The sequence below is a fragment of the Phascolarctos cinereus genome, unplaced genomic scaffold, assembly GCF_003287225.1.
Source record: "Phascolarctos cinereus isolate Bilbo 61053 unplaced genomic scaffold, phaCin_HiC Scaffold_726;HRSCAF=1367, whole genome shotgun sequence".
NCBI classification, from domain to species: domain Eukaryota; kingdom Metazoa; phylum Chordata; class Mammalia; order Diprotodontia; family Phascolarctidae; genus Phascolarctos; species Phascolarctos cinereus.
This window is the reverse complement of record NW_027556098.1, coordinates 198,798,792-198,942,970: the sequence shown is the minus strand read 5'-3', so window position 1 is coordinate 198,942,970 and position 144,179 is coordinate 198,798,792. Positions and strand designations below refer to the sequence as shown.

Sequence of the window (144,179 nt, the reverse complement as noted above, 5' to 3'; positions counted from 1 at the left end):
TCAGCTTCAGAGGCTGCACTGAGTGCACAATCCTCTGCAAACAGAAAAGCATGCACCAACACTCCCTCCACTTTGCTCTTGGCTTGTAGCTGAAGAATTTACCATTAATGCAGTAGCTGACCTTGATGCTGTGTTCATCCTCACTGAAGGCATTTGATAACATGGCTGAAAACCTCATGCTAAAAAGCATGGGAGCAAGCACACAGCCTTGTTTCACTCTGTTGTGACTGGGAAAGCACACACAAGGCTAGGAGGAAGAACTGACAAATTGGATTATAGAATCAACATCCAAAAAGATCTTGGCAGTCTAAATCATTGGATCTTGGGTCTTGATGCACTAGGTCATTAGGTCAAATCGACATGGGCAAATGTAGCAGAAATTTGAGGGTTTTAAAAAATCTATCTCTCAAGTGCAAAATGGAGAAGGTGTATCTAGCCATCATCTATTTTAGATGAAAGTCATAATGGACAGTAATTCAGTATAAGGCATTGTTTGATGCATCATGGCCACCAGAAAAGCTCATGTGATTTTAGACTACATTAAAAAAGACAAGTGTCCAGAAACAGAGTAATGATAGTCCTATACATTGTTCTGGTTAGACCACGTCTGCGTTATTATGTTCAGGACTGAGTGCCAAATTTTAGGGAAAACATAAATAAGTTGGAAAGAATTTGAAGGAGAACAAGCAGTTTATTGTAAGGCTTCTAAATCATGCCATATGAAGCTATCATGGAGGAATTTGAATGTGAAGCCTGGGGAAGAGAAAACTCAAGGGAGATGTCATACCTCTGTTCAAATATCTGAATGGCCATCATATGAAAAAGGAAATAGAATTGTTCTTATGGCCCAAAAGGGAAGAATTAGAAGCAATGGATAGAAGTTGAAAAGAAGCAAAATCACATGTAAGGAGAAACTTCCTGTAAATTAGGGCTATCCAAAAGTGTAATGGGCTTCTTCTGGAGGTAATACTCTAACCTTTTCCTTCATCGTTAAAAATTCAGAGGTTAGATGATCACTTGTCAAATATGTAGTACAGGGAATTTTTGTTTGGATGTGAGTTGTAATAAGTAACCTGTGAGATCTCTCACAACTGTCAGAATATAGGACTTTGTAAGTGCCCAGTCACAGGGAAATGGCTGAACAAACTATGGTACCTAGTAATGGAACAATCAGGTTAACAATCATTTATTAAGCACTCATTCCTTGTTCTCAAGAAGTTCACAATCTAAATGGGAAGACAACACACAAACAACTATGTATGAACAAGATATATATATAGGATAAATGGAGTTAATCTCAGAGGAAAGATACCAGCATTAAGGGGGACTAGAAAGTACTTCTGGAAGAAGATGGGATTTTAGTTGATATTTAAAGAAAGGCAGGGATGCCAGGAGGTAGTGGTGAGGAGAAATACAAGTATGGGAGACAGAGATTAAGAATGACAAATATTGGGGCAACTAAGTGGAACAGTGGGTAGAGCACCAGCCCTGTATTCAGGAGGACCTGGCCTCAGACACTAACACTTACTAGCTGTGTGACTCTGGGCAAGTCACTTAACCCCATTGCCTGGCCAAAAAAAAAAAAAAAAGAATGACAAATACTAGAAATTTAAAGAAATGTTAAAAGACATCCAAAATAATGCAAAGCAAAAAGTGGAACCTGGAAAATGTACAACTGGCTAAAAAATGTGGCAATTCATAGTCATACTTTTGGCTGAATTGACTCTGGCAAATTTCACACTACATTTTATGACCCCCAAGCTTCTCCCGGACACAAAGGCCCATCTTTTTGAAAAGCACCAAGGGTATTCTTATGATGCTATATGGTGCTAAGTCATGGAATAGCCTAATCACTAATGAATTACAGCTGTGGGTTTTTTAAACAGCAACAGAGAATTTTCTATGGGCATAAGTAGATTGTAACTTATTACCCCCCAAAAAAAATTGGGCAAGTGTGTAAATAGTGTGTATTTTCATTATTGACAGCTTAATTTTTTGTTAGTATGTTTATTTTCCAAGAAAAAAAGATATGTATTTTACTGTTTGAACTTTCATTCAAAAAGGCTTTTTTTTAGTGATGACATTGTAGTTTATAAGTTTTTGAATTTCATATGTAAAGTATAAAATAAAAAGAAGGCTTGTCAAAATTAATAATTTCTAAATTTATAACAAATGATAACTAGTATTAAAGGATTACAGACCATACATCAAATGTTGGAAATATTTTAAATTGTTCCATGTGACTGTTTAAAAGATTCATGACATATAGAGAAAACACTGCAATAAAAAAACCCTAGCAGCTAGTTTTTCAATTAGTAGTTATTTTTAGCTATTTATGGTTACTAAGCTTAGATATACCACAAGCATTTGTCTATGTATAACTAAGTCTCTAATTTAACCTTTCATAGACAGAATTCAAATATATGCACCATTTCTCTCCTCCTAATCCCCTTTCTTTTTCCTGCATAAGTACTGTACTGAGAAATGTGGTCAATTTGTTAGCACACATTAGAGACATTACTACTTCAAGTCTTTAACCCCAAATTAAAGGTCTCTATGTAGCTTGAATGACTACTTTGCTCTGCGGATAAAGAAGCATTTCGCATGAATCTCCTTTTATGTTCTCACAAAATTCTGAGATTTTCTTATGTTATTAGACATGTAAAGATTAACTCTTAAAAATGGAAATTCTATCTTCAACAAAAAAAGTATTTTGTAACTGTGTTTCATGGAAATCCTGGACTTTCTGAAGACATTTTATGGTAAATGTAACTTATGTATGCTCCATCACTTCCAGGCAAGTCCCAACTATATGGTAGATCAAGAAAAATCTCAAAAAGCTTTCAAATGCTGCTCAAGATAAGGTGGTGCTTATTTCTTGACTATTATATAGCTGAATTCTTTGTCTTTCTGGGCTTCTCAACCTCCGGGGGGGGGGAACATATTATTAATGCAAAGACTAATAGAATGTTAATTCACCCATCAGATCGTTCATAAAAGAGAATTCAAGTATTCCTAATTGTTGGACATTATTCGTGTGTTGAGTGATTAATCATTTAGCAAGTTTTTACTTATATTATTATTTATATGTACTTATAATATATTCAGAACTATGTTAGAAGCTATGGGGAATAAGTTAGTATAATATAACAGTTTTACAACCAAGGAGTTTATAATCTAGTTGGGGGGTTAAGACTAGTATATACCAGTGAATAAAAGTGATGGCTAATATTTATATAGGATTCTATAAGTGTAACCTGGGGTTCTAGCCTGAGAATTTCATGGGACTCTTCCTAACTGGTAGAAAGAATGATTATTTGACATTACTCCTGTGTAAGTGGTAGAGTTGGTCAGAAGTTAGGGGAAGAAAGTTCTTGCTTCTGGCTTCAGAAGAATACACACATATTCTAGATTATTTTTTATGGGATGGCCTGTGAGGGAGAGAAAAATTGGGGGAAGAATCCAATAAGTAGAGGAGTCAAACCTCAAGCATATTGTTATTTCCAGCTTGAGAATTAGAGACTTCAAGGAATTTGTCCTTGGGTGAGATAGGGCACCTTGAATGAGGTGAGATATCTCTCTCGGTGAGAGTACTCATTCATTTGATTTATTTTCTGACATATTTTCATGTGTTCAACTTCTCTGATTTCCATTTGCAATTGCCTTTTTAAAATTAAATATTATTTTATTAATAGAAATCTCTTTTCTCTCCCTCCTGTCCTCACCCATTGAAAAAAGAAAAAAAAAAACAAAATTTTTGCAAAATTATGCATAGTTTTCAGAAAAATAAATTCCTTTATTGGTTATGTCCAATTGCTTCGACAAATTGCTTTATTTGCTACTCAATATTTGTTATGGCCTTTGTGTAACTAGCATAAGGTGAGGAGTAAAATGTTTTATGTTGGGAAAAAAGTAATTTTCCCTAGACTTGAAATATTTAAGGAGCAGATAGATATAATTATAGTCTAATATCCCTCTTTGCCAGAGGCTAATCAGAAATATCTAATTAGATTGAATGGGTGGCAAGGCACCATAGTATGTCAAGAAAATACATACCTGCATATAATGTCCTTCATGTTGTATCTGAAATATGATGTCAGGTTCTGGGCACCACATTTTAGAAGAGGCTTTGAGAAACTGATTGTGACCAGTCTAGGGTGGCTTGCATAGAAAGGAGTCATATAATCCTACTAGAAGGGTGTTGATTGAAGGAAGAGGGGAATTCTTAGCCTGGAAAAGAGAAGATTCTGGGAGAATATAATCACTGTCAATAAATATTTGGAAGACTCTTCTATGGAAAGGGGATTAGATTTGTTTTTCTTTATCCCAGAGAGAAGAAACAGTAGTGATAGATTTAGGAGGAGACAGATTTTGATTTAACATAAGAGAATAACCTTCCTGAGAATCAGAGATACATAAGAATGTTACTGACTGTTTTGGGAGGGTCTCTGTCACTGGAGATCTTCAAACACAAGATGGATGGATACTTGTTGGGGACACTGTAGATAGGATTCATGCATCAGGTAGGGTTTGGATTAGATAAACTTCAATTTCCCTCCCAATTCTATAATTCAGTGTATTTGTGATTTTAAAACTGTGCTTTTTAAAATGTTCTATTAAAATTTATAAGATAAATTCTTTTGGAAAGTAGAGTGCTTAAAGAATTGAATTTATCAACATATATACAAATAAATAAATAAATAACTTTTCTGCAAAGGCCAACTCAAGTAACACTTTATTAAGCTTTTATAGAATACTACAATTTTAGTATAATCTTTTCCTTATCTCAGTACCTTAGCATAAAAGGCAATTCAATTCCATTTAATCAGTGTTTATTAAGCATCGGACACTGAACTGGGCACAGGGCATATAAAGACAAAAACTAAATGGTCTATGTCCTCAAGGAACATACATTTTATTGAATTGAAATAACATGTGCCCAGATGAGTAAATATAAAATATGAAATAGACAGAAAATAAGTACCAAGTAATTTTATTTTATGGAGAACATTAATGACTGAGGGCATCAAGGAACCCTTTTTGTAGGAAGTGAATTGAACCTTGAAGAGAGATAGTGATCCCAGGAAGCAGAAGGAGTGAGAGCATTCCAGCCATTAGGGAAAGCTTGTTCAAATGCTCAGAGATGAAAGTCACAATGTCATGTTTGGGGAGCAGCTAGAAGGCCAGTTTGGCTTTAACACAGAGTACATGAGCAGGAGTAATGTCAAATAAATGTAGAAGGCCTGTGAGGCACTTGTGACCCACCAAGGGATTTCAGGCAGCCCGCGAAAAATATAGAGAATGGGAAAGAAAGTAAAGATGTTACAAGTGCTTTGTCCATGCCCCACTTAACCCACCTTCCAGTAGTCCCTACTGTGCCCATCATGTAACTTAGCAGGTGGGCTGCCACTGCGAACTGTCTCCTGCTTGTTATGTGACCTGCCGCAATCAACCATCGTCAGTCTATCTCTAGTCTGAGAGGAGCAAGAGTCATATCTTCTTGCTGTGTTTTTGGTCGTTACTGGCATTGAACAGGGACAAAGTGAGTACAGCCATGCACCAATGCAGTGACGCCCGCTACGCGATGAGCAGCAGCAATGTGAGGGTTTCTTCCCCGCCCTCATTGTGTGGCCGCCTTCCAAGTTACATAAGTGTGTGGTGCTCTCTCCAAGGTCAGACACTCAGTTCAGTATTTCTTTGTGTATGAGCATTTGTTATGGAGATTTTTTTGGTTCTGGCATTAAAGTTTTTAGGGTGAGTTTATAAAATGGGTGATAGGGGCAGCTAGGCTAGATAGAGCACCAGCCCTGGCTGGAGTCAGGAGGACCTGAGTTCAAATCCAGCCTCAGACGCATCATACGTCCTAGCTGTGTGACTCTGGGCAAGTCACTTAACCCCAGTTGTCTCACCAAAAAGAAATAAACAAAATAAAATGGGTGACAAAAAGAAATGGAAGATCGAATCAGAACATAGTATTTAATCTGGAGTGGACAAATTAATGCATGTTTACTTACACGAGAGACAAATATTGTGCCTCTCTTGCCAAGAAGTAATAGCCATTCTGAAGGAATGCAATCTTTGTCACCATTTTGAATCAAAACATCCTGACTTAAGCAAATTGGACACCAATGAAAAACAAGTGAAAGTGTCAAAATTGTTGAAAAATCTCAGTGGGTAACAATGGTTTTTCAAGAAAGTAAATTAAAAAAAAAGAAAGTAAATTCAGAAAATGAGGCAGGTACTAAGGTTAGTTTTCAGATTTCTAAAGAAATTGCTGCTACTGGGAAGTCTTTTACTGAAGGTGACTTTGTAAAGAAGTTTGCAGTTTCTGGATTATGTCCCTTTTTTTAAAAAAAAAGTGTTTTTGAGAAGTAGTTTAATCATTAATTATATCTTTATTTGGAAAGTGAGCTGCTAAAAACCTACCTATGGCCTGAAGAAGTTTAGCCTATTTCAATTTTGTCCCTTACCTACTGCCAAGTAGTTGCAGGTCTGGTCTAGAAAAGTAGGTTGGATCCAGATTGTGAAGGACTTTAAAGAAGAAAAAAAAATGACGTTATATTTCACCTCAAAGGATACCAGTGAATTTTATAAGGGTGGAGAACCTGTAGCCTTAAGGCCACATGTGGCACTCTAGATCCTCAAGTGCAGCCCTTTGACTGAATCCAAACTCCATAGAACAAATCTCCTTGAAAAGATTGGTTCCATAAAACTCAGACTCAGTCAAAAGGCCACACCCACAGACCTAGAAGACCTCAGGTTCCCCACCCTTGTTAACAGAACAAGTGAATGACATGGCAAGAGATATAAAGATGCCTCAGATGGTAAAGAAAATGGAGACTGTGCCAAATAAAGACTGGTTGAAAGAATTGGAGATGGTTAGGCAGGGGGGATAATGATAATCAACACATAGTTCTCTGAGGTTTCCAAACTTACTAGCTTGTGACCCTGTCACTTAACCCTGATTGCCTCACCAAAAATAAATAAATAAATAAATGAAAATCAGAGTTATGCAAATGGAAGCTAATGACTCCATGAGATATCAAGAAAAAATAAAACCAAGTCAAAGGAATGAAAAACAAAAGAAGAAAAATGTGGAATATCTCTTTGGAAAAACAACTAACCTAGAAAATAATTTAAGAAGAGATCATTTAAGCATTATTGGACTATGGAATATAATGATGAAAATAAGAGCCTAGGTATCATATTTCAAGAAATTATAAAAGACTGCCCCAATATCTTAGAACCAGAGTACAAAATAAAAATTGAAAGACTATGCAGATTATCCCCTGAAAGAAATCTTAAAATGAAAACTCCCCAAAACATTACAGACAAATTCCAGAGGTACCTGGTCAAGGAGAAAATACTGAATACAGCCATAAAACAAAAACAAAAACAAAAATACCCTTTCAAATACCATAGAGCCATAATCAGGATTATACAAAATTTAGTATCTAATATGAATAAAAAAGGGAACAGAAGGCTTGGAATATGATATTCTGGAAGGCAAAGGAGCTAGAATTACAACCACGAATAACCTACTCAGCAAAACTGAGATGATATATGTAACATTAAATTACTTTGTCATCATTAGGGCAGTTAGAAGGAGTCTATACAGAGGGCACAGGTGTGAGTCATGCATGTTGGGACGATCTCCAAAAAATGGAGAGGTGAGAAAGAAGGAGGGACTGGGAGAAGGTGGAAGGAAGAAGTAGAATGGGGAAAATTATCTCGCATAAGGAAGAGTTTTTACAGTGGAGGGAAAAATGGTGAAGGGGGAGTAGTCAACACTCGAGCCTCAGACTTCTCCAAAACGGTTCAAACAGGGAAGAATATATGTGTGTGTGTGTGTGTGTGTGTGTGTGTGTGTGTGTGTGGAGAGAGAGAAAGAAGTATAAACAGAGGAAAGATAGGATGGAGGGAGCTACACAGTAAGTAATCATAACTGTGAAAGTGAATAGGATGAACTTATCCATAAAACAGAAGCAGATAGCAAAATGGATTAAAAACCAGAATCCTAAAATATGTTTTTTACAAGAAATGCTTGAAACAGACACATACAGAGTAAAGATAAGGGGATGAAGCAGAATCTATTATGGTTCAGCTGAAGTAAAAAAGTCAGGGGCAACAATCCTGATCTCAGACAAATCAAAAGCAGGAGCAGACATTTTGCTAAAAGGTCATTTAATCCTGATTGCCTCGTTCCCCCCTCCCCAAATTGATTCTATATTAGGGTATAAAAATCTTACAACCAAATGCAGAAATAAGAAATGCAACCTTTTTAGACCAAAATACAATAAAAATTGCATTCAACAAAGGGCTCAGAAGCATATATTAAAAATTAATTGGAAGCTAAATAATCTGATCCTAAAGAATGAATGGGTCAAAGAATAAATCATAGAAATAGTTAATAATTCCATTAATGATAATTACAACAATGAGACAACATACCAAAATTTGTGAGATGCAGCCAAAACAGTACTTAGGGGAAATTTTATATCTCTAAATGCTTACATCAATAAAAGAGAGAAAGAGTAGATCAATAGTGACAGCTAGGTGGTGCAGTGGATAAAGCACTGGCCCTGGAATCAGGAGGACCTGAGTTCAAGTCCAGCCTCAGACACATAACACTTACTAGCTGTATGACTTGGGCACGTTACTTAACCCCAATTGCCTCACCCCCCCCCAAAAGAATAGATCAATGAATTGTGTATGCAACTAAAAACACTAGAAAAAGACAAAATTTAAAATCTTAATGAAACACAAAAACAGAAATCCTAAAAATCAAAGGAGAGATTAACAAAATTGAAAGTAAAAAGCATTGAACTAATAAATTAAACTAGGAGCTGGTTTTGTGGGAAAAAAGCTATTGACTAATTTGCTTTTTAAAAAAGGAAAAGAAAGAAGAAAACCATGTTATCAGTACAAAAAATGAAAAAAGGTGAATGAACCACCATGAAGATGAAAAGATTTTTAATCATTAAAGATATCTCAAAGTGGAATGGGCTGTTTTGGGAGGTAGTTTGTTATCCCTCTCTAGAAGTCTTCATGTGAAAGCTGGATGGTTACCTGTCAGCTATGTTGTAAGGGGAATTCTTGGTCAGGTTCAGATGGCTTCCAAGGTCTCTTTCAAATCTGAGCTTCTGTGCAAAGAAATAGTACTTAAATAGTACTTTAAAACTGTGCAAAGAAAAGCACTTATATAGTACATTCTTTTTTTGTTTCTTTTTTTGTTTCTTTTTTTCTTTTTTTACTAATTCCTTTGTTGCTTTTAGAAATTGTTTATACTCATGTTTTTAAAGTGAGGTTCCAGTGAATTAGTTATCTATATAGTGTGCTTTCAGTGTCTAAGCTGGGTGGCCCAGTATCATATTTCCCTTAACATTTATTTTAAACTTTTTTATGCTTTCTATTCAGGCTTCTAGGAACATGGGAGGAATTTCCCATCTTCTAGTAGCACATGATTAACCACTGTCATGAAAGTATAAATCACTTTACCTGGTAAGTAATGATTAATAGTATTTCCTCAGTTCATTTCTTAATTTTTTTTATTGGCTTCGATTTTTATGATGATAAGCAATGAACAATAATCAACTTATGGTAATTCAGCTTATGGTAATTCTACTCTATGGAGTAGAAAGAATACTAGGGTAGGAGCCAGAAAACTTTAGGTCTAGTCCTGGCTTTGTCACTGGCCTCCCTCTCTGTATTTCAGTTTCCCTATCTGTAGACATAATAATATTTGCCTTATCTATCTCTTATGGTGGTGAGGAGGTTCAAATGAGTCTTTTGAGTAGTATAAAGTACTGTACAAACGAACTTATTGCTGCCCAATAGGTGATTACTTAGCAGCTGGTTTTCCAAGCTCTTTGTTTCTCTTCATCTTCTTTTCAGAATTTGACTAGACATTAGTGCCTCTATGAAAGGGAAATGAAAGATGAAACTCAAATTGGTTCTTTTTTTTCCTCCTTAGTAGATTGGCTAAAAATTACAATGCCATTACTACATATGTATAGCCTATATTGACCTACTTGCCTTCTCAGTGGGGCAAGGCAGGGGCAGAGGAGGGGAGGAATGGAGAGAATTTGGAACTCAAAGTTTTAAAAACAGATGTTAAAGGTTGTTTTTGCATGTAACTAGGGAAAAATAAAATACTAAATAAAAGCTAAAAAAAGTATAATGCAAGTAACATTTTCAAGAAAGGATGATGGTGCTCTAGAAGCAATGACAAAGATGTTTAGAACATAAAGAACGGTGACTGACTAGTGAAGAGTCATGGGAAAGAAGAGAATGCAGACATATAAACAACATATTGAGATTTTCTCAATAGTCATCAATTTATTTTCCCTCAAAACATTAATTTTTTTCAGCAGGTATGCAAAAGCAAAATTTAAGATAAATGCACAAAAATATAAATTGTAGATTTAGATTTTTATAGAAAGAAACAATTTAAGCAAAAAATCCACTTGGTCATGTCTTCAGTGTTTCCCTGTCTTTAAGGTATTTTTCAGTCATGTACCACATCCTCATTCCACTTGATCACAACCTCGTGTTTATGACAATGTGTTACCAGAGAAAAAATTGACTCATCAATTCAGCACTCTGACTTGAGTACATATCACATGCTGGGTGGAAGGAGTGAATTAAGCTTAAAAGTTTACATGTATTAGAAAAACAGATGAGCAGCAAGAAACATTTTTGTATAGTTCTTTCTGTTACTTCTTCCTTGCCCTCATACTCTATTTGGAAAAGCAAGAAATACCATACTTCTTCTCTACAATTCATTTGGTTTTAATGAAGCATATCTTTTTTCTTCTTATAAGTGTTTGCATTTCTATCAAATTGAATCTGCTTTAGACAAGTGGAAGTAAGCAGACTCATAAAAATCTCTCTGAAATCCTACAATTATGTTCATAAATATAATACATAGTTTAAATTCAATAATTTTTTCAAAATTCTTTCTTAATACCTCAGTAAGTATACTGTTCAGATATGTGTGTGTGTGTGTTTTTTAAGGCGGAGGGTTAGTATTTCTTTGGAAATGAATGCAAATTGTCCAGGTAGCTAAATGGATCTATCTGATGAAACAGTCTATTTTGTAATCCTGATTTATATTTTTATATAGGCCCCTCCCTAACAACTTGAATGGACTCCCTATGGTGGATTTATGTCAAACATGAACAAGTTGTACAGGATGAAAAAGTATGAATGGGAAATTATGTTTCACATCAATGAGATCATAGATTCTTTGACGTATTAAAACCTAGGCATAAAATAGTAGACTGTGTGAAAGTCAGCTATGATAACAATAACAAACAACAACAACAGTAATAATGTGACATTTATATAGTGCTTACTATGTGCCAGGCTTTCTGCTAAGCACTTTACAATTATTATCTCTTTTGATCCTCACAACAACCCTGGGAGGTAGGTGCTATTATTATCCTCATTTTACAGATGAAGAAACTGAAGCAAACAGAGGTTAACTGATTTGTTCAGAGTCACACAGTTAGTGTCTGAAGCCAGATTTATAACCTCAGGTCTTCCTAACTCCAGGCCTAGGGCATTATCTACTGTGCCACCTAGCTCAACTTAATCCATCAAACATTTACACACACATACACACACACACCATTACGCTGGGTGCTATGGATTCAAAGACAAAAACAGAAGTTCCCTTCTTCAAGGAGCTTACATTCACTGGAAGCACATAAGACATGAACACATGAGTCTAGTTCTAGAGCTATAATCTTATGATGGTTGATCAGGAATGGTCCATGAGGAAGGTGGCATCTGAACTGTGTTTTGAAGGAAACTTGGAATTCTAAGATATGGAGGTGAGCAAGGACATATCAGACATGAGGAACCACTTATGCAAAGTGAGAAATGGATGTCATATGTAGAAGAGAATTGGTAGGGCACTATGACTAGCACAAGAGAAAGGTGAGTTAAATCAAAGAGGTAAGGGAGAGCCAGATTTTAGAAAAATTTAAATTCTAAGCTAAGGGTGTTCTGTTCTGTTTTGTTCCATTTTACCTGAGAGCCGAGAATAGTCACAGAAGATTTTTGAGCTGAGGAATAGCATGATTGGATCTATGTTTTAGGAATATAGATTTAGTAGCTGTGCAGAAAACACATTGGATAGGGGAGAGATTGGAATCAGGGAGACCAAGCAGGAGGCCATTGCAATAGTGTAGGTGAGAGGTGGTGAGGACTTAAATTAGGGTAAAGGCTGTGTGATGAAAGAAAAGGGGATATATAAGAGAGCTGTTATGGGGATGGAGTGTGGAGTGTATAAAATCATCAAAAATTGCTTACTAATTGAATGGGGTAAAGGAGAAGGAAGGGTCAAAGATGACTCCCAAGTAGTTGTTATTGTTATAGCCAAGAATTATAATAGCTAATATTTGGCTGGTGCTTTAAGGTTTACAAAGTATTTTACATATATTTATTTGTTGCTCACAATAACTCTGGGTAGGCGCTAGAATTATCCCTTTTTTATTTATGAAAAACTTCAAGTGAAGGGAGGTTACGTGACTTGTCACTGAGCTAGTTAGTGTCTGAGGCAGGATTTAAATTCAGGTCTTATTGATTCCAAATTGTGTGATCTATCCAACACACCATCTTGCCTTTCATTTTGTATGTACAATTATATATGCATATATTTGTATAGAGATATACAGGGTCTAAGACTCTGGGACATTATACATATATATATATATGTATATATATATATATGTATATATACACACACACATATATATAAGAATACACACACATACATATATACATATATCAAATACACGTGTATACATATATAAACATAAATACAACACTGCCTCTTATGTGTGTGTATATATATATATATACTATATATATACATGTATATGTAAATATGTATTAAGGCTCACTATTTAGATCATTTTGGAAATGTGAGGCACATCTTTTTCTCTATTTAGTCTAGAAGTAAGCAACACAAAGTAGACAATTAGTTCTATTTTGGAAGAATCTTACTTTCGATAATAATGATCATTGCCACCATTATCATTTGAAACAGATTAATTTTATTTTAAACATCTGGGAGCTTTTTTGTCCTAAATGATGATTAATTTTATTTATCTCTTGCAGCAGTTTTATGGGGTCAAATTCTAAGTCGTTACAGTTGCCCTGCATGACCTCCACCTTTCCTCCTTTGTTTTCTTTCTTTTGGTTTTTTTTTCAGCCAAAGACAAGGTTTATTAGAACATCATATTGGGCAGACTCTTAAGGAGTCGGAACATTAGTAAGATATTGGCTTATTGGCTAGATTATAGAATTTGAGCAGTGGCTAGATTATAAGAATCCCAGCCCCTCCTTTGTTTTCTTAATCATGCCAAAAAGGATCTTTCTTTGTCACCTCTATCACTCCTATCCTCTACATAATCTCTGCTTGACCACCCTCCCTCTCTCAAGATTCCCTAGGCATCCTCGTTTGATATATTATTTGACTTCTCAGCCTAGTTCAGTGCTAGAGTGCTGGTTCATACATAGAGAATCAAGAGCTAAGGAAATTGTCCTGAGGAATAAATGTTGCTGTATTATTCTCATCAGGGTCTGACCAGAATTTATAATACTCTAAGATCTTTTCGTATCTGGATAGTTTGTAGAAGAGTGAGCTCAAGATACTTTTGATGTTTATTCATTCATTCAACATCCTAGATGCATTTATTAAGGTGAGCTACTTCCAGAATGGGAGTTATGTCTCTGCCTACAAGGTTGGGACTAAACTATGTTTAACCCATTTTTTTGGTAAGCATTAAAGACAAAGAGGCAATAGATGTGAGATGCTGATTTAATACTGCAGTATGCTTTTCTCAGGAGTGCAGATAAACACTACATTAACTACATGAGGCCACTGGGTCTGTCTGGCCAGAGTCTATAATCCTCCAAGGTATACATCTGTTCTATTTCAGTTCCTCATTGCTAAATCCTCTAACGGCCTGAGAAGGATAATTCAGCATTCTAACATGACTAAAACTCCAACCTAGGCTTGGTTTATATATTAGGAAAACTAATCCATTGCTTGCTTGTGGAATTGCTGGTGCTATTGAAAATTTCTTGATACATAGGGCTTGTCAATAGAAAATAAAATGTTGGGAAACATGACCTATAATAATTCATCTACGATACTTTAAGGTTTACAAACCCCTTTCCTCCTGACAACCATGGGTAAAGTAGTACTAGAGTTATAATTTTCATTTGGCAGATAAGGAAATATAGATTTCAGAAGTTAAGTGACTTCCCTAGAACACACAGTAACTAGGGCCTAAGGGGAGGACTCCATTTAGTTTTCCATTTCCAACTTCAATATTCTGTTCCTTACACCATAGTCCCAAAAAGGTAGGATCCTATTATAGAGGGAATGACTCTTCCATTTAAACTTGTAACAAGCCCTTCCTGAGGATAATGGTTTATAATTTGGCAAGCATGAATCTTTTGAGTCTATGCTTTTCTCGATATTCTTTCTAAAATATACATAGGTATGTATGTAGAGTGGCTATACATATAGATATGTCCATAAGCACATGTATAGCTCTGTGATACTCTGCCACACGGTACTCTCTCCCTTTCTCTACTCCTAAAAGAAATTCAGATGGGGGATTTAAGTTGGATTGAAGACTTTCAGGATGTAGAGGTTGAAAATCAAGGGCTAAAGAAACTATGTCTTGAGGAATAAATGTTACCGTGTTATTCTCAACAGGGTCTGACCAGAATTTATAATACTCCAAGGTCCACATCTATTTTCGTCACATCTATCTAGTTTGTAGAAGAGTGAGTTCAAGATACTTTTGATGCTTATTTATTCATTCAACATCTTAGGTGTATTTATTGGGTAACTGTTATAAGCAAAGATCTATGGATATAAAAAGAAAATGAAACATTTCTTGCCTTCAAAGAGCTAACATTCTGTTAGGTGGAAAATAAGTTGTATGTAGACAATTAAATATAAAATACCTTCAAAAAAATGTCTGGGGTTGGAGGGGGAAGGGAATTACTGCCCTCTATTCATGTGGGGTTCATTTAACTTTGAACGATGATGGGAAAAAAGGGAGTAGTTCAGAAAGGAGGGACTTGACTCAGAGGAATGTTGTCCTCCTGTGATTATTTCTGTGTTTATCTCTCAAACAAAGCTTGACACAAAAGATATTCTTTTTTTATTGGCTACTTTATCAGAAAAAAGCTCCAGACTCAGTGGATCTTTAAAATGGAAATTTGGGTCCACCCTCCTTTTCTCTCTTCTCTTCCAGTCTATTGAGCATTCCCTGAATCTTTGATCTTCTCCCTGGAGTTTCATACTACCCAGTGACAACAAAAAGGTGGACGGCAAATACTTGGAAGCTGAAGCATGTGAAGGCTTAGGTGAGCCTGAGCCTGGCTTCCCTGGAGGCCACTTCTGTTTTAATTCTTTTCTGAGTATAGGTGACCAATTTTGACATTGATTTGTCCAATCTTGGAAGCAACTTTTGTGAATTTAAGAGGTCTGAAGATCCTAGATCCCTTGGTCAGAGATCGAATTGACAAAGGGAGAGTATCTCAGCCTATGGCTGGGCTCGCCAGAGAAAAGGAAACTGGAAGAAACTGTTTGGAATAGTGCCTAGCAGAGGTAAAATGTATCATTATTCAACAATTCTCCAGACTGCTTCATGTTCTGAAGTTTAAGTCTCAAACTCTTGAGAAAGTATAACAGCTTTTATAAATATTGCTTCTCATTTATGTTAAGCATTAGGAAATAAATAGCTGATCTGGAGCTGACACCGCTCCTAGTCTCTTTTGGAGAGACTAAAAATAAGCCAAACCTAACCTTTAAATAATTTTTAACAAGGGTCCAGTTTGGGGGATATAAAAAGTCAAAGATAATGAGAAGAGCCTGATCCCCTTCTTTGGGGTACAGGCATCTCTATGTTTGAACCCAGCGATGACTGAATCTAGAGTTGAGAGGAACCCCTTAGTGAAGGAGAAGGTAAAAGCTTTCAGCCCCCTAGGGCCATCAGTGATTCTAATTCTTTTACTTCAGGGCTTAGTCAGCAGTTCAGTAGTCTATTAGATTGAGCTCTGGTCCTGGAGCCCTATCATTATCTTCTTCCTCCTCCTCCTCTTCTTCCTCATTATTGGGGCTCATATGAGTGTATTTACACTCTTTTCGAACTAAGCCTCCTTACTCTATCAACAGATGACTTGGGACTATTCTGTGTGTTTGTAGAAATCCACTGGAGAAAAGTAGGGTGTCCTGTGAGTTTCAGAGACACCAATAAAAATTTCTTTTTTCCATGAACATTATCTGAATGACTTTTTGCATTGTCAGGGGATCAAGTAGGGAAAATGTATGGGTTTGCCCTACATATTTCAGGGAACCATGAAAGTTTTTTTTTTTACCCAGTATATTTTGGTTTCTCATCCTGAGGGTAAGGGGAAGACTTCTATTGAACTTTAGGTCCCTAATCCCTATAGGGAGAGCCCCAGGGGCTCCTCTGGGACTATAGTTTCTCTGTCTGAGAGGGGAAGTTTGTTTTTATTTCCTTTTTTCTCCAATTTTCTTGGTTTGGAGGCCCTAAGAAGGAGGAAGTGGGCAATAACCTCTGATAAACTTTGTAACAAGTTTGTTGAATTTGCACCACTTTGTATGTGGGGGGAGATTACAATCTCCAGGCCTACCTGGTGTGATAGCCCTGGGCTCTCCCTAAAAACTGTTAGTTTTGGTACTGTCAAAGAACTATGTCATTTGAAATTTGAGACCATTTGAGATTATTCAATGTCTGGCACTGGCGGTATGCATTTGGAAGGACAATGTTTGAGCTTCAACAGAATCTCCAGAAAACTTTACATAATGGGGTATATGGAAAAATGTGACAATTGCATCCTAGCCCTTTCGTTTTAGATAGTAAACATTTAACCAGTAGAAAAGTTTGACAATAAAAAACTGTTGTTGAACACAGGGAGCTGGGAGTTCGGGGGTGGGGGGGTGTTGGGGTGGGGGTGGGAATGCTATATGCTTCTCCTCTCAAGGTCCCTCTCAGATCTCGACTCAGGCATTTGTGGATGAGGTTCAAACCTCAAGAAATCTGACCTCCAAAGAGAGGTCACTTTTTTGCTTATTTAAATGATTAGCTCATAGCTTCAGGGGAAATTACCTAAAAGCTTAGATTTTGGACCATTTCTACAATCCCCTCCAAAGTAGGGATTAGAGAGGTACTTAATGTATAATGTAGATCAGGATGGTTACTTATTTCAATTCCAAAGAAAAGACACACAAAGATACATTAACAAAAACTAAAATAAGTAGCAGTAGTAATGTAACTATTATACTCTCCCATGGGGTTTATGATTAAAATAACAGATGATGCAATTTGAGGGACCGCTAAATAGGAATTTTACATTTTACCTTGGTGCTGTACTGTCCAAGCAAACTCTCACCAGGTCCATTTCTTCTGGCAAACCCAGTCATGAGTCAGCTCCTTTCCTTGGTGGTGGTTATCCTCTCTGATGTAGAAACTCCCTTTACTATTAGTCAGCTCCAAATAAAAAACTAAAGATGAACAACCTCTCAAATTTACATTATTGCCTAACACTGGACACCTTCATCTCGGAATCATCTGTTCCAGGGGTGTGCTGGTAAGGTTTAACAACCATCTGTCAGTGGAAAAAAGTAAACATGCCCCAAAGACAATTTTAATACTAACCTGCAATATGAACATTTCCCCCCATCAATTTCTTAAATCTAGACAAACAACAAAACATCAAGTCAAGCCCAGATTTGTATTATTGCCAATTTTAGAGGTGTAAATTCTCACACTGAAAATTTAACACTACTTAGAGCTGGCTCCAGCGCACCCTGACAATTCTCTCACCTAAATTCACAAAATAAAGGAAGCATAAAGAGGAAAGCCCAGACTCAGTCTTGCCTAAACTCAATCAAGTCTTTAAGCTGTCATGTGTATTTACAATTCAATATTTCTGTCCAGGGTAGAGTGAAAAGCACCAGACCTCTTCACTTACCCCTTCAGGAATAGGCTTAAATATTTTTGACACGATCTACAGTCAGAAAGAGAAGTAGAAAAAGATAGATAATTTGCTTTGAAAGATCTCTCTTTGAGTCATCTATTCTTCCTGTTTAGTGGCTAATAAAGGTTTTGCTTCATCATCTCAAAGTGAGAGCTCTGTAGTGATAAGCCCTACCCACCTCATGAAGTTGTTAGAGGTGCAGGTCAGCACTCCATGGTGGGGGTGAAGTAATCCAATTCAATCCCCACTACATATGTGTATGCACGTGTGTAATGTATATTATGTATCAATTGTGTAATGCATAATATGTATCAAATGTATACATATAGACATACATACATATACTATTCTGAAGTCACAGATTTAGAGCTGTATGAAACCTTAGATATCTAGTCCATTGTCCCTATCTCCATTTTATACTTGAGGAAATTGAGTTCCAGAGAGTATTTTTTTTTTGCTTTTTTAGGTAAGGCTATTGGGGTTAAGTGACTTGCCCGGGGTCACACAGCTAGTAAAGTCCCAGAGAGTTTAAGTGACTTGTCAGAGGTCACATTGGAAAATAGATTCAGGTCTTAAAGTAAAATCCTCTGACTTCAAATGCAGTAATATTTCTACAGCATCATGCTGTTTTTCTGTATATAAAGACTGTCTCTGAATTTTTAACAGAATTAAGTTCACAAGTGTGAGAAAGTTATTGAGAATTTACATGTGCAAGTCAGGAAGTTAATTAGCAGTTGCTATAGGAACCAAAACATAAACTTTTCAGGACTATTTAGATAGCATTTTATAAAATCACACCTTGTAATTGTATGTACAATGTAGAAAAATAATTACTACTTTGTGAAAGTAATTGGAGCTTCTGGTTCCAGTGCTTATTAATGTTCAAATATTATAATGAATATGTATATCTTAACATGTAACAACAAATTCTTCAGTAGAAACACAGGAAGTCAGGTATATTTTAGTAGGATCATAGCTCTAAGACTGAAAAGTGCTTTAGGGATATGTAAAAGAATCTTACAAATAAGGAAATTGAAGGTGAGAGAGTTTAAGGTTATAAAACTTTGACATCTTCAGCCCTGAGGAATCTAGAAATTCCCAGTGTCTGAGTTTTTCAGTGAAGGGTTCAGGATCTCTTAGGCCACCTTGGACCCATTAAAGAGTATTCTGAAATCAGAACATAAAAGAGGAGAAGAGAGGAAAGACAAGCAGAAAAGGGGAGGCAGTGTAGCCTAGTGAAGAGAGACTCCCTGTTGGATGTTGGGCAAACTATTTAACTTCTCAGTACTCTAGACAACTGTAATCGAAAGGATTACGTACTGTGCAGATTCAATTTAGGTTCAGATCTCAAGATATAATGACAGGTACGCAGGATAAACTTAGCAAATAATCACATTTATTTACAATGATTAATAGTGATTAAAAACCACACAAACAATAAAGGTAAGAATAACATTCAATGCAATAAGTAATAATCAACACAAAGGAAAGTAGGAATAAGAAAAGAAAGGATACACACTCACTGACCAGGCGAGCTCAAATACCTAATAGACCAGGGAGACTGGAGAATGGCCAAAAGGTCTGGTCAAGAAGGCAACATGGAGCCTCCTACCCAGGACACAACGAAGGCAGTGTACTCGGTCCGCCTCTGACAGAGTTGACGTCCCTATCTCTGCAATCAAAGTCTCCAAAATCTTCCTTTCCAATGACCCTTTTTATATCCATGTAAACCAGGGAAAAACAATCTTGATATTTTGTTTTGTGTACATCTCCTTGGTGAGTACTCAGATCCAGGGTACATACACATTCTAACAATGGTTGGAGCTTGATCAGAGCTCCAACTATCTGTTTATTGTGTAATTGTCCAAGAAGTGATCAATTCCTTGGACAAGTAACATGCTTTTCTCAAGAAAAATGTTCCTTGAGATAGAATGTTTTCCCAGGTAACATTGTTTAGTTGTTACTTAATGTTCCAGTCTGCTTGATCCTGGCCATGCTTTGATGACTCCATTTTATCTTTATGTCAGGTCATGAGGCAGTTACACCGTTAGGTCATAAGACAATTACACAGGGGGCTGGGGAGGATCTATCCTCAGCTTCCCTTACAACAACTCCCTAAGACTTCAACTCACAGAGAAGGTGCTGGCCTAGGCTGGTAAAGGGAGTTCCCCAGGAGCTCTCACCAATGAAATCATAAGTCCAGTCTCTAAGTGTGTGTATGTGTGTGTGTAGAATACACACACACATACACAAATACATATATATATATATATACATACATACATATATATATATACATATATATATATTTAATTGCTGTACACATATATAATACATACATATATATTTATTTGTTATGAAATATGGCAAATAATTCATGTTAATGTGCTTAAAACATTCATTTATCTATCTGCCCAATATATACTTATTTATTAATACTTGTTTTGGTGCTCTGAGGTAAAAATGATTGTATAACATTTAGAGATTGTTCTAACTCTAAAGAATTTAAAACTTAGTTGGAGACACAAGACTAGTATACATGAAATATTTAATCATAATAGCTAGAATTTATATTAGTGCTTTAAGTTTGCAAGGCACTTTAGAAACATTGTCTTATCCTCACAACAATCCTGGGAGGTAAATGTTATTATCATCCCCATTTTACAGATGAGGAACTGAGGCAAACAGCTGTTAAATGACTTAGCCAGAGTCATATAGTTGGTAAGTGTCCAGAGTTGGGTATGAAATGAAGTCTTCCTGACTCCAGGTCCTGCGCTCTATCCACTTCACCACATAGCTGATGTAACATACAAAAATGAATGGTAGAGACTGTGGGAATTCATAGAAAGAAAAAGTCAATGGTTAGTTAAGGAAGGTTTCATAAAAGAGGGAGGTATTCTGAAGAGGAGACACAGCATGGACAAAAGCAAAGAGTAAAGATGTACAACAGACAAGAAGGAGTTCAATCTGCCTGGAGCAAAGACTTCACACTGGGGTGCAGTGGGAGATAAGTTTGGAGAGTTTCACCCTATATTGGGAATGCCTCTTCCACTGAGGCTTTGCACAAGACATATTCCCTGAAGTGTTTTATGCCTTTGACAAATATATCTTCTTGCTTTATGCATTACTTCATTCATCAGAAGATCAAAGAATAAAGTTTTCTCTGTAGTTGCCTCTATCAAGGAATATTATATGATGATAATGAAAACATGAGAGACAGAATAGAGATTTTAAGGCTATGTTCTGTTTTACCTAGTTTTTTTTTTGTAATAAACGTACAATAAATTCTGGTCTTCATTCCTGAAGATGAGATAAGATACAGAAAATCATTATAGTTTCATAAAGTGTATCCTTCATACACACACACACACACACACACACACACACACACTTTTTTGTAAGGAGTTTTTGGGCTAATGTCACTGTTGTATGCCTGTGGAACCTGGAGAGTGTACTAGCACCATGCCAGGAAATGGAATCTCTTCCATTTGAGTTGTCTTAGGAAGATTCTGAAGATCACCTGGCAACATAAGATCCTGGGAATTGAGGTTGTTTCTCAGGCTGAACTGCCAAGCATTCAAACCCTACTGCAGCCGCTGACCATGTTGTTCAAATGCCAAATGTAAGTTTGCCTAAAAAAACCCCAAAAAACAAAACTTATTTTATGGTTAAAGAAAATCATCTGCTTCAGGATGAAGTGAGCAGAACCAGGAGAACATTGTTAAGTAGTAACAAAAACATTGTGTGAGGACCAACTTTGATAGATTTAGTTCTCAGCAATGCAATGATCTAAGACAATTCCAAAAGGCTCATGATGGATAACGCTATCCACACCCAGAGAAAGAACTATGAAGTCCGAATGCAGATGGAAGCATACTATTTTCTCACTTTTTTTCTTTCTTGTGGTTTTTTTTCCCTCTTTGTCCTTCTTTCATGACATGACTAATGGGGAAATACGTTTAATATGATTGTACATGTATGGCCTATATCAGATTTCATTTCATCTTGGGGAGATGGGAAGAGAGTGTGGGGGGATTTAGAACTCACAATCTTGTAAAAGAGAATGTTGAAAACTAAAAATAATTTAATAAATAAAATCCTTAGAGTGCTCAAAAAATCATCTGCAAAAGTCTTCCTCTTTTTATAGTTTCATAAAGAATATCTTTCACACACAACTTTTTTTGTAATGAGTTTTTTTTTAGAGATGAAAGAATAGATATGTGGTTCAGTAGTTGCTAATGTTTTCTCAGTTCCTTTTGGAGGCTTAATAGTGCCTATGATTCTGTGTGACTCTGGGCAAGTCCCTTAACCTTGATTGCCTCACCAAAAAGCAAAAAAAAAAAATAGTACCTATGAGTTGTTGCTATAATCCAAGAAAGCTGCTTTATAGAACAACTCTGAGAACAGAAGTCTGTTAATAATGAGTATTTCCATGTGCTGCAATGTTTGTTTCCATGAAGTTTAATATTATGCTTAATACCATTCAGTAAGAGAATGGCATTTGACACTGCCACCCCTTACCCTTTAAAGTACTGAAGAAGAGTATCAGAATATTGGTAGATGATACAGATCAATTTCATTCTATATAACCTCATCATTTTTACTGTCACATTTGTATGTGGTCATTGGGAGGCGATGGTTACTGTGTTGGGAGCTGTGGAAGATGGAGTCAGTCTCCTACAGAATAATATATGATCGGTACCTGTAACCCATCTACAAAGAGACAGTACTTCACATAAGAGATATGCAAAATGCTGTGTGAGATTCAAAGGGTGGGGGTATCATTATCAACTTGGTAAGGTGTGGAAGTGGAAGGGAAATCAGAAAAGGTTTTCAGGAAGAAGTGGTATTTAAGCTTCGCTTTAGAGGATGGGTGGGATTTTCAACAGGAAGACATGCAAGGAGGAGGAGTGAGGAAATACCAGGCATAGGGCCACTGATTAAAGACACAGAGGTAGGGCGTGAATGACAAATATTATGTTCTCCGATCCAGCTGGAGCTTTGGAGACACACAAAGTCTAACGCTGCAAAGGGAGCAGCATGCAAATAGATGGTAATGTGATTTTGGTTTTGATGAACACTATGAAGTGGCTTTAGCAAAACCTGCAATTGATTACTATATCGAGATAACCCGTGTAACTAGTGACTAAACATTCTAGGATATTTTCCCTATGAGCATAAAACTGGAAAGTGCTTCCAGTAGCGAAATAGCTACCCATACAGGTAATATTCAAAATCAACATTATAAAGTGCCTAGTATATGTTGTTGAGTTGTGTCCCGGTATTCATGATCCCATTTGGGGTTTTCTTGGCAAAGATACGGGAGTGGTTTGCCATTTCCTTCTCCAGCTCATTTTTAGGTGAGGAACTGAGGCAAACAGGGTTAAGTGACTTGGCCAGGGTCACACAGCTAGTAAGGGTCTGAGGCTGGATTCAAACTCAGGAAGATGAGTTTTCTGATTTCCAGGCTACTGCTCTATCCACTGTGCCATCTGCTGCTGGGAATACAGAAACAAACAGACGAACAAACAAAAACAGTCCCTGACCTCAAGGGACTTCCACATTATTGGGGAAAACATGTATACACAAGTAAATACGAAATCAAATAAAGTAAATACAAGGCATTTGGGGGCATCAGTAAAGGCATCATGCAGAAAGCAGCTCTAGAGCTGAGTTGTAAAGGGAACCTATTATTCAAAGAGGCAGGAATGAGCAGGGATCCATTCCAGACTTGGAAGACAACCTGTACAAATTCATGGTGGAGGAAGAGGAACAGCAAGTATGCCAGTTTGACCAGACCATGTAGTGCAGAAGGGATAGAAATGAATAGCGAGTCTGGAAAGGTGGGCTGGAGCCGGACTAGAAAAGGATATAAATGCCAGAGAAATAAAGGTTTTATGCTCAAAGCAATAAAGAACCACTGGCAGTTTGTTTTTTTTTTTTTGAGAACAGGAATGACAAGATCCAACCTGTGCTTTGAGAATAATACTTTGGCAGCTGTGTGGAAAAAGGATTACATTTTTAGGAGGTGAGTGAAATCATTAAGGATAAATAACAGCACAGATTTCATTCTAAGATAGTTTTTGCTTAGCACAGGGTCTGGCACATAGTAGGTGCTTAATTAATGTTTGTTGATTGATTGGCTGATTAAATGGTGATATAGGAAAGACTATAAAGTTAAGTGAAGAGTATAAGGTAAACATATTGGTCCCTAACATTTTCTAAATATTTCTAGTAGAATCTATTCCATGACCTTTCTCCCCTCCCTCTGTACACGCTCAAGAACTTATTGAGGACAAGTACATATTGAATGCTAGCTTTAAATATCTGTCATCAAAAACCATTTTTTAAGAAAGACATGAATATTGCTAACATGAAAAAGTTATACTTGTAGTCATGGCTGGAGATTATCCTAAGTTTATAATCAGAAATGAAACCTTTTGTATTGGGAACAAATATGAAAAACAACATCAAAAAGGTTTCCAAACACAATGTAATTTGTGAAAGTGTTACTGAAAAATCAGTTTTTGTACCAAAATATCTCACAGTGAGTAATATCTCTGGCATCCATCACCTTCTTTCTACTCACACACCTACCATCTTAGTTTACTCTCCTTTCCAGTGAACTTTGAACTTTGTAAAAGCTTCATAATAATTTGTTTTCCTGCCTCCAGTGCCTTCCTTATCTGACCCCTTGTTACACAGCTTGAAGAATGGTTTTCTAGAAACATGGGTTTGACACATTTTCTTGCTTAGTAAACTCTAGTGGCCAGGATAAAATACAAACACCTTTGTCATTTGAAGCCCATCACAACATAGATCTAATCTACTTTTCCAACATAATTATGTTACCCCAGTTTACCAGTTTGAGGGTCCATCTAAAGCTGGTGTGTTACCTCATACAAATATTCTTATCACTTCTCCCTCTGCCTTTGCAGATGTTGTCTGTTATGCTTGGAGTATATTCTCTCTGCCTCTTAGAGCCCTAATTTCCTTCAAAGCTCAGCTCAGGTACCATATTCTACATGGAATCTTTTTTTAAAAATTTTAATTTTTATTGCTTTTTGGTGAGACAATTGGTGTTAACTGACCTGCTCAGGTTCACACAGCTAGCCAGCGTCAAGTGTCTGATGTCAGATTTGAACTCAGGTCCTCCTGACTCCAGGGACCATTGCTCTATCCACTGCACCACCTAGCTGATCCTCCCTGCCTCCCACCCCAAATGCCTTAGCTGTGTCCTACAAAGAACTAGCCCTACTGAGCAGTGGAGTCACCTGTATGTCAAGATATACTATCTTGTAGTTAAGTTTATGAGGAAACTTTGAAACTTCCTAGCTGGTGACCTTGGGCAAGTCACTTTGTCTCTGTTTGCCACTGGAGAAGGAAATGGCAAACTATTCCAGTATCTTTGCCAAGAAAACCCTATGAACAAAGGTCCACTAGGTCATAAAGAGTCCAACATGACTGAAATGACTGAATGACAAAAAAACAAAACAAAATAAAATTTTGGAAAAAGGAAAGGACATCAAGACTGACGTTTGGGAGTTGTGAGTTGCTTTGGCCCCATCTTTTTCCCTACATGTATAACCACAACCACGTGTACTCTCAATTCATGTCACTTTTACCCCCAGCCTACTATATGGACTGCATTTGTAGAAGAGTGCAAGTTGATTTTGAGGGGAGGATTGATTTGCCATTTGACCACCTTTGCTCAAAATGTCTACATGATGCTTGTTAAGGAAAAACAAACCCATGGGGTCTTGTAGACTAGGTTGGTGAGAGGAAAACCATTCATAGAGTTACCCCCTAGAGAGTTACAGCAGCCACACCTCTGGATACTCAATTTACCAGTATCTGTGTGAGTTGGAGGAGTGAGGGGAGGGGATCTTTCTGGCAAGTACAGTACCTTGTACAGTACAGTACAATACAGTACACTTCCCTGCAGGGTCCTGGCTGCTTCCTAAAGGTGCAGAGATTCGGTAAACTTCTTCCTTCAGAGAAGAAGGGACTGCTTCATTTGTGTCTTGGGATTAACACCTACCACAGCTTCTGGTACATAAAACTTACTAACTTTTTGCTGATTGCTTAAAATGAAAGGCATGCTACATTTGAAAGCACGGTGGGTGATACTGTGGAAAGATCTGGCTCTAGAGTGAGAGATCTGGGTTTAAATTCCACTTCTGGTACTTATCTGTGCGAACTTGGACAAGTCGCAACCTCCCTGGGTCACAATTTTTTTATTTTTAAATTGAGGCGATTGTATGAGGTAGTCTTTGAGGTTCTATCCAGCTTTGATATATGATCCTATGACCTAGGCTTGAATAGTCATATTACTAGGATGATCTTGGGTAAGTTATAACTTCTCTGGGCAAAATGTGTCAGGCTGAAGACTCTCAAAGGTCTCTTTCAGCTCTATGCCTTCGTTGTTAAACACTTAAAGCATAATGATGATCATAAGGCTACTTGTGAAAAAAAGATAAATAGATTAAATTGATAGGATCCAGCGTTGGTTGGGAAGACAAAGTCTCTTGTAATGAAGTCTAGGTTATTAGTCACACCTTTACAACTGCTTGTTTCATTCTAGTTCTCTTTATTGTAGTAAACTCTTCTAGATTTAAACACTAAACATCTAAAATGGATTTTGTTTGTGGGTTTCTTCTCATCACACCCTCTGGGCTCTGGAGGCGCAGAAAATCCAGAGAGGTGGATGAGCATCTTCAGTTATTAAACACTAGGGAAAAATGTGTTCACTGGGGTCATCTTGTCCTGCCACCACTCTGCCCTTCAGCACTCTCCACCCCTTCCCAAAGCCCTCTCTTGTTGACCCTTTAGGACTCAGAGTAAACAGCGGTTCTCCTCTCCTATTCCGTTTCCAGTTTCTCCTTTGGCAGCCGCGCAACAGATGAAGGCCGGGCGAATTTGGAGCGCCCCAGCCAAAGCTCGGCCGGCTTAGAGAACAGCCAGCTCTCGGCACGGAAGTTTGCAGGGCTCTTGCCAGTCGGATGACTGCCTTCCCTCCCTCCTCCACTTCCTCCTTCTCCCCGACCTCTCAACCGCCCCCGAGCCATCAGCTCCTCCTCCTCTCCCTTCTCCGCCTACTCTTCCCAGCCCGGGTTGCACTAAGGCCGGGATGTCCCTCTGTTCCCAGGTCAGTGCCCTGCCAGCAGCAGAGAGTTAAGCACCGGACTAAAGCCGAGGGAAACGGGATTAAGGGGGCGGGATTGTGGGAGGGAAAGAGGACGGGCGTGGAGGGCCGGCCAGAGTTCCAGCCCACGCAGCGATCCCAAGAGAAAATCGTCCCCAGCCGGGAGAGTCCCTCTCCCTAGTGGACACCACAGCCAGCTCTGCTCTCGTCCCTCCCTTCCGTGGCTGGGGCTGTAGGAAACTTTGTCTCCGCTAACTTGCAGCAGGGGCGCCGGTGGGCGCGGAGCAGCTGCGGCCGACGAGGGGGTTGCTGGGGGCGCTAAGGCAGGCGCTGAGCCGCGCACTTCAGAGATGGCCCCTTGGCTGGGGAGGAGGCGGCGGCGGCGGCTGCCGCTACTGCTTCTCCACCTCCGGCGCCGCTGCCTCCACCTCCTTCTCCCGGGCCTCCTGCTGCTACTGCTGCCGCCCCTGCCACCTCTCTGCAGCGCCTTCAACCTGGATGTGGATAGTCCCGCCGAGTATTCTGGCCCGGAGGGAAGTTACTTCGGCTTTGCGGTGGATTTCTTCGCCCCAGACCCTTCCTCGTAAGTGGCCGCAATTTAGCTGGGAGTCTTCCTTTTTTTCCTCCCTTCTTTCTGCGCATTCTGCCTTGAGTTCTAAGCAGGTCTACGAATCCTGTTCCGACTCTTGGGGGTTGACGAAAGCGTCCCCCACAAAGGGGGATGGGAGGTAAGTGTAGGTTAGATCTTCTGGTCCTAGCTTTTACGCTTGAAAAAAGTGAAAGTCCAACAGAGACTATTTAGGTTGGCTTACCACTCCGCGCCCCTTCTGCCAGTTGTAGGTACTGGGGTTACTTTCACACTCAACCCCCTCTTTTTCAATTCTCTAACACTCCAACCATCCCTTTCCTTTACTGTTTTCCCAGACGAGGGGTTTCTTACTCTTTTCCCCTTCCTTTTTTGCTTGCTAGGGTTCTTTTCTGGATTCTCTTTCTCTTTTCCATCCCTCTCCCACATTGTCAGAAGTGTAACAATAGCTACATTGTACACTGAGTATGCCGTGCCTTATCTCTAGAACTTCCAGGCTTTTGCAGATTTGAGGCTGGGCAGATGTATGGAATACACAGTTTGGAGTCATTGTTTTGAAAGAATGTGGGTACTTGTTGGATTTTCTTTCTCTGAGAATTTGCTTGAATCTTCCGGGGTTTGAGAATTCAACTCTGTTTCAGCTGTTCAGAATTCATCGTGACGTGAGATTTTAGACGTTGTAACAGTTACTATCAGTATTTAATCAAAAACTGCTTCTTTTTCAAACGCTTACTGCTTGTTAGGAAAACATGCCCTGGATATTCGCGTGGAAGTACTGATTTTATAAGGACATATATTTTATTATCCTTTACAATTTTAAATCCAATTTACAAAACGGATAACGATGTTTAAGATTTTTTCTGAAACTTTGATAATTACATCAGACACTTTTATGTCCATTCTTTGTTTTCTCTCTTGAGAGTATTGCTTATACTGTTTCAGAGGATATTCATACTGCATTTTAATTTGCAAGAGATAATTTTAAATAGGCTTGAGGATAGGCCTATTTTATTATTATAAATTTGTACCAGACTTGGTGATGTTATGCATATTTTACCATAGCCTAAAAATTAAAGATTTCTCCCATTGTCTATCATATTATTCAAAACAAAACACCTACTTCCCCTAAGTGCCACACTTAAGAGTCATTCCATTGAATGTCATTTATTTAATAAGAAATCTGTTCAGTAGGCATAGTCTGAACTACCTAGATTTAAAAAAAAACAGGAAAGAAAACATGCTGCCCACTTTTCTGCTTTAGTCTTGTTCCATAACAGCTTTACATATTTTTTTTTAGTTTGGGATACAGGTTATCTTTGTTAAGTGATACAAATAACTTGGGCTAAAATTGTGAAACATGTTTGTATTCTTTGTTTCCACTTTCTCTTGATTCAGTATTAGTCATCTTTCCTCTTCTTTTGGTATCAAAACCTTTTCATATTTACTCTTAATGGTAGTGTTTTATTGTTGTCGAGGGGTTCCTCTTAAATTCACTTTGTATAGAAATTCCAAAAATTTTGAAAGTATGTAGCCCTCTAATACTGCATTGAGAACACTTTAAGTTAGAACTTAAATTCTACAGAGAGGAGTATTTTGCAAATAATATCTTCATTTTCTGGAAAGTCCTGTAAGGTAGGTGGAAAGATAGAAGAGGTTGATAAAACTTTGTGAGCTTTTGAAAACTTTTATTCCCATTTGAAATTTGGTAAAGTTCAGCTATTGGCAACAATGACACTAAGATGTCCAGATACTTTGGCTGATTCTTGATTTGTTGAAATATTCTGCTTGCCACATGGATTCAAGGATCTTTAAACCTCCTTTCCAGCTTTAAAGCTATGATCATATGATTCCACTAAAGATGTCTTCAGTGGTGGTGTGAACTTGAGTTTGTTATATTTTTGCCAATTGATTTATCTCTAAAATTGGGATGTTGTGAAAATCAAATGAGAAAGAATGTAAGAGTGTGTTGGGCCGCTTTACAAACATCAGCACACACACACACACACACACACACACACACACACACACATACCCTAAGTGTTAAGAAAGAAAAAAAATCACTATAAAATAATATGGTCCCACAAGTTATAATAAAAATTATTTCTTAATTTACTATTCAAATAGTGTAGTTTTAAAAAATACTTTTTTCATTGAGTTAGCAGAGGGATGCTGTGGGGTATAGTTCCTGCTTTTATAAATTTACCGAATAAATGAATTTATTCTTGGGTAGTCTTAAAACTATTAATATGAAATAAAACACATCTACCAAAGGTGGGAATGGGGTATAGAGCTTCCATGTATTCCTAAAGTCTTTTTGTCTCCAAAAAGAAAGCAGACTAGATTACTTAGGAAACTAAAAGGAACTATAATGATGCTTGATAATAAATTTTAATCCAAGCTCTGCTGTTGTCTATGGGTAATACTGGACAAGTTGCAGAATTGTTTTCTGCAAGATTTTTGTGTTTGAGGATGATAGTAGTGATGATATCTTGCAAGATATTATCATGGAAATTGAAAATATAAGTACTAGTGTAAAAACTTTTGACAACATAAAGGAAAAGGAAATTCTGATATAAAATTAAACTTAATAAAAACAGTGATATAATTGAAAAATCTTGATGAAAAGAATTTTAAAATAAATTGGAATATATTTTTTTAAAAAAATTGTAACTTTTGATATTAGATTAGTAAATAGTGTCAAACTTATCCAATGTGAAAAGAGATGTGGCCATATTCTTGCTGCTGACCCATAGAAAGCCAACTAATTCTGTAATTTATCAGGCATATTCTTTGTGGGGATGGCTATGTGATAGCAAAGGGTGGAAATCAAAAGGTTTTTTTTTCTATTCAAACCTCCCACTCAGTGCTGCAATAAAACTAATAAAACAGTTGATAGAATTATAAAATTATAGACTTTTAGAGCGAGGAGAAAATGAGAAAGGAATATCTATCTATTCCTATCTTTCTGTCTGTCTATCTGTATATGTATATATATATATATATATATATGCATATATTTAACCCTCATTATTTAGTGTAGTATCTTTACCTGGGCAATGCTCAATTAATAGTTGTTGACTGACTGATTAATTTATTATTATGTTATAGTATCCTAGAGCAATTTTTTCTGTCTTCCAGATTTTCTTGAATTTCTTTCTAAACATATGACCTGTAGTATGGCTATAGATAAACAATCCTGAATTTAGTGAGTTAACTTGAGAAAAGTTCTCTTTGGGGCAGTAGGAAGAACTTTTTGATACCTTTTAGAGCCCAAAGAGAAGAATTCCACTCTATGTTCTTAAGGATTAGTGGCAAGTAAGGGAAAAGAAAGACTATACAAAGTACACTAGGCAAAGCCTAGATGTATTGGAATGTTTTCACACTCATTAAAGAGATGACTAAGGAAAGCAACCTGGAATCTTTCATATTATATTACAACCTGTTATATTTTTGACAGAAGACATCTTTGTTGATGGTAAATAAAACAGTATCAGAACTTTACTGCTAGGGGGAACCTTAGAGACCATCTAAAGTAATTCCTTTGTTTTACAGGGAAAGTGTCAGAGACATAAAATGTTTTTTGATTATAAAAAATGACAGTTTGTGTCATGTTCTTTCAGTAGTCAGACAGAGGAGTATATAGTACAAGTCAAATATTCATTGTATCTATAAGTGGAAGGGTCTGTAGGGACCATTTAATATAATTTCTTAATTTCACAGATTATGAAACTATGGTTGAAATATCATGTTTATTGTACAAGATCATGGGTAGTCAGTAGCAGAGCTGGGGTTCAAACTTACATTATCTAATTCCATATGCAGTATTCTCATCATATGTTTCTATTAAGCACTGGTTGTTTGAGGCATCTTATGTAGCTCGGTGGATAGAGGGCTGGGCCTGTAGTCAGGAAGATCTGAGTTCAAATATGGATATAGATACTGATTAGCTGTTTGATCCTGGGTGAGTCACTTAACTTCTGGTTGTCTAATCGACTGGAGAAGGAAATGGCAAACCACTCTAGTACCTTTGCCAAGAATACCTCATACTGGATCATTAAAGTCAGACAGGACTGAACACTACCACCACCACCACCACCACCACCAACTGGTTGTTTACTTCATAGAGAGACCTTGGAGAGAGTAAAACTTGAAATCATGACTCAGACATAGATTAGCTGTGTGACCATGAGCCAGGCACTGAACCTCTCAGTGCCCCAGATAACTCTAAAGACTAAAATTAGTGAGGAGTTGACATCTGCATTAGGAGAAAGTTTTCTACCATATTAATTCATGAAGTTAGGTGTAGCAAGTGTATATTTTATTCATTAGGCTGTGATAAAAAGAGGACAGATGGCATTTATTTAAAGCTAACTCAATAATATCTGTTTCCTCAAGGGGTGGCATTTCCTCTGAGATAAACTGCAGCCTTTCTACCATTTAGGAAATTTTTATATGTTGCTTTTGTTAAAAAGAAAAAATCTGTCACCTGTTGGCTAACTTTCTGATTATTATTATTACTAGGCAAGTCCTTGGGCAGTACATATTGTCTGGCACTTTCAAGTCTTTCTAGCTTAGTAGGACCTACCAGAGCTTCTCTTTTGCTGGGAATAGTGTTCAAGAACCCAGGGTCACTTTCACAGTCTGTAAGTATTGAAATAGGATTAATGACAATAAATTGGCTGACAACATTTATTTTGTGAATTTTTTATTTGAAGTTGTTAAAAACAAATCCTTGTTGATGATCATTTACCCATAGTCCAAATCCACCTACAATCGAATTGTAAGGTGGGACAGGTATCATGGATTCACATTTTTGTATGATCTTCTATTACAGGTTTAAAAATAAAGTTTTCTGGTGCATCTTGAGAACATAGGAAATTGTGTGACTTCTGGGAACTAGGCAAGATTAAATGTGAGCTAGTTCTCTGTATAAAGCTTTTGTGTATGTTATATAGTTTGTAGGTTAGAGATCCTAACAATACATCACAACTACAGTGAGAGGTAATAAAATGTTAGGCAAAATAAAAATTCTGGCAAAGCCTAGATGTATTGGAATGTTTTCACACTCATTAAAGAGACGACTAAGGAAAGCAACCTGGAATCTTTCATGTTATATTACAACCTGTTATATTTTTGACAGAAGACATCTTTGTTGATGGTAAATAAAACAGTATCAGAACTTTACTGCTAGGGGAAACCTTAGAGACCATCTAAAGTAATTCCTTTGTTTTACAGGGAAAGTATCAGAGGCATAAAATGTTTTTTGATTATAAAAAATGATGCTTTAAGTACTCTCTCTCTTGTAACAAAAGAGACTAAACAAAAACCATTGGCCTCATGTGAAAACGTGTGCCTTATTCCTCATCTATGGTCCACTTCTGCTAAGAAGCAGAAGGCATTTTTCTCTGTTAGTCCCTAAAATTATGATTTGTTATAGCAATGACAAGGGTGCTAATGTTTTTTTTTTTCAGTGTAGGCACCTAGGTGTCCTCAGTGTATGTTACTGAGTTCAAATCCTACCTCAGACACTTAATGGCTATGAGACAAGTAATTTCATTTCTTTCAACCTCATTTTCCTCATCTGTAAAATGGGCTAATAGTATTACCTACCTGACTGTTGTAAGGATCAAATGAGATAACATATGTAAAGCACTTTTCAGACCTTAATGTTTATGTTATGTTAGTGTAGTGTTAACGTACAATGTTAATCTAAACCTTATGTAAGAGCTTTTATTAGTATTACTTTTTTTTTACTTGACACTTAAAATTCAATATGCATTATTTTTATTTTATTTTATTATTATTATTTTTGGCTAGGCAATGGGGTTAAGTGACTTGCCCAGAGTCACATAGCTAGTAAATGTTATGTGTTTGAGGCCGGATTTGAACTCAGGTCCTCCTGAATCCAGAGCCAGTGCTCTATCCACTGCACCACCTAGCTGCCCCTCAATATCCATTATTAACATTTTATCCATCACTTTCTTACATCTGGATAATCAATAAAACAATAAGTCAAGCCTTAATTTATGGCATTTGCAACTTTCTAAGGTATAAATGCTCACACAGAAAATTTAACAATCATATTATTAGTATTTTTAGCCATTCATTATATTATTGTGATCATTATATGAGTTGTCATGAAAGTTTTCTCTTTAAGGTCACACATTCTCCTTTTGGAGAGCTGGGACTAGAAATCTGACTTTTGAGTTTCAGCCTAGTTCTTTCACTATGCCATGTTTACTCTTATCTGATTATTACCATCTAATTTGTGGGAAATTTTGAAAAAAAAACCAAACCCTAGGTCTTTTAAATATTTGATTTCCTACAAAATCTACTGCTAAAATCATTTCATGGGGACAATTACAATGTTGGTTCTCTACATTTGGTACATTGTATATGCTAACTAACTAGAGAATAAGCTTTACTTTGGCAATTTAGGCCCCTTAGTAACTTTAGTTTCTGGTGTAAAGTAGCTCTCTTATAGTGTACTTTTTCCATATACAATATTCATAAAACCTCGAAGATCCATAAGGCTTAGAGATCTCTATTTATAATCAACTTTGAGGTGTAAAGGACATTAGAGTTCCTTCCATGGTATCTAACATAGGCATACCAGAGAGAATAAGAAATATGATGACAGAATTTTTTAGTAGGAAATGCTAAATGGCATTCAAGGCAGCTAGGCAGCTCAGTGGGTAGAGCACTACGTCTGGAGTCAGAAAGGTTTGAGTTCAGATTTAGCCTCTGGTACTTAATAACTGTGTGACTTTGGACAGCCTTCGTTTGCCTCAACTCTAAAATGGGGACAACTGCACCTATCTTGTGGGGTTTTGTTGTGAGGCTCAAATGAGCCATTTGTAAAGCACTTAGCATAGAACCTGGCACAAAGTTGGCGCTGTATAAATGATACCTTCCCCAAATGTGGAAATGTTGCCCAACAGGGCCCTTACGTTGCTCCCATAATGATTGAGACTAGCATTAGTTTGCACTTTAAAGATATGGAAGTTGAAAGACTGTGTGGGTGCACGTGTTTTCTGCTATAAATAGGACTGGTGTCAGATGTATGTCAGGAGAGATGGAGAGACTTGAGAGGAAAATCTTTGTTTAGATATTTTATTATGTACTTGGTAATTTTCTTTCTAGAATAAACACTTGTTTGACTTCAGTTTCAAAGAATAAATTTGTTGGCTTGTTTTCTATGTGACCAAGCAGCACTACACTTTAGACAGAATTTATGCTAATCTAAGTGTACTTCAAATAGCTTTCAAATGCTCTTCTTGATTTTTCTGTATGGGATATAGAAACATTAAGTTTCTTTTAAAGTCATATTTTGCCTAACCTGCAATGGCTCATTGAAGCATAAAATGAGTAATACATTTCCCTGACTAAATCACCTATAAAGAGGGAAAATTCCAATGTGGTATGTTTTTCATAGATCTGGACCTGGAAAGGACCACAGAGACCATCTAGTTCCATCCTCCCTCATTTTACATATGAGGAAACTGAGGCATAGAGAACTTAAATGACTTGTCAAAGGTTGTACAGTTGTCAGAGGAGATTTAAAGCCACATCCTCTGATTTCACTGCCTATGCTTTTTCCATTATACCACACTGTCTTATATATATTTGTAAATAACCTTCATTTTTTTTACTTTCTAATATAAATTTATTTATTTTTAGTTTTCAATATTCACTTCCACAAGTTTTTGAGTTCCAAATTTCTCACCCCTCCCCCACCCCAAGATGGCATGCATTCTGAATACCCCTTCCCCTGGTCTGCCTTCTCTTCTATCTCTACCCCCTCCCTTCTCTTATCCCCTTCCCCTTCTATTTTCCTGTAGAGCAGGATAGACTTCTGTACCCCCATTTCCTGTATTATTTCCCAGTTGCATGTGAAAACTTTTTTTTAAAACATATGTTTTTAAAACTTTGAGTTCCAAATTTTCTTCCTTCCTCCCTCCCCACCCACCCTCATTGAAAAGGCAAGCAACTCAATATAGGTTGTACATATGCAGTTATGCTAAACACTTCCTTAGTAGACATGAATAACCTTCATTTTAGGAAGGGTTTAAAGTAAATAATCCTATAACATGGAAAGTTGACCTCTTTATTGATTTGATGTTGTTATAGTGTTGTTTTTTTTATTCCTCCTCTAACGTGGTGTGTGAGTGTGTATGTGTGTGTGTGGGGGGTAGCTTATACATTTATGACCATCCATAAAGCAAATTTACTAAGATAGTTATCAGTGACAATTGCTACTGGTTTAGGGCTAAGATTTATAGAGAAATTTAGATGAGAAGACAAAGTACAAGTATAGCACATGTATATCGATCTGTTCCTTTAACATGATATTGTCCATATATAGGTGTCTGCACATTGTCTATGTGATCTCCTTGAGGGCAATGACTGTTTTTGTCTTCTTTGTATCCTCAGCATTTAGCACAGTGTCTAACACATAGTAGGTGCTTGATAAATGTTTGCTGTTATCTTTATTGATTTTTGTTGTTGTAGTAGTAGTACTTTTTGGCTCCTCCACTGAAATCTTACTGTGATATGTTTCACTGGTATGGAGGTGAACCTGGCTTCTAGGGATAACATCTGAATATAATCTCCATCAGGCTCTGCCAATCTGTAAAGACTTCAAATATAGACCCTTTGACAGGCTATGTGGCTCTGTTGTCCAAGGACCAACCCAGTTAAATTCAGAGAGGTTTTCACCAGAAGATAGGCCACTAAGTGATGAAATTTTAAATCACTGTAAGTCATAAAATGGTTTACTGAGTCCCAGAGGGATCTTAATCTATGTTGGTACATGAAGTATCCATCCACACTGACAAGATTTCAGAGATAATCAGTCAATCCACTATGTACTGAGCTATGTCAGATGCAGGAGAAATAGAAAGACAAAAGTTCCGTAGTCTCTGCCCTCAGGGAACTTCAGTCTCACTTGGGGGAGAAAATATATACATGTGTAAATATATAGATATAAAGAAATTTGGGGGTTTGGCTCTAACAAGTGAAAGGATCAGAAAAAGCTCCATGTAGAAGGCAGTGCTTGAGCTTGTAGAAAACTACAGATTTTAAGAAATGGAATTGGGGAATGAGAATATTCTAAGCATGGAGGATAGCCAGGGAAAAGGCATGAGGCTGGAGATGGGTAAGAAGGTCAGTTTGATTGGGTCATAGGGTATGGGAGTTAGAAAGTAAATACGAGACTCAGATTACCTAACTCCTGGCTTCCTATCCTTTTCTTTGCATTCAATTGTCTCTTTTTTCTGGCATGTACATAATTAGTCTGCCTTTTAAAAAGATGTTGACCTTCTCTAAGTTTATTGGTTAATAGAGTCAACTAAGCAACTCAGACATGATTTATCTTGGATGTACCACTACTGAATAATTTTGTTTGTTTGCAGGGTTTGAAAAAATGCTGTCATCCATGTTCAACTTCCTATCCTTGGTAGCAAGGTCACATTTCCTAAAAGCTTTGCATTTAAAGAGGACTTTAGGATAGGAAACTGAGTAGAAAGGCATCCTGTTAATTTTTTGTATCCTCTTCTCTAATTCTCCCTCCCCTCTTTATCCTCCATTCCCGCAGAATGATAGCAGACCGTTTGGTTACTCAGTTTCCTTCTCTTCCTGAAAATTCCCAAAGTACTGTTACCAACCATCATGACAATGGCAGTAGTCATAAGACATAATAGAGAGTGCATCAGTATTAAAGGGAGGTAAGACTGGTTGTGAGGAAAGGGAGTAAATGCGGGTTTCTGCCATTGGAAGTTATCTTTATTATACCTAATATTTACATGCCAAACTCCCACCATTCATTCTTATGAGTACTTAATGGTTGATTATTTTATGCATTTTTTTTGAAGTCCTGACTATTTGCTTTTCAATCTAGTCATTACTGGTCTTTTGGGAAGACCATAAAAAGAAAGTCTCTTGCCTCAGCAACTTTTTTAGCATTTGTAATTTTCTATTTCTTCAGAGGGTATTGATGTTATTGTTAGTTTTGTAATTAATAATCGTTAGGAAACTTAAACCCTAACATTTCTACTGCTATCTCATTTTATCCTTCCAAGATGCCTATTAGGTAGTTAGGGTATTCGTACCAGGCTAATGATGAGTTCACACACACACACACACACACACACACACACACACACACACGCACGCACACACACACACACACTCTCTCTCTCTCTCACACACACACACACACACACGCACACACGCGCGCACACACACACACACACACACACACACACACACACACATACACATTCACACTCTCACACTGACTTGTCCAAAGTCATAGAGCAAATTGAAATGGCAGAATTAGTACTAAATTTCAGACCTCCTGACCTTTAATCCTTTTTCTTTTCACTGAACAATGCTGCAGTTGCATACTTTGTATTTAAATTTTTGTTGTCTTGCCAATTCATAGGCCTTAAGTCCTCTGATTTAACTAGTAGGGACATTCACTAGACATTGTGAGGAGTGGATCTTATACCCAGATTCTGTAAAATTAAATTTGTGTTTGATTTTCTGGTGCATTCACCAAACATAGCTTTTGGTAGTGTGTTTTGCTTTTGCATTTCTCATTTCCCTCACACATCACCATCATCCATTAAACATTAAACACTTTTAGTGAGTACCCACTTTTATGCTGTGCACTTTGAAGGCCATTGTTTCTTCATCTTCCTTTTTTAGCTTTGCACAGAGATATTCTTCTTTCTTTCTGTCCTATATTTCTTCCTACCTTCTTCGGTTCTTGGACATGTGTCAGTTATTTCATTTTCCAATCCATTCTTTCTCTTCTTGGCTTGTTGTAAAGCCTGTAAAAAATATTTTCATGAACCCTAAATATAAATGGCTTGTCAAATGGTCTGGTTGGCTTTTGGGGCCAATAAACACTCTTCCTCAATGTTTTACCACTTAGCTTTTGGAAATCAATAATGTTCCAACATTTTAAAAAGTCATTCTATTTTTAGCTAGCTTCCATCATTTCCTGTGTTAGCTAAATAGGGCATGATGCTTTGCCTAAAGGATTTTGGGAAAATAATAATGAAGGTTCATATTTGTAACCTAATTATGATAATTTCATGCTTGTAATATGCATTTTGGATGCTCAAAAGCAACAATAATGCCCTAACCTCACATATAAGTAGTTTGTGCTGTCAGAACAGTTTTGTTTTCATTTGCATAATATCCCTTCTTGAGCTCTTTCTTTGTTGCCTTTGATGAACTCTTTGTTCCTAACAATTATCCAATTCCTGTTGCTTTTCTCTCTGACATGCAGTAGCTAATAAAAAACGTACTGAAAGCCAAAATTAAAGAAACTCACTAAAAATGCTTTATGTAAATCCAGTTACTTGAAGATTATTTAGATGTTAGAAAAATTTTGTGTTCAGCGATTGATTTTTTTGCTCTCTCTTGGTTGCATATTTTGCAATAACAGTATGGAATTGTTTAAATATGACTGTTCTAGGGCCACCTGGAACTGCCATGTAAACAAAGGTAGAAATTTATTCACTTGACTATTTGTCCTGGACATCATTTACTTTGTTAAGAAGGACTCAAAGGCAAATATCTGGATACAAACTTCTTTTTCCACCCTATGAAAAACTCTAAAAATCATTTCTTATTACAACAAAGCTAAGCATATGGCATAATATATGTTAGGTCTACATAGACATAACTGTAAATATCCACTTCAATAATGCAAGAATGTTCAAATTTTTTCTTAAAATTATTTAGCCCTGGCAAACAAGTTAGTTAAAAATAGCATCCTTTTCTAGTTTTAAAAGTATATATTCAACAGTTTTTTCAGACTTAGTGTTGAAGATTCAAGATTATTGTGGCCAAATTTCTTATCTCATAGGTGGGAGAAAAGATTTCTCTACATTATGGCTGTTAGTTACTCATTAATTGTGCAACTGTTATGCTTCAGATAGAACACTAGCAACTGGGGAAATCAATCAATAAACCAACAAGTCTTTATAATGTGTCAGGAATTGTCTTGGCACTGGGGAAACAAAAGCAATAACAAAATAGTTCCTGTCCTCTAGGAGCTTACATTCTATTTGAAGGAAACAGCATGTAAGTACATAAAAGTGTTTGGGAGGCACTATTACCTGAGAGGGGGGAATCAGGTTTCATGTAGAAGGAGGTGGTGAATTGACCTAAGCTTTGAAGGGAGCAAAGAATTCCAACAGCTGGAGTTTGAGAGGAAGAGAGGAGGGAGACAGCTTGTGCAAAGAAATGGAGATAGGAGGTGGAATGGTATGTGCTAGGAACAGCAAGTAGACCAGTTGAGCTGAACCATGGGATGTGAAGGGGAATGATAGGTAATACACCTGAATCCAATTGTGAAGTGCTTTAAATGCCAAGCAAAATAACTTAAATTTGACCCTATAGACAATTAGGCACCCCTAGAGCTTTTAGATAACTGTTTCCAAGGTTAGTTTTAGGCACAGTTGGGCAACAAATCTTTTATGTAAACTGTACCAGATTATTCATTTTGAGATTATAGGATTAAGAACTAAAGAGGGACAAAGAAACCATAGAGACTAAACCCCTCATTTTAGAGGTTCAGAGTGGTTGAGTGATTTTTCCAACATCACAAAACTTTCCTTTAGAAAGACAGAGCATTTATTAAGTACTTACTATGTGTTGGGCCCTGTGCTAAGTGCTAGGAATACAAATACAAGGGAGCAAGACAGTTCCTATCCTCAAGAAACAGATTCCTTTTTTTTTTTTAACTGGAGGCAATTTATCAATTTTTTTCTATTGGTATGTGTCTCCCCCCTCCAGTGTTCAAAAGTTCTGGGCAGATTTCATTTCTTGCATTATGATGTTCTGTTTTTTTGACTTGTGTTGTTCTTTTGGGAGACCTTTATCTAATCTTGTCTTTGAAATCAATATGTTTTGTTTTTATAAAGATCAATTTTGTTTGAAGATTATTGCTTTTTCTTCTCCGGATCATCCTTCACTTCTTCACATTTGCATTCCAATGAATCTTTCACTCCTTTGTTTCTTTGATGAGACTTGCAACTAGGGATTCAAGTTTTTTTTTTAAAATATTTTGCTAATTATTTCTGCTCTGCAGGCCATAAGTTATGTTTTCACAGTTCTGATTCCTCTCTTGATGAATGAAGCATTTGGGAGCCTCCTGCTATGGTTCCATGTTCTTTTGAGAATCTATAAAGTCCTCTCTCTCTCTCTCTCATCAGATATTGATTAGTTTTCCTTTGTCTTAAAATATTTATTTAGAGATATCATTTGTTTAGCTGATTTGGGAGCCATATTCCCTTCTGTTATTAAAATCCTTCCTGTTGATTTATCTGCATGTGTTCAAGGTTTTTAACTGATGTTTCTTCTTATGTCTTGGATAATTTCACACTTTTTCTTTTATTCTCCTATTACTTCCTGACTTCTTCGCCTTTGAGGGTAGTTTTCTGGAGTGAGGGACCTTAAACTGTCTTAGCCTCCTTCTTTCCTAGGCATTTCACTTTTCACTGGCCTCAGTTTCTGTTCCAAGTGGTAGAATAGAACTTGTCTCAGCTGGATGCCAGTCTCATTTCCTTCAGGCCAGGTGGAGCCCCAACACATACTGTTGTTCCCTCTGTTCTTTAGTTCAGTGGCTGAGCACTGCTATGGTATAATATGCTGCCAAATTGTAGTCCTAGGTAGAGGAGTTAACTTCTACCTCCGCCTCTGTGCATTGGGTGAGAGTAAAAGAGGAAGGACAGAACTGAGTTCTATTACAAGAAGTGTTGCCCCCAGAGCCTGGGGGATGGTGGAGGGAGAGGGAGCTAGGCAAGCATTTTAGAGATTAGTCTTCTTTGTTGTTACTAGTCTGGTTGTTACATCCTTAGGATTCCTGGGGACTTAGACCATGTACAGCTGCAGCAGTTTTATCTATTGTGTATAATTCTTAATTTGGAGAGGTTTCAGATCCTTTGGATTCTCAAATATCTTATTGGTCATATGCCCCGGAAGTAGAAGTTTACATTCTAATGGGAGAAGACAATACATAAAGGAGAGCTGGAAAGAGGGATGGTGGTATGCAAATGGCCAGGAAGTGGCATGGAGCTTGGATCTAGGCAAAGTAAAGAGAAATTACCTATGGGAGTCTGAGGTTGCATTGATGGGAGGAGAGGAGAGATGAGTGATGCCAAATATAGATACCCTGATGAAGAGATGATGGGGAAGTGACCAAGAAGGAGGCCTGGTTCTGGGAAAGAAAAGGGGAAAGTTCATTTATTATTACATCATGGTTCTCCAGATCCAACATTTTATCCTGATGAGAAAGTTTTGAAGTCTCAAACTCTAAATATGATCGCATAAAACTTAAAAACTGGGCTGGGGTTTGGTTAGTGGCTTCGCCTTTGTTTTCTATTTTTGTCCATTTTAGGATGAGTAGGAATTTGAGTGTAGGAGGTGAATTCAAACTCAGAAGACTTCCAGTAACCTAATGATTCATTCAACCAGCTATTAAGTATTCTAGATTAGTTTTTGACAAATTCTGCCCACAATGGATGCATTTAAAAGAGATGAATGTAAACAACATTGGGTTGATTCTGGTTTTAGATCCTCCTTATTTTAAGTGAATGTGAAAATAATTGTATGAGCTTCCTTTGCTAGAAAGATTTGTGAATTATTTACTTAATTTTTTTTAGGAGTTTAGAAAGTGGGCTTTCCCCGTGAAAATTTCAGTTAAATTGACATTCTAATTCAGGTTGGTCAAATTCAGGTAAAAAATTGTAGATAGTTTAGATAAAAGGTAGCTAGAGGGTCTGCCTTGGAGTTGAGAAGACTTGCCTTTGATACAGTTTGCTTATGTGACCATGGGCACATTATTTTACCTGAGAGTGCTCTAGGTAATTTTATGACTATTACAGATGTGTTGTTGCTCTGGTCCAATGCAGACATTTCTGTTCTTGGAGTTCCTCATAAAGATGAAATCACAAGTCCAGACATATACACCCCTTACATCAGCCCTAAATTTTAAAATCCATTTTTATTATTTTAAATTATTTTTTTTCAATCAACAAGCATTTATTTTTTCTTCTTCCCCCTAAAAAAATAAAGATAATGCATAGTCAAGCCAACAAATTCCCATTTTGGTTATGGCCAAAAAGGCAAATATCATTCTGCTTGTTCAGTCTATCAACTCCCTGTCCAAAGGTGGGTAGCATTCTCCATCACTGGGTGTTCTTGAATTCATGGTTGAGCATTACATTGATCAGCATTTATCATTTTCTGTATTTTGTCAACTTTGCTGATCTCATGGGTTTCAGGTTAAACCTCAGTTTCTTTATTTTCAATTTCTCTAAATTATTAATGTTTTGGAACCGTTTTCATGTGCCTTGGTTAACTTGGATTTCTTCCCTTGAAAATTGATTGTTTTGGCCATTTAGCAATTGGGAGATTGGTTCTTAATCTTGCGAATTTGAATCTGTTCCTTATATATGATGTAAATGAGAACTTTATCAGAGAAACTCATTGCAAAAAATCTTCCCAGTTCATTGTTTCCCTTACTTTTTAAAAAATAAATATATTTTAATAATATATTATTTCCTTTCCAATCTTAGCTATACTGTATTTATGCAAAACCTTTTAAATTTTATGTAATCAGAATTGTAAGTTTAATCTTTTGTGACCTTTTTAATCCCTTGTTTGGTCAGAAACTCTTCCCCCATCCATACATCTAAAAGGTAATTACAAGCTTGCTCCTTTTACTTGTTTAAAATGTGACCTTTTGTTTTTGGGTCAGATATCTATTTGAAGCATATAGTGGAATATGGTGTGAGATACTGATCTGAACCTAATTTCTGTCAAACTGATGTCCAGTTTTACAATCTTTTTTTCTTTTGTCAAATAGTGAATGGAGTCTTTGGGTTTATTCCACACTAGGGTATAAAGGGTTTTTTTTTATTTTTATGTTTTGTTTTGCTTTATTAATTCATTCATTCATTTATTTATTTATTTTTTGCGATTACATATTATGCACCTAATCTGTTCAACTGATCAATATTTCTTTTTTAACCAGTACTAAACCATTTTTGGGCAGGTAGGTGGTACAGTGGATAGAGTACAGGGGCTGGAGTCAGGAAGACTCTTCTTTGTGAGTTCAAATCTAACCTGTGTGTGACCCTATGAAGTCACTTGACCCTGTTTGCCTCAATTCTTCATCTGTAAAATGAGCTAGAGGAGGAAATGGAAAACCAACCACTCCTGTATCCTTGCCAAGAAAGCCCCAAATGAGGTCACAAAGATTCAGATGTGACTGAAAAACTACTCAACAACAAAAAAAATCATTTTGATGATTATTGCTTTGTAGTATAGTTTGAAGCCTTTTTTTCCCATTATTTCCCTTGAGATTCTTGACCTTTTTTTATTCTAGATGAATTGTTATTTTTTGTAGTTCTAGCTCTTCAAAGCAATGCTTTAGTAATTCTCTGTGGCACATAAGTAAAATAATTTAGGTGATGTTGTCTTTTTATTATATTTTTTGCATGTGTTTTTAGATTAGAGAACAAAATGAAAATACTAACAAATGAAATTTTTGGCTTCTTGAAAGTCTGCCTTAAATATGTTTTTCTCAGATAGAAAATTGACAATCCAGAAACTGACTATAATCAGAATAGCCTAAATCTGTTATTCTGAATATTTTTTTTCTCTCTGCTGGCCTCTCCTCATATCTTAGTGGAATTATTCAGTGAAGAGAAAAAAGTTTTTAAGTTAAATAAGTTAAACATCAAATGTTCCATAAGTGAATATATAGTGGTGTTATTTAACTTTACAACAGTTCTCTGAATACAGTGGGTACTCATACGAATAATTTCTTGGCTTCTATTATAAATCTTTTCTGCTTACTTCAGAGCACCACTGCTCAAAAACATGTTTCTCACCACGTTATTTGACCATGCTATTTCTACTCAAAGGCATCAACTCTCTCTTTGTAAAATTAGGCTTCAGAATCAAAATCAGGCTGTTTACTTCTCCATTTCTGGCTTTTCTGATGCTTTTCTGACTTCTTCTTTCACATATATCAAGCAAATTTGTTCTTAGCTCCTTTTGTTGAATTTTTCCTTTCCAGTTTGCATCCTACTATTTTTCAGGAGACTTGCACTTTCAAACCTTGCTTCCCACACTCTCAGTTTGTTGCAGTTGTTTCTTAACTCATTTTTACCTCTTTGAATCTCCAATTTTGTATCTTTCAGGAAGCTTTCTTACACTTAAGAGGGTAGTTTGAAAACTTTTTGCCTTTTCCTCAGAAAAATATAAGCCAGTACAATGTAAGAAACCTCTTTTAAAATCATAAAATGACTCTGAATCCATAATCAGTACAAATCTGTTAAGTTTCAGCATATGAAATAAATATTGCTGGATGTATTAACTGCCATAGAATTCTAGTGAGTAGAAGGAATGGGCTATATTGCATTGTGATACAGCATCTAATCAGCTAGGTGATGCAGTATATAGAGCACTTGGCCTGGAGTTAAGAAGATCTGAGTTCAAAATAGGTCTAAAACACTTATTAGCTGTGTGACCTTGGGCAAGTCACTTAACCCTTATTTGCCTCAGTTCCTTATGTGTAAAATGGGGACAAACTGGAGAAGGAAATGGCAAACCACTCCAGTATCTTTGCCAAGAAAACCCCATGGACAAAAAGTCCATGGAGTCATATAGAGTGGGACACAATTAAACAACCGAACAACTAATAGCATCTATCACGTTGTGGTCACTCCATGTTTAATATTTGCTAAAGATGTCAAAAAATGCTGGATATTTCATTATTAGGAAGCTTTATTTTAATTTGTGCAAATCTTGAATCCTTGTGTATGTGTGTATGTGTGTGTTTTTTTTTTTAAAGGATGTTCCTTCTGGTTGGAGCTCCCAAAGCAAACACTACCCAACCTGGCATTGTAGAAGGAGGACAAGTGCTCAAGTGCAGCTGGTCTTCTAATCGTGTATGCCAGCCAGTGGAATTTGACTCAACAGGTAATTAACCCTTCATTTAACATAATTCAGCTGCTAGATTTTAGTAATTATCTTAAATTGAATAATGAATCCCTGTAAATGGGAATTATTTTCCCCCTTGAATGTTTCTGAGTTTTAAAAGCACATTAAAATAAACTGTTTTCCTACTCCAGTGAGTATCCAAGGAGGTTTTAAATGTTCAGCTGATAATTCTCACTGAACTTTGAGAAATTCTGAAAAAAAAAATTCACGTTCCCATAGTATTTTTGGTCTCCATTCTGACCAAAGAGTCAGTCTACAGGCAGAGCAAAACATTATTTTGGATCCTGTGTCTGCCAATTTAAAGTATTCTTTCATCAACTCCTAGTAAGAACTGAGTCTCAACAGGTATGAATCTTTCAAAGCTTTGTTTTATGCTACCGAAACCAGTTAGACATCTTTTTTTTTTTACTGAAGATTATTTTTGTGATTAAAAAGGAAAGTCTTTAAGGCTTCAAAAATGTATGTCCTTATTCTAGTCCAAAATTTTCTGGGAAGTTGGAATTTTGTTGTTCTCATGACATCAGAATATAATCCACTGGGACAAAGCTCAGCGCCATTATTGTGGAACTGTAGAATAAGTCAGGGAGGGGAATAAAAAATGATCAGTAGTAGTAAGGCTCAAATTTCACCATTATTTGGCACTTGTGAACAACAACATTGGACAAAAAGGAAACATATACACATACAAATACATAGGACTCAGTATGAACATATATTAGAAAGCTTCATGCACCTCAAACATTGTGATATTTCTATGAGGCATAGTTTTATATAAATTTGAATTGTAGTAATTAGTTGTCAAAGTCTCTGATAGGATTTGATGAGTGAGGCATCTAGCAAGAGGCCTGAAGTAAAAGATAACCCATGTTTCCATTTTATTTAAGTTAGTTCTTTCTAGCTCCAAAAATCTTTGTTTGAATTAGAATTTTAGGAACTAAAAGGACCATTTTAAAGAGAACACCGACTTGCCATTCAGAAGATTTTGGTTCAAGCCAAAGAATTAATATTAGTTGACCATAGATTACTAATTAATATTTCTGTTCTATTTCCTTGTGTTTGCCCATCAAAATTGTTTTCTATCGGTTTTGCCAATGGTTAGTGGAAAACACAGGACACTTTTTTCCCCTGCTTGAACCCATGTATATTAAATCCTTTTTTTCATATCTTGCTTTAGGCTAACATTTGGAAAAACCCAAGTATGAGTGAATAGGCTCAGTTTTACAGCAAATAGGGAAACACCTGTGATTCAGAATGTTACGGGTCAGAGCATGTGTGTCTGCCAGAAGAATATGTATACTTTTAAAATGAAACACACCACATTTCAGCTTTGGCAGGGCAGACTTGTTCAGATATGTTTGTTTATTTAGCTTCAGAGATTACAGTGCAGCACACAGTAATATAGGGACTATTCTGTCAGGCATTTGGCCCTGTGTTCATTTTGCTAACTCACAGTTCAATGAAATGTGAATCTGGAAACAATCATATTTTACTTTCTTTATGTTATATTTTCAAAATGTAGTTTCAGCAGTTGAACATGTTATTTGTTATGAGTTCTGAACCTGTTGGCAAGCAGCATTAAATGCATTTGAAAATAAGTTTTTATTCCAGTGTTTTGACAATATCATGAAGCCCATGGACCACTTCTCAGAATAGCGCTTTTAAATTTATAAAATAAAATGCCTAGAATCACAGAGGAAAACAACTCTACCAAAATAGTTTTAAAAAAACAAGTTGAATGATCTCAGGCTAAGAACCTCTGATCTAGAAAGATTAATTTTGTCCTTCCTCAAAAATGAACAAAGAAAAAAATCAAGTAAGCATGCAGAACCAACTAGATGTATGATCAGAAATTTTGAAACTTTGTGTATAGCTAGATATTACATAGTGATTTTTTGGGGAGGGGCTAGGCAGTGGGGTTAAGTGACTTGCCCAGGGTCACACAGCTAGTAAATGTTATATGTCTGAGGTCAGATTTGAACTCAGTTCCTTCTGACTCCTGGGCTGGTGCTCTATCCACTGTCACCTAGCTGCCCCTACATAGTGCTTTTTAATCTAAACAGTTTTCAGAGACTGGTTTCTAACTTCTAAGAATTTATAACTCAAAGAAGAGAAGTAGGAAAAATATGGATAAATACTAGATAGGATATTTTATACCATGTAGATTTTGCAGTTTTCTGTTTCTAATATAGGAGAATGTTTATATTTAATTTGTTCCCTTGCCTTGCATAATTAAGAAGGGCCTGGGTATAAGCTGATATAGAATTTTTAATAAGACAAAGGTGTCAGAAAACTGTGTGAAAGATGAAAGGGCACTTGGAGGCTCAGACATTTAGGAGAAAGGGAAAAGAAACCGTACATTAACAATAAAGAATGTACATCTGTTGTGATGATCAACAGTTTTATGGATCAGTTTATCCTTTGAATGTTTACATGTACCCAGATGTTAGACTTAAGTATAAATCATAACTAAGCCATTTCCCCCACTACTTGTCTGAGCATATTGCCATGAACTGCTGCTCAAGGAAAATATAGTGTTTCTTTTTTTGTTTTAAGGCAATACATAACATAGTTTCTTGGATTTTTAAAAAGTGAATTGAACACTGAATGCTTTCCCTTCTTGACTTCAGAGATTTTTTTTTAAAGTCTTCTAGGAACTTTATTTGAGTTTTAAGAACCACTCTATATTTTCACTTTATTTTCATATGATAACAGATGTCTGTATAAACCAATCAACAAACATTTAAAATACAAAAGAAAAGATAATTGTTTTCAAACCAAAGTAGTTTTCCTTCATGTGTTTGTTGAAGTAATAATTTTATGTCTCCCCTCCCCACTCCCATTTGAATAGTATTCTCTGGTTGTTTCCATTCCATATGAACTGTATAGCACCTTTCCTCTGGCAAGTTTGGTCACATTCCACAATAAGAGGTCATTATTTTGAACTGGATAAGAGAACGATGAGAAGAGGAAATAAATAATGGAGCAATAGTGAAAAATAATGGATAAGCAGAAGTAAAATGGGTAAAATACAGCAGGTATAATCAAAAGAGGAAAGAGATTATAGGGTGGAGGGGACACTCAATCATTTATTCCATGAGGTTTGTTTTTTTTTCATAATCATTAGGCACTGATTACTACTTTTGGTATTCTCTAACCCCTACCTCTTTAAGGTCCGCTGCTATGACACCTCATGTCTCATATTTCAAGCCTTCCTTTTCCTTTTTCCATCCACCAGAACTTATTTCTTCTGTGTCTCAATACCCTTGGGACAGAGGTGACAGTGGATTAATCAGAAAAATAAGTTGTATTGATATGTTAGCTGACTGTTATCTTCTCTCTCAGGTAATTTAGCCTGACTACAATGGACTTGTGGACTTGTCAGTGTGAGTACTCTTTCTAGTACAGACTCCAATCCATTCATAGTTTCTCATTTTATGTGATTCTTGTCCATGTCTTGCCTCAGATTCTCAATGGAATGTCTACCTAAACTTTGAGAGCTTTCCTTTGGGTCTTCTGTCATTCTGTAGATGCTACTGCAGGATGCAAGCTGACCATTGGTTATTCTTTCCTTCCTTTCATGAGCAACCCACCCCGGTAATTAGCATATATTTATTTAACTGGATGATATCCTATATACTGCTTCATGCACACGTATTTTTATGCTCATCACATAGGTAAGCTCTTGATTAACTTTTGGGCCGCCTGTGACTTTGACTTTTCATAGACTGTGATCACCCCTGTAATTTTTTCAGTCATAAAGAGTCACTATGTGAATAAAACTGTTTTTCTTAAAAGACTTTTTCTCTTAGCAGCTTGAGGTTGAGAAAAATTAATATTATGCTATATTATTTAATGACCAACATTTTCTGTGATCCATCCTTTTCCTTGTTTTGTCAGACCCCACATATAAAGGTCTGGCAGTTTCTGAAGGGTGTGATCTAGTAATGTTATTGCTCCCAGCCCCAAAGGCATCTGCTCATTAACCGACTTGGGCTGGGCCTCTCCCAAGTGGGACTCTCAATTCTATTTACCCCCATAGACAGACCAGTTTGAGTCTAGGGGACAAATCTCTTTTGTCCTTGCTTTCTAATCAAAAGTAGGGGTGACTTGGTTGCATGGATAGACCAAAGGAGAGAAGCCTTATTTAGATGGCTTTTGTTTTTCTAGCCAAAATTGCTAGGGGCAACTGGGTATTATAAAGCAACCAGCTTTCTTTAAGTGTTGCTACTGAGAGAAGGGTATAATCAGCCTTATTTGAAGACCAGTCTACTTTCCCCAGCTGCAAACTAATCTTATCACCTGAGGATTAGTTCCCTCCCTCCTTCCCAAGATGAAGTAATAAGAGAATAGAGAGGAGCTGAGAACTCTTAACCACCTCATCGTTAAAATTTCTACTAGTTGAGATTGCCTTGCCTTTGCCAGGGCAGACTCAAATGGTGTACTGTCAGGCCAGTCAGAAGGAAGACCTAAGTTTAAATGGGCCTTTGGTTATTGAAAGAAATGATCCAATTTATTGGTTATTGCTAGTCTAACTAATAATTGATTGTTTATACTTGGAACTTTGTCTCTCAGAATTTCTATCATAACAACCATCCTTTATTATCAGGTACCACACCCCTGTTAATAAATTATATTGTGCTCAGAGAACTGCCTCAGTTCATACTTTTGTTAAATTTCATTCAACACAAGGTAATTAAAAGTAATTTATAGTTTCTCAGATATAGCCCAGTCTGCACTCTGCTTCCTATTGTTTCACCTGTGATACATATTTCTTGTCTGTGCATTTCCTGAAGCCTAGAAGTTCTTGGTGATTTCTTAATCTTAAATATTGCTTCTACTTTCTCCTGTGGTACTTCAGATATTGTGTTGTTAAGAGTCTACACTAAGAAGTTCTACTGTAATTGATGATGGTATTGAAATACTGGCAAATTTGTTCCATATGTTTGCTGACCTCTTTCGGGGTTCATCTGCAAATATCTAGGGATGATCTGGCATAATTGGGTCTCATTAAAAACTTTTTGCTGGCTTCTTTCCGTTCTTTTTTTTTCTTACTATTTTAGATTCTTGAAGAGAAGCAATATTATTTGTAATCTTCTACCATCCTTCTATAGTTTGGGAAACTGTCTTGTGCTCTAAACCAGTCTTGCCCCAAGGCAAGGGTGCCATAACTTTATCTATTCAAATACATGAATATTTAAAATGTTCTTAATTAGTGATCAAACTATAGCAACTGAAGATATCATCTTGGTGGGATTTCCGTGTGTTGGCCTCTCAAATCATACTGTGTAGGTGACATTCTGCTTACTCATAGAGCCAGGCCTATTCCTTCAAGGAAAGGGCTACTTTTACTCTTCATAGGATGCTGAGTTTCTTCAATAGAATATAGTAAAGAGGAGGAGAAGAATGTAATGCTCTCATTTCACAGATAAGAAATTGTAGGCCTAGGAAGAAACATTATCTCAAAGTCACAGAGGCAATTAATTTTGGGGCTGTGTCTGGAACACAGCTTTCTAATCTCCCAATCTAGTGATCATGCCCTCAAAACTAGAATTCTAGGAAAATCTGCTTGTTTTGACTATTTAATTTTTAAACTACAAGTGATCAATTTATGGATGCAGGGAAGAAAAGTGAACCAAACCAATGGGTAATATTAATTATTTCAGTGGTAGGAGCTTCTCAGTTTGATATATGATGTGGGATGTAGGTCTTTGCATAGTTTCTACCAAACTGCTTTCCAGTTTTTCTACCAGTTTTTGTCAAATGGTGAGTCCTTGCCGCTAAAACTTGGATCTTTGGGTTTATCAAAAGCTAGATTACTATGGTCACTTACTACTGTGTATTGGGTACCTAATCTATTCCACTGATGTACCACTCTACTTCTTAGCCAATACCAAATTTATTTTGATGATTGCTGTTTTGTAATACAGTTTGAAGTCTGCTACTACTAGGCCATTTTGGATGAAATTGTTTCATAGTTGGTTTGATACTTTTCCTCCAATGTAAATGTGTGGGGCTATTCTTAGTTCTCACGTAACTTAACATATGTAACTGCTAACTAGAAGTAGGGGACCTACAGGGGATTGATCCATTAATAAGATAAAAAGAAAAAAAATATAAATAAGGAAAGACATGCAGAGAAGTTTAAGAAGTTAACTTCTCTAATATTCATTAAGTTCATGATAGGGCCAGAAGAAGAAAGCACATCTCCTTAACAGACCTAATCACTTGTATAATGCTGCCCAAATGTTTAATGAAGGAAGGAAGAAAAAGTCAAATCTGAAATATCTTAACAAATCAACAAATCTTGAAATGAATCCAGGGCTTTAGATACTTTCATATAATCCATAATCTGTCATTTGTCTGGTATCCTCCTTGGATATACTGATGCCAACATACCTTGTTCCTCTTGTATTTCATAGTAAGCATTATTAATGTTCTGATTTTTTTAAAGCATTTATTACACCCTAACATAATGCTATGTACTGTAAAGGAAGTTTTATATTAAATTTAATTTTAAAGCTGGAGACAACTTTTTTTTCCAGCCAATTGGGAAGGTTTTAAAAATCCTTCTAATATAAATATTTAGAGAAGTAGTCATCTTGTATGTCATTGTGGCAGATACTTGTTCCAGAGATGCCTATTTTCAAAGACCTCCAGTATGGTCTTTAGTAATGTGAGGAACATTGATGCTTTCCATTCCTTTAATGGTCTGCTTTTTCATGTTATTCCTTGGGAATCTGGCTTGTGACACAATTGACGAATCAGCCAAGAGAATGATGCGATAGGAAGTGTAATGCTTGGGAGGAATGCCAGTGATAAGCCTGAACAATTTGAAAGCTCCTGCATGTATGAACTAAGGTTTCTTTATGTATTAAAAAATGGAAATGTAAACATCAAGCTATAAGCACTGTGGGAGCTAAAACCTTATTTCTAAGGGCATGTATGCCCCCCTTTTTTAAAAATAGATAAGAGCCTACACTGGTTTCCTTTACTATAGAACTGAATAATCCAGAAGACTAAGTGATTATAGAAAGGCCATTATCTTTGACCTACAAATAGAAGAGCTTTAAAGCCATGATGAGTTGCTACTCTAGCTTTGTTTACTGGTATGGAAAAAATGATTCAGAATGTGAACCACAAAGGCCAGTAGTCCTTTCTAACCTGGTAGTATATATATAGTAAATGGGATATCAAAGCAGAGATTCATAGAAGCTTTTTGTGAAACTAAAACTAAGAGAACATATTTTTGACCTTTTAGAGTCTACCTCTACTCCAGCCCTGGAGTCAGGCAGACCTGAGTTCAAATCAGGCTTCAGATACTTGCTACCTATGTGACTTTGGGCAAGTCACTTAACCCCAATTGCTTAAAAAAAAAAGAATATATCTAAATTCCTGAAGAATGTGGGAAGTATAAGGGAAGGGAAAAAAAGGGTTGTCTGACCCCTTCTCCTGAGCCATTGTACTTCTAAGCATTGGGAAACATGATCTAAGAAAAAGATATACAATTTGCAGCTTCTTCAATGGATCCTTGATCTCCTGGTTTTGGGTCCTTCTTCCACCAATGCAGCTCATAAGAGAATTAAGCTTTTTCCTTCTTTGTGATTTGTCCATGTCTTCCTGTAAGTCCATTGCAGTAGGTCCACCCAATGTGCTGGTAGTCTTCTTCTAATTTTCTTGAGGCTTGTTGTTGTTCGGTCATTTCAGTAGTGACTCTTTTTGACCCCATTTGGACTTTAATTGGCAAAAATACTAGAGTAATTTGCCATTTCCTTCTCCAGCATATTTTGTAGTTAAGAAACTGAGGCAAATGGGGTTAAGTGACTTGCTCAGGGTCACACAGCTAGTAAGTATCTGAGGCCAGACTTTAACTCAAGTCTTCCTAACTCCAGGCTCAGTGCTGTAGCAACTTGGCTAGTTTCTTGAGTCTGTCACTTATCACCGTTTTCATTTTGCTCCCTGGAAAATCCCAGAAAGTATGATTAGAAGTCTATAAGCAGTATCATGCTTTGAACTTCTGGTTAAGCTGGAGTTTTGATGTGATTATTAAAAATTCTTAAAGTGTCTCTGGCTCCCTCTTAAGCAACAATTCTAGGGTATTTTAACTTTGCAATTTTTCTGGAATCAATAATATTTGTGAGATTAGGCAGAGATAAGTCCCAGAATTATTATCACTACTTAATACTGAGGAACTATGGAAGTATATGGATGAAAAGAGCTGTTAAACTGCTGAACTTCTACCAGGTCTCAAGATCTGAGTGAGGTTGATACCTATCTTCCCTGTGGTATGATCATATGAGGGTTCATCTGTTTGTATGTGTGTGTGTGTGTATATTTTCTCCACCACAATGTTCCAGCAGTCTTATCACCATGGAAGACACCTCTGTCTTTGTGGGCTTCTCATCCTGCAAGATCTCTGTCCTTGCAGGCCCTTTCTCTGGTCAGTTCCTTAATCAACCTTCATTTAAAGGAAGTGCCCTGTACAATTGTCATGTTCACTCCTTTATTCCTTACCCTTCTCTATTCCTAATTCTCTGGACTTCCTTCTTCACCATCCCGTCCACCCCACTGTTAACTTCTTTTTATGTGGGGTCTTTTCCCATTAGAATATAAGCACTTTGAGAGCAAAGACCTTTTTTTTTTTGCTTATATTTATATTCTCAGCACTTTTGCACAATACCTGACACATAGAAAGTGACTAATATCTGCTTGTTGACTTGACCTGTTAACATCTTATTTCTATATTAATTTGATAAACAAAACTTAGAAATGTGAAAATCAAATAATATCAGCATTTGATTAGAGAAAGTTATTACCATAATTATACTTTGGAATTCGTGGAGATGTATTTATTTCTTAAAGAGCTTTCTTTCCATGAAGATGATCTGCCAAATGAAAAAAAAACCTTTTTTTCTTGATTCCTAAAATAACAAAGGACAGTAGGCTTAGTAATTTAAACTATAAAATCTTTCATAAAGATTGAACTTTAGTTGAGCTTTACATGTGTTCTGCCTTTCTGCTAGTAAGAGTTTTTCACAGCTATGGTTCAAAATTCAAAAGAATTGACACTAAGATACACCAGGACCTTGTCAAATGGATAATTTTACTCTGGAGTCACAGCCCTTTTCATCTTCTTTTTAGAGACTGAATGAATAGGAAATTGGTGGTGGGGGTTGCAGGGAGAAATAGATTCTTTTCAATTCATTGCAGGAAGGAAGGTGAATAAATCCATTAATTAAAATAATTAATTTTCACTTACTTTGAATTATAGTGAAATGATGTATGTTTAAGGAGACTAAAAGGAAAAAAAAGAAGACTAAAAGGGTCTTTTAGGAGTGCAGAGATGTAAATGGTCTTAATAGGTACCCTGTTTTCTTCATAGAGAAATTAATTAAATTAAGAAATTGATCTTAGAAGAAAAACCTGTTAAAGGAAGTACCTAAGAAGTGATTATGACATGTAGTTAAAGGTAATAAACATGTGCCAGGTCCAAAATACATGTTATGAATTGCCCATTTTCTTTTGCTGGGTAAACTGGGGAGTGGCGTTGTTTTAAAAAGTCATGTCATTATTTTTTTTTTCACCAAACAAAAATGTGTCCAGTGATCTAGATCATCTCAGTGTTGGCTGAAGTCATTCAGATTGTACACATGCATGCATTATGTAGTAATAAAAGGAAACCAAATGTTTTACAATACTTGTGACTTCCAAACGGAAGACTACAGTATTAACTCTTGCACTATTTTTCCACTTAGCCTTAAGTTTCATTTAGTTTGCAGAGAAGGTGAAGTTCCCTTGTATCCCCAAAAGGTATTTTTGTGCATTGGAAAAGACTAAGAAACTTTAGCCTCTAAGTGACTTGCTTTAAAAGCTTACACTGTCTTGGTTGCTTTCTAGTACCATAGGGTCACATAGTCAGAATGCTTTAATAATTCATCTTAGTTTACGTGCATCATCAGTCCAGCACTTAATCAGTATTATCTACTGCAATTCAGATAATGAATTCTAAAATCTGTTTAAATTTTAAAAAAAGCTGTGAAGTAAATTGCCACTAACTTCATAGCTAATTAGCTTCAGATTTCTTTGCCAAAGTTTTTTTCCCCCTTTTTCTGTGTATCAGAAGTGATAATAGCTCAGTTGCTGTTGCTATTATTTAATTTTCATTGTCCTAAGACAATTTTTTGGTCAGTTCTCATTACTGTACCTGTTACTTAAAAAAACAAAAAACAAAAAAAACCCCTCAAGGATGTTCCCCCCTTTTCATGCATTGGAGAATGGGAGGTCTATTTATAGCAGCAATGGAAAAACTGCTGATATTAGGATTTGGGAAAAAGAAGATAGAAAAACCTCACTAACCAAAGCATCTTCCCATGTATTTTGTAATTTTTCTCTATGAAAAAAGTCATTTTCCAGATTTTTCTTATCTGTCATAAAATAGCTGATGTGAATGTATCTAAATTTGACAAAGGACTATACTTACAGATTTAGAGAGTGGAAAATGCTTTATGTTTCCGAGATATTCTATTTTTAAAACTCATATCACAGAGAATTGGAAAGAATGGGGAGACCATTACCTTCTATTTCTTTCACGTCTTTTGGTCCTCTCTTTCAGGATGAGTGAACCTTTCAAACAATGCAGAGCTTTGTGTGAATGCCAGGTCCAGTACACTGGCATGAGGTTCTCTTTCAGTGACCCACTATTTTTCTTTTTCTTTTGTGCAGTTATTCCTTTTCAGAAGAACCTATTACAGAGGAATATAATGTGAATTTGCAAAAAGCTCTCAAAAATACACTATGTGTGGTGAAGGCAGTAGTGATCATAGAAAGAACTGGGCAGTACAGATAGACAAAGATATATTAGAATATAGATCTTAGAGAAAGAATGTCCAAAACAGGTGAATAAATATGCAAAGTGGGTAAATGAGATGAGCACAACAGAATTGGGAGGGTTTTCATGCTAGGGTAGTAAGAAAACTGGATTTAGAGTTAGATGGCCTGGATTTGAATCTTAACCTTGGGCAAGTCTTTAACTTCTATTGTCCTCTGTTTTCCTATTTGTAAAATGAGTGCATTAGACTAAATGAGCTCTTATGTTCCTTCCAGATCTAAACCCATGATTTTATGATCCTGTCGCTATCTGTCCAAGTGCCATGGGAATTAAACAAGAAAGGTAGATATAATCTGGAAAAATGAAGGATAGCTGCAGGGAGGAGATGAGACTTCAATTGGACTTTGTGAGGGAAGACTAAACAGAATTGTTTCAGCTTCTCAAATAAGAATAAAATTCATCCTAAATTTTACCCTAGATGCAATGAATTAGTATGCTGCTGGTCACATAATTCTTGCCTTTTGGTTGAATGATAATCATCTGCATTTGACATTGGTTGGCTCTGCTAGACAGTTTCTTTCTTTGTTTCTTTTTTTGGCTAGGCAATGGGGTTAAGTGACTTGTCCAGGGTCACACAGCTAGTCAGTGTTATGTGTCTGAGGCCGGATTTGAACTCAGGTCCTCCTGAATCCAAGGCCGGTGCTCTATCCACTGCGCCACCTAGCTGCCCCTCTATTAGACAGTTTCACAGTGAATGTGAGAATCTTTAGTAAATATGTATTTGAACTTCTAGAAAGTAGCATTTTTTTTTTGTTGATCCAGAGGGCAGGAAGAACTATCCATATTGCACTGACTCATAATTCTGCTACTGTTTCCCAGGAGGCTTTCCTATGAAAAGGTAGAAGCAGAGACTACATTTTTGTGAAAATGTCTTTAATTGTGTATACTGAAGTGGATTAGCTCATTAACTCCATTCACCCCATACGTGTTTAAGATTGCCTCAGTTTGCTCCCTAAGGACAGTAATTTGGTATAAATCTTTCCAAAAACTAATTCATGTTGTATTTCTTATATTTTAGTCATGTTAGGAAAAATGCCTCCATCTGTTTTGAAGTAATACAGAATGGAAAGCAAGTGTTACAGGAGGAATATATCTGTGGTCTTTTCAAGCCAATAATGACAAAATATTTAGGGCTCTTTCTGTTTATTAAGTTATAACCATAAACTCTGTAGCCAAGTACTTTGAGTCAAATATGGTAGTACAGTTAGAGCTTTCTACTAGATAAACCTTTTAAATTCAAATAAATAAATAAACATTTTAGAATCCCTTAAAAGTAGCATTATCTTTTTTTGGACCATCATTAAAAATTGTTCCAATGTACTAAATGATAGTCAATACTAACGTATTGCTGGAGGCCTGAAAATAAGGTAGGGACCCTTAGAGCCTGTTGAATTTGGAAATAGGCATGCCATTATGTGGGGAAAAAATGTGAATTTATTAAATTCAAATCAACACTTCAACAAATATTGCTTAAGTACCTACTATGTGCAAGGTAACATGGTATATATTACCAATCCTGGAGTCAAGAAGACCTGGGTTCAAGACCTGCTTATGACACATCCTATTTCTGTGACCAAAGGCAAGTCTCCTACTTAGTGCCCATAAACTTCTTTAAGCCCATAAGTTACAGATGGTGGCTAATTGATATCAATTGAAGGAGTTCTTATACCAAGATTTTTCTTTGCCAATGAAATCCTGAATCTTTAAATGCCACCTCCTTCTCACATTCCTAGATGTGCAAAGCACTGAACTCATATCATATTAGTACTTATATGCTCTGTTTTGAGAAAGACTGTTCAATCTTATCTCTAGCCCAAAGGTAAAACTGCTGCCAGTACTCTGCATTATTCTTAAAATTGTAATTTTGAATTACAGTTACACTCTTAAAATTGTAGTTGTAGTTAAAAATTTCTTGATAGTTCATTCTAGAGACAGAAGGAATCTATATTCTGAGGCATATAATTTACAAGTGGTGAGTAGAGTCTAATGACTGGTTCACTGCATATACCAAGTTGGCTAAAATATACATCTGTGTTGGGAGAATTGCTTCTGTTGACCTAAATTTCTGAATTGACCTGAGATTATCCATTGTTAGGAGGAAAATAAGGGGTTTTGGTTATTTCTAGAGGTAAATACCTGCTCAAAAAGCTCATAGTACCAGATCAAAGAAGGACCCATAGCCGAAACTGAATAATGAACAATGATTCAGCTCAAAGTGAAATGGCCTTATACATAAATCAAATTACCTTTTTATTTTCTACCTCAGGCTATCTGCTAAATTGTCATTTACCACCAGAATGAAACTTAAGCACTGGGAAAATCTAGCTCATTCTAATTATCATAGCATATAATCACAAAGCTTTCTAAAAGGCTTGGCTAGCATTGTAAAATCTCTTCCTTTTTAATTTTTAGATTCCATTGGTTAGGAATGCCTCTTGATTTAGATGGGGTCAGAGCCAAAGTTTGCATATACTTAGGAACCACTTCTCTCCAGTAAATAATTCTAGTTTAACAATGTAAACCAGATTCCAGGAGGGTTGTTTAAATCACTCTACTTCTGGAAGTAGCTTCATTCTAAAGCAATTAAATGTTTTTGTCATTGACATTCTTGGCATATATCCCCAGTAATGAGTCACTTCTCATCTATCATACAACTCGATTATTCTTGGCATAATAGACTTAAAGTCAAGAAGACCTGAGTTTGAATCCTATCTTGGATATTTACTAGCTTTGTGACCTTGGGCAAATCACTTAACTGCTGTCTGCCTCAATTTCCTCAACTGTAAAATGGAGACAATAATATCATCTACCTCTCAGGATTGTTGGACAGAGGAAATGAGATAACATGTGTAAAGTGTTTTGCAAACCTTGATGTGCTATATAAATGTTGGTTATTACTATTATTACATGTTTTAGGTCATCTAGGACTGTAAGGTTCTGTAAGGCCATCTGGGATGGACACCATCTCTTAATCATTTTTGTATCCTCAGTACAAAGTGATTATGAGGAACAACTTGTGTAAAATGCTCAGTTAGCACTAGGTGAATGAACAAATATATTGCAATGTTAGTTTGAGTTATATTGTATGGATATGAAAATAATATGATTGTATTTCTTGTAGAATAGTTTATCATTCAGGTCTTACTGATTCAAATATCGGTGTAATAATTGTGGAAACAGTACTGGGCTCAGGAAAAATGTGCTAATCCTGGCTCTGTCATTATTCTGTGATCTATAACAAATCATTTGATTTATTTTGGTCTCTTCTTGATCTGCAGATTGGGGGTCGGTTTTTTGTGTTACAGAGGTCTCTTCCAGCTCTATAATGTGCAATTAATAACTTAGACTGACTTTTCCCACTCCACACCAATTCTTATTTACTGAAGTTTTGCTCAAGGTTGTGGGAGGACAGTGAGGAATTAGAGGATCCTAATATAAAATAATCTGATTCTTCAAAAATGAGTGGCTTTCATGCCTCTCTAGACATTTTGGATTTGGCCATTATAGACAGGCTTTGCTGTTCCCTCAATCTCAAACCTTTCTTGAATTTAGTTCAACAGTTTTCCAGTCTTTACCTGGAAATCTAATATATGCCTTTAGTTCAAAGCTGAATTTTATGATGGAATTTTATAGTGAGTATGGCAAGGAGTCCAATGTATCATTATGCATATACCTTAGTAGAATAGGGCACTGTCCTTGAATCTTTTTTTCTTCTCTTTCTATACTTCTTTTATTGGAAAGAAGTCATCTTTCCTATGATTTCAAGTATAATTTAGAGCGGTTATAGTTTGCAGATTCCCAAGTCTGCAAATGACTCCATTCTAGTCTTTTTTCTATAGATCTTCAGGCTTTCCTAGATAGCTACAGTCTGTTAGTTTTTTCTTAGACTATAGAATCATAGATTTATAGCTGGAAGGGAATTTAGAGGTTATGTGGTCCAACCTCCTCACTTGACAAATGAGGAAACTGAGGTCCAGGGAGGTTCAGTGGGAAAGGTCAACAGAGTTGTGTAGAATGGAACCAAGATTTGAACTCAAGTTTTCTGATTCCAGATCTATCATTCTTTGTATGGCATCATAGGCAAGTCCTGCTGGGAGTTCAAGGTCAGCATATCAAAAGCCAAATAAATCTTCTTCCCCTTCAAATCAGTTGCTCAGCCATTCTTGATTTCTGCATCATTCTCATCTTCCACATCCAATTGTTTGATGTAAGTTTTGTCTTTCTTTACAGTATCTTTTTCCCCCCTAATTGTTCCCTCTTTTCCTTCCCACTGCCACCATTCTAATCCAAGCTCTTGCACTCTATAAGGGAACCAGGTTAAGTCAAAGACAACTGTGAGCCATAGCATGATCACTAAGGGAGAACGGGAGGGTCTGACTACAATAGCTGTTATGGTCTGAGGAACACCAAGGTGAGGAGGTAGCTCTGCACAAATTAGGAGTCACATACCAACTTTGAAGAAAAGTAATTTGCGCTTTATTGTTTGTCCTACAAATTTTTAAGCACCAACTATGTACATAGCAACTGCCTTACTTTCATAGTATAACAAGTTACATAATATTACATTTCCAATAGGAGAACAAATCAATGTGCTTGATTACCCATGCAGTGAAACTGAGAGGGTTACTTAAAACGAAGTAACTTATAATGTTTACTTAGAACTAGCATTAAAACTTTTTTTTTTTTAGATATGAGTGATTTAGATCAGTCTGTGTGTTTTGAGAATTTCTCCCAGACGTATGCCAATTTTGGTCTGTCCCATGAGGCCAAACATGGCATAACATAATCTAGGGGGGAAAAAGTCCCAGAAGGATTCCATATCGTTGGCATATTTTAGCCAAACTTGGCATAAGAAAAGCTAGGGAGAGAAAGTCACAGAAAAGGGATTCCATACCAGGAATATATTTTGCTTTTTATCTCTCTACATGGGCATTTTGCATATTCTGATGACTGTTCAGTTGATTGTGAGAAAATTTTTACTGTGGTTACAAATGTGGCCATAGAAACTTACCATAAACCACATGTGATTTCAATTTGATTTAGATTGCTACATTTGTCACTCCCCCAAAGATATCATCCAAGTAGATTTTGTGTCTGGGAAATGGAGGGATGACAATTATTGTGTGTTTTTCTTAAACTGAGAAGAAATTTATCTACTCATACACTTTCTGTGGAACACTATACTGCTGTAAAATCAATAAGCAATTAGTCTAAGATCAATTATAGACTCATTAGAACAGTGGCTCTAAAGTTTTGGTTTCAGGACCGAAAAATTAAATATGATTGAAGGCTCCAAAGAACTTTTCTTATATGGGATATATCATTTATTAGAAATTAAAACTGATACACTGTAAAATATTTATTCATTTAAAATAGTGATAAATGCATTACATGGTATATTTTTATAAAAAATAACTACGTTTTCCAAAGAAAAAATGTAGTGAGAAGAGTGGCATTGTTTGACATACGTTTGCAAATCTCCTTAATGTTTTTGCTCCTGTAGTCAGTCTCTCTGATTGGATGGCTTATCTCAGAATTTCCATTTAAGGAAGGAACACAGGCTAGCCATGTTTCTTATTTCTTTCCAAATTGAAAACCAGACTTCCTCTAACATGTCCCAACTCTTCATTTTAAGCATCTTCATTTCAGCTCTGGGATTCACACACTGGAAATGTCCTCAGCCCCTTTGGGGCCTTTCATTCTGATTCAATAACTTCTTCCAGAACCTCCATTTAAGGAAGGTGCTAAGATCAGCAATGTATCATTACCCTCCCAGCTGCACTCAGTACTTCCTCTCTCATTTCCCCATGCTGTGTACCTGTCTCCCCCCTTTCCCACTTTTCAGCTTCCTTTTATTTATTTTCTCCCCCATTAGAATATAAGCTTCTTGGGGGAAGAGATTCTCATTCTTTCTACTTGATTTGTATTCCCAATGCTTAGCACAGTGCCTGGTACATAGTAAGTGCTTGATAAATGCTAGTTGACTAAAAGACAAATGTCTGGCTTGATAGAAGACTTTTGGGGGCAGTTAGGTGTAGATAGAGCACTGGCCCTGCTGTCACGAGGACCTGAGTTCAAATGTGACCTCAGACACGTAACACTAGCTGTGTGACTCTGGGCAAGTCACTTAACCCCAATTGCCTCACCAAAATAAATAAATAAATAAATAAATAAAATAGAAGACTTTTCATATCTGCTTCTTTACTAAATTTGTTGTGTAATATCAACTAGCATTTATACAGTACATCCTATATGCCAGGTACTGTGCTAAGTTCTTTCCAAATATTATCTCTTTTGATCTTCATGACAACCTTAGGAGGTAGCTGTTATTAGTATTCCCATTTACAATTGAGGAAACTGAGGCAAACAGGTTAAGTGACTTACTCAGGATCATATAACTAGGAAGTGTCTGAGGCCCAATGTGAACTCAGGTCTTCCTCCAATGCTCTATCCAGTGTACCATCTATCTGCCCAAAAGAAGGAATGAACAAATGAATGAATGAATGAATGAATGTATTTATTTATTTTGATATGTTATTTTGATTGAAATATGAGGAAGAAATCCAACCTCATACAAATATGCAGTTAGAAAACAGAGGAGTATTTTATTAGAAAATAATGTCTTCATATTATAATGAAAATAGTTTTGACCTTGAGGACAGTCTGAAAGAGTCTTGGAAATCCCCAGGGGTCTACAGATTACAGTTTGAGAACTGTTGCTTTGGGGCAGCTAGGTGGCACAGTGGATAGAACACTGGCCCTGGAGTAGGAGGAGGACCTGAGTTCAAATCCGGCCTCAGACACTTGGCACTTACTAGCTCTGTGACCTCGGGCAAATCACTTAATCCCATTGCCTACACGCACATGCGTGCACGTGCAAGCCCACATGCGCGCACACACACAGAGAAAACTGTTGCTTTACAATTTCTTGGTCACCTAGTCTAATCTTTTCATTTGGCAGAAAGAAATTGATACCCAGAAGCATGAAGTATCTTTGCCAAGGTTATACAGACTATCTTTTTCAGAACTGGATCTAGGACCCTTGTCTTCTGACTTCAAGTCCCTTGTCCTTCCTTTTACACTACATGGCCACCAAAGTAATTTCCCTAAAGCTTGAAAATGATCTTGTCAGACTCCTGCTCAGTGAGCTCTAGTAGCTCTCTAAGGAATAAGCTCAAATAAGAATTCCTCTGTTTGACATTTAAATCTCTTCAAATGTTCTTGCCTTTTCAGCCTTCTTATACTTTATTCTCTTCCTTGCCATCCAGCCTTGCTGGTATACTCACTGTTCTACACACAGGATTCTTCATCTTCCATTTCTGTGTCTTTGCATTGGCTCTCCCCTTTGCCTGGAATGTACTCCTTCCTCACCTTTGACACTTGGAACCTCTGGTTTTCTTCAAGACTCAGCTCAAGTATGGCTTTCAATATTAAGCTTTTTCTGGTCTCCTCTGCTGCTACTGTGGCCCTTCCCAAATTGACCCTTTATTCAGTTTGCCCATAATCTGAATATATATACATATTCAAACACATGTATGTATGTTTGCATGTATGTGTTGACTACCAGATTACAAGTTAGACTTCTTGATGTTAGGGATAGTTTTACTTTCATCTTTTTATCCTTAGTGTTTGGCCCATAGGAAGTGTTTAATAAACGCTTGATAATCAACTGATTTTTTTTTGAGCATTTTCCTCTTACTTTCCTACATAAAGGGGTGGTACTTAAGGTAGGCTCACAAACCTTTGATGAAAGCCTGTTACTTTATGTGTGGTGCCAAGATAAGAAAGGAGAATCTGGTTATTTTTCTTCATTATCATTGATGTCATCAACTATTGATTAAGCACCTTAGTATATAAAACGTTGTTGGGTGATCTGAGTTACATACTTAGCATAAATAGAGACAGCTCCTATTCTCATAAGCTTACACAAATGTTTTCAATATTCATGAAGGTCATCTTTTAAGTTAGAAAACATTTTTTGTGTACATGTGTCTGTGTACATGTATGTAACAGATCAGAGGTAGAAAAACATATCTGTTGAGGAATTTTGGCCCAAAGGAAAAAAAGACCAATTGAATGCCATACACAAAGATCAACTTAATTAGGTATTTTTCTGTTTATAATTCAGAATAGGAAATATAAAATGTTACTCAATAAATATGATAGATACTAAAATTACACTCAAGTTCTATTTAACCTCCTGGCTCAGTAGACTTTGAGGTACAGTGTTTGAGAGTCAAGCATTGGTGTTTACATGGGCTGTGAGCCTCATAGTATTATTACCTGTTACTTATTGGTTTTTGAAACATTGATTAATCACTGCCAGTGCACTTTCTTCTTTTAGCTCACTTGCAAGTCAAGATATCACCTTCCTTATGTCATTGGTCCTCTTTGAGAATGAAGGACCAACAAGAATCTGTGAGTAGTGGTAGCTGCCCCACTGGGAACCCAATTGGCTAGTTCTAATTGGCCAATCACTTTTTCTCTCTCCCTCCTTCCTTCCCTCCCTCTCTCCCTCTTCCTTCCTTCCTTCCTTCCTTCCTTCCTTCCTTCCTTCCTTCCTTCCTTCCTTCCTTCCTTCCTCCTTCCTTTTCCTCTTTTTCCTTCCTTCCTTCTCTCTTTCCTTCCTCTCTTTCCTTCCTCTTTCTTTTGCTCTTCTCTCCTTCTGTCCACATAGGGAATCATACCCTTACCTGTAGATGTTCTGTCTAAAGGAATATAAATTTTGATCACTGAAACCTTGCAAGATATCTTGGGGTTTTATTTTGTTCCTCTTCCCCACTTATGTATTCTATAATTTTTGAAAATCATGCCTTAAACCCAAATCACTTTGACTCTCACTGATTGGCCAACAGTATGTTCCACTTTCAGCCTTACTTGGTCATAGTTTGGGTTTTGATGGCTCAGAGTGAGTGTAAATAGCAGTTGTTTCTGTTTTGGCCAGAAATCCTGAGGGTCTTCTACTTCCAGATGGATTTTTTTTTTTGACTAGGTAAAAGAGGTCTTTTTTTTTTTAGCCTCATTTCTTACCTAAACTTAATCACTGAATGGGCGTTTCAGACAACCTGTGGAAAGGCCTGGGAAAGACCTTAGCTTAAAAAGGCCAAAGTCTCTCCCTGCATGCAGGTCCACTTCCAGTTGTTCTGATACATATCTTGCCACTGGAACCAGATGGTTCTGGAGGAGAGAGTGAGGCTGGTGACTTTGCACAGCCCTGCCTCACTTAAGTCCAATTCATTTGCAAGTCAAGACATTGCCTTCCTGATGGCATTAGTCCTTTTCCAGAATGAAGGACAAACAACAACGAGAACAACAGAAGGTCAAAGTGTTGAGGAATCAACAACTCCTGAACCATTGTGACATTTCTTGGAGTGGCACCAGAGTTTAATTTTTGTGTAATCTAATCTGCAGGGGAGAAAAATCTTCCCCTCATTTTGACCTTGGAATTGAATTTGAGTCATGGCCAGAGTGTATGGTTTATAGAAAAATAGTGTTCAGCTGTAATGACCCTGAGAGAATACACCTAGTTCAACCTCCTCATTTTACAGATGAGATAGCCAAGGTCCAGAATTGTTGATATGCTTATCTGAAATGACCCAGGTGGCTAATGGGAGAGGCAAGACTAGAATTAAATTTTTCTGACTCCTAATTCATTGCTCTTTTCACCATATCATGTTCTTTTTCCTATCGTATTGTTCATGGAGTAAAGAGAAAGAGAAATACTCGCAGGCAGAAAACTCCAGAAAAGATGATAAAATTTCATGGTTTATGATAAATTTTACAATTTGTATAACTAGTATCTTTTAGTTAGGTTTGTAATGTCACCTTGAGTGTACCACATTATAATATATATCATTTTCTATTGCAAAAATTTTAAGCAACAGTCTAGTTAAATTCAGTTGCATTAGGTTGTATCATAGTATGTATGGCTATATAAGTTGGCTAATATCTGTAACTTACAAAGCTTTTGTTATATAGAGATTTTGTAGTAATGGGATTTGACCTATACCTTTTGAGGAGCTTTATACTTCTGGAAGGACCCTCGTGGTTTATAGTTATTTTGAATTATTGGTCAAAACTAATTATATATATAGAAAAATTTACCTAAACATGTGAAGAAGTCTGTTGGTACTCTCATACTCAACTGGATCTGTAATCTCATCAATTTAAAAGCTATCTCCATTGATGTGGATTTCAATCTAATCCAAGCCTGCACATTCTGTGTGACTCATCTATTCCATCTTATAGGTTCACCAGCAGCATCTTCTCAATTGCTAGGGACCTTCATCACTTTCTTCTGGCATCTCAAGGATGCCAACCATGGTTTCTGGCTGCTCACCTGTCATCCCTCACTTTTGCTATATGACCAGTCTATTTTCTTTTCCTATTTGTATAATTACTTAATTACATCTTTTATTTCTGTTCTTCAAAGTTCCTCATTGGTTACATGTTGTAGGCTGTTCACAGTCACCATGTAGTTCTCTATTTCATTCTGTATATTCATTTTTCATTTATTCTTCAATAAATATTGGTATTAGAAAGATTGAAAAGATTTTCTTTCCTTGGTAATGGAGTGAAGGAATTTTCAACTTCCCAAAGATCCACTCTCTTCCTATCCAACTGTGGGCCCAACCCAATATCTGGTTTGCACTGTTTATCCCAGATATATATACTGAAGGACAAGTTCTATAGGTTGACCTTCCAAATGCATGCTGAAATCTGGGCAATAAACATTCTTGATACATTTGGTCTTTCCTGTATGTTTGGTCAGGATGATGGATCTCTTCCAGGAGATTCTGCAGTGTTCTGAGGCTTGATTTAATCAGCACAATGTTATTTACAAACAAAAGTTATCTAGGGGGCATCATCATCATCATCCACAGAAAATCCTTATTCTCCCTGGATTCTGCTATATGTCCTCCATTCCAGTACGACCTCCATTGGTGAGCCTTTGCCCTTTGCCTGGTATATAATATTAGAGGGTCATTGAATAGGGTTTGTGTTTGTTTGTTTATTTTTTGTGTGTGTGTGTGTGTGTGTGTATCGTCCAAGGAATCTTGAATGACTTTTAGTGTGTGTATGGAAAACACCTTGTTGTTGTAAAAGAGTCTGTAAAGCACCATTCTGTTTCACTAAACCAAATCCTTTAGGTATACTAAGCCAATTTTTTTGTGTTTGCCCATTTCTGGCATCTCATTTTATAGTTTGTCATTAAAAAAAAAGAATGTATATAATAGGATTTTTCTTCTTGCATAGCTCAATCTTATACTAGTTTGGATATATCAAAAATTTAAATTGGATAAATTGGTGAAATCATGTTTCCTAAAAAAATATAACTAATATTGTGAATGTTAGCCTTTTCTCCTGGTAGCAGTGTTATAATGGGTTCATATTAATTTTAATTTTCATCATTTTTCAGGGAGATAATTCTTCAGTAAAACTTCTATGCACATTGTGGGCACTCTTGTTGGTTGATTAATTATCTAGGCTACAACAGAATGTATCAACACTTCTGCACAAATATAGCACAGGAAAAATTGATGTTTATAATGGGGACATGGACACTGGAGGATTATTAAGTGCCTTTGTGGTAGGTGAAATCTTAGATTTGAGTTTCCAAGCATATAGACTTATTAAGCAGTACATACCAATTGCATAAAAAATCTGGACCTGGCCTCTTCAGCTTGGCATGGGACCTTGAATACAGGGGGAGACAGATTTTTATTCATTAAAGGAATAATAATCAGGATATAAAACAGGATTATAATTAGGTAATCTGATTTCTAATTAGAGGAAAGATTAGGAAATTTCTGAGTTGAGAAGGAGAGAACAAATAGGTTTAGTTCCCTGAAATCAGAAAAAGAAGTATCCCACTCCCTCTAAGTAACTGTGTTCATTCAAAGGAACATGAAAACAGTAACTGATTGAGCAGCATGGAGCTAGTTTTCAGATAAGACTTATAGGTTGCTTGAGATGTATAAACATGAGAAAATTCTTTGCATCAGTCTTTGGAACTAACTGGATTTCTGGTCAGCATAATCTAGGTCCTTAGTTAAAGGTCTCTAAACAACAGGTAGAGATGGTCTAGCTTCCCAGCCATGCAGAGCTAGGTTCAAACAATGCAATAAAGTTTTCTTACAATTCCCATAATTAAACAAAGTTTTCTCATGAGACAGAAGTTGGACTAGACCCATAATTGAATAGAAAGGGCACTGCATTAGATCCAAAATTGAGTCACAAGATGAAGTCATTTTGGTTCACTCAGTTCCCACAATTTTCTCACCTTCCATTCAAAGATAGACTAAATGATGTTCACTATTAATCAACTATTAAGATGTTTTAATAATTTAAACCCAACTCTTAAAAAATTGATAATCCATGTGTGTATATCTCTGTCAAATAAAATATTTGGTTAACCATCACCATTTCCTTCCCATGCTAGATTTAAAAAACAGTTTGCTGCATTATTTAAAATAATGTTTAGGGGTTTCTTTCCTCCCAATTTTCTTCTTTAGGCAATAGAGATTATGCCAAGAATGATCCATTGGAGTTTAAGTCTCACCAGTGGTTTGGAGCTTCCGTGAGAGCTAAACAGAATAAAATTTTGGTAAGTCCTTTAGACAATTTACTTAGTAGGTTAGCCAAGAAAATCTAGTGTGGAAACTGTGGAAATAACATGTATATGTTCAAAATATCTAAATGTAATCAAACAGTTGGCTTTAAAAGGAACTTTAAGTTTGCTTTTTTTTTTCCTTTTTGCTTTTCTGATCATTAGGGTGCAACTAAATGGCACAATGGATAAAAGTACTAGACTTGGAGTCAGGAAGAGCTGGGTTCAAATATTCCCTCAGATACTTTTGTGACTCTGTACAAGTCACTTAGCCCCTCTCAACCTTGGTTTTCTTCTCTGTAAAATAGGATAGTAAGAGCATCTACTTTTTAGTGCTGTTGTGAGGATAAAATGATATTTTGAAGCATTTGGCAAAAAGTGCTAGTTGTTGTTATTTATTAAGATTACTATTATTGTTGTTAATTTTCCCTTAGAGTTCTTTATATGTCTGTGTAAACTTCATATTTAGCTGTAAGAATATGCCAGATTTTTAGCTTAATGATATGAGCCACAGTGGAATGAAAGGATATGTAATAAGTAGGAATGAAGTTTTTGATTAAGCAACAGTTTTCATCAAAGACTCATTTTGTAAAGAGCTATGTATTAAACATAGCTCTTTTGTGTTTGCTATGGGAAATTATAATCTAATGCAGGAAATAGAGCCAGTTCACACAAAATGCATATCTGACTTATTTAATTTAAAATGATACTACTGAACTGCCATGTCTATGAATAGAATTGACCCCAAAACACATATATAGGCTCTTTCTTAGGTGTTTGGAAGCATAGACAATTTCGCTCAATCAACAAGCATTTGTTAAATGTTTATGATGTGCCCAGGACTGGGCTGAGTCTTGGGGATGCAAAGATAAAATTGAAATAATGTCTGCCCCAAGCAGCTTATAACAAAAATACATTATCTACATATATAAGAGTGTGTGTGTGTGTGTGTGTGTGTGTGTGTGTGTGTGTGTATTTATATACATATACACATGCAGGGCAACTAGGTAGTACAGTAGATAGAGTGCTGGGCCTGGAATCAGGAAGATTCATCTTCCTGAGTTCAAATCTAGCCTCTTTTTTTTTGGCTAGGCAGTGGGGTTAAGTGACTTACCCAGGGTCATACAGCTAGTAAGTGTTATGTGTCTGAGGTTGGGTTTGAACTCAGGTCCTCCTGAATCCAAGGCCAGTGCTCTATCCACTGCTCCATATAGCTGCCCCTCAAATCTAGCCTTTGACACTACCTGTATGACTCTGGGCAGGTCACTTAACCTTGTTTGCCTCAGCTTCCTCATCTGTAACTGGTCTGGAGAAGGAAATAGCAAACCACTCCAGTATCTTGGCCAAAAAAAACCCAAATGGGATCACAAAGAGCTGGACACACCTGAAAAACAACTGACCAACAGCACAGCAACATATATATACACGTATGTGTGCATTCATACATATGTATGTGTGTGTATATGTATATTACTTATATATATATATATATATATACACACACACACACAGACACACACATATATATGCATATTATATATGTATAATCACAATAAGGATGCAAATTAGTTTGGGAGAGAGTACATTAGGGGTATGGGGGGAGGAGAATGGAACAAGAAAGCTATATTGAAAGGTGGCACTTGAACTGAGTCTTTTTTGTTTGTTTGTTTTTGTTTGTTTTTAGTGAGACAATTGGGGTTAAATGACTTGCCCAGAGTCACACAGCTAGAAAGTATTAAGTGTCTGAGGCCAAATTTGAATTCAGGTCCTCCTGACTCCAGGGCTGGTACTGTATCCACTGTGCCACCTAGCTGCCCCTCTTGAATTGAGTCTTGAGGGAAACTAGGCGTTCTAAATGCTAGAAGTGAAAAAGAAGTACATTCTATGCGTGGGAGATGTAGAAGCATGGTAGTACAGCAGGTATTCCAGTTTGACTGTGTCATAGTATGCATGGAGGCTACTAATGTGTGAGAGCTAGAAAGATAAGAAGATGCCAAGTTAGGAAGATAAATGCCAAACAAAGGAGTTTATATTTTGTCCTAGAGATATCCTAGGGTTTCATGAATAGGGAAATGACATGATTGGATATCTGCTTTAGGAAAATTTATTTAGCGGTGAATGGAGGATGTATGGGAATGTAGAAAAGCTTTAGGTGTGTTGGACTAAATAGGAGGCTTTGGCAATAATCCAGGTAAGAGGTGATGGAGGCCTGAACTAGAGTGATGTCTGTATGAGTGTAGAGAAAAGGGGATGCACGTGAAAGATGTTGTGAAGATAGAAATGTGAAGATTTGGCAACAGACTGAATATGAGAGGTAGATAAAAGTGAGGAGTGAAGGATCTCAGTGAGGTGTGAAACTGGATGATAGTAAGTGCTCTTATTGTGATGCGTCAGTGGAGTTTGGAAGGGGAGTTTGCTGTGGACTGAAGAAAACTTTTGTGAGCCCAAATTTTAGAATTTAGAATTTTAATTAATTAATTCAGAATTTCAAAAGGACTATCTCAAACTTTAGTTTAACCTAACTACTTACCTTTCATCAAAATAATAAAAAAATTTGTGATTTTTTCCCTCTCTTTTTCTGTCAAAGATTTTTATAAAACAGGTGGGTAGCATAGGAAAGGGAAAGAACATCAGACAAAGAATCAGGAGACCTGGGTTCGAATCCCAGGTCTACATGTAGCCATTTATAGATCTCAATTTCCTCATTTGTGAAAAGAGGGAGTTGGACTAGATTATCTTTAAGAAGCCTTTCAGCTCAATCAAGCTATGATACCTATCTATATCTATGTCCATATCTATGTCTTTATATTTATATCTACACACACACACACACACACACACACACACACACACACACACACACACACACCCAATGATCTATTTATGGGGGTTTGGGAAGTTGGGATAAAGAGACAAAATATGTCAAGAAAGAATTTCACAAAGATGGAAAATATAACCATTTTCTACTGGTGTTTACTGTCACTCAATTCTTCATGCCTGTGACAGTTAATGTGGTTGGGAAGGAATCATGAACATTTTGTGGGATGGTAAAAAGGATCCCAAATGTCTTTAAACCACTAATGGAATAAAACAATTAAAATTATTAGCAAATGTATCATTTGTAATAAAATTAATCACATCTTTACTGTTCCAGGAAGGCATATTAAGCATCCAGTGCAGTAACTAAATTTTAGCTATCTTAAACTTTTTTCAGCCTTTGTTCAGGAACCACAAAAACTCTTTCAAATCTCTTCTGTCTTCACCTGCTAGTTTAATAAACTTACAGAATCTCAGAGTTGGAAGGAACCTCAGAGGTCATCTGGTCCATACTTGAAATAGCAAAGCCCTTTACCATGACCTTGGCAGTGATTATCTGTCTACTTTGTGCTTGAAGTACACCAAATATGGGGAATTCCCCACTTCCTGAGGCAGCCCATTCCGCTTTTAGACAGCTCTAATCATTAGAAAGTTTCCCTTACATATCTTCCATTCTGCAACTCCTACTCATTATTTTCTCAGAGTCAAGCATAAGAAGTCTTTTTCCTCCTCCATAGGGCAACCTTTCACATATTTGCAGCAAGCCATCATGTTCCATCAAAGTCTTCTCTTTTCCAAGTTAAATATTCTCCATATTTGATATTTAGGGACAGCTAGGTGTTACAGCAGATACAGCACTGGAAGTCAGGAAGACTCATCTTCTGAGTTTCCAATCTGACTTCAAATATTTACTAGCTGGGTTTCCCTGGGTGAGTCACTTAACCCTGTTTGCCTCAGTTCCTCATCTGTAAATAATGAGCTGGAGAAGGACATGGCAAACCACTCCAGTACTACCAAGAAAACCCCAAATGGGAATCACGAAGAGTTGGACATGACTGAAATAACTGAACAAACAATATGATTTTAAGCATGATTTCCAGGGATATAATATCATGCAAGGTTTTCAGTCCTCTCACTATACTGGTCACTCTCCTTTGTACTACAGTTTGTTGGTATCCTCCCTAAAATGTAACTCACACTATGTAATAATCTGGATTTGGTTTGGCCACAGCACAGTTCAGTGATATATGTGTAGATGTTATTTTTCAGGATACCGTTAACGCTTCCTTCCACCACTTCCTCACCAACCCCTTTCTTAACTTACTTGTTTTATTTGACTGAAATGCCAATCTGCCTTCAAATAGACTGGCACTACATTTAGAAGAGTAATACTAACAAGCTATACACCCTTTAAAAGTTAGAAGTCATTCAAAACTAGTCCTTTGACAGCCCTATATCATCACTTAGTCATTCTGAGGCTTATTTTTAATCACCTTTTCACTGTGTTGCATTTCTTCCAGATCATTTGCTCTGGATTTCTTTGAATAGTTTTCCAGTAGCCTAATTCAATATTCCTTTTAAAAAACAAACTGAAAATGTTATTTATAATATACTTCATTAGTATATTGTTATAATTATACTATATTGCTATAGTATATTTGTAATATATTACAATATACTGTATAATCTTATACTAAAATTACCCAGTTGATATGAAAGGAGAGAAAAGCTGGTTCTTTGAAAAGAGAGTAAAATTAATAAACATATTACTAAACTGACAAAAAAGAGAGAGAAAAACCACATTGCCGAGGAATTTCTTTTAAAAGAACAAGGTATACTTACAACAGAAAACAAACAAAAAGAATTTTGAGAATCTACTATTTAGAACTATTAACAAAACAAATAATTTTTAAAAAATGGGTTGTTACCTTGAAAATATAAAATACCCTGATTACTAGAACATGGAATAGAGATCTTAAACAACTCAATTTCAGAAAAATAACATCGAAAAAGACATACAGGAAGTTCCAAAGAAAAAATTCCTGGTCCAGATAGATTTACAGGTGAATTCTATCAAACATTTAAAGAGCAGTTAATGCCTATTTTATGCAAGTGATTCTCAAAAACTCAGAAAATGCTCTAACAGTTTTCCTTTATGAAACAAATACTGATACAAAAATTTTAAATAAAACTCAAGGGAGAAAAACAAAATTATAGCAACATGATCCAAAAGTTATTTATTATTATGTTAGATTTTTGCCAAGAGATAACAAAGATAATTCAACAGTTAGAACAATTCTCATTATGATATTCAGAATAACCCAAACCACATAATTATATCAAGATGGATTTGTTAAAAAGTCTTTGATAAAGTATAGTACTCATTCATAAAAATAAAATGATATAAAACTTGAGAATATGCCAATTAAAATATGATAAGATGTACATATCTAAAATGAAAGGTTAGAATTAGTTGTAAAGGATAAACACTAAAAGCTTTTCAGCAATTACAGGGAAAATGTAAGAATACCCTTCTTTCCTCTATTGTTTGACATTGTTCTAGTGAGAAGAAAAAGAAATTAAAGGCTTAAACATTGTTAAAGAATAAACAAAATCATCCCCATTTGCTGATGACTTCATAGTAAATCCCAGAAAATTTTCAAAAACCTAATTGAAATAATAACTTCAGTAAAGTAGCAGAATACAAAATAAATCCACTAAATCATTAGCATTTCTGCATAGCAATTTTTAAAAAGCAGGAAGAAATAATAGAAATTAGACTATAGAAAATATAGATTACATAGAATATAGACAATATAGAAAATAATAGATATAGAAAAAGAAATCCCATTCAAAAGTGTTGCAAAATGCATGAAATCTTGGAGCAATTTTTTTTTTATCAAGAGACATTCAAGACATATAAATATGATTGCAAAACATTCTTTAAAGAAATGAAGAATGAATTAACAACTGAAGGGATAGTCATTGCTCATGGTTGGGTTGTGGTAGTATAAACATGACAATATTATCTAAATCAGTGACAGACTTATTGCTATACCAGTTAATCCATTTCTTAATTACAGAAGTGATGTACTATGGGTATAGTATTTATTTATTTTTTGCTCTCAGATGGTGGTCAGTGTTTTGGTTGGTTTTACTGAACTTTTTTTCATTTTAAATCTTTGTTAAGACTGCTGAGAAAGGGAAGGGATACATTTATAAATTAATGAGTTGTAAAAAATAAAAAGCATCAGTAATAAAATAATAAAATAGAAGGGAAGAGGAAGTCCCTAATATCTTTAAAATAAAACTGACTCAACCATTTCGTTTTCCTTCTATCTCAGATTTTTAAAAACATCTGTCAGGAAACTCAAGTTTATTTTAAAGAAAATTTCTTTTACTTTCTAACAAACAAAATAAGTTATTTAATAATTCATCAAAGCAGGCTTTATCCCAGGAAAGGGTTTCTACCCTGTGTTCAACAGGGGAAAAGAAAGTAATTCAGTGTTAGTAGCAATGGTAAATTTTAACATATTTTCTTAGATGAATGAATCTTTAATTTTTGTAGTCTCTCCATACCACCTCCCCCAGTGGTGGATTAATAACTAATGTGTTTTTTCCTTTCTATTATATGTGTTATATTACCTTACCCCACATGTGATTTAAGGTTCTTCTCTGCCAAGGCTTCGTTTCATCTAGGCTGCAAAGACATCTAATCAAAAGCTAGTTTATCTCTTCTGTCCAATTGTGTTAGAACCCCAGTGGTTACTTAAGTTTGGACCCCATTCCTTATTCAACTTGATAGCTAACAGAACTGCTTCTGCTTCCCCACATCAAAAATTTTTTTTCTTTTGAACTAGGATTTTATTGGTGTAAGGAATTCCTGGCATAGAAACTCTCTCCATTAATGAAGATTTATGATGTCTAGTCCTAAAGTTAACTAGAAGCACAAAGAGGCTCACCCAGAGTTACACAGCTAGCATCTGTCAGTGGCAGACTTGAATTCTACACTTTCTGAGTCAAGCGCAGGCCCATCTAGTGATTAAGCTATGAAACCTCTCACCTTCATCTTCCATACTAACTGAGGCAGCAGATTATCAATGGTTTTATTTCTATGATTCTGTTTTAGTGAAAATTAAGATAGGTTTTGTATTATAATCTTTCAGACTAAAATGAAATAAGCAAATGAGCCACATATAACATAGTATCTTTATTCCTTACTTAAAAAAACCCCAAAACCAAAAAACAAACTTGTACTTTCATTTGTGTAGGCAACTCATAGTAAACACCTTCTGGGATTTGTGGCCTCTCTTTACAAATAGTCTGGGAGATTTGCTTGGGGACAGTTAGAGTTTAGGTGACTAGCCCAGTCATATAGCCAATATGGTGTGGGGAGGTGGGACTTGAATGTAAGTCTTCCCAACTCCAAGATCTATCATATCATAGTGCCTTTTACATTTGTCAGTTGGTATATTTTGCTACAAAAAATAGGAAATCTAATAAATTTCTTCCAATAAATGAAATTATTATTTTCTCTGTCTCTGCTATGTAAAATAGTAGTACAATGTTTCTTACATGCAATTCTGAATTAAACATCTCTGAAAACAACAAACAATTTCTCAGCCAACATATTATTCTTAGAACCATTTAAAGGAGTCTGTTCATCATAGGAAAAAAATAATCAATCTCTGTGTCAATTCCAACTGACTCTCATTTGATGAGCATTTAAAATTCTTTTTTGGAAATGTTAACTTCTTTGAAGTGATGTTTATTTGGATTAATTTATATGCTCTTCAATAGGGTATGAGAAAGATACTTATTTTAATCTTTCTACATTCAGAAAGCTTTATTTATCAAATTCTCATGTGTTCAACATGACCCTAAACAGTTTAAGTTTTATTGTGCCTTTGCCTGCTTAATTTTTAGTAGTGTAAAGTGATGGGTAGAGAAATAAAATTTAGATGATTTTAAAAACTAATTTTTACCAATATTGTTTTTTTGTTTTTTGTTTTTGCTTCTTTTGGCTTCAGGCCTGTGCTCCATTGTATCATTGGAGGACTGAACTGAAACAAGAGAGAGAACCTGTTGGAACATGCTTTCTACAAGATGGAACAAAGACTGTTGAGTATGCTCCCTGCCGGTCAAGTACGTAAAGACACAAAGTCTTCCCTTGTGCTCTGCAGCAACTTTTAGGAAAGGGATATAAAGCTTATTTTGTGAGAATTTGTGTATTTGCTCAAAATGAATTTAATATAAAGACTGTGACTAATTTTCCTATGGTATCAAAATGTCTGGATGTAAATATAATCCTATCACTCTATGGGTACAGTGGACAAATCTGCCTGGCCTTCCCATGAATATTTTAGTTCTCACCCTATAGAATAGTGGTTCACATAATTAGGTGATCTTGGAATCACATCTGTAATCATCATCACACAAAAAGTCTCATAACTCCGATTTGCCCTAGTGAGTTCAGTATAGGAATTGTATATTGGTTACCACTTATAATGACACCACCACCACATTTCTGAGAACTAGCATGGTATAGTGGTTAGGAGACCAACCTCAGGACTCGCTGCATGGGTCTGCCTTGTGGTATGACCCTGGTCGAGTCACTTTGAGTATCTGAAGCTGAGTTACAAATGAGTTGGTATTCTGCATCTGTGGAAGATGCTTTCCTTGCAACAGCCTTGTGAGATAGTTAAATTAGTATTAATTAATACCAAATTATTGTTTTGCAGAGAAGAAACAGCTTCAGCCAGATGAAGTGACTTGCCTACTGTTACACACATAGTCATTTTTGGAGGTGGGACTTGAAACTAGGTTTTCTAGGTCCCAGTGTGATATTTTTCACATTGTGGGCCCCTTCTGATACAGTGATTTGAAGAAACATTGAAAGTTTAATAGCAAATAATATTTATTGAATGGAATATTTCTTTATCATAAGTTTTCTGATGCTAACTAGAAATTTAAATAAAATAAATATTGAATTCAAATAAAATAGGAATTCAACTTGTATTCACACGTGTCAGATCTTTCTATGAAACCTTGTGTGGTAGCAGCTAAATGGCACAGTAGATATAGCACTGAGTCTGACATCAGGAAGACCTTAGTTCAAACCTGGACTCAAGACACTTATTAGCTGTGTACCTCACCTGTAAAATGGGGATAATACTAGCACCTACCCCCCCAGAGTTGTTGGGAGGATCAAATGAAGTAATAATTGTAAAGCACTTAGCATGATGCCTGACACCTAGGAAGCACTATATAAATGTTAGCTATTATTATTGTTGTTGCTGTTGTTGTTCTCTAGTCTTTTGGTCTGTTTTCTTCCAACCAGCCTTGTCTTTAAGTTCTTTTCCAAATAGGTAGCAACTACTTTGTGCAGCCTTTTTCGTGAGGAAGAACGTGGTATCTTCCTCCATCATTTATCACATTTCCTAAACATGTGGTAAATACGCCATTTCCCTAATTGAGGTATCTACCCTCAATTAGGAAATCAGAGAGTATATCACAGAATGAGTTCTTAAGAATTAGTATGAATAAATCGTGTTTCAAGGTTAATTTTTTAAACAGTTTTCAAACTTGAAGTTCTGTTTTTATCCTTCTTGTTCCTTTCTAGCTCTTTTTAGGCTGGATTTTGCTTTCTTGATATACTATAATATTGAACATAGAGGTCAAATTTTGGGGAAGCGGTGTAGAGGACTGCCCTTAAAGCCAGGAAGATCCATGTTCAGGTCCCATCTCTGATAAATACTGGCTGTGTGATTCTGGGTAAATCGCTTTACCTTTCAGTGAACTAGGCCACTTTCTAGGCCTGTAAGTTGCAGAGGAGGTGCAGGCATGTACTACAACAGGGACTTTCCTTGCCTAAAATTCCCTATATCAATGAAATCAGGCCAAGTTTTAGATGTAGTCGTTGTTCTTTCATTTTTATTTTTGGAATCTTCTAGGATTGATAACTTTAAAGTACAGCAAACCTTATTTATCTAGAGGTCCATTTCCCACCAATTTCAGGTATTCAAAGTACTAATGGTGAATGTGAAAGCATATAAAAGATCTCTTAGATGTGAAAATTAACCACACAACCCATGTTTTAAGGTCCATGCACTTTAGTACTTTATAGTCTCTAATGCAAAAATTATTTACTCCCTTTAACACAATTCCCACAATCTTTATTATCTTGTCTTAAGCCAAGGGAAGATTAGAACTAGAAAACTGGAAGAACATAGTTCTTATAGGACAGGCACATTGATGACATTGAGAAAGGACAGCTGATTTTGACAGAAACAAAAAATTATGAAAAGGAAATACTTCAACTTTAAAACAGACAATAATTGGGAGTCACTTAATGCAGGGGCAAAAAAAAAAATCTGAACACCTCAATAGCTTATAAAGGCATCATCATCCTATCTGTCATTTATAAAGTATTTTAAGGTCTGAAAGATACTTTACCTACATTATTTCATTTGGTCTTCCTAACAGACCTGTGAAATAAGTACTTTTATTATCATCATAGTTCTACATGAATAAACTGAGGTTCTTAGATATTAAGTAACTTGACCATGACAACATAGCTAGTAAGTATTAGATGCAGATTTGAACTCAGTTCTTCCTGCTTTCAAGTCGAGTCTTCTATCCATTACACTACTGTGTACAGCATAATGACTGATGTTTGGAGTATTGATGAATGTCAAGAAAAAATTAAATTATGTTCAGTGTTCTCTGCTCAAGAAGCCAGGGCAGTTTGATTAATAAATTTTAGGAAGATTTCCATCTGCAAATTAAAATAATAGGACAGTGTTCTAGTGCTGAAACAGAGTAAGCCTCAGTTTTCTAAGCGTTCTCATGTGTGCAACTTCTGAGTCCATGGTAATACAAAAATGAGTTATCACAACAGATTGTTTACACATGAATGTTCTTCTTCTTTATTCGTTGTGGGTTAAAAAAACTGATGATTGATGATAGATTACATTTCTGTTTAGATACAAACATTCATTGCCATGACCTGATTAGTCTTCTAACTTACTGGGGAATGTCAGGTCTTATAAAAGACCATACTGTAATTTTGAAAGGGGGTGGAGGTAATGGAGCCTTGGTTGAAGGAAATTGCCTAGACTACCAAATGCCCACTGTAGATTCTCAAGGAACATTTGTTGAATGGATGAATGCATATGACTTTCAAAGGTGACCTCTTTTTTTTTTATTGTTGAGTGTAATGAAAGTTAACTCTTAAGACAGAATAGTGATAAAGGAAAGCTTTTTTTGAAAGAAACAAGAATGTAAAACCATTTTGGATTTGAGGTTTTTTAAAATTAATTAATTTATTTTTAATTTTCAACAATCATTGAGGATTTTAATAGTATAATTAACCCCCAAATTAAAAACCTCACAATTGAAAGTAAATGCAAGAGTGCCTTGTATCAAGATCATGCCTTATTCTTCTCTGACCTGCGTTAGTTTAGGTCATATATTCCAATAGGACTTAATTCCTGGGGCCAAAAGTAGAGACTCATTTTTAGGTGTAATGAACAAGAATTAGAATAGGAAGTAGGGGTTCTGGGTTCTAATCTCGTTTCTTTCACTGGTCATCTGTGTGACTTTGGGTAACCCTTTTTCCTCAGTGTCACTAAAATGTAGACTGTATGAGGACATTAATGTGAATTCAGGCTAGAAAGACAGGTTGGTACCAGATCATAGAGGTCCTTAAATGCCAGGGAGAAGGATATGTATTTTATCCTATAGCATAAAAACCAGTTAGGTTTCTGAAAGGGGAAAATGGTGAAGTCAGTTTAGTCCCTTAGGAAGATTATTTTGGCAATTGCATGGAGGAATGATTGAAGAAGAAGAGGTTAGAAAGAGGGGCTCAATTGTCACCTCCCTGGACCACACTGGTGGCAAAATGAGTTGAAAGAAAGGGTTAGATAGAAGAGATGTCTTAGAGGTTTAGTCAACAGAATTAGTCAAGTTATTGATGGCAGGCAGCAAGAAGAAAAGTAAGAGTGAAATATGACTCTGAGGTTGTGATTCTTTGTAACTGAGGTGCTGTTGAGACCACAAAGAGGGCTTGGGAATTTTAGAGATGGAGAAGGTTTAGAAGAAAAAGATGATGATTTCAGTTTTAGACAGGTTGAATTTTAAGGTTTGGTGGGATAGAAACTTCCAAGCAATATGAGTTACTCCAGAGTAAAATGGGTCAGCAACTTTGGGATGAATTTTCCCTCTGTAGAGATTCATGTTGAAGTTAAAGGAGCACTTGTCAGGGGTGTTATTTAGAGAGGAGATTCTTGTACATGTCAGATAGGTGGCCTCAGAGGCCATTTGGTAAGCAGTGGGAGAGAAAGGACTGGGGCTCAGGAGAGCTAAGGGTCATATGTATAGATCTTCCCCTTCTATGTAGATTAGCTTTGGTGACTGAGTCTTGAAACACATTTACAACATTATTTTTCTAACTCCATTGTTAAAAGCAGGACTCTTCTTTTTTCTTTTCTTCCCCCCTAAGCCTTTTCTGATGTATTAGGATTTGTTTAGAAATTACCTCATCTATGTCCTTTGAAGTAGTTGTTCATTCCCTTGATTATTACATTATGTAGGGACCCAAATATATGTTAATGCCAGTTTAGTGAAATAGTAAGAAAAAAAATTGAACATTAATCTTGAGTACAGGTCAATTCAGAAAACTTTGTTAAAATATACAAAACTCAACAACAAAACCCTTTAAAATGTTGAAAAGTAAATTCTCTTGTTTAATATGCACCTGCCAAGAAATCTTAAAAAGAAAGCACTTTTTTTGAAAGTGTAGATCATAAAAACACTGCAGATTATCCCTACAGCTCAATAATCAAGAGAGAATATCTTCACAAATTGCCTGAAATAATCTCCTTATGCAACTACAACAATGGATATACAATGGTTGACTTGAGGTCACATTAGAATTCCTTAGAATGATTCACCATGCTTCAGAAACTGTACAGCTCCATGTTTTCCTAGTCCCTTTTTGGTCAGAAAAAATTTTGAATTGTAGTAGTATTATGCTCTTTATTACTAAGATGAATGATACTGAGTAGCTCCCTAGTATTAAAAATCAATTAGGAATCCCTGAACATATATATTTTTTTTAATTTTTAGAGTATATCCTGAAAAGATAGCATACAATTAAGTTATATTGTTGAGTGTTCAAGGTTCAAGCTTTTAAAAAAGTGAGGTTTTGGTTTCTCATATATCAACAGAGTGTGTGTGTGTGTATGTATGTACGTATAACAGTAAAAGTGTTGTGTATTTGTTATTTAAATACATTACTATCAGGGAAGAAAAGGATATGGGAAGGGAATAAACATTTGTATAGTACCTAGTATGTTTCAGGCACTGTGCTAAATAATTTTTACTAATATTTCATTTATAAAAATCCTTTAGTAACCAGAGTATAGTGTTCTCACTATATGTATATATGTACGTATATGTATGTATATATGTATATGTATGCATACACACACACACACACACACACATATATAGTGTAAGACAGAAAAGATACCAGGAAAGTTAGGTTTTTTAATTCAACAGACACTTATTGAGCATCTACTATGTATAAGATACTGCAAGGCACTGAGGGAGATATAAAGATATAAAATCACTCAACCTTCCTGGGCCTCAGGTTCCTCATCAGTAAAATGGGAGGGGGAAATAGCCTTTGAAGTCCCTTCCAGCTGTAGATTTATGATCCCTTGAAAGTATTTAATTATAACAATGCCCCTTATTAGCCCCCTCAGAATTCATTTTGATTCTTATTTTACATTGAGCTGTTCAGAGGATATTCATTTGCATACTGCATAACCATCTCCTGAAACTCTGAACTACTTAAGTGTATGGTCCTTCTGGATTGTAATAAACCTTTAGAAGTATATCTTGGAGCTTTGTACAAGAAGCATGAAGATATAATTGAAATTTTAAGTACCTCCTTTCTGGCATTTGTGGTGATTAAATGGTGACATAGTTCAGTCAAGTGGGATAGTAAGGTTGAGGACTGGGGAAGAAGAACTAAGAATCATAGCTTTTTTTTCAACCTTGTTTCTAATTCATTGATTCAAGTGCTTTAATCTTTGTTTTGCCTATCAGTAATAAAGCTCTAAAAAACTTAATGCCTGTTGTCTTTACTGGAATGCAACAATAAATCATTAGCTCTTTAACTATGGCAGAGTTGTTTTTCTTATGACTTATGTAACTTTTTTCCCCCATATTTATTTTAGAAATATTGATGCTGATGGACAGGGATTTTGTCAAGGAGGATTCAGCATTGATTTTACAAAGGTAAGTTATTGATTCATATTCAATATTAGATGAAACTAAAATCTTTCTTATTACTTTATTATCCATGATAATGGGGGAGCTAGACATAGTATGGATAATTGAAATGTACAGATTGTAATAAAATATGTTCATCAATTACTTTAACTTTAGTTATCATCAATTTTTTAAGCTATTATTATATTGTCGGATTAGAGATATAGGAATCTTTTGGTTAAGGATTGGCCTAGGCTAATTTGGCTACAACAACAGTTGAAGAATATATATGAAATCATAAAATAGGCTGTGAACTGTGTGGAAGGAGTACTTACCATGACAATAATCACAGCTCCGTTAAGTAGTAGTAAAGTGATATTATTATTGTTGTTATTAACAAAACAGTTAAATATCAAAATTTGCAGATCTGAATTTCATTCCTTTTTCTTTCTCCTTCTTCCCTCTCTAGAATTAATGATAATAAGCAGTAAAATAAGTAAACTATAGTAGAGGAAAACAACAAAGGGGACAAGTTTTCCTATAGAGTCTGAATAAATATTCCCCTCAAAAACTGATAGGTGACTATTACTCTAAAAATTAATAGTTAAATTTCAAATTGACTAAATTGCAAACTATTTTTAGAAGTTTAAGTCAAATTTTATTTTGGTGGGGACTTTCTTGGTAACATTGTTAATATATTATTAAATCATTATTAGAACAGAATATAATGAATTGTGATTTTTGCCATTATTATGGGACATCATAGGAACGTAGAGTTAGAACTGGCAAAGCATCTCAGATGTCATCGAGTCCAAACACTTTATTTTATAGGAAATTAAGGCCAAGAGATGTGAAATGACTTGTTCGTGGTCACACAGTCAGTTAATCTTCAATCTAGGATTTAAAACCAGGTGGAAGATTCCAAATCCCATGGTTTTTTTTTAATTGCAACATGTTGATTTTGAGAATCATTTGGTACCTAGTGAAAAATACAGATTATAAGCAAAATAATTTAGCCTTTATATGTGTTGAGTTTCACTCACAGAGACATGGCTGCACCTAGATGGCCCTACATCCTGGTCAACTTCTCCATTTCTAGTTGGATCTCTTCTTATACTCCATGACATACTGGTCCTAGTCAGATAATCAAAATGCTCCTTGCTCCCATTGCCACTTTAGAGATTCTCCATTTGTTGCCATCACTTAGTAATGTCTTGTCCTTTAAACATCACTCTATTAATTACTTTTACCCTTAAAGTGGCTATTGTCTACCAACTCCAAGGTCATTCTTTCTCCTATGTCAAGGAGTTCAAAGCTTGGCTCACATCTTCCTTTCCTTTCCAACTCCTGCTATGATACTAGAGGACTTCAGCATTCATGTTGATGGCTCCCTCAAATGCCCTAATCTCCTAGTTTCTCAGCCTCCTTAAATCTCATGAGCAATAATTCCTCTACTCTAGCTCAGCCAAGTCACACCCTGTATCTCAGCATTACCTACAGATGTTCTAATTCCTTCATCAAAAACTCTGACATTCTTCTATCTGACCCTAAAATTCTATTATTCCATCTCTTCCTGTGCTTCACCTTTACTAAACCTATTCTTCCTGCTCATCACAATCTCTAAACTTCAGTACTTTCTCATGTCGGTAAGTCAGACAAGTATTTATCAAGCACTTACGTTGTGCCAGGCACTCTGCTAAGCTCTGGGGATGTGAAGAAAAGCAAAAACACATTCCTTTTCCTCAAGAAACTCGCATTCTAATGGGTAGTATAACATGCAAATACCTATGTATATACAAAATATATAGAGTGTACATGGAGGGGAAGAAACTAGTAGCATTAGTTTTAGGGAGGGAGAGGAAAGAATAAAGAACTTTTGAAGTGATTGGGTTTGGTCAGAACCTTAAAGACATCTGAGGAAAGCCAAGTAGAGTCAAAGAAAGAGAGCAGTCCAGGGATGAGGGACAGCCATTGAAAAGGCACAAAGTTGGGAGATGGAAAAGTGGACCAATGTAGCTGCATGTTTGGAGATTAAAGGGTAAGCAGATTAGAAAAATAGGAAGGGGGCAGATTTTGAAAGGTTTTAAATGGCAAACAGATTTTACATTTGATCTTGGATAGAAATAGGAAACCATTTGGAGTTTATAGAATAGATGGATGCCATGGTCAGACCTGAACTTTAGGTAAATCACTTTGACAGCTGAATGGAGGATGCATTGCAATGGAGAGAGATTAGAAGCAATGAGAACAATCAGAATTTCATTGCAAGTCATACAAGAATGAGCTGAAGAGTGCCTGTACCAGGGTAGTGACTATGTGAGGGGAGCAGAGGGGATGCATTATTAGAACTGGTAAGACCTGAGGATGACACTGAGGTCAGGTGAGCCTGGTTGACTGAGAGAATGGTGGTGCTCTTTATGATTTGAAGAAAGTTGATACATTTTGCTTTGACATGTTAAGTTTGAGATGCCTAGGAAATACTCAGTTTGACATGTCCAAAAGACAGTTGGTAAACATTAATAGTCAAATTTCAAATTAGAAAATTGGAAATTATTTTTTAAAATTTAAGTAAAATTTTATTTTGGGCAGAGGCTTCCTTGGTAACATTGTTAATGTATTATTAAATCATGATTAGAAGTCAGTTGGAAGGCATGATTGTAGCTTTGGAGAGAGACTACAACTCAACCTAGATCATCTCTATTAAAATGACAATTAAACCCATGGGAGTTGATGGAATCATGAAGCTGACACACCTTTTGACTGTTATTCTTGCTAAGACTTCAATTGCTCCTGCCATTCATCTTCTCCACTCTATGTGCAAATTGGATCTGCAAATTGGGACAAAACTAATTTATATTATCTAATCTTATTTATATTACCTAATCTTAACTAGGTTGCCTTTGCTTTTGCTCCCCCCTAATTGATTCTTTATCCCACTCCCCATCAAAGAACCTTCTCTTCTATCCTAAAATCTCCTCCTACCTTCCCTTCACTTTCTTAGCTGAGGATCTTTTAACTTTGCTGAGAAAATTGAGGCCATTCAGTGTGAGCTGCCTCTTCTCTTAATCACATACCCCCCCAAATGCATCTACTCTTTTCCTCTAATCTCTGTTACTGAAGTAGCCCTTCTCCACAGTGCCAACCCATGAGCTCTTGATCCCTTCCCCTCCCATTTTCTCTAGCAGATTGCCCCTTTAATCATCCCCCTTCTCTTGCTATTCTTAATCTCTCTTTATCTACTGCCCCTTCTGTACTGCCTTCCAACATACCCACATCTTAAAAGACAACAACAAAAAACTTCACCATACTCTACCATCCACAAAGCTAAAATTCTTTTGTCCAAACTCCTGAAAAAAGCTTGCCTATACTAATTATTTGTTTCCTTTTGTCTCACTTCAAAACCCTTTGCAGTCTGAGCACTGATCTCTTTACTCAGCTGAAACTGCTTTCTCTAAAGTTACCAAATCATCTTTTAGTTACTAAATCATGGGATCAAAGATTTAGAGCTTGAAGGGACCTGTAGAAATTAATGATTCCTCAGTCTCCTTTGCTGTTTCATCATCCATATTATGCTCTCTAATTGTGACTGTACCCCAAAGCTCTGTCCTAGGCCCTATTTTTCTATGTTTACACTACCTCAATAACCTCATCAGTTCCCATAGGTTGATCTCTTACTGAGATCTCTCACTGAAGCTCTGGGCACATATCACCAACTTCCTGTTGGACATTTCAGGATGGGATATCCAAGAGACATGTCCAACACAATATAACCAAAACAGAATTTTGCCTGCTACATGCAGACCATTTCCTTTTTCTAATTTTCTTCTTTCTTTTGAGGTCACTACCATTCTTTCAGTGTCCCATGTTCATAAACTTCAGAATTATCCATAACTCCAACCCCCCGCCTTATATATCCAGTCACCAGGATATCTCTATAGAACCAGACCAAAAAAAAAAACCAACCAAGCAAAGAAGAGACTTTCCTTAAATGTTTTTTATTTATATATTTTCTCTTCTCTCTATCAAATTTTCAAGTATTTTTAAAAAAATAAATTTCAGTGCAGTAAGTCATGCCCCAGGTAACTCAGGAATATATTGATTAAAAACAGAACAAGCAGGACATGACTTTTTTGTAGACTGTGAGAAAAGAGGGGCTATAATAAGCCAAATTAATGAAAACCAGAGATATCACAGTCTTATAATGATTTTTTAAAAAATTTAATAAAGTATTAATATTTTGTTCTTATCCTTTTACTTGCATTTTATTTAGGAAGGAAATGTTTATGCTATTTGCCTAAATTAGTTAAATAATCCATTTTCTATTAACTTGATATACCAATGAAGTATTTATGATTCAAATGTTAAGGTGTCTCCGCAAAATAAATAATTTTACATTAATAAAATAATTAAATTTTATGAGATCAGCTTATTTTTTCTTAATTTTTATAGTACTACAACATCTAGAAATATATATATGTATATATGTATGTGTGTGTATGTATATATATATGTGTGTGTATACACACACACACACACACACACTCACATATTTGTGTGTGTGAGGCAATTGGGGTTAAGTGACTTGCCCAGAGTCACACAGCTAGTGAGTATTATGTGTCTGAGGCTGGATTTGAACTCAGGTCCTCCTGACTCCAGGGCCAGTGCTCAACTGGAAATATTCTTACTTCATATAGAGTAACTCTGATGCTCAGTTTATTCTTTTAAAATAATTTATAAAGCCAAAAATCACAAATTTTTAATTAAAGACCATTTTACTAGTAATTTAGTATCATCTGGTCATACTGCTCTAACAGTGGTGATCTATTGGAAAGAGAGGCACTTGGACTTTGGGGATAGATTTTTACCCAACAAGGTATTAAGATTTAAGAAAAACATCTTAGGCTGAAACAGTAAATACTTTGTGTCTAATACACTCAGTTAATTTTCTGCAATTAGTAATGGCCACAGAGTAGGACTAGGCAAGTTAGCAATAGATTATCTATAATAAGCTCTGAAAAATTTGCCCTTCAGTTTCTCCTGTAATTCTATCAGATGGTTGCCATAGGTACCAAAAAGAATTTCCCTCCAGTGAAGCATGAAGTTCCTTTGGTAGTCATCAGGATGTGAAATTTGCCTATGTAGTCACAAACTTTGATAATCAAAGTATAATAACAGAAAACCCCCAAGTTAGATTAGCAGATACAGTCAAGGTAAGAGGATCCATATTTATATCAACATGTACACTGATATGCCATCCTTGATGTAGTGGAAAAAGTAATAGGTAGATAATGTTGAGTTAAGAGAATATATATTTTACTTTCCTTTTTTTAAATATCTTTTTTTGTTTTTTGGTTGGGCAATGGGGGTTAAGTGATTCGCCTAGGGTCACATAGCTAGTAAGTGTTATGTGTCTGAGGCCGGATTTAAACTCAGGTTCTCCTGAATCCAGGGCCGGTGCTTTATCTCCTGTGCCATCTAGTTGCCCCTCCTTTTTGTTTTTAAAATATGTTTCAGTAAAGATGACAGTTACCCAACCTGAAAGTAGAATGAATTTTAATTTTAAAGTTACTTTAATTTATCCAATATTTATTAATTTTGTTAATTTAAAATTTATATCTTTTTAAAAGAATTTTTTTCTACATCATTCCTTCCCCCCCCCCCAGGCAGACAGAGTACTTCTGGGAGGTCCTGGCAGTTTTTATTGGCAAGGTAGGTTAATCACATTGTTTAATACCTGATATTAACTTTTGCTAACTTATTTTGTCTCAAAAATATGTTTCCAAATTAAATATGAGAAGAATTGAGAAATATTGTTTTTGTGACTCAACACTATTCCTTTACCAATTTTTGAAAAATGGAAAAGGTGATACATGTAATTTGAGAGAGTTTATGATATGTGTTCTTTGTATAGTTGCTACATGTGTTATAACTAAGTGAATAAATATGGTACTACTATATGGCTGCTCAAAGATTAAAAATTAGCTTCTTAAAAGCCATTTAAGCTAAATGTTGTTGCTATGTGCTTAGATGCATATTCAATTTGTGATTCTGAATTTTGGGTTTAAAATATTTTAAATAAAAGTAATAGATCTTTTGAATGAAAATTTTATTTACTAATCAAAATCAAGTGTGGCATTCACTGGGAAAGAGAGAACATACAGGAGAGGTATCCGCTTTCTTGAACTACCCTAGATGGTCTCTTAAAATTATCATTCATATTTTTTATATTTATATCACCTTTATATATGAATATTACCCCACTCCTTCTCCTACCCACTGAGCTATTTCCTGTCACAAAGAATAGGAAGAATAAAAAAGGGTGTGGGGGAACTGTTCAACAAAACTAACCAACATATCAACTGAGTCTGGAGGTATATGTAATGTTCTACACTCATAGCCCACACACCTTTGCAAAGAAGGGAGGGAGGTGCTTTTTTAAGTCTTTTCTGTGGGGCCACTCTAGGTTACTTTAATTACACAGTGTTCACTTACCTTTTCTGCTGTGGTTGTTCTTTTTACTTATATTATGTTACAGTCATTATTTTCCTGGTACTCCTTATTTTACTTTGTATCAGTTCACATGAGTTTTCCCATACCTTTTTGGAATTCTTTCTATTCATTGTTTTTTACAGAGCTGCCCTATTCCATTATATTAATTACCAAAGTCTTTTTAGTCATTCCTTAAACAGATGGGTCTGTATGGTTTTTTTAAAAAAATACTATTTAAGCAATCCATAGCTTTTACCATTGGCTATGAAACAGAATGGAAATAGAATCTGTATAAATGAATGGTTAAAAAAAATGAAATTAATAGGTAACTTCTTTTCTAACTTCATTTTCCATGTAGTTTTTAAATATTTAATTTCTTTTTGCCTTTTTTGTCTTCTGCTTATAAAAATCAGGATCCTGTATAGTTCATGGGGACATTAATATCTGAGTTTTGTCAGCATTTGGTAGAGTCAGAAACTGTCATAACAGAAAATTATCCAGATTCTGGATTTTGGTCATATTAAGATGTCTTTTTTTTTAAGTTATCTAGACTTTCTTTGCCTGAGTCTTTGGGAAAGAGTGAATTATAGAGATAATTTATACGCTAGACAAAGAGCAAACATTTCTTTATAGAAACTAGGGGTTGTTGGCAGCATTCTGGTTTTGTGTAATTCTTAGTGCCTTCGTGTGGCTATAAAGTATTAGATCCTTTTTCTTCGCATAGCTTGCAATTGTTGAGATCAGACTGTTCAAACTAAACAGAGATGACCTTTAGGTAAAAGGCGTATATTGTTAGATTGTAGATCTAAGAAATTAAAACTCAAGATATCTGAAACAGATTCTCAGGTCATTAACCTTGAGGTATTCTTGTTTGTGGTAGAATTTAGCCAAGGGTGTGCAGTTAAATGTTTACCAACAAGCTTTCTAGAAAATGCCAGGCAGGCTTTTAAATTCAGTCTCTATTATTAGCACTTTCTCCATTACTTTCTTAAGTTTAGACAATCAACAAAACAGCTAATCAAGGCCTGATTTGTAGCATTTGTTGACTTTAGGGGTATAAATGTTCACACTGAAAATTTTAGAGCTGGCTTCAGTACATCCCTCTAAACAAATCAATAACATGAACAATTTTTTAAGATAAGGAATTTATTAGAAAAGAATATACATATATGCGTAGAAATGTATGCATGCATCAATCTGTCCATCCAGTGTTCCCTTTTCCTTGCTTTCTTCTCTTGGTCATTGGAGGACCAGAGAGGCTGTTCTTTCTGTATTTAGAGCTAATGACTGTTTTTCAGCCCTTGAATGGAATTGAATTTTTCCAGGAAAATAGCTTTGAGATTTCCAAATAGTGTCTTCACATTTGTGTTGAGAAGTGAGTTGCAAGTAGAAGCTGCTTCTAATTCTTCTGGAAGGATTCCCCAGAGTGCAATTTTTAATTGTTTAATCCATAAGTAATACCCTGTTCCACATCCCACCCCTACCCTCCTTTTTTTTATTAGCGTAAATAGATTTGTTCTAGTGACAACTGAAAGTTCAGACTTTCTATAGGTAAAGGGGAATAAAGAATAGATTAATTGAAGAAGAGGAAAATATGGAATAAATAAGGAAAAAAGGATAAGGAAGTTGGATGGGGAATAAAGAGACTGAAAAATGCAAATCAGGGAATAGGAGGATGTTAGTAGAGAACATCAGCTGCACTAGCATATTTTGATTTGAATTTTTATGAATTCTTTATATTTCATCTAAAGGGAAAATGAAACAATTTACTGAAATACAGAACTAAAAATTTGACAGTTTTGAAAACAGAGTAATGGAATGTGCTAAATCTCTGAGCTTTCTACATGGGATTTAAAAAAATTCATTCCCTTTCTGCCCTCCTTCCCCACCCCCACTGACTGCCTGCCTACATGAACAGACTGGCATGCTGTGGGAGACGAGGAAACATCACATGGGTATGTCTGTGAGCCAAAACACTGTCAGGAAGATAGATTTTGAGCATCAGAGTTATTTATTAACCCTTCTCTTTTTGTGACATGACTGGTGATATATTTAAAAAATTAACTTAGATGAGTTATTGCATTTGAAATTTTGTAAATAAAATGTGAATATTTATTTGAGTGGTGTTTGTTGATGTATTTCTGCACACTATAAATTTGAACTATGCTAAGGTCTCTAAAAAGATTTCTCAACTGTTGACGTAATGTTCAGTGAAGTTTTTATTATTGTTAGCAACAGCAGTGTGAATAACATGGAGGCTAGAATTTAATAATAATTGCAATGACTAACTCCGTGAATGAGAGAATACTTTAGTCAAAAGAAAGTCACTGGTGCTTCAAAAAAAAAAATGAACAGAATTAATTCTAGACATGGTAGTAAAATACACAAGAATATTAAGATTTGAGTTCTGCTATGAAAATCATTCAGTAAACATTTACTAAGTGCCTACCATGTGCTAGGCACTGTGCTAAATGCTACAGATGAAAAAAAAATCCAAAAGACAGTTCCTGCCCTCAAGGAGCTCACGTCCTAATGGAGGAGATAACAAGCAAACAAATAAGCAGAAACAAGGTATATACAGGATAGAAAGGAAATCATTAACAGATGGAAGTCACTAGAATTAAGAGAGTTTGGGAAAGGCTTGCTGTGGAAGATGGGATGATAAAATGGTAATAAATGAAAATGTTGATAAAGATAATGTTTACTGTCTTTATCCTCATTGTTTTGTCTGTGTTATATGTTATGGCTACCTGACAAGCAAATTAGATAAACACAAAAAATTTAATCTTCAGAATTCAGAATAGAGCTCTGCCTTTACCATTGAACAAATGGAGAAACTACTAGTGTTTCTAGGTTCTAACTCTATGGTGAATCTAACCTATTTTTTTTTCTGTCTGGTCTCATTTGTCTGTAGTCATATGGACTTAACTTGGGTATCCCATGGACTGACTTAGAGCCAGAGCTGTACAGACAAGAAAATTAATGTTTTCCACTACATTTTGAGGCTGTGTATGTGACCACACTGCCCAAAATAAAATCAGTTAGTGAAAGAACTTATTTGAATTGGTTGGCATCATGGAAACTTCTCTCCCACACAACAACAACAACAATAACAACAAGAAAAAAAATCCTAGGCTTTTATTTTTTTTAAGGTCTTGCTTGAAGTGTTAGAGGAATAGCCTGAAGAATTCCAGGTCCCTTTTCTTAAATGCTAGTGTCATTCTGAAGCTGAACTAGTCCATGTACTTCATTAAATGCCTAATTTATCTTCATGGAGCTGCTTAGCAATTGATAGGTAGAATAAGAAATAATTGTGAATGAGTGAAGAGATCTCATTAAACCTGTCTTCAGACTTCTAGTTTGTTTTTCACATGTGTGACTGAGGAGTTGAATAGTTGGATTCTTGCTTAAGCATTCCAAGTAGTATTACCAACTAACATCCAATGATGACATTAGGAAAAAAAAGAAAACAAAACAAAGAGTTAATCTTTTTTTTTTTAAAAAAGGTTCATAAGAGAAACTCTACTGGAAAGTCACAACATTCTTTTTATTTTTTTAGGTCAGCTCATTTCTGATCAAGTGGCAGAAATTGTGTCTAAATATGACCCCCGTGTATACAGCATCAAATATAATAACCAATTAGCAACTCGGACAGCTCAGGCTGTTTTTGATGACAGCTACCTAGGTAGGTATTCAAAATATGTAATCCTATTTTTAAAATTTTATTTTTAATTTGTGGAATAAAACAAGCATTTTAATAACAGTATAATAAAAAAGATGATTGCACATGAAACTGCAAATCTACTTTGTACAACTTGCTATTCCTTTTAAATGTACAAGTAATCATGTAAATTTTTTTTCCTTTTCTTGTTTATTTTTCTTCCCCGCCCAGATAGCCACCATTAGATACAAATGGGTGTATGTTTACATATATATAAAATATGTATGTGTATGTAAAACTATTCTATACATACTTTTATTCATCAGTTCTTTCTCTGGATGCAGACAGCATCTTTCTTCCTATGTCCTTTATGGTTAATTTGAGTATTTATAATAGAATAACTTATTTGCTCGAAGTTGTTCTTAAAACAATATTGCTGTTACTGTATACAATATTCTCTTGGTTCTGCTCTTTTCACTCTTCATTATTTCATGCAAGTCTTTCCATGTTTTTATAAGACTATTGAGCTCATCATTTCTTATAGCACAATTGTATTCCATCACAATTATATACCACAACTTGTTCAACCATTCCCCAATTGATGGGCATCCCCTCAAATGCCAATTCTTTGCCACCACAAAAAGGGCCACTATAAACATTTTGGAACATATGGGCTCTTTTTCTTTTTTCCCTAAATCATCTTTGGAAAAGAGACCTAGTAGTGGTATTGCTGGGTCAATGGGTGTAAGTAGTTTAATAACAGTTTGGATGTAATCGCAGATTGCTCTCTAAAATGGTTGAATCAGTTAACAAGTCCACCAAAAATGAATTAGTGTCCCAATTTTTCAAAATCCCCTACAACATTATCTTTTCCCCTTTCAATCATTTTAGCCAATCTGGTAGGTGTAAAATGATATGTCAAGTTGTTTTAATCCACATTTCTCTAATCAATAATGGTTTAGAGCATTTTTTTCATATGATTATAAATTGTTTTGATTTTTTCATTGCAAACTGCCTATTTGTATCCTTTAACTATTTATCATTTGGGAAATGACTCATATTCTTATAAGTTTGACAAAGTTCTTTATATATTTTAGATAAGAGATCTTTATCTGAGAAACTATCTATAAATTTTTTGGCAGTTTTCTGCTTTCCTTCCGATCTTGGTTACATTTGTTTTATTTGCACAAAACCTTTTTAATTTAATGCAATCTAAATTTCCCATTTTACAGCTAACTTTGCTCTCTATCTCTTGTTTATTCATAAGTTGTTTACCTACCAAATAGAATCCTTTGAAGAAGAAGAAAAAAAACACCTCACTCTTTTCTAGGTAGTTTATTAATGTTGTATAAAATGTTCATTTTTTTTTTGCTGTTGAATTGAGAAATAGCATGGCAAAATAGAAAGAGCCTTGGACTTGGAGAGAGGAGATAACTGAATTTAAATTCTAAAAGTGACACTAGCTGTTTGGCCACGGGCAAATCATGAGAACCTAGATTTAGACCTAGGAGGGACTTTATATGCCATCAAGTCTAACTTCCACACCTTTACAAATGAGGAAACTGAGGCACAGAAAGATTAAGTTGCTTAATTAGGATCAAATAGCTAGTGTCTGAGGTGGGATTTTAACTGGCATCTTACGTGGCTTCAATTCCAGTGCCTTCTGTACAATAAGATGCTGCTCTGCGCTTTAATTCACTTACGTTGTCTGAATTCCAGTTTTCTCATTTTATAAAATGGGAATCATAGGATCTAGATCTGGAACGAACCTTAGTGATCATCTAATTAAACCCTCCCCTTATTTTATGGTTAAGGAAACCGTAAGTATCGGAGCCAGGGTGATGGCATTACTTGTTCTATGTATAATTACTTTATGACTTTTGGATACGACATAAATATGACTTGCTATTACCATGAACATATTTGTGAAAAAAAATTTTTTTGAGCACTGAAGAACTTAAGAAAGAACATTTGGTGTAGAGTTGGATGTCCTGGGTTTGAATCAGAGTTGTGTGACCTTGGACACATCTTTTGATCTCTCTGAACTCAGCTTCTCCATCTATACAAAAAGAATCAATAATATTTTCACTGTCTACCTCAGTTATTAGGAAATATTTTGAAAAGCATGACATAAATATGAACTGCTTCTTTTTCATCAGATTTCTTTTAATCAATGTATTGATATTGTAGATATTATCTTCATCTCAGGTTTTCAAATTATATTGGCTTAAATTTGTTTTTTCAATTCTATTAACTTAATTTTGGTATAATAACAGAGCAGAAACTACATCACAAAATATGAAATATACATGATACTTATGAAATAAGTATTATAAGTAACAGTAATAATTATGAAATAAATACTTATAGTACTTATGAAATAAAATAAAAATGATAATTTGCCACTGGCTTAAAGAGGCCTTTATTTTTTCTGGTGTGTGTGTGTGTGTGTGTGTGTGTATTTTTTAGAGTGCTGATGAGACTGGAGCAGATTTATCCTTTTTAAGTAGCTAATGCCCTTTGGTAGAGACAAATTCTTAAAAAACAGTAACAGAGGCCACTGAGTGGTACAGTGAATAGAGCATTGGACCTGGAATCAGGAAAGCCTGAATTCAAATTTAACTTCAAACACTTAGAGGCCATATGACCCTTAGTTAAGGCGTTTAACCTTTTGTCTGCCTCCATTTCTTCTTCTGTGAAATAGGAAAATAATTACACCTACTTTCCAGGGTTGTTGTGAGGATTAAATGAGATAATTTTGTAGAGTGCTTTGCAAATCTTCTAGCGCTTTGCAATTGCTAGCTATTATTATTTAAAATATTAACCAAGCAATCAATGAGAGTAGACATTTAGTAAGTGCTTAGTGCCAGGCGCTATGTAATAAGAAGAGGACTGAATTTTGCTTTGTTTTTCTGTATGAAATCTTGGAATGTTTAGAAATGACATGCAGTATGAATTTTGTAAACACTGTATGGGATACATCATACGTCATGGCCTTTATGGCCCTTGGTACATTTCAGCAAATTACATCTTTATACTAAAAATGAATTCAAGTGTCTTCATTCTATGCAAAGTCAGTATTCTCCTCTTCTTTACTTTGATTAAGATATTTTCCCCTTGAAAAATTAGAGAATTTTTTATTTTGAGGTGGAGCATACACATAGAATCTGATTACCCCTCATAATTAACATTCCTTAAAAAGCTACATATGAACATGAAAAGGTAAAAACAATAATTTACTAGGCAGAGAAAATCTGGCTTATTAGCTCAATGATTCCCTTTCCTCTGTCAGGATCAGTGATTGCAAATTTGGTCTTGCTTGCAGCTTAAGCTATATAAATAAAATTAAGGTAGCCCATCAATATATTGTTCTAATGGATGCATCCTATTGAAGTATTTAGTGCAATTGCTCTTATTTAAAATCTTGTTTCTAGGGGCAGCTAGATGGTGCAGTAGATAAAGCACTGGCCTTGGAGTCAGGAGGAACTGAGTTCAAATTCGGCCTGAGACCCATAAAACTTTCTAAATGTGTGAACCTTGGCAAGTCACTTAACCCTATTGCGTAGCCAAATCCCCACCCTCCCAAAAAAAACCCAAACAAAATCTTTTTTCTTATACATATATATCAAATATGTACATTTTGCTACTCTGATCATAATTATAATTTAAATTATCAGTAGAATTATAGAATTTTTAAAAGTTGTATCAGAGTCTAAGAAAATCTTATAGTTTGTTACTTTTGGTTTTCTGTGCAGGCTACTCCGTGGCTGTTGGGGACTTCAATGATGATGGTATAGAAGGTATGATATTTTTTCTTAAACAAACAAACATGGAGTAGGGGGGAAGCTAGGTGGTGCAGTGGATAGAGCTCTGGCCTTGGAGTCAGGAAGACCTGAATTCAAATTGGCCTTAGACACTTGACACTTACTAGCTGTGTGATCGTGGGCAAGTCACTTAACCTTGATTGCCTCACCAAAAAGCCAAATAAAATAATATAAAATAAACATGGTTAAAGTTTTTAAGTATTCAGAGCATGTGATGGCTAGAGATTGCAGTGGTGAAAATAGGTTTAGAAATATCATGATTATGGAATAAAACAATGCAAAAATGTACATTTTAGTATATTAAGGATAATTCTAGACCAGGCCTGCTCAATCTGTGGCCCACGAGCTGCTTAAGGCCCACTCCAAAGGATTTCAGGCAGGAAAAAACATCCTTTGTATGTAGAAGAAATCCTTTGGTGGGGTGCACATTGTGCAGGCCTGTTCTAGACCTTTTAAAATGTAGTCTAGGTTTGTTTTTCTCTAGTGCTTCCTCAAAACTATAATTCTCATTCCTTTGTAGGCTCAAGTAATATAGGATTAATGCTATCACTTACTCTGAGGCTCTCCTTAGGAATTTACAGTGGCACCCATTGTCCACACCTTAAATATAAACTGCTTTGCTTAACATTTCAAGCATTATTAGCAATCTTATATCCAAACAGATAGAAACATGTTCACCACCCCCTTCCCCCCCCAAAAAAAAGAAAACAAAACTTATTTTTATGTTTAGACTCTCAAAACACGCTCTTTGAGTGGTGGGTACTATTTCCAAACAAGTGCTGTCCAAAAATGAATCTGAAAGGCCTTCTTATTATAGACTAAGAACAGACATCCTTTGCCAAGTAGGAATGGCAGTATTCCCTGCTACATGATATCAAACACTTGGGGAAGACACAGGTAGATATGTTCTCCCCTGTTTTCTTTCAGATGATAGAATTCAGGAATCAACATGAACATACATCTAGTTCAGAGAAGTTTCTTCTCTTGGAAAAATCCAAATAACGAGCCGCTGCAATTTATGTGGGTCATACTTTCACTCTAAAACTATATAAACTGCTTATAAGATGGAAGGTTTGCCAACCTAGTGAAAGTTTTCTAGCTTCCTCCTTCTTAAATACAACTGGCAACACTTTCCTGCATGGCAGCTACTCCTCTCATATACCAAAGCTTCACTGCTATCTGCAGCCTTACAGTTGAATCAACTAGCTATGTTGGGCCTTTCCATAATGTTAGCCATTGTATTGACTTTTCTCCTACATTCCTCTCTTGTAGGCTAACTTTCTTAACATTACTGAACAATTTAGTAATTTCCTCCCCCCCCCTTATATATATATATCACTTCCCTCATTTGTAATACCCTTTTCTTTCCCCTAAATTTTGCCTTCTAATCCCCATCAATTTTCCTTCACACTTATTCTGCAATGTCTTGAATTATTAACTCCATCTAATTTGGAATACTGTCTGCTCTGCATTTCTCTACTCAATTTTCTCTTTATTATTTTATACCCAAGTACATATTCTTTGTGTTATTCTTATGCGTTTTATTTTCCATGTTGTCTCTTCAGTTAGATCTTATGAGGACAGAAGTATATCCTCTGAAGTATACACTGGTTATTTTCTAGAGTTTTAGAAAGATTTGGTTACGGGCTTCACTAATAACTTAGTGTTACTTTGAACATGAATCCTTAGCCACAGCCAGAAATCAACACATCAGTTTTAGTTTTTTGTTTCTGTTATTAAAAAAAAACAAAATGAAATATCTCCTAGTATGCAGATTCCTACTAACCATAAGCTTAGTTATACTCATCTTAGTAATTAAAGTCACTGTGTTTTTTCAGACTTTGTTTCTGGAGTCCCGAGAGCTGCAAGGACATTGGGAATGGTAGGAAAATTAAAGTCCTTTATAGAAGTTAGATCATCTCATATTTTACCATATTTTCATAAAATTTCATTTATCCTAAACAGGTTTATATTTATGATGGAAAAAATATGTCTTCTTTGTATAATTTTACTGGAGAACAGGTAAGCCTCTTAAATTGCTTCATATTTAATATATATTAATTTAATAAACTGCAAATTATATATGCATATGTACATAATAGATATATTATAGTCAGACATACATATAAAAATATGATGTATGTTTTAAAAAATGTATGTTTCTAACTTTTATAATGAATGTATAATATTCTTAATTTGGCAGTTAAGGCCTTTTATTTTTAATATCAGAATAATTAGTTTAAGGAGATCCTTTTGAAACTGTGGTAGGAAAATATCATTCTTTTCTTGATTTGTTATGTAGCAAAGTTTTTGAGTCTTGATGGCTATCTTTTACTTAGAACACCATGGTATGTCCATATTTGCACATTGGTAATACGTATAAACTTTGTTTTGTCTGTTGTTCAAAACAAAGCTTTTTACTTCAATCAAAAGAAAATTTAAAGTACCAAATTTCCCCTCCTATATAAGACATTTTGAGACAGTCTGTATTATATACATTTTAGAATTAGCCAATTAAATAGCTTTTAAAGAAAAGAATAGCAAAATAATAAAATAGAGTTTAATCAATACGTATTCAAATAATTTAAAAATAAATCCTTTAACATTTATGAAAGAATCAAGCATTAAGTACTTACTATGTGCTCAACACTGTTTAAACACTGAGATTATAAAGAAAGGCAAAAATGTTTCATGACCTCAAGGAGCTTAAATTTTAATGAGGGAGAAAACATGTAACTTATTAGGGTAAATAAAAAAATACATGCACAGTAGATGGAAGGGAACCTTAGAGTAGGACCTCCTGCAGAAGGCAGGTGTGTGATCTGAATTTTGAAGGAAGCCCCAGATTCTCAGAGATAGGGGTGAGGAGGCAGAGAATTTCGTCACTAGGGGAAATCCCGTACAGAGATAAGAGATTGGAGATGAAAAACCGAGTATTATATGTGGAAAACAGCCAATGGTTCAGAATGACAGTATTATAGAGTGTGTGGAAGAGAGTAAAGTGTATGAAGACTGGAAAGTTAGGAAAGCACTAAGTTGTAAAGAGCATGAAGTACAAACAATGTATTTTGTATTTGATGCTGCAATAAGTAAGGAGCCACTGGAGTTTATTGAGTAGGGTAGGACGAACTAAGCTTTAGGAAAATCATTTGCAGCTTATTTGAGGATAGATTGACATGAAAAGAGAAGTGAATCAGGGAGACTAATAAAAAGGTCCTTGTAGTGTTCTAGGTGAGAGGTGATAAAGGTCTGAACTAGAGGGGTGGCTATCTGAGTAGAGAAAAGGGGACATGCATATGTGATATCGTGAAGGTGGAAATTGCAAAAGTTGGCAACTGTTTAGATATGTTGGGCATTTGAGAATGAGTAGTCAAAGATGACGCTGAGGTTTATGAGCCTGAGTGACTGCTAGAGTGGTGGTGCTCTTGATAGTAATAGGGAAATTCAGGAGAGGGAGTTTGGGGAAAGGGAGGGATAGTTATGTTTTGGACATGTTGAATTTGAGGTGCCTACCCATCATGAAATGTCCAATATATAGGCAGCTAAGTGACACAGTGGATAAAGTGCTGGATCTGGAATCAGGAAGTCTTGAGTTAAAATCTGACCTCAGACACTGTGTACCCTTGGTCAAGTCACTTAACCTTTATTTGCCTCAGTTTTCTCATTTGTAAAATGAGGGTAATAATAGCACCTACCTACCAAAGTTGTTGTGAAAATCAAATGAGATAATATTCATAAAGTGCTTAGCACAGTGCCTTGTATAGTGCTATAAAAAGCACTATATAAAGGTAAGCTATCATCATAATAAATAATACTAACAATAATAATTACTTATTTGCTTCCCTCTACCTAGTTAGAACCATAGGAGGGAAACTAATGCTGTATATAGATATAAGAATCATTTGCATAGAGATGATAATTCAACTTGTATAAGCTGATGAACTCACCAAAAGAGGTAACACATGTATAAAAGAAGAAAGGGCCCAGGACAGAGTCTTGGGTAATACATACAATTAATAGACATGACATTGATAAAGAGACTGTGAAGGAGAGTTGAGACAGGTAGGAGAAGGAGAGCTAAGATAGAGCGGTATCACAAAATCCTAAAGAGAATGTATAGGAAAAAGTAATCAATAGCATTACATTATTAATTATTAAAACAATAATAATTTTTAGATTAGAGAAATACATTTTTGCCTACTGAGAATGCCATTGTATTAAATACTGTTGATATTAGCTTTATAGCAATCTAAATGGGATTTGGAATTAATATCCATTAATATACAAATCCCCCTTCTGTGGATTTGGGGGAGAATGTCACTGGATAAAAGAGTGAATCTAGTGTATTATAACCATAAAATAAACTAGCAAAGTGATAGGTAAGGAGGAACAAAATTTCCACCTCTCTTAAAAAGACAATTTATTTAAAATTAGCAATTAAAAAATCCCTTTTTATTCATTTTTAAATTTTCCAGCAAGTAGCAATTGCCAATTTTTAATGTGAGTTTATTTTCTATATGAGAAATGTCAGCTTCGGGAATTCAACTAGAAAAGAAATGTGTGTGAGTTTCAGAGTAATGGGAAAGAATGCAAGACAGGAAGGAAATCCACCATTGATGTAGTTAAATGGCAGTTCTGGGTGATAAAACCTTGGGACAAATGGCAGAACCTCAGAGTCATTTGAATGATGTTTATTTAGGATTCTCATGTTCTTACTGTCACAGACTTAACGACAGCAAATATGTACCTTGTTACCAAATTGTTGGTTTTTTTTAAAGGATGATAATAATGGAGGGGGAACATAAAAATTTTGAAAATTTGAAGACATGTGAAAACATTTTATTCTGTTTGAAAAATAAAAGACAAAAATGGCATCTATAAACCAGTTAGATGGAATTTTAACATATCATTTTCATCTTGTTATCCAGATGGCTGCATATTTTGGATTTTCTGTAGCTGCCACTGACATTAATGGGGATAAGTAAGTTTTTATTAAAAAAAAAGTTTCCTGAAACAGTTTCTCTCATTGTTTATGAATAGCTTTACTAAGTCTAAATAACTGGCTTAGAGTAATTTTTTTTCCCTCTTCTGTTTCTGGATATACTTTTCTCTCATGCAGTTCTGTAAAACACAGTTCATCTTAAAAATGTTTAATATGGTCACATAATTTGTAATCCTAATTGGAGACAGATCTTTTGCTTTCTGTTAATCTTTCTAGTATCAAGGAATGAACTCATGGTACAAATAGTGTGCAGATGCTACACAAACTTGAAGGTAGACACGAAGCGGAAATGATCACCCTAGAGAGCACTTCATGTGTCTGCATAGTTATGAGGGATGCAAAAATGAGAGATAAGTTAGTGACAAGTAGAAAATTGTTATTGATAGGTATACGCAAGACTATATGAATGTTGAAAGACTTTTCTTTACAGTTATGCAGATGTGTTTATTGGAGCTCCTCTCTTCATGGATCGTGGGTCTGATGGCAAACTTCAGGAAGTGGGTCAGGTCTCCATATGCCTGCAGCAAGCTTCAGGAGGTTTTCAGATCGTAAAGCTGAATGGCTTTGAGATCTTTGCCAGATTTGGTAGTGCTATTGCCCCTCTGGGAGATCTTGACCAGGATGGCTTCAATGGTAAGACACAATTTCATTAACAGTTGGCTGTTGACTTGCCATGCTCAGCCATAAAGTCATGGAGATCTTATATATTGTAGTTGATGATAACAATTTTCTTTCCAAAGAAAGGGTTCAGCTTCAATGAATAATATATTATATTAGACAAAAACTTACTACTTCCTTCTTGTAAGTTATCCACTTTAAAAAAAAATCAGTCTCTACTGAATTGTCTTTTTTGTTTTTAGGAATGTATTATCAGATTAATTCATTGGTAACATCATTATTGTTGCTACCCATAGACATATACTCTATACTGTAGTTTGTGGGACTTCTTGTTGGTCTTAATGCTGCTATTATCAATGTCCTTTGTGAAAAGAACAGACTATATATTCTGCTAAGCTATAGTGCCCTCTTGTGCTGAGTTAGCAGAAAATGTAAAATTGCCTGGGCAAGGGAAATCCATCATTTATTATGGGAGTCCATTCCACTTTTGGATAGCTCTAATTTTAAGCAAATAAGTGACAAAATATATAGGGTACTGGATTTAAAGTAGGGAAGAAATGAGTTCAAGTCCTGCCTTAGACGCAATTTGTGTGACCCCTAACAAGTCACTCAATATCCCTGCACCTCATTCTGCTCATCTTTAAAATGAGGAAGTTGGATTGAATTATCTCTGAAGTCATTTCCAGCTCTAAGTATATGATCCTATGATCATTTCCCTGACATAAAGCCAAAATCTTTCTCTGTAACTTCCACTCATTGCTCTTAGCTCTCTTCTCTGGAACAAACAGAACAAGTTTACTCTCTTCTCCATGTGACAGCTCTTTAAATACTTAAAAATGTTTCATATCTCTCTTAATTCTTCTCTTCAGCAAAAATATGTGGCAGAATTCTTTGATTTCCCTCATGCAGAAAATGTGTCAATAGTTGGAGGCAGCTGGTGGCTTAGTGGATAGAGCACTGGGCCTGGAGTTAGGAAGACCTGAGTTCAAATCCAGCTTCAGACACTTTCTAGCTATGGGACCCTGGTCAAGTCACTTAATCTCTGATGGCCTGACAGAATAGATCTACTGGATCCACTGGAGAAGAAAACGGCAAATCACTCCAGTTTCTTTGCCAAGAAAACCCCAAATGGTGTTACTAAGGGTCAGACACACCGGAAATGATTGAACAACAGTAAACAGAACAGCATTTCACCCTAGACGTTGGACTACATCCAGTGGAATGTAAGCTCCTTGAGGTCACGAACACTTTAATTTTTTATATCCCAAGTACCTACCATATTTCTTTATACCTAATAGGCACTTTATAAATGTTTGCTGAATTGAATTGCATTGGACACATTAACAGCATTTTTGTCCCTACATCAAGGATGAGACAATGTGTAAGAAACTGTTAACTTTAAAAACAAAAAGCAACAAACCAGACAAAAATCCCAAATATTCTGCTTTAGAGTATTTCAAGGATATCTCTCAGTTCATAAAGGAGTAAAGGTGAGGGAGTGAGCTTTTTTTCTTAACAAAATAGTGACAGTGGAAGATTTGTATAGCAACCTAATGACAAATCAATCTGTCGAGTCCTTCCTGTAATCTATTGATGTCCAGAAAAAAAAATCCACAAACTATTGCATTTTAAAACCTGAAGAGGCCAAGACTACAATCACTCCATGTAGTTCAAGCACTTCCTTTCCCTCCTACACTTGTGTCACATCTTGATGGAAAGTTGTTTATTTGATATTTAATATCTAAAACCATCCTAATAAATTAGTAACTGGGAAAAGCTATTCAGACATAAATTTTGTTTCCTAAAATATAATGTCAAAGATTTCAGTACCATGAAAGTTTGGCATTTAGAAGTCTTGTAATAAAAGAGTGACTTTAGGGATTATATTCCCTTAACACCTTTAGAGAAAATTATCCAAGCTGAATTTATCAAATGATGGACTATGAACTTTTCATATGTATCAAGGACAAGACACAGGTTGGTACTTGGAGACATCAGACCAATCTACCATTGCTAAACAGGTCATAAATATGGGGTTTGGATATTAAGGAAGGACACTAGAAACAAAGCAGGAGACAGTCTCCTACCTTTGTACAAAAGCATAACGTCTATGTCTGAGAATATAGTGTGCAGTTGTAGTCAAAATTCCTAAGAAAGGGATGAAGGAGGTAGATGAGTTTCTTTTGTGAGGAGAGCCTTAACAGTAGCAGCAACAGTATTACTATTCAAGATTAGAAAAAAAGAAAGATATGATAAATATGTATAAAATTATAATAGGGTAGATATGAACTTTTGTTTACCTAATTGCAAATGCTAGAATCTATCAAAATTTGATATCCAGTTACCTTTTTTTTTCTTTTTGGTGAGGCAATCAGGGTTAAGTGACTTACCCAGGATCACACAGCTAGTGTCAAGTGTCTGAGGCCGAATTTGAACTCAGGTCCTCCTGACTCCAAGGCCGGAGCTCTGTCCACTGTGCCACCTAGCTGCCCCAGATATCCAGTTATCTTTATCACCTTCCTGCATATATGACAACAATTTTAAGGGTATGGTTATTACTGAAGCTTCAAAGAGGCATTTGTTAGACAAATGAGGTAAGTACTTGTTTGGGTTAATAGCTAATAAACTTGTTATTAGAAAGAAACATAAATAGATTCAGTGAAGCTTTAGATTTTATAATGGATGATAGCTCCAAAAGTGGATGTTGATAAAAGGTAGTATATATGAAGCATAGTCCTAACCTTTGGAAGTTAATATTATCCAGAAGAATCATGGTCTCCCAGAATATCCCTTAATTGGTCTAATCCATTATGACATTTTTTAATGTTAAATTCATAGTACAAATTGCTTCAAATGGAATATCTTCCTACTACCTTTCATATTAAGATGGTTAGAAATCCCCTCAAAATCCAGGCAACTTTTGAAGTTTTCTTTTTCATTTGAAATCATCTGGAATGTATAATCCTCCTCCTTCTTTAATCTACTTGACTGTTCTATGACTTCTGCAAGAATAATAGGCTGGTTTTGCTTTTTTTTCTATAACTGATAAAATTTTAGCAATATGCTGAGGTCTTGACTGTGAATTGCTATTATAAATGTGAAAGAAGATACTATTAAATGTGATGAAATCCTAAATACATCACAGTTTTGTGGGCAGGCTTTAAGGTATGTATTTTAATTTAGTTTTTAATTACATGACTAATCTAAACATAGCTCTGTGACTCCCCTTTGACTCAGATATTCAATGTTATTTAAACTATGCTTTTTATAAGGCAGATATATCTAGGGAATGCTGTTTACCTTAAGAAACTTAACCTCCCACATTATTTTAATGTTGATCCGGTCTGTAATAAAATTAAGAAACAGGAATACCATTAGTTACATGGTTAGAATGCCCAGGAGTTCAAGTTCTTTAACAGATTTATATAACAGTGTACAAGCTAAAAGACCTTCTAAGCCAAGGTAAGAAGCATAATGGTGATCCCAGGAAAGCTTCAGAAGGCAGCCAATATAGATGTGTATTTCTTGATTTTGTACAGAAATTGAACTGGAAAGATCAGAGTAATGCACAGAAACTGTCATATTGATGACACATGTTCTTTATCTACCTGTCCAATTCAATGCAATTTAACAAGTATTTATTAAACACTTTCTATATGCAAGGCATTGTGCTAGATGCAAGGGATATAGAAACAGTTCTTGCCTTCAAAGAACTTAATATTCTATGGAGGGAAGTAAATATATGATAATTTGAGGAAGAGAATACACTAATATCCAGGGCAGGTTCCTGGGGGTCACTGTCTGTGGGGTTTAGTTTTAGGTTCAGTTTTTAACTTGGAAGTTTCTTGTGCCAGCTTCATTTCTTGCTGCCGTCCTTGCTTCCAAAGATAAGAGTTTCTGACAGCCAAAGTCAGGCATTAATTGCAAATATTACAAGAGCTGGAAAATATCTCTATGCCACAGAACTGTCTTGTTTCCATAAGTACATCCTGCTGAAACATTTTTCTGGGCCAGACTGATCTTTACTACTTAGAAACCAGCAACATGCCTGAGGGATCTGGTTTGTTTCAATTTGAATTGAAGCATTGCCTTTGAATAAACAGTGCTGCACTCAAGCTTTAATGTTGCATTCATCTACTGGAGTAATTTATGGAAATCCATAAGTCTTTTTCCTGCTTTCTGAAGTCTTCCCTTTTTATTCACAGATGTTGCGATTGCTGCCCCCTATGGGGGAGAGGACAAACGAGGGATTGTTTATATCTACAATGGAAGAGCCACAGGCTTAAATTCAGTGCCATCTCAAATCCTAGAAGGACAGTGGGCTGCCCGGGCTATGCCACCAAGCTTTGGGTACTCATTGAAAGGAGCCACAGATATAGATCAAAATGGATACCCAGGTAAAATAATGTACACATATATGTTAAATCATCTGTAGAATCAATGTTGACTATCTTGATTTATAATAAAAATGAAATATCAAGCTCTTATATTTAACTGATTTCTATATGATTTTGGTGAAGGGCAATAAGGAAAGATGGGGTATGAAAAAATTCCTGAAAGTCAGGATGCCTGGGTTCTGGCCTTAGTTTGTTACTAACTAGTCAGGTGGCTTTGGGCAAATCTTTTCATCTTTCTTGGTCTCAGTTTCTGTAACTGCAAAGTGAGGAGATTGCACTAAATATTCTCTAAAAACTTCCAACCTTAAAAATGTATGTTTATGAAAGCAGATCACATTATTTTATACATATGTGTACATTTACACATATACATGTATAAATGTATATGTCTACATAGAAATCTTTATATATGTATACATAAACCATATAACTAGGAACTATGTAGTCAAATAGAATTGTGTACATGAACTTATGCATATATAATTCTAATTAACAATATAACTTTCATTTTTCCTATCTAGGATTGCAACAGAAGAACATGACTTTAATATACACACATACCTACATACATACATACATACATACATTCATATATATATATATAAAATGGAGAACTTAATGTTCTGCAAAAATTTTCTGAGTTCATTACACTTAAACATTTAGAGTAGATTTAGCTTAGTAATGTATGTTCCTCCTGTAGATTACACATGAAAACAGAAAAGAAAGAAAATAATGTAATACTATTGAAATATCTTCTTTTAAAAAGGCAAAGTAAAATCAGAAGGCCATAGAGAAGCACAGACAAGCAGGATGGCTTTGAAAACCATAGATTGAATTTATTATGTGCTTTTAAAAAAAGCAAGCTGTACAGAAAAGAAATCTGAAATTTCTTGTAAAATCTTCTCATTTTGTTCTGGTTATAATAATAGGGACTATTTGTGACTGACTTGTGGGAGAAGCTTCCAAGCTCATATTCATCTAATCAGCCACAGTTAGACACACTGTACTTTGACCCCAAGATAGTGATGTCATTTTGGTCCTCTTAGAGAACAGGAATAACAGCTAACCAATATAATTATAATGATCATAATTATTACTATGGCTAGTGTTTATACAACATTTTTAAAGTTTGCAAAGTGCTTTTTTTGAAAATATTATCTCATTTGATTCCTACTCCAACCTTTGGATTTAAATGCTATTATTGTTCACATTTTATAGATTAGGAAACTGAGGTAGACAGAGGTGAAGTGACTTGCCCAGGGTCACACAGCTAATAAGTATTTAAGTTTAGAAGAATCAAATCTTCCTGACTCCAAGTCCAGTGATCTATCCATTGTGCCATGCAACTGTTTCTCATGCACCTAATTATATGGAAAAAAGCCATTTTCTTTGGTGTTTGTTTAGCTTAATTTAAAAAATTACATGTGTTGTGACATTTGAATGCTAAAAAGCATAAAAATCATAAAAAAGGCAATTAGGGAATTGGAAATTAATTTCCCTTTTTGTACACAGAGTGAAGGCACATATGGTGTGACATAGCTCATGCTGAGACTTGTTCCTAGAAATAGGTTATACATACAAGTGATTATTTTTTCCTTCGGGTCAAAGTCTTTGATGTGGTGAAAACCACAGGTATTTATACTTTTTTTCCCCCTCTACCATCTTCTAATCCCTATTGGATCTCATTAAAACTGTATGTGAATACATTTTTTATCTATTTAGAATAGAGATTCAAGCTATAGTCCAGGATTTAGACTTTGTAGTAACTTATTTAATTCTTCTACATTTTCCCCATTTCCCCATTTAGATATAATGTTAAGACTCATCATTGGGGGAAAAAATTTATGAGAATCTCAGAGTCCTTATTTTATAAGAATATAGGAATAGGAAGTGAATAAGCTTGACCAGAACTATAAATTAAAATTATAATAATTCTAGCCAGGGAAAATTTATTTTTTATTAATTAGTAACAATTTATAAATAACATGGTTTTATTCTTTTTTAGATTTAATCGTGGGTGCTTTTGGTGTGGACCGAGCTGTTTTATATAGGTAAGCAAGGCTTCTAGAGCCTCTTTTAGGAAGTGATCCAGAGTCATTTGATAATTCTGTAACTAAATACTAAGTAATATATGAACTTCAACTTAACCCTGAGGGAGTAATTGTTAATACTTGACATCCAGTATTTCATTGCAGCTAAGTGTTAGTCTATCTGATGTGTTTATAATAAGTTAAAAAAAAGTAAAAATTGTTTAAAAAAATGTCATTCACTGGTTTATTTTCAAAAAGTTTACATTTTTTTCTGTTTTTATCTCTGTATTTGGCTGTAGCATTAAAAAATAGTTCTGCAAAAGTCAAGGAAATAAATTTCGAGTAGTTCTAATATAAATAGTCCTGCTGGAGAAATTAAGTATTCATATCATTTGTGTTCCTATTCTGTTGCTGTATACTATGATTTTTAATGTCTTATTACTATATTTTTTCCTTTTGCAATTTAGGACAGTTTTCATGCATCTGTACTTCATCAATTCCATATGTGCTAAGATGTCAACAGAAAAGCTTTTCCATATCTACCCTGCCCCACTAACATTTTCCATTTGTATTCCTTAGTAACTACACTTCATTTTTGGACTGTGTTTATACATGCTTAGCAAACCAGCACTAAGACTGTAAAATTTGGTCTCTTTGGTTTGTGATGGATGATCTTAATTTTGGGTATTATGAAAAAATTGATGTTTACATATCCCAGCTCTCTGGCTCCTATTTGGAGATGAGACACCCTGAACTGAGCACATTTAACAAATATAATCTACATGTATCTGTGTATCTAACCTGCTAAAATTTAAAAGTTTCTCCCTATTCATCTTTTCTTTTTTTTTTTTTCTCTTAAAATACAACCATCACCACCACAGAGCCAGGCCAGTTATCACTGTAAATGCAGGCCTAGAAGTTTACCCCACTATTCTAAATCAAGATAGTAAGACCTGTCCACTCCCTGGCACAGATGTCAAAGTTTCCTGGTAAGAATGTTTGTTTATTAAAAAGCACTAACATGATAGTTAATTCTGTCGGCATGTAAATGAGTTAAAATAGTTAATTGAAAGAATAGGGGAAGGTAAATATAAAACACTTTTTATGGATGGGTTGTATTTCAGCTCCAAATTATGACTAAAAAAATAATCTCCAAAGAAAACAATACCAAAGCTCTTGAATGACTAAACAACCTCATGAATAAAAGTAACCTTTTCAAAATTGCCCAGTTATGCATGAAAGAGATGCAGTATGGTATAATTGATATTGAAGCAGGTTTGGGGCTAGAAAGACTTGGGTTCAGGTTTTACTTCTGATACATAATAGCTATATGGGCTTTTTTATTTACTTGTTTAACCCACCCAGGCTGGGTTCAGAAGCTACTCATAAACCTGATCCTCCTCCTGATTGACATGGAAGCTTTGATTTGATCTGTTTCCAAACTGGGCTGATTTGCGTCTTCTCAGGCAACCTGGTGGCCCCTTGCTTCTGGGGGCTCATTGTATTGATGTCAAACTTAGTGTAGATACTCAATCACCACTGCCCACCTTGGTTTAGAACTTCTGAGCTTGAAAAATCTGCTGTGCCTCCCAAGCATCTAAGATTATGGGCATATACAACCATGCTCAGTACATGCTAGTTATCTTACTGGGGACCATTTACTTAGCCTTTTAGTGTTCCAGGAAATCTCTTTAAGACTAAGAGTTTCCCAAAAGTTGCCAGTTTGCATCAGTGGATGACATTTTTATACTTGGAGTTTTTTACACTAATGAAATAACAGGGCCAAACCAAAGAAATAGAGGGAACAAGCAATAAAATCATAAAATTTGATTTTTGTTTCTGTATAGCTCCTCTAAATGTTTAGTGCATTTGAATTATTGATCTTCCCTTTCCAACTTAACACACTAAGTAATAATTAAATACCCTGGGTTGAAATCATCTCTTTGAAGAAGCACTTAATATGTCTTGGGAGATAAAGCTTCCTTTCTTAGCTTCTTTATACTCCTTCAAATAAATAATACTACCTAACATTTATATAATGCTTACTATGTGCCAAGCACTGTGCTAAGCACTTTACAATTATTGTCTCATCTGATTCTCACAATGCTTAGATTTTCCTCAAAAGCCCATTATTTCTTGTTTCCCTCACACATTTGGATGCCTCTGATATAAATTGGAGAGAGCCAAGGCATGAATTGAGAAATGATTGAGAGGTAGGTGATTTTAAATTAAAAAGAAATATTAAGGAAAAAACCTATTGCATTATACTGAATAAAAGCGTCACTGAAGAGTTCTATGCAAATAACTTTTTTCTGTAGATAGAATCACATCATCCTCATTGGTTTATATTATCATTTCAGAATTTCTTTATGTTCTTTCCTGGTGATCTTTAGTTGGCATTGGCTCCAAACACATTGAAGTGTCTTTGCCTTCCTCTCCACTCCCAGGAAGCTGCATAGTGTTCTCTATCAGCCTGTCAAGTAACTGATGATTATAAACACGTATTTAAGTGCTCTCGGGGAGCTTGCTATTTAAAAGATCCTCTGACGCATCCTTTTGTTAAATGGGAACAGTCTTTTTGTAATGTTGCTACAGCTGGGCCTGTCAATGGCTATGGCTGAGTTGGTGGTATGATGCTTAGTGAAATAACTGATTTAGGGAGGGAAGAACAGTTTGTAGCTGTTTCTACTGTTAGGGAGCACAACTGCAGCATGAAAAAGCCAATATCATGAAGGGAATTGGAAGCAGAGACGGGAAACAGTGTCTGAAGTGTAAATGAGGTTAAAACACACACACACACACACACACACACACACACACACACACACACACACACACACAGAGGCACACAGAGTAATGATGGGAGGGAGGCAGGTAGGAAGTGAGATTCGAAAGATTAATGAGCTTAGAACATTTTTATCTCAGTTTCTAGTTACCTAGGTGTTTTTAGGCCCAGCTGTATGTGTAGGCCTTAATTTCCAACTGTTCTTGAAAGTCTGGATAGCAGGAGTTCTTTACCTGTGGTCCATGTAGAGACTTCAAGGGGTCTGTAATCTTGGATGGGGAAAGAATTATGTCTTCATTTCAATGTAATTAGTTTTCTTTTTAATCCAAATTTTTTTTTTAACATTTATAAACATCATTCTGGGAAGAGGTCAGTAGGCTTCTCCAAAGTGCCAAAGGAGTCTATGACAAAAAAAAGATTAAGAACCCCTGCCCTATAGGAAGAAAGCTCTCACAGGCATTGTTCTCTATGGCAAGAGCTGACTTTAAAATAATTATTGAGACTTTAATACAGGGGCAGCTAGGTGGTCAGTGGAGTGCTGGATCTGAGAGTTAGGGAGACATGAGTTTAGCCTCATAAATTAACTAGCTGTGTAACCTGGATCAAGTCATTTAACCTCTGTCTGCCTTAGGTTACTCACATGTGAAAAAGGGATAATAATAGCACCTACCTCCCAGGATTGTTGTGAGGATATAAGGGGATAATAATTGTAAAGTGCTTTGCAAACCTTAAAGCATTATATAAATGCTAGCTTTTGTTATCAATAACTTCCCTTAGGAAATTTACTCATTTTGTGAGTTCCCTATGCTTTTATTAAGGGGATTTTAATGAGCTGTTCTGTTTCTTCTTAGGATAAAATGAGGGAGGAAAAAGGGACTTAACTGACTATAGGAAGAATTTGGGTTAGAAAGCACTTATAATTCTATATTTTACTTGTTAAAATTAATTTCAGGATATGTATAAAGATGTCTGTTGAAAATTTTGTAATTAAATTAGGGATTGGAATTATGAGATGTAGACACTTAAAATAATATATCAAAGCTTTTCACTGGATGAAAGGATTTATGGTTTTCATTTCCCCACAGCTTTAACGTGAGATTCTGCTTAAAGGCTGATGGCAAAGGGAGGCTTCCGGAGAAGCTGAGTAAGTTGTGCTTCAAGGGAAAACTTATTTTTACTATTTTGGTCATAGGGTATTTTATAATTGACAAGTACTAAATTAACTCTTTGTAAAATTTAGAGAAACCGGTCCACACAGGCTTTTTTGTGCATTACATCTCCTGTAAAACCCTCTTGCTTTAACACCTGTTTTTGTATTAAGGGCCCCTGGAAACCCTGACCAGAGTAGAGTGCCTTGGGGGCTCACAAGGCTCACAAGCTTTGCCACAAACCTTAACACACTTCACCTACCTTTTTGAAAAATGGAAATGTTTTGTCCATGTGGAAGAAAAAGGGATATTACATGTATGTCATACTGCTTAGTGATAATTTTTTGTGATTTTTTTTTTTAGTGGTAACTTCTCCCAAAATTCTCAAAACAAAATTTATTTTCATTCACTTAAATTGCAAGAATGTAAGAGGATACTGTGGCTGAATAATTTATCACCTAGTAATCAACCCACTAGCTTTGAGCTTCTTGGTATATGTAACATTAGACAAATATTTATTAAAGTTAATAATAATTGGAGTTCTGTCAATGTTAATGATAGAAGACTTAGTTCTGAAACTTATTCTGTTACTTCTATCAAGAACTTTCTTCTGCGTGCCTGGGTCAACAGACTTGGCATCTTTTACATTGTTTGTCGTGTTCTTCTTGATGTGGAACAGTCAAATTGTGTCACCAATATTTTTCCATCTTATATAAGAAAGTAATTTGCTACAACACTTTGAGAGGTTTGGGGATGGGGAATGGTATATTGTTTTAAATGAGCAGCATGGAATAGTGAGAAGAGAGTCAGGAAGACCTGGTTTTAGGTCCCACCTCTGACATATATGGTCTCTATGACCTTGAGCAAACCACTTAATCTCTTAGGGCCCCAGTCAACTGTCAAAGATTACAAATTGCAGAGAAGGGACCTATCTGCCTTAGGAGAGGAATTGGTAGCTATCTTCACTGATGAAACAAGAGGTCTTAAAAAATCCCTATATTAATCCATGAAGTGTTAAAGATTTATTTACACTAAAGCTTGGAATATTGGTTGCATAACTAGAATATTATTATTTTCATGGGATTTGAAGGCAATTTTTACTTTGAAAGGAAAAAAAGGTTCTGTTTACTGGGAAATCTAGAGGAAGGTATGTGATACATTATTAAAGTGAGAAATTTTCTATATATAAGATGACTTCTTTTAAAAATACTTTTATTTGTTGATTTTCATAGATTTCCAGGTTGAACTTCTTTTAGATAAACTGAAGCAAAAAGGAGCCATTAGGAGAGCCCTCTTTCTCCATAACAAATCACCTGGACACTCAAAGAACATGAGTATTTCAAAGGGTGGTCAGATGCAATGTGAGGAGCTTACAGCATATCTACGGGTAAAAAAAAAACGGCATCATTGTTCTTAGTATGTAACAATAACTTATAGATGCTTTAGGTTACAAAGTGTTTTGCATACATTATCTCCTTGTTTTACTTTCTGACCCCTTCAATTATTTAGTTTAATTGTAATGCATTTTGAGATTTTTTTTGTATTACAATAAAATTTTTTAAAAAGAAAAACTGAAAGCAGGACTATTTGTTGAATACTTTTCTCCAGGTTATGTAATAGGTGCTATATAAGTGTTAGCTATTTTTATTATTAATTATTAAAGCAAATTGTTCTTTCTGGGCATCTCACTCTTCCCAGGATGACAGAAATCTAAAAACTATAAAGAATTTGGAGAACTACCTTACCCAACTCACACTTAACCAATAATGCCTTCTAACAGCATCCCCAACAAGTGATCATTCAGCCTTTGTTTGATGATCTCTAACAAAAACAGTGACCAAGGGAGAAGGAATATGTATTTGTTAAGCTACTACTATTTGCTAGGCATTGTGCTAAATGCTTTACAGATATTATCACATTTGAGTCTTACAACCACTCTATGAGGTAGGAGCTATTATTATATCTATTTTTACAGTTAAAGAAACTGAGGCAGAGGTTAGTGACTTACCCATTAGTGACTTACTCACGGTCACACAGTTCTTGTCCGAGGCTGAATTAGACCTCAGGACTTCCTGTCTTCAAGTCTAGCGTTTTTATTCCTGATACTACTACCATCCTTGCGTGAGCCCTCATTATCTTGCCTGGACAATTGAAGTAGTCTCCAAGCCTCAACTCTTCCTACTCTCATCCATCCTCCACTCAGCTGTCAAATCTATCTTACTAAAGTACAGGCCAGACTATGTTACTCCCTTATTCAATAAACTCCCATGCCTCCAGATTATCTCCAAAATAAAATGTAAAATCTTGTTTGGCTTATACAGTCCTTTATAACCTGACCCCTTCCTTTCCAATTTTCTTGTTTCCTTCCACACACTCTATGAACCAGAGGCACTGAAGCTGTCAGTGTTCCTTACAACAAGACTCTCCCAACCCCCATCTTCTGACTCTGTGTTTTCACTGGCTGGAACAACTCATTCCTAGAATGCTTGCCCATTTCATCTCTGTCTCCTGGCTTTCTTGATTTCCTTCAGATCCCAGCTAGAATCATACCTTCTGCAAGGAACTTTTCCAGCTGAATCTCCTTAATGAGTGCCTTTCTTCTGGGATTATCTCCAGTCTATTCTTACATATCTTGTTTGGACATAGTTGTTGGCCTGTTATCTTGTTAGACTGTGAGCTTCTAGAGAGCAATGATCATTTGTGTTATTTTCCTTTGCCTTTATATCTCTGGCACTTAGCACAGTGTCTGGCACGTAGTAGGGGCTTAATAAATTTTTGTTGAATGTACAAAATTTCTCTGGCTTTTGTGGTGGGAATATAGATACAATGGATGATGGCATAGTTAGAGACAAATGAGAAGTAAGTGAAGTGTGCATCTGCGGGATTTCTCCCTAGACGTTGGGGACATTTCACTACTAACTGGAATCATTTTTATTTCCAGGATGAATCTGAATTTAGAGATAAGCTCACTCCGATTACCATTTTTATGGAGTACCGTTTAGATTACAAGACTGCAGCTGATGTAACTGGATTGCAACCCATTCTTAACCAGTTTACTCCTGCCAATATTAGTCGACAGGTACTATATTTGTTCAACCTTTTCTTAAAAATACACATTAATTGTTGATGTTTTTTTCTTTTAGGCCCTGGATCAAAACAGACTAGGGCAAATTTTGTGTGTGTGTGTGTGTGTGTGTTCCTTGAGAAACAAACTATATGTAAGAACAATTCAGTTTCTCTTACAAGCTTTTTTCCACTTTGTATTTGTATATTGAAATGTTTGTGTTTGTTGATGATTAAGTTTACAATAAAAAAAGAAAATTTAACCAAAAAAGAAAAAGGATAGTGAATTGTGAATGAAATAAGGAAAACACTTGACATAGAAGGGATCAAGAGAAGGAAACTTCTTGATAACTATTTGGTTTTGATAAGAGCTTCCCAAAATCTTTTTATTCAATGGCATAGGCATGTTTATCATATGTAGGTGCTGCCACTTGGAAGGGTTTTTTCTTCTATAATTTTTATGGTTATTTAAAAGCTTTCAAAGAGATATTTTGGATAATTTTGGAATAATTTATTATTTATTTCCTCGTCAAATATTTCTGTCCCTTTCTACTTGTAGCACTTTATTTTCTAGGTAGCCTAGATTACCCAGACTTGCTTCTGTACCATCATGACATACCAGAGAAGGGTACAAATAGTGACATTTGTTTGTATAGATAGATTGAATATTATTATTTTTTAGGCTCACATTCTACTGGACTGTGGTGAAGACAATGTCTGCAAACCCAAACTGGAAGTTTCTGTACATAGGTAAGTTTTACAGCTATATAAATATATGATCAATAAATACTGTGAAAGTATTTCTTAAGAAGTAATTTTGATAAGATTATTTTTCTTCTTTGTGATTTGAGAGTTCCATAACTTAATAAACCAGAGATAATAAATAACTAATATGCCTATGTGAAGTAATTATTATCATTATTTGAGATTCACAAAGAGAAATAGTTTAAGCTTCCAAAAAAAAATCAGAAATCTCTTACCACTTGAGTTAAAGAAAGTATTTTATATATTTGTAGCAGTCTACAAGTTCACTGATAAAGTATGTGATCACTTAACTATATATGTGTTTGATTGTCCAGTCCTAGATAAAAAATAAACATAATCCCCCTTCCCCTCACTTTGGTGATATAATTAAAATATTCTGTGATCTACTAAAAACAAGAGGGATAATGCATGTATCACATGATGCATTTTTAAATAGAAGATTAAGTTAGGAGTTAGCTTTTGAACAAAAGAAAACAGAGGAGTTATTAATAAAAGTCTCAGAAAGGGCAATTTACCAGTATTTTATTTGATATTTTTATACTCGGTATATGATGTCAATGTTCTACTGAACAGCAAAATATTCTTAAGCCTTCTCAAATAATTTTTGAAATTATTACTCCATGCACCTGTCTCTTGGTTTGGCCATGCTCTTCTCATTTACTGTCTGGATTTGTATTCATTTCTAGTGATCAAAAGAAGATATATATCGGCGATGACAACCCTCTGACGCTGATTGTTAATGCCCAGAATCTAGGGGAAGGAGCGTATGAGGCTGAGCTCATTGTGTCCATTCCACCCCAGGCAGATTTCATTGGTGGTGTCCGTAACAGTGAAGTATGCTTCTAACTCAAGACCTCTTTTCTGATAATTGAAATGTACTGATAAGCCTGATTAATATTTATGAGTTATGCTCATAATGCAGTTACAGAGCAACCATACCTATTTTACCCATGGACATATTTCTAGACAGTCAAGAGTGTTATCTATTATAATGATCTTCAAGCCCAGCACAATGCAATACTGAAATGATTTACAATTTTTTGACATCTTGCAGAAGCACTTGACCTCTTAACTCAGTATCTGAACCATGCAAGCTTTTCTGTCAAACTGTATGTCAATAGTTAAATAAATGCTTCTGAATTTCCTGAAGACCTTAGAGTTATAATATTCTATTCATGTGTAGTAGGAATATATGTTAGTTTTTTTTCATTAGATATTAACTTGATAATTAGTTACAAACTTGAATATTTAAATGCAAAGTTTCTTCGAAGAACTTTACAACCCTGTGGTCTATACTTATGTTGAATATTTTGACTTTGTCCTATTCTAGACTTTATCAAGGCTGTCCTGTGCATTTAAGACAGAGAATCAAACACGCCAGGTGGTATGTGACCTTGGAAATCCCATGAAGGCTGGAACTAAAGTAAGATAACTAAGTTAAATTTCATTAAATTCAGTTTATTATTTTTTTTTTCCTGAAGAGGGAACAGGGCGTTTTGGTCAATACCACAGTTGCTGGCAAGTGAAATATTTTCTGAATGCCTCAGAGGCCTGGAAAAATAACTTGGCATGGCGGATAGGGTCCTGGAGTCTATCATTAGTAGTCAGTAAAGATTTGTTAAGTGCCTACTTTGTGCCAGGCACTGTCCTAAGCACTTGGGAGGTTTGGGGAGGGGTGGTAGGTTTGAAACCAGACAAAGAATATGATAGAAAATAAAGAATTATAGGGGCAGTGAGGTGGCGCAGTGGATAGAGCACCAGCCCTGAAGTCAGGAGGACCTGAGTTTGAATCCGGCCTCAGACCAAACACTTGACACTTACTTGCTGTGTGACCCTAGGCAAGTCACTTAACCCCAATTGCCTAAAATAAATATTAAAAAAAATAAAGAATGTAGCTGGAAAATTCTGGGCTCTCTATAAAGGAAGGCTTTGGGAGGAGTTCTCCTCAGTCCTCCAGTCAGATTGGAGAGGCAGCTGAGGGTGCTGGAGTAGGTATTGAGAATCAGAAGGGCATCAATCTCCATGATGATTAGATTTCAGGTCATGGGCTTATCCTGGGGGAAGGCAATGATGCTCTTGGAGTAGAAACCAAGTAGAGCAGCTGATGGAAATGGAAATGGAAAATGAAAATGAAGAGGGCTATTGCCTAGCTAATAAGTCTCGGAGGTGCCAGCTTCAAGTCCTAAACCTGATATTTGCTAGCAATATGAGCCTGGAAAAAATCATTTAACCCTTACATGTCTCAGGGATCTCCAGTGGGTTGTAATATGCATAGGTAGAAGGAATTCTTATGCCAATTGAATCAAAGATTCTTCAAGCATTCACATCTGCAAATGCATGATTGTTTATTTAGCTGAGTTAATATTTCAATCATTTTTTATTGGCTGAGTTCTGCTTATTTAAGACCAGAATTAGACATGTCACCATTTACACTTGAGAATTCTGCTACCTTTGCCTGCCCCTCTTCTCCCACTGCTAAGTTCCCCTTGGAACCTTCCTTCTTTCTGCCCCTTTCCTGACTCAGCTCCTGATTTCCTGCTTCCAACTTCAAAACCTTGATTTGAAGCTTCAATCCAGTGTCTTCACATCCTCGCCCTTCCCCACACCCTATTCAGGTCTCTTTTGTGTGTTGTCTTCTCATATTGGAATGTAAGCTCCGTTAGGGCAGGAATTTTTTTTTTATTATATTTGTATCCCAGTGCTTAGCACCATGTGTGGCTAAGGTAATTACTTATGCATTCCTCTTTCTTTGCTTGCTTTACTCCGCAGTAATGAGGAGAGGGTGAAACTTTTAAGTTAAGGTGTGTGCCTCCCAAAACTTATTCTAACAAATGTTAGTAGATCTTGGTTGTGGGGTTGTGTTTCTTTTTTGTACCCCTTGAATGTGTGTGTCATTTTATTTTGGTATGTAGATGCATAGAATATCAGAGTGGAAAGGGACCTTGGAGATCATTTAGTTCGATTCCTTTATGATAAATATAAAGAAACTGAAGCCCAGAAAAGAGAAATGACTTGTACAAGGACAGGAAGCAAGTTAAGAGACAAGCCAGAACTAGAATCCAGGTCTCCTTTCTCCAAACTGGGTGCACTTTTCTTTATCCCATGTTGTGAATGCCCCAAAAGAGACGCTTTACTAGTTTCAGGACAAAACACCAATGAGAGTCTGGTTTAGTTCGTGACCCTGGAGCATGAAGAATAAAAGGTATACTTTAATCTTTTATTTAAATCCTTTAAAAAGTAATTGCTTTGAATCCCATTGTAGCATGACCAAGAGAAAAAAGTGTTTATATATTTTGCTGTTCCTCTGTTGTTTGATCTAGTGAATCTCAGGTTTTGGTAATTTGAGGAATAGGCCTGTTATGATATGGCACACGGCATGATCAGGAGAACATTTTTGTTACAAGGATAGGTTTTTTTATGCCAGAGAACAGCTTGGATTATTAAAAGCACAGTTTTTTAATTGGATTCCAGCTCTTTCTCCTTCCTATTCAATTCTGAGTCTAATCTACAGTCCATTTGTAGTGCCTGGAGTGAGGTACTAACTCAGTAGATTGATGTTTTAGCCACATGCCTTAGTTTGGATTGGAGGTATTTTTCACAGTTAATTGTCCTTCATGGATTCTTACGCCAATATTTTTTGAGTAAACATGGACTGCATCTACAAGTCCCTGTAATATTCAAGAACTTGATCTGGAAACAAGCATCTGGAAGACTATCTTTTAGGAAATACTTTTTCCTTTGTACTATTCACATGACACCCTGCATGACAGAGTAACCCTGGCAGTGATAGGTAGCTTCATTTCTTCATTTAGCATCAATAATCACATGGTCATTAAACAGTTGTCTTACAAACTTGGTTGTCATCTTTGCTTACACTCTACACATATAATCTGATCCTGAATCTTAGGGTTTGTGTGTGTGTGTTTGTTGTTGTTGTTGTTGTTGTTGTTGTTGTTTGTTTTTACCTTCACAGCCACTCTCCTGTATGTTCCTTTCTCTTTACTCACATTAATTATTGCTTTGGTATAGGCCCTCATGCCCTCACACCTGGTCTGTTGCAGTCAATTCTGCAAGCAATCCCTACTTCAAGTTTTCATCCCATTCCAATTCATCTTCCATTTTGTTGCCAAAGTGTTTTTACTAAAGCTCAAGTCTAACCATGTTATCTCCCTGTTCAATAAACTCTAGTGGCTTCTTATTACTTCCAGGATCAAATGTAAAATCCTTTTTGGCTTTAAAATCCTTCTCATCCCTGTACCTTCCTACCTTTTTAATCTTCTTTCTCCCATGAACTCTACAATCTAACAATACTAGACTGCTTGCTAATCCATGCACATAACACTCCATCTTTCCCTCCATGCCTTTCTGCCTCCTGACCTTCCTGGCCTCCTTCAAGACTCAGCCCAAATCCTACCTCTTTCATGAGACCTTTCCAGGTTTCTCCCTCTTCCTCCTACCTAGCCGGTGCCTCCATATTGCCTTCCATAATCACTCTACGTATTTTGTATATAAATAGTTGATTGCATGTTTTCTAGCTCATTAGCATGTGAGCTCTTTGAAGACCCAGTACTTAGTACACCCGATTCATAATAAGCACATATAGATACTTTCATTTATCAATAAATAGCTCAATTATTTATCTGCTGACCTACTCTGTGGATGCATTTATCATTGTGAATCTTGGAACACCTCTCTCTCTAAGAATCAAAGTTACAAGTGACCCAAACTTTAGTGGAGAAATTTGTGTATGAATAGGTTGCAGCCAATTGCCAATAATGACCTATTTACTTATATTCAAGAATAATATCATTCTTAGTAAAGACTATCATTCAAGAAATAAAAAAGCAAAACAGAAAGTGAGATGTTCACGTAACAAGTGAGTAATAACAGTAGATGGGTGGCTCAAGAGCTGTAAAGCTTAGCACAGTGCTTCTTACATAATAGGCACTTAATAAATGTTTATGATTGATTACACTGGCACTTATAGTGTTAAAAAGATGCTGAAGAAAGCCTTTATGGAATAGCATGGAGAAGCTGTGGGAGAAATTGGGCAAAGCTTGAATAGAATGAACAGGTATGGATGGGTTATGATCTGAAGTGATGGGGGGAGTGCCCACATTAGTGAAACCTAGACCAATGAAGATAGAGCATCAAATGTTACAAATCCGTCCGTGTTTCTTCCAAGCAGAAGTACAGTGGTGGGGAAAATAACATATATCAATTTAAAAAAGAGAATATCCTTAACATTATTGTAGGTTCAAAAGCAACCTTATTTTCATATTCAGATATTCAGTAGTGGGGTTGAATTTGGCACACACTGCAAGAAAACTGCTGTGTTTGTCAGTTTGGTTTGTTTTTCTTTGCTATTAGGGAGGTTTTTAATGGGGGAGGATAGTAAATGGGGAACTTTTTTTCAACAAACACATTGTCAGATTTTTAAAAAAATTTGAGTTGGTTGATAGCTTAAATTAAAAAATATATATCAGGTAGGAATTCTTACTAATTAGATGCTAGCTCATCTTAATATCCTGTCCTTTTTCCCTCCCTAGCTTTTAGCTGGTCTTCGTTTCAGTGTGCACCAACAGTCAGAGATAGATACTTCTGTGAAGTTTGATTTACAGATCCAGAGGTATGAAAATAATAATAATAGCTTCTTCCTATTTACCTAACAATTTCACAGAAGACATATGATTAAAAAATCACTAAATCTGGCATGTTTAGTTTTGTACAAAATGAGAATGTAGGCATTATATTATTTTGTTTTTAACAATCTTGAAAATGATATGTAACTGATGGGAATAAATTTTCTGTGGTACTAAATTTGATATTTATTTCAATAAACATACACATTAACATGCATCTAGCACATCATCTCATCCATGGTGGGTGCTCAATAAAATTTTTGAATTTAATTAAATTAATAGATGCTAATTTAATTAATAGATATGTATTTACTTATATGTATAGACTTTAAGGAAAATTCTAGAAAGACAATTCATTTTTAATCTTTGAAAAATATTGGAATTCATTGCTTTTTATAGTTATTCATATATTTTTAGAAATCATAAGTGCCCTTTACATTTCTCTTGGCCCTTTTTGAAATGTGTTCATTTTTAATGAGTGATCTCAGAATACCTCATGTCACTGAGAATTTATGATATAAGTGTGCTCATTTCAGTGCTTAACTGCTTTTTCCTTTTCCTTTTTTCTTTTTAGCTCTAATCTGTATGACAAAGTGAGTCCAATGGTATCTTACCAAGTTGACCTTGCCATTTCTGCTGCTGTTGAGATAAGAGGGTCGGTAACTAAAAAAATCTAATCCCTATATTTGCTTTCACATTAGATGTTAACCCTGTTCTATGGTATGATATTCTAATCACCCATTTACTGAAGTCCTCACCTTTTAGAAAGAATTGGGTCTAAGATGGCATATGTTAATTTTAGAATGTGCTTCAATGCTGAAATTATCTATTTAGTCACTGTTTTGAAAAGTGGCAGGCACTAGCATGATAGTAGCAGGTATGACGTAAATGTCTTTATTCTGTTACAATTATTTATTTCATATTTTGTATTCATATAAATACATAATTTCATATTTAATTCATATTTTAACTTAAAAGATTAATAGAGGGCAATTAGTTTCACATTTTTCTGTTCATACATTTTTTGCGTGATTCTTTCATTTTATTCAGTCTGTTTCCCAACAAACACTTATTAAACACTGCATGTGAAACACATTGCTAATTGCTGAAGATACAAAAAAACAAACAAACCATAAACCAGACTTTGCCCTCAGGGAGCTCAAAATCTAATGAGGCTGATAATGTACAAATAACTGTGTATATAAAAGACATATAGTGTACACTGAAGGTAAGCTTAGAGCAAAAGTACACGCAGTAGTGGTGGGGAAGGAATGGATGGAAAAAAGGCCTTTTTATTCTTTGAAAATGTTAGGATAATTTTGGTGAGGCAATTGGGTTTAAGTGACTTGCCCAGGGTTACCCAGCTAGTAAGTGTCAAATTTCTGGCCCAAGGTTGTATTTGAACTCAAGTCCTCCTGACTCCAGGGCTAATGCTCTATCCACTGTGCCACCTCGCTGCCCCTATATTGGGATAGTTTTAAAAAGAAACTGATGATGTGATTTTCATCATAGCAAGTTTGAGTTTTCTTTGGTCATTGTTTAGAGTCTCAAGCCCTGATCATGTCTTCCTTCCTATTCCAAACTGGGAGCATAAGGAGAATCCACAGACTGAAGAGGATGTTGGGCCTGTTGTACAACACATTTATGAGGTTTGTAGTTATATGTGCACCTTAAAATGTCATCAGTATTAGTTATTAATATGATTATTAGCCAGTAGGGAAATAAAAAAACAAATTTTTCATTATTTTTCAATTTCATGTATTTGTCATCTTCACTTTAAAACTTAATCATCACAGAATCATTAGATTTTTCTTCTTCCTAATCATTTCATTTTCTATTAGTTGAAATAGTTATATATGATTTTTTAAATGGTTTCTAAAAATATTCTTTTAAGACAGTTTGTTTTACTCCAGTCAGATACACATCATGATGTAATGTAGAGCTAGGCTTGGAATCAGGAAGACCTGGGTCTCAGTCTCTCTTCTAACGCATACAAGCTCCTTGGCCCCAGGCAAGTGTTCCAGATGCTCTAAGATCCATGCAGAACAGTTGCTGATCTGTATTAATAAGGGACATTACCTGCACAGGTGATCGTTATATCAATGAAATCCCAGGTCCAAACTCTCCCTCCCCAAAACAAGAAAAACAAAAGACTTCTTCAAAGTTTCCACAAATAAAATGTTGAATTTTTAAATGATGTCATTAGTCTCCTGTTTGTATGATTACATTAGTACTCTAATTTTAAAGCCATCAAGAAAATTCTACCTTTATTTTTATTAATAGTGTTAAATTATTCATTAAATACTAATCCCAAGGTAGATGGGAGGGGAAATCTTTAGTAGTGGCTTTTAACTGTTCTTCCTTCATTAGCTGAGAAACAATGGTCCAAGTTCATTCAGCAAGGCGATGCTAAACCTTCAGTGGCCTTACAAGTATAACAACAATACTTTGCTATATATCCTTCATTATGAAGTTGATGGACCAATGAACTGTACTTCAGATATGGAGATTAACCCATTGAAAATTAAGGTAATATTGTTAAAACACATTTCTTGATCAGAGTGGATTTTTTCTATATCTCTTTATAACTACATTGAAACAATGCATGTAAAAATAATGTATCAACTAATTCAGCAAAAATAGTTTTGTTTGCCTTTGATGCATTCTCGGTTGGGTTGTTTGTTCTCATAATTGAATAAAGTTGGACTTAAGGAAGCCCTAGGGAGCCATACTTTTACAGATTGTCTAGGGTACCTCGGGAAGTATTTGTCAGTGACTCAGTCTGTGGCTTGTTTCCCACCACATACACTAGGACTGATCCAAGGCCTCAGTGTGATGTCAGGCATGTTGTGTCTTTTGGATGAAATATAGAAATGAGCTCCTGGCAATATTGACTTTTAGTGAATTAGAAGAATTTTGTTTTGAATAAAACTAAAGGCAAGTTACTATAAGGTAGCCAAAAAAGCAGAGGGAGAGAAAGAAGAAAAGGGCTCTTAGGGGAGTCCAAATGTAACATAAGTTGTACTGTGAAAGTTCTGGAATTTATAGGGTATTCCAGAAACTTATATATATTTTTTCTAATGATAGTGGAAAGAAAGATTCAATGAATGATCCATTTCTCCTCTGTGCACATATTAGTCATCATCATCATCATCACCTTCATCATCATTATTAGAGCTTAGGTCTCCCAGTCTCACCTAGGCTTAAAACACAGCAGCATTCATGGGCCTGATCCCAATGCTGATCAGCAGCCTGGGATCTTTGACCTGCTCCATTTCTGATCTGGGCCAGTTTGGCCTTCTCTAGGAAGTTTGGTGGCCCCCTTGCTAACTGAGGTTCACCATATTGATGCCAGACTTAGTATGATAAGCTTGAGCCCTGCTGCAGCTCTGAATTTTCTAGCTCAAATGATACACTATTCTCATCTTTTTGGTGGCAGGGATTTCAGACATGTGCTGCCACTAGTGGCAGAGTCCTTGCACTATGTCCTTATAGGCATAGTGCATCCCATATTCTTTATTTTCTTTCCTGAATTTTGCCATGTATCTAGTAGTGAATTCTCTTATCACATATTACAAGATGCTACTTTTTGTTCACCAATTTTTAATCCTTTCTGCGATCCTTTATAGGATTATAGGATCATAGTTTTATTTACACCTGAAAGGGACCTTAGAGCTTATCTAGAGCAATAATCTTGTTTCTTGCCTAGTGTTGCTCATGTAGTAACTATTTACTGTGTTAAAATTTAAATGCAATATAAAATATAATCAATTACTACAATTTCTCATCACAATTATTAATGTAATCCTAGATTTCAACTCCTCAGATAGATGAAAAAAATGAAACAAACTTAGGACAAGGTGACTGGAGTCATCACATCACTAGGCGGGATTTACCTCCCAATGAAGGGGATGTACACACTTTGGTATGTACTTTTGGAACTTTGCTGATTCCCTTTTACTTTCAAAAATACAAAATTATAACAATAATCTAAAAGAAGATAGATATTTAAATAATAGCAGTTGTGATCAAATGTATAAATATAATATTCAGCCAATCAGTGAACATTTATGAAGTGTCTGCTGTGTGCAAGGCATCTTGTTTAGTGTTGTGGATATAAAGCTAAGCAAAGACAGCCCCTGCCCTCAAGGTGCTCACAAACATTATCAGGTCCTTTTACTTTCCTGAGAGCCAATCAAATAAGTTAACTTTGAACTTATTCTGAAGTAACATTTCCAGAATACTGTAATACATATTCCATATTTCTATTCCTTTTCTTACAGCCTTCTTTGCCACCTTCTTGGCTACAGTTTTTTCTTTAAGACCTGAGTAGCATATTTCAGTGGGATACTTATTAAAAAAAAGTCAGACAGTAGCAAGAGGATATTAGGTGGTGGGAGTAAATAAAATAGCAGAGAGCACAGCAAAGGAGGTGGAGAACAAATGTGGCCTACTATGCAATTTTGCTCAGATCTCACCCAATTCAACATTTTTCCCTCATTAAATAAAGCCTAACTATAAATATGATGCTGTGACACATCTCTGAATCATACCCACTATAACTCTTGAATGCCCTATTAATGTCACTATGACCATTCTCATATTTTTCCTGTCTCAATAATCTACCTGGTATTCAAATATTAACTACATTTTTATTAAAAGAAATATAGACACATAATGGTATCTGTTGCCTTTCCACTTGATTGTTTATGGTATCTGGATTGTGTACCAGCTTTTATATTAGTGTCCAATGGCTCATCCTTGTATGTAATTGTGACTTTGGCCCCTGAATAATCCTTATATAAGCTCCTTACAAGAGTAGAAGCCTGTTTTCTTGCTTCTGGCATTCTCTTTACATTTTTTGATAGCCTCCATTTAACAATCTTTATTGCCTTTCTAACTTAATCATAAGCTACTTAATGTTAGAAACTCTGCCTTTTACTTTTGTGCCTATTCTAGTGTCAAACTGAAAGTCACTAGGGGAGTAGTGGAGGGTGGGATGTGGGGCTCAAAGCCAGAAGAACTTGGTTTCAAGTCCTGCCTTTGACATATGCTTTCTGTGTGACTCTGTGCTTGCCACTTAACCTCTTAGTTCTCTAGGCAGCTCACTGAGTCTGTTAGTTGCAGAAAAGGTACTGGCCTCCCTGGGTAGAAGGCATTTCCTCTTCTTGGAATTCCATATACAAAAAAAAAAATCACAGGTATAGTCCCTATCCTTGTAATATTAAGTATACAACATGTGTTCATTACATGTTTATTGAAGTGAAGTGAATTTAATTGACAAAGAGACTTCTCCCTGTCAAGTCATGTTGTAATTTCCAATCCAATAAAGATTTCAGTGCAATAAAGTTTATTAAGTGCTTAATATGTGCTAGACACTGTGCTAAGCTCTGGGGATACAGTTAATAAAAAGACAGTCCTTGCCCTCAAGGAGCTTACAGTCTAAGGCGGTGTGGGGAGATAACACATAAAAGGAGTCAGGAAAGCAGAGGGGAGTAGATCAAGGGGTACCTGGTGCATCTTGTTTCATGCAGTTGAAACCAGGCAGGGTAGCAGATGCAGAAGAGAGTGAGTCTAGTTTCTGCCTCTATAACAAAGGCATCAGGAGAAGTTTGGAATTCTACCCTTTAGCCCTCCAATCAGAGGGAAGAGGAGGCTGAGGGAGGTGGTAATCCGTAAAGTCAATTTTGCACTAATTAGTGGGGAGAGGGAGAAGATAGTAACCTGCTGATGAGATTTCTATTTAGGGGAAGTAAACAGAAGACAGAAGGGGAAGAGAGAGGCCTGCAAAAGTGTAATCATCAGAACCCCCTGCTACTTTATTCATCTCCCTTTCCAATTTAAATTTTAGTTGTTTAAATCACTTGCCACGGGACACAGAGCTAGTGAGTGTCTGAGTCAGGATTTGACTACTTCTTTCTGGCTCCAGCAGTCTACCCACTATACCACTTAGAATAAAACTGGACCATAACAAGATTTTAACATTTAAATTTCAAAATGTTTGTGTTTAATATTTGTAAACAACTAAAATTTTGTCACTCAGTATAGCCACTCTTCCTCCATGCTTTCTTTACTCCAACCATATATTTATTTTTTTTACATTTTTCAAAATTTATGTTCTTTTGGATTTGTGTACATATATTTTGTTTTCACACAATTGAAGTTTGTAAACAAACACCAGGATGGTCTGATTGCAAAATAGTTTTCTGAGAACTGCTCAGCAAAACCAATAGTATTTAAATCACTTATTTTACCAAGCTATTTCTGGTTGCTGCCTTTTTTGTCTTTTTTAAAATTTAATTTTCTTGTATTTATTTAGCATTTTATTTTTCCGTAGTTACATGTCCAACCATATATGAATAAAGATGACAGGTTTTTATATAAGCCACTGAGAAAAATGTGAATGAGATTGGGTCATGTACAGAAACCTATGATATTCTGGTAAACACCTCCCTCAAGGTTGACATCTCTCATTAAATCATTGAAAAATGCTTTGTAGGAAGAGTTGTTCAATGCGATCAAGTCCACCAGTCAATAAGTATTAAGCAGTTAATACATGCTAGACACTATCCTAAGCACTAGGGATAGAAACAAAAACAAAGATATAGTACCTGACCTCAAGAAGCTTTCATCCTAATGGAGAAAGGCAACACATAAAAAGGATGATGAAGTGTTATGTTGGGGGGGGGGGTTGAATCCATCTAAGTGTACTACTGGCTACCACCTATTTTTCTATCTTGTCCTCAAATATTTCATAAAAGGTTGTTGCATGCCTTTCTGAAGTATTTCAAGATGCAGCCTATGTATAGTATATTTAAGTGGGCATAACATACATTTTGATATTTCAGGGAGTATTTCTTTTTTTTTTTACAATAAATTTTATCATTAGAGAAATCTCTATAGCAGTTTTTAGTCTTCTGGTCAGTAGCTTACCTGTTTTAAGCGATATTCCACTATCTCTCACATGTGCACAAATGCTCGCATGTGCACACACACACACACACACACACACACACACACACACACACACACACATATATATGCACAAGAATTATTTTTCCTAGTTCATTATAATAGGATTTGTCCTACATGTAGAAAGAATGGCATGTGAATTTTAATCCTTGATTTTCAGAATTTTAAAGGTTTGTTTTTTGTATGATGCTCAAGTGACATTTCCTTAAAAGTTCAACAACTCTGTTTTTTTCAGGGATGTGGGACTGCTGAATGCTTGAAGATTGTCTGTCAGGTTGGTCGCCTTGACAGGGGAAAGAGTGTGATCCTATATGTAAAGTCTCTGCTGTGGACTGAGACTTTCATGAATGTGAGTAAAGAGAATGTCTACATGTTGACCCTACAAAATTTTTTCAAACAAAAGTTGTTTGACATCTAAGACAACTGACAATCTCAATATTATTTTTCCCACAGAAGGAAAATCAGAATCATTCATACTCACTGAAGTCATCAGCTTCATTCAGTGTCATAGAATTTCCCTACAAGAACCTCCCTATCGATGACATCCACAACTCTACATTAGTGAGTAACTTGTATGGGGATGTGAAGTCAATGTACGTAATCTAAGTGGTAGAAGAGCTGTTTAAAATAAGAAATTGTCTTGACCATTTCACATAATATGTATATGTGTTTTGAAAGGTTGCTGAAAATGATTTATGTTCTTTCCTACCTCCAAGTAATAAAGCTGGACTCTTTACTTGATTATCTTTTCCTACTTCAGAGTCTTACTGTAGCTTATAATTTTGTGAATAAAATTATTTTGTGGACTAGAAGTCACCTGCTGAAATAGTAGCAGGCAAATACTTTGATGTTTTAAGTTTCCAACTAAAATGATAAAGAACAATACAACAACATAAGACCAACTTTTATAAGTGCCTGGGATCTCTTTTCAAGATAATTAAAATTTAATGTTTGGGATTGTGTAGATACATACGGCTCTGTAGTGAAACTATTTGCTACCACAATCTATTATATCACTAAGCCTAGTCTATTTCTTTCCAAACCTACTAGTCTCTGTTGCAGAAGGAGGAAATCACATTACTTATATTTCTAATGTTAACAATTTGCATTTATACTTTACAAAGCATCTTCCCCGCCTCAAATCTGTGAAGTAGGTAATACAAATATTATCATATCTATTTTATAAATGGGAAAATAAATTCAGAAAGATTAAATAACATTGATTTGGTTAAAGATCAACAAAGTACATATTTAGGTCTCAAACCCTTCTCCTGTGATTCTTTGCCCAGAGGTCTTTCTACCACAACACACTTCAGTTATTGAAAAGCCTGAAACAAATCTTGTGCCATTATTTTCTAATATTTGTTGAATTTTTTCCCCAATAGGTTACCACTAATATTACCTGGGGTATTCAGCCATCACCCATGCCAGTGCCTTTGTGGGTGATCATTTTAGCAGTTCTTGCTGGATTATTGTTATTGGCTGTCCTGGTCTTTGTAATGTACAGGGTAAGTAATAGATATTGTGGAAGGGTCAGGCATAGAAGGGGAAAAGTCTATAAGGTTGACATTTTAGTGAGGCAAAAGTCATATAATTTAAATTCCAGTAAATCAGTCAACAAGCATTTTTAAGTGCCTGCTATATATATATGCCAGATACTTGGTGCTAAGCACTGGGGATGAGAAAAAAAAAGTCCTCATTTTTTTTTATAATTTTTTTTTTTTAGTTAGTCGATGGGGTTAAGTGACTTGCCCAGGGTTACACAGCTAGTAAGTGTTATGTGTCTGAGGCCGGATTTGAACTCAGGTCCTCCTGAATCCAGGGCTGGTGCTCTATCCACTGCGCCACCTAGCTGCCCTGAAAGTCCTTATTTTCAAAAAGCTTATAGTCTAATGGCAGGTACAAATTGGATATAATTAAAGGGAAAATACTAGCATTAAGGAAGATTATGAAATACTTCTTTGAGAAACATTTTTTAGAACGTAGGCTTTTATCTGGGCCTTGAATCTAGGAGATGTGGAAGAAGAGGGCAAAAATTCAATAAATGGAGCACTCTTAAAAGAAAGAAACAAACAAACATATTGTATCTCCATTTTAAAAAATAATGGGGGTTTTTTTGTCTTGTTTCTCCTTTAAATTACAGATGGGGTTTTTTAAACGGGTCAGGCCACCTCAGGAAGAACAAGAAAGAGAACAGCTTCAACCTCATGAAAATGGTGAAGGGACTTCAGATGCATAACAACTTTTAATTTATGCAACATACTTAAACTTTAGAATTGCCAACTTCATTATGGATTTCAGTTTCTCTGAAGAGGAATAAACACTCCATGACTGCACTGCTGATCACACCCTTTGGCATAGATGAATAACCATAAACAACTAAATGAGACAATGTGTCAGCCATCTCTTGTATTAACCATGTTTCTAATCCAACTAGTAATGCACATGCACTGACATGTGTGGAAATCATAAGTATTGTTTAATGATTTTGATAATCAGATTTCAATAGACTGTGCCCTGTTTGATGCACATCAGACTGATATTTCTTGAATTGCCACTTGGATTTAATGAAAATCTTAAAACCAGCAGCTTTTGTAGTTACTGTTGCTAACAATGGTTTTGTTTTTTATTTTTCTCTTTAAGACAATACTTTATTTGGGCCTTAGTGTCCTATTCTTTTGTACAGATTCATACTGTTAATAGGCATTACACTACAGGTGATTTCCAAGCTTGAATTCCTTTTAGTATTTTACTATCTATGTGACTCCATCAGACATCTTTCCAGAGACCATAAATGAACTAGCTATAAATGTGGCAGTCAGAATCACTAAAAAATGTTTGAGCCTTCTGTTTTTATTGCATTTTAATTTTTAAAAAATTGCTTTTGTTTCAGGACAAACACTTAGTCAGTCAGTCTGTACTAATGCAAAACATTAAATGTCTAATTGTAAACTTTTTTATAGTAATTGAATTTTAATAATTACATTAAAATCACCTTCCTGAAAACCATGTAGGGACTTAAAGCATTCTAAAATTACCTCTATTCCCATTTTTATAATTAAATAATTTGTACGTACTCCTTATCAATCAAATATTTATGGGTGTTTAATTTTAATCAACTTTCAGGAAGTAATGACAGGCTATATTATAAGTTAAAATCATATGAATGAAAAGATTGTCATTGTTGACGCAGCTGTTACTGTTAGTTCACTGGGTTCAGCCAATGTTGTAATTTGAAATTGTTTATCTTAAAATACATTTTCTTCCTATTTTGAAACTGACACAGAAAAAAATCTCAAGATAAATGGAAATGAGTTTACTTTGTTCTGAATTTGCTCTTCCCTCCTTAGCAGAAATGTTTATTTGTAAAACAGAATTAACTCCACCCCCCAACTCAGCTCACCAGTGGGCTTATTTCTTAAATAAGATGTTACTAATATAAAGTGCTTTCCTAGTGTTAAGATTAGTTATAAACCAACCTTTAGTTTTTCCTAGTGTATAATAATTTATAAAGGCAATTAAAAAAATTTCCCATATAAAAACACGAATAAGGCTAATTTTCTAGGCATTGTAACGATAGCTGCATATGCAGGGAACTTGTATTTTCAAATCCCTGTGGTGGTGAATCTTCAAGAGTGAGATTTTGATGTGCTCACCATGCTTTAGGATTTGAGCATAATGATATCAGTTGATTTTGACTTTGCTATTGCTCTCTGTAAGGACATTATGATGATGCAATTAGGATTAAGAATGCTGAACACCATTTGTAAAGTTTAGTCTTCATTATACAGTGTTACACATTTCTTTTTCTTAAATCAGATTTTTTTCCTTAAGTTTCACAGGGAGCCTCAAAGCATTTCTGCTTTTCTTTGAATAATTTTCTGTACATGAGATAATGTTGGGTTATAGTCACAAAGTCAAAGTACTATAGTGAGCTTACACAAATTAGTTGCTTTGAGAAGTTCTTTATATAATTTTAATAAGCATATTGTTTGGCAAAAGAATTTCAAATCAGATGTCTTTCTGGAGCAGTGCTTTTTGCCAACAATTTTTAAAGGGATCTTACAAGTACAGTAAATATTTTATTAATGAACTTGGTATTTCATAAAGAAATTATTTGTGATAAATATCCTAAAGGCCTTGTCACCATGTAGCCTTTTTGAATTTTACTGACACCCCTCAAACAATCACTTTAGTCATTTTCACAATTGATACCATTTACTACTACTGCATCTTTTATATGGCAATCCACACTCATCATTTAAAGTCACAGAAATGATTAAATTAGACATGTTGCTGTTCTCTTCTTGACTGTGCCTGAAATCAAAGTACATTCTAGTAATGCAGAATGGATGATCCATTAACACTGGAGATAGTAGTAAAAAAAAACGAAATAAAACTTAAAACAGTAATGTGACTCATGAAAAAGATGGAGAAATGCCAAACCTGATTTAAAAAATATTGTGTAATTTATAGATTTCTCTTTCTGAAGCAAATATTTGAAAAAGAATTTAAATAATGGTTTTTACTTTGAAGTATGATGTGAATGTATATAGTTTTCCATATAATAATCCTATAAATATTTTTTGTCTTGCCAAAAACGGTACTACTTCGTTAATGGGTATTTACAATTTTAGACGTATACCTTTTAATTTGATTCTTAGAGACAGTATAATAATGAATTTGAAAATCTTAATTGGCAACAAAGACACATTTAGTATGACCTAAAAGGCAAAGTATTAGATATGTTTAAAATTGCATTTTATAAGAAACTTTTGCTGATAGTCTTACTAGCTCACCCCATCCTTTCCTTCCCCATCCCCCATTTTTTTCTAAGTTAAGAGTCTAATTTTGGTGACATTGTTCTAAGAAATTTTGAAACATAAGAAAAATAAAAACAAAAACATTAATAGCCATTTTTCTAAGAATGAATCACAATTCCTCAATTTTAAAACTTTTTTATCACACCTATTAAGGTAACAATTACTTTCAGAGAAAATACATGAACTATTAGAAAATTAGCCTTTCAGAATTAAGAGAATTATGAAATATTTTAAAAATGTATCCATTTCTTTGAAAAAAAGACTTTAATGGCAAGGTTGTGATAAGTGCTGCATTTGCTAGTTTTCATAAATGAAATTGGTCTCTGTAGGTTGGTGTTTCTTCAGAAGGTTACAAAACTTAATGCTAAGAGGATTATCACATAGCTGTTTTTCTCTTTCTGGCATCCTACTCATTGGTAACCAATCATTAGCAATAATACCACCTTGTTTAAAGGTAATCTATTACCTGTGGTAATCTTGTACATGTAAAAGATAGTTCCTCATGGAAAAGAAACAGAATTGAAAAATGTGTACTAGAATGAAGAAGCTTATGACTCATTCTTAATTTTGTAGTGTACCTTTCTTTACTTGGTGAAGTGGTTTGGAGTAAGCCTCTATAGACTGCCAACATGAAGAGTATATGCTAGGTAGTGAAATTTTTGGGGATAGGTACCGAATCTTTTCTTTTTTGTTCTCAAGTGCAATATAACAATTTTACAAGACATGGGTAATTTCAAAGTTATTAATTTAATAGTCCTTAATCTAATAAAAGATTGTGTTTTTGACAGTCTGATTCTGCTGTTCTTATCAGGCAAAAGAACTTTGCCTTTATTCCATTCAGAAAGTTGATTTTAGACTGCACTTAGGTATTATTTCTAACTAGCCTAATGCATTAAGAAGAAAATACTGTACTGCTTAATAACTTATATCTTGAAAAATAGACAGGAGCCATGAGCTTAGAGGTCCATGATCTGGGACGTACTAAAGATCCTTTATTAACTTCCTTCAATTTCAGTGGAAGTTTTACCTATGTTAAAGAAGTGCATCATTAGTTCTATGTGGTTTTAAAGCATTTTATGGCAACTTAGAAAATACATGTATCAAATTGAGTTGATACATAAAAACTGTAGAAAGCAATTTTCTTTATTACTTACTCTGACCACCCATATTGGGTATGACATGAAAATAAAATTTTTCATTTGCTAGCTCAGTGATTTGAGTTAGATAAAAATTGATACAGTGCTCTTGCAAAGTGTTTGCAAAGTGTAACTATAGTGACTGTACAATAAGATTGGGCAGGGCATGTGATGCCACTTCTGCTCCTGTTCTTTATATTTTCACTGTATCTTTTCTTTAAAAAAAAGGTTTTTTTGACAAAATGAGCCATCAGTAATGCACTAAATGCTAACCTTGTGGCCATAAAGAGAGAGAAGGAAGAAAAACAAAAGTAAAAGCAATCTGATCTTAAAATATATTCTTATAAAATCAGTATACATGGAAATGACAGCGATCCTTAGATTTTAAGCAAAATATATAAGAAGTAAAAAAGTCAATATCACACTGACCTTTAAGAATAAGAATGGTTGTTATTTGCAAAACTAGACACTTACCTCTTCATTTTATAGAAAGACATTTTTTGGCATCTACAATGTTAGTGCAATAAATGTTAGTAAACCTTTTTTTCCCCACATAGCTATTCAGTAATACAAGATTTAAGAAAAATCAGCTTACCCCTTAAAATTTTTGGAATATATCCACTGATCAAATATTTACAATTCAAAAAAGAATGGAATTAACATAAACAATCCCACCAATATATTCTAGTAAAAGTAAAACATACTGATAAGAGGTCTATGAGTTATAGTGCTCCATTTGGAAAAACAGTTACTAATATTAACTCATAATGGGGCTAATGTGATATGTGTTTCTTAATTAAGTTTTATCTCAGACATCCTCTTTCCCCTCTGTGATAAGGTTTGTTTGTTGAAATGCACTCTGTTTTTTCCAAATATATTTTAAGATGTTTAATGGTGGTGTTCATGGGTAAATCCTATTGTAAATATTCATTTTTGGTCCTGAGAATTTTGCAATAAAATACCTCTATGTACAAAACCAAAGGCTTTCTTTCTTTTTATTTTGAGTGAGACATTGGTATATTTATACTGCTGCTAAAGTTGTGATAGTGTGCTGCTAGCAATCTTCTATAAAAGTTGTGAACTTTAGGAGGTATGGTACAATTTTAAAATGCCATTTTCATTAGCACATATTTAATTCAATTTTCTCAAAGCATATAGTAAGCCTCAATTTTTGTTATTGTTGAATTGTTTCAGTTGTGTCCAACTTCTTGTGACCCCATTTGGGATTTTCTTGGCAAAGATACTGGAGTGGTTTGATATTTCTTTCTCCAGCTCATTTGTACAGATGAAGAACTGAAGCAAGCAGCACTAAGTGACTTGTCCAGGATCACAATTAGGATTTTAAGTGTCTGAGGCCAGATTTGAACTCAGGAAGAGGAGTCTTCCTAACTGTGGGTCTGGTGCTCTATCCACTGCACTGCCTAGCTGCCCATTAAATCTTATTACTCAATGGTGATTGAAAAAAACATTTTCATTAAGTCTTCTGTTTAACTGACAGTTCAGATATCTCCAAAAGTTCTTGAAAATGTATAAAGTTGGATCAAAATAGAAGAATTTGGTAATGATTCCAAGAGACAATAGGGTAATAAGAAAATATTAAAACAGCCACATGTACAGTTTTGTTCCTACCTCTTTAAATCAAAACTTTTCTTAATATCTCATTTACAAGTGTGTCTTAGACTAAAGGTTAATTATTTGTGTTCCCCTAAGCATAAAAGTAGAAAGCCCTAGAAATTGTTGAAGAATTATTAATCTAACATGCTTTTCAGGTAACAAAGTTCAACTTTCTTGCCCTTCCCCAAATTAAGGACTTCGTTGGCTGTAATTCAAATATGTGAAGACTTGGAGTGTCTCTTACATGAAAATTTGAAAAAAAAATTAATTTCAAATTGACTTCTGAGGTATTTTTCTCTTGTCTGAAGGCTTCGGGGAAAAAAAAAGTGTAAGATCTTCAGCTGTAAGAGATCCAAAAATAGACTTTGAGATGGTATATGCAACTCACTTTGTAAACTTTAAATAGCTATAGCTAATATTTATATAATTCTTTAAGGTTTGAAACATTTTAAATATATTAACTCATTTGATTCTCACAGTGACCCTGTGAGATAAACAGTATTGCGATCCCCATTTTATAGATGAAGAAACTAAGAGATGGTAAGTGACTTGGCCAGGGGTCACATAGCTAGTATCTGAGACATGATGCAAACTCCAGTAGTAGTAGTAGTAGTAGTAATAATAATAATAATGATAATGATATAATAATAATGATAAAATAGTAATTAATAATAATAACAACAACATAGTGCTTGCTATGTGCCAAGCACTGTGTTAAGCCCTTTATAATTATTATATCATTTGATTTCACAACAGCCCTGGGAGGTAGGCACTATTATTATCTCCATTTTACAGATGAGGAAACTGAGACAAATAAAGATTATGTGACTTATCCAGGGTCACATGGCTGGATTTGAAGTTAGATCTTCCTAACTTCAAAATCTAGCACTCTATCCACTACACCATCTAGCTAACAGCCACAATAGTGTTATACATTTAATCGCCCAGTTAAAATATAGATAATGGAAAATTTGATTTTATTAACTCACTTCTGTTTGTAACTACTTTTTCACATTTAGTGCCTTGAGGAAAGGGACTATATTTGCCTCTTTTTGTATCCTCAGTGCTTAGCACAGTGCCTGGCATGTAGGAGGCACTTAATAAATATTTATTGATTGATGTTTATTTCCTATTTACTACATAGATTCAAATATTAAGGAAAATGAAAGAATACATATATGTAATTTCTCACGACAAATTCATAGTATAATAATTTACTAAATACTCTAAATAGTTGTAGACCTTTCAATGAATATCCTGATGTTTTGTACAAAGAAAAAGGATATGTAACTATGTGCCAACTCTATACAAGAATATCCTTAGTATTTCCCAGGGTGGGGGTGGGGGGGACAACCTAAAATCATACTGCTGAGGAATGTACTTACTCTTCCCTGCATTTTTCTCCCTTCATTGAATTTGGAGAAGGACTGCATTTGATCCAATCCTCTCACTGTGCAGATAAAGATTTAAAAAAATAAAAAAAACCCAAACATTAATGAAGCCTAAATTAAACCTGAAGGTAGCCTGGGAGACACAACCAACCAAGATTTTTGATGACTCTTGTTAAAATTGTTTCTGGTTCTATTAAGTATTCTTTTAACTTAGAGTCACCAATAGTGGGCAGGTGAAAAAGGACAAATACAAATCAAGAAATAAATTAAAGTAGCAGAAATGCAATTTTATTTATAATTGTGAAAAGATTACATGGATTATAAAGTAAAATTACTTTGTACATATGCAAGATATGCAAACATAAATGGGATAACCAGTCTATTAAATTACCTGTCTTTTTCCTTCTATTGATTATCATGGGTCATTTTATCATTAGAATTTGTCAGTGGGTTATATATAAATTTTATTTGTCCAGATTACCTAAGACCAAATTATCACAGCTCTTAAGTGGCTGTTCTGGCTAAAATGAAGTATGGAAGATATCTATAAGTTTATTCAATCACTTTCCTTAATCCCATGAGCATAGCAAAGTTGCGGCTCTGCTGGAGAGCTACTCCATTTGGAGGGGAAGAAGAAGGAATAGAAAGCCTATATGTTGTCTAGATATCTATTTGGATTTGGAGTCAGCAGACCAGGGTTCAAATTTTAGTTTTGCTACTTAATAATCATTAGTAAATAATAAACGATCAAATTACTTGACCACTTTGGGCTAGTTCCCTTATCTTTAAAATGAAGGTGTTTGAGTAGATAACATAAAACTCCTTGAAACTCCAAATCTTATAATTTCTGAGGACCATAGATTCACATCAAGAATGGAAGTTTGCATTTATGTATTTTTGCCACCAGATGGTGGTCATGGGTTCAATCTTTGTTCCTTCTGAGTACAACATCATTTACTTGGTGTCAGACACCTAAAACTTCAGAGCTGAAAGTGAGTGCAGATTATTTATTTGAATCCTTAATTTTATGTAAATGAAGGCCCAGAGAGATGAAATAATATTCCAAAGGTCCCATAACTAAGTGCTCAGTGAAATGGAACCCAAATCCTAGTTTCTTGGGTTGTAGTCAAATGATCTGGTTAGCTAATAGCCAAACATTTATACAACACATACTATGTTCCAGGCACTTAGCTTTACAATTATTTCATTTGGTTCTCACAACAATCTTGGGAGTCAGGTGCTATTACCCCCATTTTACAGATGTAGAAACTGAGGCAAACAGGTTAAGTGACTTGCCCAGTGTTACACTAGTATTCCATGTCCAATGCAGCATTTGAATGCAGATCTTCTTGATTTCAGGCCCTGTGCTCTATTTACCACATCACCTAGCTGCAAACTTGTTATTGAATATCTGATAGCCAATCCAAGTAGTAATGCCTGTTATTTCTTTAAAAAGACCTTTCTTGTGTGTGCCCTAAGTATTTTAGAAAAGATTCAAAAAGGAAAAACTGCATTTTCTTAACCAAATAAAAGGAATTTCAAAAACAATTCAGAAAAATCGTGATTATTAAGTGGCACTGAACCAAATCTTAGAGGCAATAAAGGTTAGCTAAAACATGGTCCCCATCCTCAAATGGTTTACAGCTGGGTAGCAATTCACAATGATATATTGTGATACACATATACATTAAAGAAATGGGGGGGAAGTGCTTAAAACCCAAACATATGACCTACAACAAGGTAGGATGAATCATTTACAAGAGAATCTCACTCTGATAAATATCTCAAAGAAACATGTTTGAATAAGAACCTTTAATTTCCTAGTAGTTCTATAGTTTATATTGTCCTTTGTTTTCAAATGTATAAGCAGAACTGGTTAAACAGTTTGTACTCAATCAGACACCTATTCCAGATATTTGTTTTCTGAAACTTCTCCATCTTAACTCAAGACTGGTAGGACGATGCAAGTGACACTGCTCTGCACTGAGAATATGATGAATTTATCTCTTCCTATTACCCATTTAGGAGGTGTAATGGACAGAGCACTGCGCCTGGAGTCAGGAAGACAGTTCCAATCTTGTTGCAAATACTTACTAACTCTGTGACCCCAAGCAAGTCACTTAATCTCTGTTTGCCTCAGTTTCTTAACTATAAAATGAGGTTAATAATAGAACCTACCTCTCACTATTGTTTTGAGAATCAAATGAGAGAGGCAGCTAGGTGGCACAGTGGATAGAGCAATGGCCCTGCAGTCAGGAGGACCTGAGTTCAGATCCAGACTCAGACCAAACACTTGACACTTACTAGCTGTGTGACCCTGGGCAAGTCACTTAACCCCAATTGCCTTAAAAAAGAAAAAAAAGAGAGAATCAAATGAGAATAGTTGTGAAGTGCTTAATATAGTGCCTGGCACATAGTAAGTACTATATAAATGGTAGCTTTTATTAGCTATATCTATAACTCTGTGGGTCCAATCAGGTCACTTTTAGGAAGTCTATTCCTCAAATCCTGGCTCAGACACATAACACTTACTATCAGTGTGACCCTGGGCAGGTCACTCAACCCCATTGCCCAACCAAAAAAAAGAGTCATGAAAGGAAGTCTATTCCTTTCCCACCAAGTCCAGGATACTTCGAGACATGACATGAACTGTTATGTCTTTGTGGCTTTTTTTTCCATATAGAATGTGTTCATACTGACACAGCCTCCCCACCCCAATCTCAATGAAGAGTATTAAATTCTGAAAATGGCAAAACAGAATAATGATTCAGGATACTATTTCAGGATTGTAATACCCAAACTGTCCATCTGATAGTGCTTGTTCTTTCTACATGAGCAATCTGCTTCCTTTTCTGATCATATGATCAACAAGTTCTTTATTAAGCACTTATTATATGGCAGGTGGCATGCCTAGACACCATTTATGTCACATTGTACTCAAGTTATATTTGGTAATATATGGCATCTTGCTTATCGCCACCACGTAGTTCTCTGTTTTCTTGAAGATCACTCATGGGGAGTGGAGCCAAGATGGCACAGAGAAGCTAGGAAGTTGCCTGAGCTCTCTGCAGTTTTCATCAGAAATAACATTAAATCAAGCCCCTTAAAGAATTCTGGAGTGACAGAATCCACAAAAAGTTGGAGTGAAACAATTTTCCAGCCCAAGATAACTTAGAAGGACTTTAGGAAAGGTTTGTCTCACTTGGGCAAAAGGGGAGCACAGCCCAGTGCAGGCAATGCCCAGGCAAGTCAGTGAGAGGCTCTTAGCTACAGTACAGATCAACAACCAAGGCTGCATGGTCTGGGCTCAGCAGCCCAGTGGCACAGCAGGCCAGATGTGAGGGCTCCAGCCCCAGTACAGCAGGCAAGGTGCCAGCCCTGGAACCCAGAGCACCCTAGAGCAGTGGGCAAGCCATTAGCCCTAGAGACCCTAGTGTAGAAAGCCAGTGACCAGACCCCTGACCCCCAGAGCAAGAAGCTTGTGACAGTGCCCCCTGCACCCTAGGAGCAGAGCTCAACTTCTAAAAATGAGCAAAAAACAAACAATTACAAAAACCTTACCACAGAAAGCTACTAAGGTGACAAGGAAGATGAAAACACAAACTCAGAAGAGGATACAATGTTAAAATGCATACCAGCGAAGCCTCAAAGGGGAATATGAATTGGTCTCAAGCCCGAAAAGTCCTCCTGGAAGAGCCCAAAAAGGATTTTAAAAAACAAATAAGAGAGATAGAAGAAAAATTGGGAAAAGAAATGAGAGTTATGCAGGAGAATTATGAAAAAGACTCAACAGTTTGGAAGAGGAAGCACAAAAATTAACTGAAGAAAACAACTTCAAAAGTAGAATTGGCCAAATAGAAAAAGAGGTGCAAAAGCTAACTGAAGAAAATGATTCCTTAAAAATTAGGATTAGGCAAGTGGAACCTAATGACTCTATGAGACATCAAGAATCAGTCAAACAAAATTAGAAGAATGAAAAAATAGAAGAAAATGTAAAATACCTCACTGGAAAAACAAGAGACCTGGAAAATAGATCCAGGAGAGATAATTTAAGAATTATTTGCACTACCTGAGAGCTATGATTAAAAAAAAAAAGAGCCTAAAAAAAATAGAGCCTGGACAGCTTCTTTCAAGAAATTATCAAGGAAAAGTGTCCTGATATCCTAAAACCAGTGGATAAAACAGTAATTGAAAGAATCTATTGATCACCTTCTGAAAGAGATCTCTAAATGAAAACTCCAAGGAATATTGTAGTCAAATTCCAGAACTATCAGGTCAAAGAGAAAATACTGCAAGCAGCCAGAAAGAAACAATTCAAATATTAAGGAACCACAGTCAGCATTACATAGAATTTAGCAGTTTCTATATTAAAGGAACAGAGGACCTGGAATATGATATTCTGGAGGGCAAAGGAGCTTGGATTACAGTCAAGAATCAACTACCCAGCAAAATTGAGCATAATATTTCAGGGGAAAAGATGGGAATTCAATGAAATAGGGGACTTTCAAACTTGAAAATTCGATCTTCAAAGCAAGACTCAATAAAAACATAAAAAGATCAACAGGAAAAAAACAACATGGTATATTCAATAAGGTTAAATTGTTTACATCTCTAGATGGATAGATGATACTTGCAACCCTTAAGAACTGTATCCCTGTTGGGACAGTTAGAAGGAGTGAGCATAGATAGAGGGTGTGGGTATAAGTTGACTGTGATGTGATGATAAAAAAAAATTCAGAGATGAAAAAAACATTGTGCTGGGAGAAGAGGAAAGGGAGAGGCAGAATGGGGTAAATTATATTACATGAAGATTCATGAAAGACCAATTATAGTAGAGGGAAAGAAGGGGGGGGGAGTGAGTATTGTTCAAACCTTACTCTCATTGGATTTGGCTCAAAGAGGTAATAGCATACACTCAACTGGGCAGAGAAATCTATATTGCTCTATAGAAAAGTAGGAAGGAAAGGGGAAAAGAAAAGAGGGAATGGGTTGATTGAAGAGGGGATAGATTGGGGGGCAGCTAGGTGGTGCAGTGGATAGAGAGCTGGCCTTGAAGTCAGGAGGACCAGAGTTCAAATTCGGCCTCAGACCAAGCACTTGACACTGACTAGCTGTGTGACCCTGGGCAAGTCACTTAACCCCACTTGCCCAAAAAGGGGGGGGGTAGGTTGAGGGAAGTGGTGGTCAGAAGCAAAACATTGGTGAAGAGGGAGAGGGTGAAAAGAGAGAAAAGTATAAATGGGAAAAATAGGATAGAGGGAAATATATGGTTATATATATATGGTTATAACTGTGAATGTGTATGGGATGAACTCCCCCGTAAAAAGTGGATAACAGAGTGGATTATAAACCATAATCCTACAATATGTTGTTTACAAGAAACACATTTGAAGCAGAGAGACACACAGAGTAAATAGAAGGCTGGAG

At 35.6% G+C, this 144,179-nt stretch overlaps 1 protein-coding gene across 1 annotated transcript; it reads left to right on the top strand.

The window, feature by feature from the left end:
* The first annotated feature begins 27,129 nt into the window (after positions 1 to 27,129).
* ITGAV (integrin subunit alpha V) lies at positions 27,130 to 132,376 on the top strand. The gene is made up of 30 exons (XM_020977541.2): positions 27,130 to 27,767; positions 45,652 to 45,779; positions 69,201 to 69,292; positions 77,143 to 77,258; positions 83,359 to 83,419; positions 89,056 to 89,101; positions 93,441 to 93,566; positions 97,298 to 97,342; positions 99,205 to 99,248; positions 99,332 to 99,388; positions 102,295 to 102,347; positions 102,799 to 103,001; positions 107,192 to 107,383; positions 109,389 to 109,434; positions 110,295 to 110,402; positions 113,284 to 113,342; positions 114,579 to 114,733; positions 116,288 to 116,425; positions 117,092 to 117,159; positions 117,861 to 118,008; positions 118,505 to 118,597; positions 122,724 to 122,803; positions 123,391 to 123,471; positions 124,360 to 124,465; positions 125,187 to 125,345; positions 126,628 to 126,741; positions 130,024 to 130,137; positions 130,242 to 130,349; positions 131,174 to 131,296; positions 131,932 to 132,376. The coding sequence occupies exons 1-30, from the start codon at positions 27,535 to 27,537 to the stop codon at positions 132,025 to 132,027; spliced, it is 3,192 nt and encodes a 1,063-aa protein (XP_020833200.1). The 5' UTR covers positions 27,130 to 27,534; the 3' UTR covers positions 132,028 to 132,376.
* The last annotated feature ends 11,803 nt before the right edge of the window (positions 132,377 to 144,179 follow it).

What these genes read in the sequence shown, in the direction of transcription:
- ITGAV (XM_020977541.2), top strand. Translation starts at nt 27,535, where the DNA reads ATGGCCCCTTGGCTGGGGAGGAGGCGGCGGCGGCGGCTGCCGCTACTG. An exon ending in TTCGCCCCAGACCCTTCCTC is followed by an intron (nt 27,768 to 45,651) that starts GTAAGTGGCCGC and finishes TTTTTTTTAAAG; the next exon opens with GATGTTCCTTCTGGTTGGAG. An exon ending in CCATGAAGGCTGGAACTAAA is followed by an intron (nt 118,598 to 122,723) that starts GTAAGATAACTA and finishes TTCCCTCCCTAG; the next exon opens with CTTTTAGCTGGTCTTCGTTT.